This window comes from Hakea prostrata, chromosome 9, assembly GCF_041222555.1.
Source record: "Hakea prostrata isolate BN-2017 chromosome 9, UWA_Hpros_2, whole genome shotgun sequence".
In the NCBI taxonomy this organism is placed as follows: Eukaryota; Viridiplantae; Streptophyta; class Magnoliopsida; order Proteales; family Proteaceae; genus Hakea; species Hakea prostrata.
In genome coordinates, this window is record NC_142608.1 from 10,614,546 (window position 1) to 10,758,724 (window position 144,179).

Consider the following 144,179-nt stretch of genomic DNA (forward strand, 5'->3'; position numbering starts at 1 on the left):
ACCAACCTTGTTATACTGAAATGATGTTATCTACTTATATGTAATCTATACTTACGGTTTTTTCTCATCTAGTAGTTACTTTCTGAGGTTAAATTTTTCATTTTACGATAGTTTTTGCTATTGTCTTTGTATTTAATTTTTTTATTAAAAATTAAAATCATACTAATTAATAATTAATAACCTACATGCCAAGAGAGGGGAGGAATCAAACCAAACTTCCAATGTATAGAAGATCCACGCTTCATATTATAGCAACTCATTTTTCTGATAAGAAGTCAAACTCATGATTTTCTTTGGTAAACCCATGATCTGATGACAATGAAACTTATCTCTTATCATCAATTTAGTCATAAGGATAAGGAGTGATCAATTTAGTCAAAAGATAATGAGCTAGCTGTAATGTGTTGAAAGACCAAATTAATTTGAATATGAGTATGAGATTTCTTTATAATTAGCTAAATGTCTGGGTTTAGGGTAGCCGTTGGCATGTTTTCGCTATAACCTGTTGTTTCGCCCTTGTGGCGTATTATCTCTTCACCGTTGTGGCGTGTATTTCAACCTTTGTGACGTGTCGCCTCTTTTGACATTTATGATAGAGGATACGTATGTCGTATTCCTAGTGCTTAATTGTTGTTGTGGTTATTACAACCATTATTCTAAGGGTTTGGGATCAACCTATTCCTGAGCCAGGATAACTTGTCTATTGCATGTATGACATTTGATCAATTTTCATTCTTTTGTTCGAATCGAACCTTGAGTTTTCATGCATTTATCTTTTGTATTTTCTTTTGATGTGCCTGCATTTCTTTTTAAGTTTGAAGTTTTTTTGTTGATGAAAAAAAAATGTCCCAGTGGAAAATGACAAGATAGCTTTTTCGTAAAAGCAGACTTAAGAACCAGGTCATTTTGGCATCATCATTAGTATTTGAGTTCATTACAATTATTTCCATTGGCTCTTACATATTAATTAGTAAGTGATGTCTCTCTTTTTTTGGGTGGATAAGTGATGTCAAGCTTGAAGTCTTTTCAATAATCAAGTGGGTTTTAAGGCTATGGCAGCAGCTGAAGAGTTCTTTGAGGGCTCTACTCCCATGGCCTATACTGACATTGACGACCTCCTAAGGCGTTTCAGAAATGAAGTCCTCCCGATTTTGTCCATGTTGAGCATTTGGAATCTTGTTTTGTTTGTCATATTGCTTATATTTTTAGGGGATTAATGCAGTTTCGAACACCCAGCAAAAAGGAGAACCAAATCGTTGGACAGCACAATCAAATGGCCAATGTCCAACATCATATAATTCTTTTTGTTATGATTTTTCCTTTTTATATTTTATCTAAATAAACTTTTTTTTCTTGGCATTCTGTACAGTTTATTGATCCAAATTCGTAGTTAAAATAGGTTGAAAAGATACAAAAACTACAAATATAGATTATAAGCTGTCTTTGATTATTCGTCAAAGAACTATTTTCATCCATTTCTATAGTGAGCTTAAAACGGATGTGTGTAAATACATCTAATGTAAAAATTATATTGTAAATACTAATTTTTTTTATAGTTTTCTACATATATTTTTTTCCTCGATAGATAAAAGATTGAGGTATCAAACGAACCTCTCATTGATGTATTGTTCCATCGAGATCCAATCCAAATTACGATGTAACTTTTTTTCTTCCTAAATGGGCCTCTTCAAGTCTTTTAGGTTTATCCTTTTCTTTCACATATAGGACAAATGATATTAATATCACTTCTTAATTTGTGCTAGGATTTTCGTTTTCTAGTTAATCATTTCATTTCATGTATTTCAAAATATATATTTTTTTTTTTTTTTTTTTAAAAAAAAAAAATTTTTTTAAATTTTTTTCTGGGGAAAATGTCTCAGTTGCCACCAGATATATATTCAGTATAACCATTACAGAACTCAGTTAATTATGAGAGACAAATTGCATTCTCCATGAAATTGAGAGAGAATTTGGTCTTCAGTTGTTGACAAGATCACTATTATCATTGAGAGCAGACGGCAACTAAAGGATGCATTAGTGGGCTGACAAACAAGAGAGCTTATGCAGGTTTGTAAGATCCATACAGATTATCTGTTTATTCATAGTTAAAGAAACTTAACATTCTAGCGTGCATGTAACCATTCAGAATCTGTTGGACCCAGAAATCTGTAAAAAAACACATCACAGAGAACCAGTGCTAAACACCCCACCCAAACAAAAAAACAAGAAAAAAAAAAAGAAGAATAAGAAGAAGAAGAAAATAAGAACCCAGCAACATACAACATATAGAACTCCTAAGAGGCTAATTCTATCATGACCCCTTCGATGGAAACATCATCTGTCCCTTGTCGTGGGACCAAAGTCACTACGACCGTTTCATCGTCTTCAACCGCTAACTCCTCTAGTATATCTGTTATTCCTAATCGCAGAGATGTCTTGAGTTTTCTATCCCTCTGCATTCCATGCTTGTGTGGCACATTGACAAAGCTCCCTACAAATTCACTATCGACAGGCCCTGGTAACGTCTCGTCTTCTACATTAATAAAAACGTCAAACTTCACAAATTTGTCTGTATCAAGCTCTATCCCATATATCACCAATATCTCCTCTTCATCTTCCTTTGCTCTCCTACTTCTCACCTTCGTTGGTCTTTGCACCACTGTGTCCACCTTCGTGTTTAGAGTTCTAGGAAACCTGTCATCAGTATCATCAACTCTCGGTATAGCTTTTGGTTCAAGACGTCTTGTTTGAGCTCTTGCTGTACGACGTGTTGGTTGAGCTCTAAGCCATGGAATCTCTACATTCTGGTAACTGTACCTGAGCTTCTTCTCATCCACAACATCTCTAATCCTAACCCGTACCAGCTGTGCATTCTCATCATAGAAAAGAAACTCTGCATGCGGTATAAATAAATCAATTACATCTTACTTTCACACCAAAATTGTATCTGAGCAAGTGTAGTGCAGAACAAGCAGGGATCTTTTCTTAGAATCTGCTTGGGGTGTCAACGGTTCAGACTATAAGATACATAACACATTAGGGTTCTAAGTTGGTGTATTTATGACTTACCTGTGTTTAACCAGTCAGGATCAGTATAGTCCCTTCTCCTTCCTCCCAGGGTTTTCCATATCGTCCACAACCTGTCGATGTTGGAGTGATGAGCAAAGAAGATGGGATCTCGACCAGCCGAGTAGAAGTTCCCCATGTTTTCACCATTAGGCTGACCGCGATGACCACACCATACGTGAACCGGACCATGGGGAACGCTTTCTATTGAACCGGATCCAGGACCCGGTTGATCCCCCAACCTGTAGGGAGAACCAAGGAAGAGCTGTGTGATCTTGGCGTTCGACACCATCTGACGATACATGATGGCGAGATTGCTTGCAATTTGTTCCTGATTGTTGGTATTGGGATCATCACCATTGTAATCTAGATCGATCAACGTTGGGGGTTGGTGTTCGGGATCACGAAACCTGTCATAGAGAGGTGAGCTTGGGTTAGCATACATGGCAGGCATCTGCATGCCTGCTGGGGAGTCATAATTCCAGAAGGGTAAGGCGAAAGTCGGATCATCGATGAGTTTTCCACAAATCTTCTCGAAGAAATACAGAAAGTATCGATGCCATGGGAAGAAAAGCCATGAATTGTGCACTTGGATCTCCAGATCTGGGAACCCAACTTGACTATAAGCACCATCACAATAGGCACAGTGAACGTTGGCCTGTTGCAGGAAGTTCCGTGGGTCATCGCTTGGGAGAGCCTTCATTAGTTGGATGGCTTTAGAGTACTTGCTAATATAGTCATTGTCCACCAAGTGAGCTGCTGGTCTAACACGCATCGGTGACGACTGCGGTGGAAGCTTGAAATCAACTATATTCAACTTGTTCGGTGGGCAGCAGTTGGTAGCTGTTGCATTCGCAGGCAAGTTTGCTTGGTGACACTTCGACAGATCTGGAAGCTTGATAGGAGATGCCGAGGCTAGCGGATCAGCACCAAAGCTAGTTAAACCAGAAAGCCCACCCAGCCCAATCAGCACATCTCTCCTGTCGATTCTCACCGAGGAACCTTCTTCATTCTCTCTAGATTTACAGGAAATCTTTTGAGCTGACGATGATGAGAGATATCTTTGCTTACCAACTAATGGGATTTGCAATCTCTCCTGAAAGCCATAGTTGAACAGACATGCAGTGGAAACCATTTTGTTGAGTTTGAAAAGTTCTCACCTTCAGAACCTCTTTTATAAGGAACAATGGCTGGTTTTACTCTCTCTCTCTCATTCATCTTAATTATTTCCCTTATTTCCAACCTTAGATTTCTCTTTATAGATGGTTCTAGTCTATATAATTATTGGCTTTTAATTTTTTAATTTTGGTGCATATGGAATTGTTACTCATTGATCAATGAGCAGTAAAAGGATATAACATTTCTACGTAGCTTCTTGCATGTTGAACACATGGATGCCATGAACGAAGCTTGGTTTGGTTTTTGTGGAGACCTTTCTCTCACACATTGGATTAGACTAGAATCAAGTTTATGGGCAAACGACAGCCAAAGTGACAGGGTTCAGCTGTTGGACTTTTGCCTCAGAGCCTTGTTTCTCTGCAGCTGCGTTTATTCACGAAGTGTCCTTCGTTTCTAATCTGTTCTGGGTTTCTTAAATGGTGGCGCCAACACAACCATGGCAAATGGAAATAGAACTAATGTAGGTTGACTGTGCATTTGGTAACGTTTCGTTTTAAGGGACCAGTTATTCTTTAAAACTGTTTTTAAATGTTTCTATGTTTGTTTTTTTATTTATTTATTTAATATGCATTTATGTTAAAGAGACCACCTCTTGGTTTGAAAATAGGCATTTGATAAATCTGTTTTAAAAATATTTTAAGAACGCTATTAAAACAAATTGGTATTTTATAAACTCATTCTAAAAATAAAGAAGGAAAAAAAAATATATTAAACATGTTATTTGATAAATTTGTTATCAAGAATATGTTCTAAGCGTTAAAACATACCTTTCACCAACATTATCATTTAACTCGATGCCACACACACATAATTTGGATACAAAATCAAAATATTTATGAAACAAATATAATTTTGAATTAATAAAAAATAAAAGTATCATAATGGTATCCTTCCTCTTTTAAGAGGAGAGGAAGGTATAGATTAGGGTATGGAATATTGAATGGAGTATAACATAATTCCTAATTATTGTTACCATAAAACATGGAATACATTTCGAATTTTTTTCAACACACAAGGGAATTTTAGGATGATAAACCAATACCATGTGAAATGTTAGATTTCAAAGGTCCCCCTCAAAAAAAATCCAAAAAATAAATTTTTGAAGAACAACCTCATGGGTTTCACAAAATACAAGAACTATTTCTAATGTATGATGATTTCGCTGCATTACAAAACTAGATTACAAGAAATAAGGGGTTGTTTTATAATTGCCATGGTATTACACAATTTGTGATGAAGTTGTTCATGATTCACTACAAAATCCTTAGGTAAACAAGTTCCATAAAGCTTCATCAATACAAAATATCTGAAATGTTACAATCCCGATTTAAAATCAGAAATAATTCAGTAAAAAAAAAATAAGCACCAAAGCCTTCTAAGTTTGAAAACTACAGTATAGGAACATTGTTGGCTTTGTAGGGATAGGCATTGTAACCTTTGCTTTTAACATTACATATTGTTTATGAAAATGATTATCAACCCTTGCTTAGATTAATAAAAGGCAGAGAGCTCTAAGGGACACCCACTTAGAAAAGTAATAATCTGTTTACTCTCTTTGAAAAGTGCATCGCCTAAACAACTTCAGGATAACAAGATAGAACTCAGTTTGGAAGAATACTTATTATTAAAGAAGATGTCACTGAAGTTAAGGCTAATACATAACAATGATTTCGATGAAATTCAAAAATAAGATGTGAGGGGATAGCAACTTAAGTTATTTGATTTACCTTCACTTAAATCACTAGTGTATGCTCTTCTTCTTCTTCACCAAAACAACTTCAGGATAACCAGATAGAACTCAGTTTGCAAGAATACTTATTATTAAAGAAGATGTCACTGAAGTTAAGGCTGATTACATAACAATGATTCGATGAAATTCAAAAGTAATATTCTTTTTTTTCTTTCTTTTCTTTCTTTCTTTTTTTTTTTTTTTTTTTTTTTTTTTTTGAGCTTCCTTCAGACCTAAAGAATGCCTAAAATGTTTCATGAAATCCCAGATAATGATATTAGCTTTAGGAGAAGAAAGAAGTTGCAAAAACCTGACTTGTATTATCAAATTTTTCACAAAAAGGTAAGGCCAACAAGCTTAGTAATGTTGGATCCATGATGATCTTTATTATTCCTATAATAATTAAACCATGTATAATCAACGGAAGCGTAAATGGATAAATACCTTTAGTGTTTTTGTTTTAGGTTTGTCTTCTCTTCCATTCCTTGAATCTTCCGGAGCCTTTCACTCTTTGGAATCATTCACTTGAATGTGTGTGGAACAACCTCAAACCCAAATATTACATATGACGACTACGGGGACTCAATAAGTTATTTATAATATAAAACCCTAACCTTAACCACTCCCACAATAGTAAAGTCAGTAATGCCCCTGACTAATACCCTGAATAAATATGGACCCTAAATAATGGATCAATGTTAGTTAAGCCCACAACCCAACAATCTCCCACTTGAACTACACTAACACGGGTACATTACTTAGGTATTTGGCACAACTCTCATAATCCTTCATCACTCAGAAAACTTGGTTCAACCAATAAACAATTAATGTGAATGGCAACAGAAGATGCTCTTTAGTATAAGAAACGTAAATATCTGTCATTATAATCATTAACAATTTATTGATATGAAACCTTGGGGTGCATACAAGAGTTAAAAAATGCAAAACCTTATGTGATCATAAAAGCATTCCCTCTTGTGGGTCCTTTTCTAATCAATGATCAACCATCTCGAATTACTTCACAGAAAGAATACTTAGATATTAATTATAATTTGGCAAACCATCATGATTGATCTAACGTTAATATCTGACTTTGGCAAAAACCACATATTAGCATAACCACCTGTGGAAAAATTGCTAACCAAGATTTAGGCTAAATACCGCCATAAATCATAATCTTGGCTAAATACCGCCATTGTCATTAGAATACCGTCATTATCTTCAGAACCTTAATTATTGACACAGGATGAAAACAAAAAAAAACATCTTATTAATGATAAATTTCATAATGAATTCGAAATTGTTGAATAAAAACGAACAATAACTCCCACTAAATGAAAGTATCAAAAGATTTTAGGACACCCATGCTGAAAACATGATTTTTAAAAACTCTCATTGAAAGTGCCTTGGTAATTAGATCTGCCAACATCTTCTCAGCAGAGATATGTTGAAAATCAATTTCCTCGGCAATGACCTTTTCCTCACAAGTAGATACTTGATATAAATGAGCTTAGAGTTCCCAGATCTCTTATTGTTCTTTGAAAAGAACACAGCAGAATTGTTGTCACACCATATTTTTAAAGGCCTTGAAATTGAATCAACTATCTTGAGCTTAGTAATTAAATTTCTGAGCCACATAGCTTGTTTGGTTGCCTCATAAAATGCCACAAAATCTGCTTGCATGGGTAGAAGATGCTAGTATAGTTTGTTTTGCACTCTTCCATGAAACAATTCCACCTCCCATCAAAAAGATATATCATGAAGTTTGAAGTGTAAATAAGCTTGAAGTCTTTTGTTCTCTACAAATACGGCATGACCTTTTTTGCCGCAGTCCAGTGAGCCACACTAGCATTAGACTGAAACCTTACAAGTACGTTGACTACAAAAACAATATCTGGACGAGTACATACTTGTTCATACATCAAACTCCCTACTGCAGAAGCATAGAGTTTATCATTCATCTATGTCCTTTCCAAGTCATTCTTTGGACATTGACCCTTATTTAGTTTGTCCCATTTGCTAATGGGTGTATCACTTCCTGAGCACTTCGACATACTAAATCTCTTAAAAGCTCCATCAAGAAGTCAGTTGAGACAATCCAAGAAGTCCTCAACCCCTGTCTCGACTGCTCTCAATACCAAAGACATACTTTGCTTCACCCATGTCTTTCATTTTAGAATTTTCTAACAGGAATTTCTTGGTTTCATAAAGTAAGTTTGCTACTACTTGCCAGAAGGATATCATCCACATATAGCATCAAAATAATAAAATTGTCCCTATTGATTTTTAGGTAGATACATTGATCAATGGGGTTCTCTATGAAACCAAAAGATGTAAGTACTTGATCAAACTTCATATACCACTGTCTAGAAGCTTGTTTTAAGCCATAGAGAGACTTCCTTAACTTGCAAACTAGATGTTCTTTGCCCTTCTCCTCAAAACCTATTGATTGCTTCATAAAAACTACCTCTATAAGGCCACTATTCAAGAATGTTGTTTTCACATCCATCTGGTGCAACTCCAAATTGTAATTGGCAATAATGGTCATTATGACTCTAAAGGAATCTTTTGAAGAAACAGATCATGAGAAGGTTTCATCATAGTCAACTCCTTCTCACTGTATAAATTCCTTTGCTATTAATCTTGCCTTGTAACACTCCACCTTGTCCTGTGAGTCTGTGTTGGTCTTAAACACATATTTGCAAGCAATAGGTTTACAATGTTATGGTAGTTCTACAAGATCCCACATACCATTATGACTAATGGACTTCAATTCCTCTTTCACTACTTCCATCCATTTGTTTGCTTTACAATGATTCCTTGCCTATTGGAAATTGAGGTGGTCCTCTTCTCCTCCTATATCATGCTCGCATTCATTCAAATAGACCAGATAATCTAAAAACTTATGGAGTTTTGTGGGTCCTAGTGGATCTTCTAAATGGTATGGTTGAAGGAACTACTGCATTCGCCTCCACTTCTTCAACTATCTCAGCCTCAAAAGGATTCTCTTTCGTAGTTGGAGGTGATTCACAAGTTATGTCTTTAAGAGGTGGTGATAGAAATGCAATTGGGGTTGAAGTAGGGAGCGATGATTTACTCATCAAAAACAAGATCCCGTGGATCAGAAGAATTTCCATAAGACTCAAAAAATTCAGCATAGATGGTTTCAATAATATTCCTTTCAAAACCAAGGCAGTAGAATATATAACCATCGATCTTTTTGGGTGCCATACAAAATGGCAACTCACTCTCCTTGGATCCCAGACCTTTTGGTGAGGATTAAAATTTTTGGCTTATATCATGTTGGGTTGTGAAATGCACTTGAGATAGTCCAATCGAATTCACATCAATTGGGCTTAATTGAGGCCCATATCTATGATGGATCGTAGGTTAATTCACTTGGGGCCTTTTTTGTATCTATTCTCATTCTCAATTTTTTGTATTTTTCATTATTTTGAAGTGTTTGCATCTATTTTCAGTTTTATTTTTATTTAATAATAAAAAATCTTCTCATAATAGGATTTTTGTCTATTATGGATGGATAACTGAGAATTTCATTCCTCATTTGTGTTCACTTAAAATTTTCAAACTAATACATCAAGTTAGTTGGAAGAAAAAAAATCCATGGTTTTAACCAAATTCGACCATATCTCAAATTTAAAGCTGGGCAAAACTGAGTTCTTGAACATTATAGTGGACATGATGTGAAGATGTTGAATTTAGTAATTGGTTAATACATAAGAGAAATAGATTTGGCAGCCCAAAGCTCTACTAGTTGCTCAACTTAGTCCACCAAGTTAAACCAAGGAGTCCACCTCAGTACTGCTAAGACCCAAAGCTACAAGGTCTCAAAGAGAGCTTCATTTTCTGAAATGTGATCATGCCTCACCGGCAATCGAAAGCTTTACTTATAAGAGGCTTCGATGTTTTAATTTCATGTCTTTTCCCTTGGCATTTCTCATCAGTTGGTCAGATTAACTCACCTGGAATACTAAGATGATAAGATCTATACCAAACTAACACTTGGTAGTACACCAAAAAAACGCATATGAATCTGTCTCCCCATTCGTCATTTTCCTCTTAGGTCCTAGCTAGCTTATCCACAAGATCTAGGCTTGGCCTGATGTTTGTCTTGGATCAGCATGTATACCAAATTAACAAGTGGATTGACAAACATATTTAGGTTGTGGATAATGATTTTTTATTGTGAATGCTCATAAAAGGTATCTAGTATGGCTTTAAGTAAAGCTAATTTGAAGACAAGGATCCATGTAGCCAACCCCATTAGTTGGGAATAAACTTCTTCTTGTTGTTGTTATACTGACAGATGTACATTGGATGTTGACAACGGCATTATTGGACGTAAGAAGTCATTCCCAGGACTTTGAAATGGTGAAGTACTGGTCCACGGAACTGTAATTCAAATGTCAATTAAATTGACGATAGAAATAAAATGCGATTCTACAATTATAGTAGTTCAAAGGCAATAATTTGTAAGGAAATTTTTCGGAAAGCATAAAGTTTATTAGCAAACCATGACAAATAAAATTTCAAGAGAAAATTTTAATCGATTTTCTCATGGAAACGAAAATCTTACGCTTCCAAGAATCTGTTGTTGTAGCACCCCTAAATCCTAGTAAGATATGGGTGTTGTCCCTCACGGGTCACCGTTTAAAAACGGTAAGCAAATCATCTCTTTTTCTTTTTCCCGATTACATCCTATGTAGCTGAATAATTTTCTTTACTTCTTTTTTTCACATGATCATAAAACCTACGATCGCACTTAAAGATTATTACATTCCCAGAGTCTCCACAAAATACCATATTTAGTGCATGTCTAACTTTAAATAACTCCAAATCAACATCAAATAATCTGTGTTAAACTCAAGGTCTTTAGAATTTATTGAATATCACTACCCTTGGGCATTATTATTGAAGTGTTCAACATGACCCAATTTTACCATCCATTACTTGGGAGATTATACGCCTTTTACCTTGATATTTCTTTATTTTTCATTTAAACTTGAATTCAGACTTTCTTCTTCTTTTGAAACCTAAGCATTAGAAACTAACAATGTTCTAGACTTACCTCTTTGAATGAACACTTGACACCACCTTACGTCAAGCCTTTGTTCCTCTGTCCTTTTCTCCTAGTTCCACTCTCTCACTCTATTTGGAAACACTTCGCATCTTAGCTTCACCACAATCCTCACCAAATTCCTCTTATCAAAGTTTAAAGTATCCCACGATACCAGACGATACTAGTCAATACGTATCCATATTTGACCCAACCGATACGATACATCTCGATATGTGTCTCTATTAAATTACACTAAAATACATTAGTCAGAGCGATACAATACTCGATACAGGACGATAAGTCTCTTAAAATCACTTGACCGATACGATACTCGATACCAATACCTTAAACCTTGCCTCTTATTATATGCAACTCACAATAATAAAAAGGGTAATTTTCATCTGGACCTCTTGAGGTTTAGTTCAAGTCACTTTTAGTCCAATTTAAGTTTTCTTTTGCATATGGCTCCCCTGTGGTTTCAAAAAATGATTGAGTAAGAACAAGTTTAACAGAAACCGTTAGTTTAAAAAAATCATAATTTTATATATTTTTTATATTTGTATTCAAAGGTTTAAGATTTTATAAATTTACAAATAGAGTCCTTGCTTCTACCCGACTCTAAACCCTTTTATTTGGTAAACCCTAATTAGCTAATTATCGGCTAATATATAATTAAATTAGTGAAGTTTAACGATTAGAGAAAAAGAGACATCAAAGAGGTGTTGAGAGATAACATTCAAGGCATCGCAAAGCCTGCAATTTGTCATCTTGCGAGGTGTATATAGAGCATGCTTGTAGAAACTAGAAAGACCGTGACCGCCATGGATGTGGTTACTCAAGAGGTAGGGCAGGACTCTCTACGGGTTTGGTGGTTAATCGTTAAGGCAGAACGATTGTTTGTTCTAGGGTTTTTTGGGAGGTCAAAAATACGGTTTACATCTATTTTCCATTTGTATTTTTACATGTTTCTGGCGTGGATATTCCCTGTAGTCATCTGGGTCTTGTAAATTTTTTATGGATTAGCAGATTAAAAGGCCATTTTGCTATTAAGGAAAAACTTTGAATTGGCTCTCTGGATTTATTTGATTGGTTATGCTCTGATAAAGAAGACCTTAATGGTGAGTTTTAGCGGACAAATCATGAAATCAAAGCGTGATAGTCTTTTGAGTTAAGAAATCAAAAATCAATAATAATATTCCCCATATTTTTTGTTCACTTCACTAGTGAAGGTTGGTTTGTCTCTAATCGTTGAGCTTTAGGAACGGTATGGTCTGTTTGTCTCTAATCACTAATTTGGTTAATGTTTCTGATTTGAACTTCGAATAGTTCTATTCGCTAATTAGGGTTTAGAGATGGTAGAAGCTGGGACTTTATTTGTAAATTTATTAAATCTTAAACCTTTGAATATAAATATAAAAATATATATATATTTAAAAAAAAAAAACTAACAGTTTCTATTAAGCTTGTCCTTATTTAGTCAATTTTTGAAACTATAGGGGAGTCATATGCAAAAGAAAACTAAAACTGGACTAAAAGTGACTTAGACCAAACCTCGGGGTCCAGATGAAAATTACCCTAATAAAAAAGAAATTTGTAACTATCCTCTAAAAAACACTAGCATTCAACTCTCCACTCTAATCTTCTTTCCATTAAAATGCATAGTAGCGGTGTCAACGGTTCGGGTTGGGCAAGTTTCAGGCCGGGCCTAACGGTTTCGAGCTGAAAAGCACTTAGCCCAAACACGGCCCATTAAGAAAATAACGGTTTCGTGCCGGTGCGGTTTGGGTTTGGGCTGACTAACGGTTTGGTCTAACAGTTTAGAATTGTGTTTATTAACAGTTTCAGTTTGATTTTATTAGTGATATGTTTTGAGTACCTTGTTGATATGTGAAATTTATCAAGAATATGTGAACACATATAGCATTAAGTTATCTCCAAGTCTTTTGTGTTGGGTGTTCAAAATCAAAAAATTTTTTTCTACAAAGAAATAAAACTTAAAGAACTAATATACAAAAAAAAACTGGCATCTTAATGAATTTTAATGGGTTGTCTTTGCTTATTTTCCTCCCCCTTCTTGACATTAGTAAAAATGGATCAAAATAAAGCATTAAAAGAATTTCAAATGATAATACACTTGCTAAATATTTACTAAGCCCATCTTCCAAATGGTGAAAGCTTTGACAAGCTTGATGTTTGCATATTCCAAAGCAAAACAATTAAGGAAAACAATAGATACTTGGGGTTTTCTTGTCTTTTAGATTTAAATTTATTTTATTTTATTTCTTTATAACGGGTTTAACAGGTTGGTTCGGGTTCGGGCTAGTTTCGGGCCAAACGGTTCGGGCTAAATGGCCACACACGGGCTGGCCCGGCCCAACCCGAACCATTGAGGGCTGAGGTTGTTCAGCCCAAACACAGCCCATTAAGCTTCGGTTCAGCCTGTTTCGGGCTATAGCGGGCCTGTTCAGTCCGATTTTAATGGTTCGAGTTAGGTTTTGACACCCCTAATGCATAGTATGGTGTGGTAGCAATTTGTCTCCCACCACAAGGTAGCTTTATATTTAATTTCTCTTTTTATTTATTTGACTTTTCCTTTCGTTGTCTCCTTCATGAATTGTTGTGTCTTGATTTCCCAACCCCCTTTATCTTGATTTGTCAATTCGCCATTAAGTGTAATAAACAATTGGCCATTAAGTGTAATAAAGGAGACAAGGTGAGAATAGTTTCCATATTAAATTATTAAATAGTAGCGACATGTTGTATTATTTCTCATCAACTGTATACCCTTTTATGTTTACCAAAAAACAGGTATACCCTTTTACCCATTCCCTATGTTGTCTTATATACCTCTAGGTTTACCTCTCATCTTTACCTACATGCATGGGTCCTACCTCAAGTTTACAAGTAGAGATAAAAATGAGGTATTACAAATGAAAATTTACTATCTATTACCATGGCTTCAAAACTAACACGATCTCTTGGGGAATTAGCCATGTTAATGGAACTGACTAAAATAACAAAAATGGTGAAATATGATATATTCCTAAATCTAGTGTTCCATATGTATTTTAAAAAATTTGTTAATAGACAGCTAATCAAGGAAATGATTGTAATAGAACAATATTTAGTATTTGTAAGTGCTCTCAGTATTAACTTTTAATATAAATTTTCTTTTATCATAATAAAAAAAGTAATGAACAAATCTTAATTTGCCATGTTTTGGGATGGGTTCTCTGTAGGCAATCAGGTTTCCATTAAACTTAATTGGGTCAATATTGGGTATTCATTCGTTTAGTCTATATTGAATTAAAAATCTTTAAAGCTTTACTTAATTGACCATTTATTAGGCTCAATTTAAATAGCGTAAAATAACTGCCATATAAATATATATAGTTTATAATTATGTTATAATTTTCTAACAATTTGTGCCACAAGTAAGTGAATTGGACCCAAAGACTCTTACCATATATTTATCTTAAGTTCTTTATTTAGGAACAAGAGTCGACTAGCCCATTCTGCGTGGCACATAGCAACAGCAGGCCCATTTACAAAAGCGAATAACAAGGAAAGCCCAAAATTGCAAGGAGGTGTTCACAAAATGGAACAAGGGCCTTTTTGGTTACATAAGTCTAGAGATTTCAAATCAATGGAGTCATAATTCATAAAATTAACTGTTTGATTAACCTGAATTTGTGGAATGAAAGCTGTGAATTCATCTATGATTTTTGTGAATGTGCAAATATTTAGCGCTTTTATAGTACACTCCATACCCATAAATCTACAAATTCACGTTTTTAGTGTAAAAAGATAAATCTCAAGATTTCATGAATCCAGGAATTTTCACAACCAAACGGGTATAAATCTTGCATTTATGAATTTAGAGATTTCAAATTTTTGGATTCATGTAACCAAAAATGCCCTAAGAGCCTGTTTGGTTACATGAGTCTAGAGATTTCAAATTTATGGAGTTATAATTTATAAAATTAAATGTTTAGTTTTTGGAATGAAATCTGTGAATTCATCCTAAAAAATTATTTGATCGACGTGATTTTTGTGAATGTGCAAATGTATAGTTTTTTTGAAATCTCTGGATTTCACCCTTACTCAAAAATCTGCGATTCACGTTTTAGTGTAAAAAGGTGAATTTCTAGATTTCATGAATCTAGAGATTTTTACAACCAAACGGGTATAATTCTCAGATTCATGAATCTAGAGATTTCAAATCTCTGGATTCATGTAACCAAACAGGCCTTAAGGGCATGTTTGATTACATGAGTCTAGAGATTTCAAATCTATGGAGTCATACTTTATAAAATTAATTGTTTGGTTAACCGAATACGTGGAATGAAATCTGTGGATTCATCTGTGATTTTTGTGAATGCGCAAATATTTAGTTTTTTTTATAGTAGGGATGAGATCTCTGGATTTCACCCCATACCCATAAATCTACAAATTCACATTTTTAGTGTAAAAATATTAATCTCTATATTTGATGGATCTAGAGCTTTTCACAACCAAATGGGTATAAATCTCACATTCATCAAATCTCTGGATTCATGTAACCAAACAGGCCCTAAAGAAGTCTTCGGTCATGTTTAGACCAGAATCAAGGCTCTTAAGGAGTTGAAAAAGGCCCAAGGAGATCCCCTGCCTGTGTTCCCTACGTACACGGTCAAAGGCATTCAAGCCTAATTGGATAAGGTGTTGGAAGAAGAAGAGCTGATATGGGCCCAAAAGGCTAAGGTGAACCGGTTAAAATATGGAAACCAAAACACTAGGTACTTCCATGCTACAAGCCAGAATACCCACAAGTGAGTGGACTAAAGATGAGAAAGAAACCAACAACGTTATCCAAACCCATCTCCAAACCTTATTCTCCTCTAAGCCCATTAACAAGAAGGCCTTTGAATTTGCTACTGGCCAAATCGACCGTGTTGTCCCAAATGACCAAAACCAAAGCCTAAAAGCCGTCCCTTCACTAGAAGAATTCAAACAGGCAATCTTTTCAATGGCCCATTTAAGAGTCCAGGCCCTGACTGTTCTACCAAAAGAACTGGGACTGTTTTTAATGATGTTTTCAACTTTGTTTCCAATTTTTTTTTCAAACAAATGAACTGCCAAAGGAGATAAACAAGACATATAATATATTGTACTCATACCGAAGGTACAATCCCCCGAATCGGTGAACCAACTCAGACCGATAAGCTTGTGTGATGTTGTCTTTAAAGCTATTACAAAGATTTGGCCATGTGACTCAAGATCACTTTGGAATCCATCGTTGCACCAAACCAATAAGCATTTGTACCATTGAGGATAATCTCGGACTATGTCCTTCTAGCACATGAGATCCACTACTATCTCTCAAAGAAGAACCTCTAGGTGCTAAAGATGGACATGAAGAAAGCCTAAGATAGGATGAAGGGCAGTTCATCAAGAAAGTCCTACTAAAAATGGGTTTTGATGGTAGTTGGGTCCATAAGGTAATGATTTGTATTTCTATAGAAAATTACCAAATTCTTATTAATGGGTCACCCAAGGATGAGATCCAGCCCACAAGGGGCGTGTGTCAAGGAGACCCAATGTCTCTGGCTTTGTTTATTTTGTGTGCACGGGCTCTATCTTCTATCATAATCAAAGCAGAGCAAACTTGTCTTATCAAAAGCATAAAAGTCATAAATAGAGGCCCAAGCATCACACAATCAATGTTTGTAGATGACGTGATTTTGTCTGTGGAAATGAAAGTGGATGAGATAAACAACCTAAGGGCATGCGTAGAACTCAATTGCAAGGCTAGTAGGCAAGATATAAACTTGAAAAATCAATCCTCAGCTTCAATGCAAACACGCACTTAAAGTTCTAGCAATGGTTCTCCAAAATGCTTAAAGCTGCATAGGTGATGGACTTGGAAAATACTTTGGATTGCCGATAGAAATTGGAGTCCCAAAAAAGCAGGAGTTTGGTGAGCTCAAGGAGAAAGTGGCGACTATATTCCAAAGTTGGAGCATAAAATTCTATCACAAGCAGCGCTAAGAAACTATTTTGTAATAAGTAGGATTGGTGTTGGCCAAACGGGTTAAAATCCTTGGCTGCAGACTTTGGAGCGGCCATCCAGCGGCTACACCCGATGTCCGCCACCTGTCACTTACATAACTTCCAATTGCTCTTTGCTTAATCACTTCGACTTAAGTGTCGAAGTAGAGTGTTTTTAACAAGCTAAAGCTTTCAGTAAGGTTATTGCTTTGTTCTAATGGCTTCCTCTCATAACTTCCCCTCCCCCAAAACATTGTGGGTTTTGTTTATTGTCCTTCAACAAAGTCAAGCCTTGGCAAGTTCCATTCCACGTGCAATATGGGTTTTGTCACCCTCAACTCTACATCGTTTTCTCCGATTCAATCATGTAGACCAGGTTGAATTGAACAATGAACTCGTCGAACATCCCCTAAACCCTAAGCCAAGTGTGCCTATCTCTTTGATGGGTCTTTCTTTTGCAAGCTTGAACTCTTTGCTCATCCTCACCTCTTTTGATCAAATGTTGTGTTTGGAACCTTTAGAGCTTCACCCTTCAAGGCAAGCCAATGCTCCAACTTTAGAATTGCAGCTTGAAGATCTCTTTACCGTGATAGAACCTTTGTTGGGAGCCAATACCGCTACAATTATTGCACTTTATCTCCAAAACTCGTGAACTGTATACTCTATTTCTCGGGGTAAGAGTTCTTCTCCGGCACCTCCTTTTGAATCTATGGCTACAATGAACATTGGAAACTCACCAAACCCTGATTTCTACTTTGTGATCCCATCAGTTAGCAGCCAAAGAAAAAAAAAGATATAATAAACTTTCTTATATAAAAGCAATGAAGGAAAAAAAGTTGCTTGGAGGTATAGGGTACAAGCTCTCTATTGAGTATTGTCCATTTCTCCTCCATGCTAACAATCATCTTGCTAGTCGCTACCTTATTTTGAAGAGGAGAGACAATAAAGATAAGCACATGAAAGTAAGTCATACTTTCTTATAAAATACTAATTCTCAAAAATTATTTAAAAAAATAATAATTTAAGAACAACCAAATATAAGAAAAACTTATTAAATATTAACACTTAACCAAACAAAAGTCTCATTTCTTTTTGGGTAACAACCAAACACAGTTACAAGCAAAAAAAAAAAACCCAACAATAATCTAATTCGTCCATTCACTTGAAAAGTTCTTTAGGTGGAATTTTAATTGACAAGTTAAGTTGCAAAAATAGGGATGTACGAGCTACGTTTCATCTACAATGTTGGTGTGTAATAAAGAAGCATTTATTTATAAACTAAAATACTTACTCCAATGGTCTATGGATTTTAATAGTTGATACTTGTTAGTATACGATAACACGCAACTATCAGAATGAGACGCTCTGGGTCCCACTTGAACTCGTGTGTCCCCACCATCCACCAGATTGGAAAACGAAACGTGTTTGTACACCGTAACGACTCTTATTCTGAAATTTGAAAAATTTCAAATCTGCAGAGGGGGAATCAGCATTGATGCAAAAAAAAATAAGGAAGTCGGCGATAGCTGGAACGGCGTCGATTAGTTAAAAGGTTAATAAAATTAATAAAAAATGGACGAAAGCATTTTTCTACAAGCGTACTGTCATTCAGTGGGACCCATAGACCATAAGGTGTAACGAGCCTCTTCTTCTAACCGTTAGATCATTGTTGAAAATTATACCTAACTCAAACAATGTCGACCATGGATTTTACTTTGATTCCAATCTGACGTCAGATCTCGCTACCCAAGTGGTACACGGAACACCTTCGTTGTATCCTAAACAACTTAATTTAATTTTTATTTTTTTGGGTAATTAAACAACTTCAAATTCACCTTTCATTTATCGTTGAACCGGAAAAAATGGAAACAAGCATCCCGATTCTGTAACTGAATCGAAATCATAGAGGGAACCATGACCGGTTCAAGTATCCGATTCCCAACATCGGATGGTTAGTTCACATTTTGCATCAAACAAGCGAGAGAAAAAAAAAAAAAAAAAAAAAAAAAAAGAAAAAGAAAAAAGGTTGCTCTCAGCTCTTCGTTCACGCTCCCCTCTTCTATGGGCTCGGAAGAGATATAGGTCTCAACACGCACCGCCTCGTGCATTTCCCTTTTCGAAATCCCGTCTATTAGGGCTCTCGCTTCGCCATTACCGGCATAGACTGAAGAAAAGAGAGAGGGATTTTGTGGTTCATTTAGCTTCTTCGTTATCGTTTGTTCTCTCTGCAAACGTAAGGGTAAGCATTTTGACGCAAAATATTGGCAATGTCAGAAGACGAGAAGTTGTTAAAAGAAGCGAAGAAGCTACCATGGGAAGATCGTTTATTGCATAAAAATTGGAAGGTTAGGAACGATGCGAATATCGACCTTGCTGCTGTTTTCGATTCGATTACTGATCCAAAAGATCCACGCCTCAGAGAATTCGGTGAGTTATTTTTATCCTTTCTAGGGCACAGATCTGTTTGTGCAGTCTATAGGCTATTGTTTGATCGATCTTCGCATCTGCATTGTGAGCCAATGCTTTTGTGGATTTGACATATTACTTCGGTTTCTAAGTGGATCAAATTATACTTTTACCTGTCTGTTCGATGATCTTACTTGCTGCGTCGTTGCTAACAATTCTTTTGCTCAGGTCATTTTTTTAAGAAGACCGTTGCTGATTCCAATGTTCCTGCACAAGACAAGGCCCTCGATGCCCTAATTGCATTCTTACGAGCTGCCGACGCGGATGCTGGAAGGTAAGGTTCTCCTTAGTTTTTCGGGTATATTATTACGTGATGCATGCGTATTTATGCATATATACGTTAATTTTTTGAAATTGTATCTGCTATCCTCTATGGCAATCCCTTCCTGAGTTTCTATTTTCCAATTCAGATTTGCCAAAGAAACATGCGACACCGTTGTCGCCAAGTGCCTCACTGGTCGGGTCAATACAGTGGAGAAGGCTAAGATGATTTTGTTGCTTTGGGTGGAGCTGGAGGCCACGGAAGTGTTCCTGGTAATCCCTTGTACCTTTCAGAACGGGAACTTAGCAGTGCAGTTCTATATTAGAGAAGTTCTCCGAACTACCTAATTTTTTGTCCGAATGGCTCTTGGGGGTAGGAGGTTGATCCTCTTTTCTGCTCTCATTTTTGCATTCTGAATAAAACAATATCAGGAAAGAAGTGGTTCTTCCCCGGTTCTAGGGGTAGGGAATGAAATCATAAAGGTTCACAATTCAGCATAACTTTAAGGAGGTAGTTTACTTTTCATCCATGGAATTCCTTTGCCAATGGGTCTACCTCTCTTGGGATAGGCATTGGGAATAGTGGTGAGGCATTATCGACTTCCTACCCTAGTATGCAAGTTATTGATGACCTAGATGAGTATACTTGTCCTTTGCCAGTGGTAGAAAAATATAGTCTTGTACTTTTAATTTCATTTATAGTGCTGCTATTAGTAAATCAACCTTTTTCAGATTTGAGCATCCTTTCGCCATGGGGAAAATAATAGATGCAGAAAAGGTCGTCACATGAGATATATAATTACAAACGAAATGAAAGAACTATCCCCTACCCACTTCTTTTGGTTTGTAACATTTTATGAATGAATCATATGAAGAGGATAATCATGAACCTTAAGCATGATGCTAATCACAATATATTAGCAGGTCTACAATTCTCTGTTGCAACATAAAATGTTTCCTGCTGTTATGATGCCGATGCTAACCACAATATATTAGCAGGTTAACAATTCTCTGTTACAATATACAATGTTGTCTGTTGGCATGATGCCCAATAATTAAGTCAGATGAGAAAACCTATAGAGAGAGACAGAGAGATAGAGAGATAGAGGGAGAAGAGGGCGGTGGGGAGAGGATGCTAATCACAAACCTTAATCATGATGCTAATCACAGTATTAGCAGGTTTGCAATTCTCTGTTACAACATACAATATTGTGGGCATGATGCCTAATAATTAAGGATATGAGAAAAATAAAACCTTTAAATCTCATCTGAGGGGTCAGACATCAAAGTGAACGTTTTCACAAAACTAGGTACTACTTTATAATTGGATCAACCTCATTGGAAAGATTTTCATTTCCACTGCTTTCCTTTACTAAATCATTCGCTTTAATATCGCATGATGCTCATTGTAGTGGGAACTGTCTCGTCCTTTTAGCCTTGTGGGTTAGCTTAACAGTTTTGTGTACTAAGATGTCATCTTATGGATGGTGGTTGTTGAATCTCTTTCATTGACCATCAGATCAAAACCTATAGAATTCAAGTTATGATCTACATTATACATCTACAGCTACCTTTGCAGCCAATTAAGTTTGGCAGCATATCTGTTTTTCTTTGGTCAGTCATGGCTTTCATAATAAGAGTGTGACAAGCACCTATTTACCATGGGGGATAGGTTTGGAAATGGTAGAACAAGCATGCCATTGTTAGTTGCGTTGAAAAAGGATTTTGGATGCGTTCACACCCTGATTTATCTGGGCTTTCTCTTTCATGCTGTGTTGGACTTGTCTCAGCGTGAATTCACAGCCTCTCTTTGGTAGTTTTGTCAATAGAATAGAAATCTTGGGAACATAACATAGGGGCAGCCAAACTAAGGTTCCATTCCTTCCCCCCCCCCCCATTGGTGGAATATTCTTGTAGTTTGTTTACTCTTTAAGCTTGTGCATGATATAGTTGGTTATTTGCCTTGTCATTGCCTGATATGCAGTTAAATTTTGTTGTGCTTCAGGTTTTCATGCAAGGACTTGCAATTACATTTCTTTGTTGAATTTAATGTGGTTCAGGTTTCATTTAAGAACTTGCAAATGCATTTCTTTGTTGATGCATGATGGAAAGAACTGCAAAGCTTTGATGAAACATTTCTAGTTACTTTCTCAAATGGCTTGCAGCTCTATACTGAATAGTTATGAACATGACTATTTTCTTTACTTTCTTAATTGGCGAGCAACTCTACCAAAGTACAGTCAATATTAGTATATACTACTGAGTGTCCTATAGCAAAAAAACCTGCAACCATCCATTACACAAGGGGGTGAGAAATGAAATAATAACAGAGTCACTCCATGAAGCTTAATAAATTCGTATTAACTTATAAAATCAAGATAATCTCTATCGTTGATTTTTTTTCTTCTTTTTTCGTTTTCTGATTCTAGAATTTAACAAAAAAAGTTGAGGTAATCAACTTTGCAGTGCAACCATGGTCTTGGCCATCATGATCCTTTGTAGGTATCTGCACCAAACTTAATGTCTCCATCTTTCTTTCTCTTTCCTTCATATATTGAGAACTTGACAAGATCTTAGTAACCTCTTTCTTTTGAGATTCCAAGATGAAACGGGATATTAATTAATGTCACTCTATTTTACTGCAATTTTATGCTTCCCACCAAAACCTGACTTCAATGCAACCAAAAAAAAAAAAAAAAAAAGGTGTCTTAACTCACTGAGACTCGTGGCCAACTCAGTTTTTTGGGCAAACGAGTTGGCTCCTATATTGGGTTCTTCAACTTCTCTTTCCTGTTGGGCTTATTCAGTAGATGGATCCACGTGATGTTGAATGCAAACAATATCGTTATTGTTTATATGAGCGTAATGTCAATTTTGGAGAACTGTGAGTAGTTTAGTCCAGCATCATTTCCCTCATTCATGGAGAAATTATAACCATTCCCTGTCCCTTTAGTAGCAGGAGCCCCATGTGCTTGGGCCTTGGTGTACCCTTTGTTTCTGTACAACAGGAGAAATTATGCCTTGGGAGTGCTCAACATAAAATTAGTGATTTTCATGGAGTTAAATTGATATATCATAAGTGAGTATTTGAGAAGCTATGACTAAACCAATGATTATTTAGAGAGAATGAGGGTATATGTTTAATGCTTTGCGTAACTCTAGATGGGTGGGCATCAACTAGGCATTAATTATCTGGATCTTGTATGAACAATCAATTTTTGGTTGGCTAAAACAGGTGTGGGGGCATTTTAAGGCTAGATTTAGGTCAAAGTCAGGGTTTGATGTGTGGATTTAATCAAGTGGATGTAGGGTAGAGTACATGTTATCGTTCTCCTTTTAGTCTAGCTTGTAATGGTTCATTTTTTAGTTTCTAACTTTTTTTTTGGAAGTGGTTTCAAAAATATTCCATTCATTTTCTTAATGTCTTATAGTTCTCTCTTTCAAAGTGAAACATGTTTGAATTAAATTTCAGAACAGTAAATCCAGGGTACAGAGTTACCATTGAGATCAAAATGACCAATCTTGTTTTTCTTGCCATTGTTCTTTTCTAGTGCTTTTGTTTGTTTTTTTATTTTAATTTATTTTTTTTTATCTTTGTTATTATCCTGCGGATTTTTTATTTACGTGTTATATGAGAAGTTCCTTATTAGCTTGATTATGTGGGAATTGCAGGATGCTATGGAGAAAGCAATTAAAAATAAAGTTCCTAAAGCAGTTGTGCCGGCTATTGATGTCATGTTTCAAGCCCTTAGGTTTGCATTAAAAAAAATCAATAAATGCTATAAATTTGTTTTTCTTCATATCATTTTGTATAATGATATTTTTGGTTTACACAGTGAATTTGGTGCAAAAATTGTTCCACCCAAAAGAATTCTAAAGATGCTTCCTGAACTTTTTGACCACCAAGACCAAAATGTTCGTGCGTCTTCAAAAGGGTTGACACTTGAGCTTTGCCGCTGGATTGGAAAAGACCCTGTGAAATCAATCTTGTTTGAGAAGATGCGGGATACGATGGTTAGTATATTTATTGGTGCTTTACATGGAAGTGGACTGTGGATTTAACCCACTATCTTATCTTATGGCTAAAATGGTGGTTCAATTCTTGATTGTGTCAAGAAAAAAGAGCTGGAAGCGGAGCTTGTCAATGTCACTGGTGCTGCTAAGCCAACCCGCAAAATTAGGTCTGTATTCATTATTTGTTGTAGAACAATTAATTTATCTTTCAAGAGCTATGTATTTCCTTTTCTGGTGAGAAGTTACTGGGCCTAAAATGTGGGTAGAAGAATCAAACAAAGAAGTTGAAATTCTCTTAAACCTTCACATATTCATCCGACCAAACTCAGCTGAAAATTTCATCAATCATAGGGACCCATTTATCCTGCCTTTTCATTAACGTTCCTGATTAACTGGCACCTAATTTGACCTTCTTCCAATTTAGGGCTATATCACCCAAACCGGGCTTGAAATGAAATATCTCAGCCAAGTACCAACCCTGCTAGTTTCAGCTCAGCCCAGCCCAGCCCGACCCTTATTGACCTTGATTCTATGCTTAGAAAAAAAAATGACATACTTGGCATCAAGTCTTGGATATACAGAGGCTATGTAATTACTCAAAACTGGGAACCAATTGCTTTCAAATATCTAGAACTGCAGGAAATTGCAGGCACAATAATAATTTAATAATCCTAATTAACAACATACCAGGTTTATATAGTGTTATCAGATACTGTTGCAACTCTGGTCGCTAGGCCTCTAGACATATGGAACTAGTAATCTAAATTTGAAGTGTACAGAGGTTAGATTGGAAGATATCAGCATTGAGGAAATAAGAAGCTACAAAAGATTGGAAACATTAAACAGTAGCAACAAATGTTTAGAAATAGCAAGTGTAACAAAATAGTGTGAGTAATTAAGTATCAGCTAAGGAAGAGGTTAATTAATGGATATATAAAAGATAGCTGTCATCTGTCCAGGCAACCTTGGCATCTGATTGAGCATGGTGTTTGTTCAGACTTGTAACCTAAATTTTGAAAAACCGCAAAATTTCAGTAGAAAGCTGGAGGGTGTGGGTGGTTAGTTTTGATTCAAGATTTTGACAAGTGAGTGATCAATTAGATCCCAAGAATATTCTTTTAGGCTCTCTAAATCCTTCGATTAAGGAATGTGTGCCAAATAGTAGTTTTACTTTGGATTCGAGGTTATTTTGTGCAAGGTTTGGAAACTCATCTTGATGGTCAAAATCTTGGAGAGATGGTTTTTTTTTGGGGGGGGGGGTGTGTGGAGTGGTGTTTCAGATTGATGTTTTCGCAGTCGATTGGGCATGTACCACTTCTGAAACTTTAAGGGAAGCTTGTTCTGTCATGAGTGAATTTGTTGAAGCTTTCAAATTGAAAACATGCACACACACTCAATTTTGTCTAAGTATGCCCCTTGGTTGGCAATAGAGGACGATTTTAAAGTGTAAACATGTGATATTGCATATTTAAACATAGTTTGAAAGGTTGAATGATATGAGACATAATTGGCAAGTCATTTTGTCCCAGTAAAGCATAAATTTTAAATGATTCGAAGTTTAGTCTACGATGTACAAACTTGTCTTGAACTATAACTAAGTCAATGTTACATACTACTGAACTTTCAACTATCAAGTACCAAGAACCAACTATCTATGAAGTGCTGACTACCAACTACCAAGTATAGTGAATGATAATTCATAAACAAAAGTCTTAGGAAGTCAAAAACTCCAGTCTTCCTGCTAGTCTCCCAATGGTTGAACGCACATAAATCTGGAGGAATAGGTAGAATCAACACTTTTGTAGTGTAGTCTTGGAAGAATGAGCGAAAATAAGGCCAAAGAATGAAGAAAAAACAGTTTCCCCCTTCTTTAGACCAAAACAAGAATTTTGGTACCCCTTCTGTTTGAAATGGTGACTTATAGCTTTTTCCATAAACGAGTGTGACCCAGAATAAAATTTCAAGATCTTGACAGATATGACATTTTCATAACTAGTATGCCATACTTACAACTTCTTGCTTATGGTAATGAAGATGAGTCCGCACACTTGATGCGACTCTCCTGGGGATGGAGCTTGTGCTCCCAGGTGAGTTTGTAGCATTTGGTGTTAAAAAGCTAGTGGTTGGACTTTGGATGTATGAAAGATGATCCACCATGATTGAAAGTAGGAAGTAGCAGGACAGAATTACAAACCAAGTCAATTGAGTGCTACCGCAAAATGCTGATCCAGAGATCAGAAAACCCAAATCAAATTGCGTTGGACCCACTCAAATATGAAATAGCCAAGTAATAAGGAATCATATCAATTTGTTAAATTCATGGGTGTGGTGATAAGAAAGGAAGTAAGTTTTATCAGTAGAGGGTAATAAAATGAGGTACGTAATTAATTCATCAAAGGGGCAACTCATCTTCTTCCTTTGAATTCAACCAGACCCATTGGAAATGAGTTGCTGGTTCAAGATCTACTTCATGACAAACCCAATCAACCTCTATCTGGGGGGGAGGGGGTGAAGATTTCCAAGCTCTGCCAGCATTAATTTCAATAAATGGTTGGCTGATATTTTAATATTTTGCGGACGTTGGCCGTGCACTCTCCCTGGTTGCATGTCTGATTCATAAGGTTTGAGGAACTCTAGGGTCAAATTTTCTGAGATTTTGTTCTATCTATTATGACGAATAAGCAGGCTAATACGAGAAGGAAAAGGGGAAGGCAAGGGAGATCAAAACAATCTTCCTGGCTGCTGTTACCACATGAACAATGTAGGAGAAGAATTTGCAGTGAAAGGGCAGAGGAGAAAAGAAGAGAGAAATAAGAGAGAGCACCAAGGAATGGGGGAGGGGGCAAATGGTTGCACATCCACTGTTTGTATCAATCTGGTAGCAAAACAGCTCAAACATTCATTTGTTCAATCAAACTGTGGCTGTTGTCGTTACAAACTAATTTTTGAGTCTATGATTAGAGAAACTTAACCAGGATTCCTAGCTGAAATAAAAATTATAAAACTCTGGGCATTCTTCACCCTAAGAGTCTGTTAGTAGGAATTAAATGCGAGCATAAAAATTCAAAACTCCCAATGGCCCAGTTTCAGATAAAACTCTGAGCGTTCTTCACCCTAAGAGTCTGTTAGTAGGAATTAAAAGAGAGCATAAATAAGTCGAAACTCCCAATGGCCCAGTTTCAGATAAACCAAGCTAATGAAAAAAGAGATCAAACTAAACCCAAAAATAATTTTGACCTAGTTATCTCTGTTTGAATACCATATGGGTTTGGGTTGGTCCAATGCAGCTGCACCTGCATTACTGCAGGTCGTTCAGAAGTTGATGAACTACCAATGTTTTAGGGGATTGATGGGATTCCATACAATCAATTACAGCACGGAAATCTTTTTAAAAATTAAGTAGGAACTAAAACAACAGTTAGTGGACAGAATAGTACTCATGAGAGCATACAAGATAGGAAAATTGACATACATATGACTGAAGGTAAGACTTTGACCTGCTAATGGAATGATAAATAAAGATGGTAGATAGAAGGATAGAAGAAAGAATGAGTTAGACTTCTCAACTTTAATGCAGGGTTGATAGTTTATGGACGCAAACCCCAACACTCCTGTCTGATCCTAGAAATTAAGTGACAAATAAGTGAGTACTGATTTTTATTCTGGTTTGGGTTACAAATGGAACAATAGAAGAAATATAATATAGAAAAGATAGGGGTAGGAGGAGGATGGGTAGGAATCTCTCCTACTATAGAGAAGCTCTCCCAGCTAACTTAACAGGGGCATCTCACCTGAGGTCTCCCATCTCAAACAACTCATATTGCCACCTAATTTCTCAGCCAAAAGCATATATTTCCTTTTTTGTGAACTTGAAAGCCAATTAAGGGAGGTTTCTCCTTTTTTGTGTGTGTGTATATATAAAATAAAAATTGATTACAGTAGAGAGTTCCTACAAGTTAGCCATAGATAAATTGCCAATTCAAATCAATCCCTTCCTTGTGACAAAATAGAAACTAAATAAAGCTTAGAAATACCTGCTGTATAAATCTTTAAAACTGGAATTAGAAACTATTCCTAACCATTTGCTTTTACAAAAAAATAAAATAGAAAGTAGATGAAGCTCGTTGACAGCTTGATCTTCCAAGTATAAAAGGTCTTACACAAGTAACATTTGATATTCATGATTCATCTCCAAATTCTTCACCATATGAGCTGGTTATCACCCAAGTCAGTGCTAATCAAAAGCATCTAGACCTAAAATGTAGGCTTAAATCTGGTGTGACTATTCTGAAGTCTGTGGGCTTGCTCTCTTGGGTACTGATGGGTAAGGAATTCCGCAGACTCCAGGCTTGATATCCAACCAAGGTTTCTTTACTGCAGTCCCTAATAAGCAGTTCTGATGTTCTCTTAGAACTCACAAGCTCAAGGCTAAATTATTTCGTGCATCATTAGAGGTACTGTTATTCCTTACTCTTTATGTATGACTTCAATAAAATTAGCAAAATACTCTATAATGGAAGGAGGAATTGTTTACAGCATACGTTTTCCATTAGTAGAAACTCTTATAGAGCTGAACAAAATAGAAACATTGGCTGGATTGTAGCCATGGTTTGTAGTCACGGTATCTTTGTGGGTTTCGGTCAGGTAAAAAACCGAGACAAATCAGTAAGGCCTCGACCATTTTAGTGCATTTCTATCTCCACTGCCGCGCCTGTATTATGGTGGACTACAATTTTTTAAGAAGCACACCCAAAATGGTATCTTTGACTTAGGATCCTAGTTTGGCAGTGTATGTTCTCTGTGTGTGTGTTCTCGTATATGATCTATTTCAAAGAATGCTTTGCGATGCAAAATATTTAATTCAAGTAGAACAACTTCATTAAGCATTGCAAAATTACAGACGAGCACTATCCTGCATAGTGCTCCCAAAAGCAATGCTTTGACTACACCTTTTTAACAAGTGTTTTTAGTGCAGATCTGAACAAGACAAGGAAGTAGAGCCAGAGGCTGCAGCTGAAGCTGTGGGCACTGGCCCATCTGAGGAATCTGCAGTTGATGGTAAGGCACTTCATGAAATTCAGTTACATAAATGGTTTAGAGTAACCTTTTTTTATTTATTTTTTAAATCAGTTTTACTGAACAAACTAACACAACTAAGTTTTGGTCAGTTCCTCAGGAAATAGATGAGTATGAACTTGTTGATCCAGTCGATATTTTGACCCCATTGGAAAAGTCAGGCTTCTGGGATGGAGTGGTCAGTGCTCTGTCTTGTGTTACATCTTGGTGTATACTACTTAGTATTCATTTTCTTTGTTACTGCTGTATCACATTATGTCTTGCGTGGTTGAGTTTTCTTATGTTGATTGGTTGGGTGTTTTCTTTTAATGATCCTAGAAAGCAGCCAAATGGGTTGAGAGGAAGGAGGCTGTTGCAGAGCTTACAAAACTTGCGTCAACAAAAAGAATAGCTCCTGGTGATTTCACTGAAGTCTGTCGGACACTTAAGAAGGTCATCTAGTTTCTCTTTTTAGGTTTTATTATCTGTAGCTACTTTTGTTGATATGTCTCTTAAGATTTCTCAATTCACTGTATGGTTAGGTCATCCTCTACAAAACATGAAAGTTACATTTTATGGTTTCTTTTTCTGGTCAATGCCTTTTTCTTCTCGTCATGTGTCCATCTGTTTATCTCATCATGTGCCATCTGTCTGTCAGAATAATTACTTTGTGTGGTTCTATTTTTTTCTGGCTACGTTCATTTTCCTTCTCATTGTATTATCTGTTAGTCTACATTTCTGTTTTGCTTTACGTTGTTTTGTGTATCTAAATTGAACTCCATTCACTACTTACATTTTCCTCCACTTTACCCTCTGATTGTATTATATAATGCATTTTCACTTTTCAGTCCTTTGTGTTGTTGTCGAGGAATTGGTTCAAGCTTGTTGAATAAGAGAGATTGCTAAATATCCATCTGAAAATAGAGACGATTGCATAGTACTGGGTATGGTGATGGGGAGTGAATGAATCTATTGGGATGGACATGGAAAAGTTATCTCCTTTTCTGTCCACAACTTCCTTCGGTTCGTGTGGCTCAGGGGGTGTAATGTATGAGCTAGATGTATGCTTGGTGCTAGAATATAAGTTTTACTGTTACGGTTCTAGTCAGGGATAGTTTAGGTTCTTATTTTATTTTTCATTTTTTGTTGCTTGAGCTGTTTCTTATGCTATGTTACATAGTGAATGAAGTGGGAGTCAACACCTAGTCTATTTCATATTGTATTTGCTTGGCAAGGTTCAGCATCTCAAGTTTTTACCTGGTTTTAACCATCCAGAAGTGATTATGGTCAAAACTAGGCATTTTGATGTGGTGGTTTTGGGACCTTGAAATGTTCTTTTTAAAAAAAGGGTGAACTTGGTGCCAAAGGCTTTTGCACAAGTAGAGTCCGGGAAGGCAGTTGTCTCACTTACCCCAATGATTTTCTTTGGGAGTCCTAGGAATTTTTTCTTCCTCTAATTATCTCTTTTATTTTTTTAATTTTCAAAGTTTTTAATGTGTTTTCCTTGTATACCACCAACAGAATGCATGAACCATTTTCCCACTCCACCCCCTTTCAAGATGCTGCTTATGGTTTTGGCCTAATTCTATTAATGTATAGTGTTCTTGGACATTGGTTGAAAAGGAGGATAAACACATATTTATGTACTTTTACATGGTGTATTATCCACAAATTAGCAAATTTCTTGTATCTCAATCCAGTATATGTAGTTAGACAATTCAAATTCTAAATGGTAGAAACCAACACCCCTATTCAAGTTTTTAACTTGATTTTAGCCAGGAGATGCAGAGTTTTCTCAAGTGTAAAAATCTCATAGATCTTGATATGGTAAAAGCATTGCTAAAACTGTAAGTGTGGTTAGAATTCATTTGTTTTGATGTCTAGAAAGCATATTTCCGTTTTCCTCTCCTACTATTCATGATGATATGTATCTCGAGATTCTCATAATAGTCTCCAAAAGTTGCTTCTATAATGCTTGAGGTGGCAATTGTAAAGTATCTAGCTGTGTCTGCTTAGCCTCTTTGACATGGTCTGTTTGATGTTGCCTTAGACCGTAGGAGAGTAACTAGGAGACGGTTTCCAGGATCTGCGGTGATGGTAAGCTTGGTGGTAGGTCTGTAAGGGTTGTAGGTCGTAACTATCGTTAAGACCTAGAGTTTGATGGAAGCACTAGGTTGTGTTGATGAAGCAGTCTATTGGTGAAGGTTTGGTGTTTTGTTGATGGTGGATTTTTGCTGAAATTGAAGTAAAAGCAAATTAGGTTTTGGTTTCTAAGGTTTCGGAGTAGAAGAAGATTAAGAAATCCAGAGTTTCTGATGGTGAAATGAGTTGCAGACTAATGACTTATTTAGTGTAGGTGGAAATTAGGGTTTGTTTCAAAGATGGTGGGAAAACCAGGAATTTTGGTTTTGAGTACTTGATGAAGGAGAACTGGGGTTGGATCATTCAACTTATTGTTGTTTAAAATCTACTTTAACTATAGGCTTGCCGGAATCTTAGCTTCTCTCACAGTTTTTGCCATGACCTCCCTTCCACCCTTTGTAGCCTCCACCCCCTCCATTGCCATATCCCCCCTCCCTGAATCCATCACCTAACCCTTCCCTTGCCCCTGCTTCAGTGCTTCTCTTCCATCTGACAAACCTTGGAACTCCCTATTCTCAAACCAAAATTCCTCAGTAACTGAACTTGACCTTACCTATATTTCCCCCCCCCCTCTGATATATCCAACCCTCTGCCCACTGCCCTTCTTCCTCTACTGCTCACGAAATTAGTCGGTGGAACTCTCCTATACTTGGCCAATTTCTTGGTCCCATCCCTCCCTTCAGCATCCTCAAATCTTCACTTGCTAAACAATGGAAAGTGCAAGGAATTATGGATACTTACCATATTGATTCTGGCATTTTTCTGTTCAAGTTTAACTCTCTTGAGTGTAAATCTCATGCTCTGGAAGGATCCCCTTGGTTTGTGGGAAAATCTCCAGTATTCCTAAAGCCTTGGGTTTCTTTGCTGCCTCTCCACAGGGTTGACTTCAGCATGCTTCCCCTGTGCATCAACTTACCTGGCCTCCCGCTTGAATTCTGGAACTTTGATTGTGTGAGTCGAATTGGTTCAGCTGTTGGAAAACCTATTTGCACTGATGCAAAAATGCTCAATATGGATCGCCTCTCTTATGCGAGAATTTGTGTGGAGTTTTCAGCTGTAAAACCCCTCCCCCCTTCTCTTACCATTGAAGATGATAATAGTGTGAAATACAACCAAGTAATTGTTTACAATTGGATCCCTGATCGATGTGAACTTTGCTTCTCTTTTGGTCATGAATCAAGTCGTTGCTCGTTTGCTGTTTCGGGAAGCACGTTCTCTAATTTCCCTACTTGTCCGCCTCTTCCTGAAGATCAGATGCTCGTTGAAGACCTCCCTACCCCATTGGGAACATTCGATACCTAGGAAAAAATTATTGTTTCAGTTGTTCCCTTTGCTGTTCCAGCAATCTCTGCTCCGCCCGCTGCCGTTGACAAATTAATTCTGGCAACAAACTTCTATTGGAGAAGAAGACGACGAAGGAAATTCAAGCCTGTTCCTGATGTCTTAGTGAACAGTACCTTTCCAGTTTGTTGTTCAAATGACTCAAGTACCCTTCTAGGTGTAAAAAGACCAAAATACCCTCAAATAAATTTCCCTCCCATTTTGCTCCCTAGGTGGGTGAAGGGATTCTCCTTTCACCTTTCTTCTTATATCTCGCCGGAAACCCACCACTGTAGGTGACCACCACCCCTTCCCCTGCCGGTGACCATTTCCCCCGCCTCCCACTGTTGAAAATACTCACTGTTGCCTCAAAACCCATTATTGAGTGAAATTTCTCACCACCACTAACAGTCTTGTCAACAACAATTGCAAGTTCGTCTGTTGGATTCGAAAATTCAAGCTAATGCACCAACTCCGACACCTCAGCCCTAACTTCACCTGATGCTTGAAATCCAAATTCGGTCCCATAAACCAAATCAACCATAGCCCTTTTCAAATCACGCAGACTGTCGGAGTTTGCATCATCATTGTTGTTAAATATAAAAAACAAAAATTAAATCCACCTCTGCCGTTATATATCCCTTTTGATCCACTCAAGTTCATTGGCATCATGAAACTCCCTGGATTTCCTTTTCTGGATTTTGGAATCAATTGATTTTGATTTGCTTGTTGTAGAGAAATTCTATGAGGTATTTAATTGAGGAGAGTGAATAGGTCACTCTAGCATTGTAAATGTTGTGGGCATAACAATTTTTGGCAATGACAGGGTAGGGGCCACAATTTCTAGCAACGACAAGTGAGAGAATTCCAACATTTGAAATCGAGTAGGAGTGAGGGGCTTCTTTTTGTAAATTTAGAAACTTAAAATCCTTAATATAAAAGACGGAAATTATATTTAGCAATACATTATGGGCAAAATGGTCATTTTAGTTTCAAACTAACAGTAAAGTTAACCGTGGGTAACTTGCAATTTTACAAAAAATGTAAAGTGGGTAGCGTGCAATTTAGCCCACTTAAGTGGGATGTCAGGAATTATAGGCCCACTTATGCGGGTGTCCTGCAAAAAAGGCTTAATAAATTTTTTGAAGAACTGCAGCTAAGAAGGTGCGGCAGGGTCCTTTTGGTGGGGACATTGCAATTATCTTTATCTTCATCAATTCAGTCCTATGATTCCAGCAAATCCAGCAAACTTCCTCCTATCTCAGCACCATGGAAGGCAATTTCACTTGAAAAATGGCAAAATTGATGGGTTCGGTGGGTAGCAAAATAAAAAATAGGGAGAAAACGACATTTGATAAAAAATAAAGGCGAAAATCGCCGAACTTCACGAAATCTGAGATTCAGTCACCGGAATCTTTGCCGGAATCATCCTGGTAAGCCACCTCCTTCCTTTCTCTCTCTATGCGATGGTTTGTCTAAGCTTCAACCACTTCCACTTCTTCGTATTTGGCGTATTTTGTCGGTGCTAACCTGAAGCTTGAAGCAGATGCATCAATATTCAACTGTGCGCCTAGAGGGATAAATCAGAACTCACCCCACTATAAATGAAGGTGGTGAGAAGGTACTCCACCTTGGCCTTCACTGATTTAAGAATAAAACCACTAGAAAATCCCCCGGACCCTGAACGGCATCGACAGTAGGCATTGCAGATGCAAATCATGAGCCCAAAATGCCAGCCTTTAAAGTAAATTGCAATCTCAAAAGTAAAACCCAACAATAATAGAGATAACCACAAGAAAGCCTTGATAAAAGCATATTGTCGCCTCTTTAAGTCTTAACTCTAGGATTCTTTTCCTCGATCTTGCTCCCAGTGTCAGAATCTATCTTTCTCGAAGCCAACCGACGCCTTACAGCGGCAGAGATACCCAACATCGTGGAAGCGATTGAGGTGAGAGTAAGACATCCAGCAGCTTTGTGAGCTCTGAGTAGGTGAAGCAATTGAGGTGAGACAAAGTTGAGTTATTTTGTCACTGGAGTTTCCAAATATCAAGGCACCTTTGATCTTCAGCTCATCGGCAAAATATTGGCGAACTTCGCCCCGGCGAAGTTTGCCGAACTTTCGTACCCTGCTTGGCACTCAAGTACGTACCAGCAGCTTCCCCACCCTTTCTCCTTTATTCAGAGCAATCCCAGCCCCCTCCCTCATCTCCCAAACCCATTGCGAAACCTCTGCTTCCCCTCTCCTGTTCTGTGCAACCCTAGAATTCCCTTCCCCTTGCTGCCGCACCTCCTGAGGCCCCCCAATCCCCTCCCCTACTCTGCTGCCCCCTTCTTTTCCTCTCTATCTTCATCACAGCCCTCCTCTCTCTTCTCTGCAGAGTTACAGCAGAAAAACAGAAAATGAAAGAAGAAAATAAAAAATAGAGAAGGAAGAAAAGAAAGAAAAGAAGAAAAAGGGAGAAGAAAGATTGCTCATGATCTTCACAAACTTATCCCATTAGGGTTTGTTAAAACCCTAAATTTTCCCTTTTCTGAATGAAACCCAATGCTTCTATGTTTTGTTAATGGTGCTTTCCCGTACAATCTTAGATTGATCCTTTTCATCCATGTCTTTTTCCTATCAACCCATATCACTCCTAAGAGATTTCAACAACTTTCTTAGATACCCATAAGCATCCCATAGTATTTTTAATTTCGCTGCTGGAAGATTCTGGCGAACCCTTAATATTAGGGAAATCATTCAAGAAACCATAACCCTAAAATTTGGTTTACATCGGGGGGCTGTGATGAGGGAAAAGGAGTTGGGGAATGAAGAAATTAGGGAGTAGGGGTAGGGGAAGTGAGGGGATTTTGCCGCAAGGGTTGGGAAGGGGGTAGGTCTGCAATACGGAGGGTGCTCGGTTGAGTGGATTTAGGGTTTGGGGATTTGGGGTTGGGGGTGGGGGGAGTGGTCTGCTGCAGGCAAAGGGGGAGGAAAGAAGGGCTGTAAGTGAGAGAAGAGAAGGTGAAGGTCGAGGCTGGACGTGGGGATTGTCTATACTTGAAGAAGAAAATGGGAGTGAAGTTCTTTTGAGTTTGCGGAAAATTTATACAGCACAGCAGCCTTAAGTCTCCCCTCCCCTCCTAGGGAAACCCACAACTCCAACTTTGCACTTTCAATCCTCAAATTTTATTAATCATAAAATCTGTCCTCTACAATTTAAGAGCCATTATTTATAGGCTTACATGGGTGTAATCATATTAGGACTCAGCGTAGAAAGTGACTCAAACTTGGTCTCTAACTAGACTTGGGACTGTTATTTCAACAAGGACTTTGTCATAACTCATCCTAGAATGATCCAAATTGCAATACAAGAGTAGATCTAGACTCCTTGTAAGAAGTGGAATGTAAGTAATGGAATCCCTCTCTAATTGGGACTCTTAACCCAACTGGGACTTTTCAATAACTCGACCAAAACAAATACAAACTTCAAAACAAAAATTGGATTGGAATCCTACTAACCTACTGGATCCAACGAACCATTGACTCAACTAAAACATGCAAAATTATCAAAATACTCCTGATTTCCTATAGGGCCGTGGGATATGGGCTTTCTCCCTTGGCCCTGTTTCAGTCTTCAGTGTGGCCCTGATTTTTGTTCACACGAGAAGAAGAGAATAACTCAGGTTTGGGATGTCAATCTCATGTACGTTGCTGAACATCACAACAATTCTTAGAAATAATTGATATTCTTCACCCAAATCGTCTGTCGTAAATGGGGGATATGTTACGTGTATATTTGAAGACTCTCGATTTCATCCGTAAAAACACTTCTTAGTCACTCTAAAAGACACAGTAAAATAAACAAACTCAGGCCAGGATTCCTCGTAGCTGTTGATTATCCTAATCTAATACAGACGTTTAATACAACAACAACAACAATAAGCCTTTTCCCAACTAAATGGGGTCGGCTACATGGATTCTTGCCCTCCAATCGGTTCTGTTCAAGGCCATGCTAGATACAAGGCCTAAGCTAAACATATCCTTTCTCACCACTTCTCCTAAGGTTATCTTAGGTCTACCCCTAGCTCTTCTAGTTCCTTCAATATGGATTATATCACTTCTCCGAGCGAGCATTTATAGGTCTCCGTTGAGCGTGGCCGTGCCACCTCAACGACTTTCTCTAGCTTATCACTTATAGGAGCAACTCCCAGCCAACTCTAATATGATCGTTTCTTATCTTATCCATCCTAGTTTTGCCACTCATCCATCTTAGCATCCTCATTTCTACTACCCGAGTTTATCTATATGATTCTTCTTAACGCCCAACACTCGCCCGTACATCATAGCTGGTCGGACACGTCCTATAAAATTTTCCTTTGCTTTAATGGAATACGCCGATCACATAAGACCCGGATGCACCTCTCCACTTCATCCACCCTATTTTAATTCTTTGGGAAACCTCATCTTCTAAATCACCTCTTTTACTTATGATTGAACCTAGGTATCTAAAACAATCACTCGAGGAATCTCTTTATCGTCAAGTATCACCACTTCATCATCTGCCCGATCATGACTAAGTTACAAACTAGATATTCTGTCTTCGATCTACTAAGTTTAAAGCCTTTTGATTCCAAAGCTACTCTCCATGATTCTAATTTGGTATTAATCCCCACTTGGGTCTCATCAATCAACACAATATCATCCGCAAAAGCATACACCGGGGGCCTCATCTTGAATGTCTTTGGTTAATTCATCCATTACCGGTGCAAATAGATATGGGCTTAAAGTTGACCCTTGATGTAGCCCAACTGTTATCGGGAATTCATTACTTTGTCCCCCCACTGTTCTAACACTAGTCACCGAACCATCATACATATCCTTAACTATATCTACATATTTACTTGCAACACTTCTTTTCTCTAGTACTTGCCAAATTAACGCTCTAGGGACTCTATCATAAGCTTTTTCTAGATCAATAAATACCATATGAAGGTCTTTCCTACATTCTCTATACCTTTCCATAAGTCTCCTAATTAAGTAAATAGCCTCCGTTGTAGATCTTCCCGGCATAAACCCTAATACAGACGTTTAATCTAACTGCTAATCCTTGCACTGATATCATTCCATTTTATGGGTTATTATATAAGACCTCTTACATCAATTAAGAAGCCGATGGCCTAGAAAGTCCAACCATGTGTCATAATAAACTCTTCTAAGGCAAAATTGACCCATCTGGACAATCTTATTTAAATCCGCTTTTCCATTAAATAGGTTGTTTTTGGGTTTTACCTGTTAGGCATATTACTTATATGGTCTGGCTCAGTTGTCTTCATAGAATCCCATTGGCTAGTATAGTAGTATTGCAAATTTACAATTTTAGTCTGAACTAGCCCACCTTTTTCATTGGGCAGAAAACACACCTTTTGTTATTTTTTATTTTAATTTTAATATAGGTGTGAATGTGATACTTAAATTTCCATTTTTCATTTGTTCCTTTTATGTTTGAAATCATGCATCTTGAGTTTTCATTTTATGTTAAGTATGGAAAATTCACAGATAATTCTCTTTTGCTTGCAGCTTATTACAGATGTGAACATAGCTGTCGCAGCTGAGGCAATCCAAGCCCTGGGGAATCTAGCCAGGGGTCTGAGGACTAATTTTTCTGGGAGTTCACGCTTCATTTTGCCAGTTTTACTTGTGAGTTTATTGAAGCATGGAAAATTTAGGAAAAACGGTTCTGTTATATATGTAACTGTTTTATAACTGCTTATTTCTCAAGTAGTAAAAAAAATGGAATACTTATCATCTTAGAAACCTGGAAATTTTTCTGGGAGTTCACGCTTCATGTTGCCAGTTTTACTTGTGAGTTCATTGAAGCATGGAAAATTTAGGAAAAATGGTTCTGTTATATATGTAACTGTTATATAACTGCTTATTTCTCAAGTAGTAAAAAAAATGGAATACTTATCATCAGGGAACGAAAGTTCGTTCGTTTCGCCCGGTTCGTTGGGTGGCGAATCCAGGCGAATCCAGCGAATTTCGGCGATATCTCGCCGAAATTCGCTAGGAAGAAAAGTCAGTTATTATATATTATATATATAATAATACCCACACATCAACGTCAATGTTTATGTACAATTTTAATAACATAAAATATTAATAGTCTGACTTTTTTTGTCTGCAAATCATTAATGCAAATTTTGAAAAAACAGCAAAATCCCTTCAATGAGTCCCATCATGTACCTTTCCCATGCAAAACATTGATTGAGAATTTAAAAAAATAATAAAATATTGATCTTGTCAAATCAATATACTATTGTTTATGTTTTGCTTTTCTTGTTTTTTATAATCTTGTGGTTTAACAACTGCCACGTGTGGCTCAAATATCAATTAACACTCCAACCACAAATTAAAAAATACCGAAAATGACGAAAAATATGATATTTCGCCGGTTCGGCGAGATTTCGCCGAAATCTCGGCGATATATGGAAAATGTCGTTTCGCCCCCTGGTATCGTTTTGCCAGGGGGCAAAACCACCGAATTTCGGCAAAATTTCGCCGAAATTCGGCGAAATTACTTTCCATGCTTATCATCTTAGAAACCTGGAATAATTCATATCCTGCAAATTGTGATTTTTTATCCAATATACATGATATAAGTCTTCTGCAATCTACTGTTTCTTTGTCCCAATTCCTCTGAGTACTTATAAGTTTGATTTTACTGCTGGTAATTCAATATTTGCTTTTTGTCATGAGGGAAACTTGCTTTGCTAGAATTAAATTTCTGTATCTTGCTCTGAAATTTTGAAAAGGGGGGATGTCCAAAATAGAATTTGTAGCAAAGGTTTGGCACTTATCATCCTCAAGTTAGTTGGCCAACATATATTCCTTTATTTTCTTGTTTTCTTGATACTTTGCTGCTCTGTGCATTTTGTTATGTTCACCGAATCAACTTCCTCTGGCAGGTATATTGTGATACTTATGTTTTGTTATTACCTCAAGGCATAATATGCTCATAGAATTGTGTATTGGGACTTAAAAGTTTGCATTTTTTCTTGAATAGGAAAAATTGAAAGAGAAGAAACCGACTATTGCAGATGCACTTACTCAAACACTACAGACAATGCACAAGGCTGGCTGCTTAACCCTTGCTGATGTTGTGGAAGGCATGTTTTCTTTCAATGTAGTTTGGAAAATGGTATTACTATTATTGATGTGACCAACTGTATGCTTACTCCATGGTTAAAAATATTTTTCTGTTTTATTATGAATTTTTATGTTATATATCAATTGAATGCATTACTATGTGTTGTTTACAGATCCCTTTAGATGAAGTCATAATGAGTGCAATTTTGATACCCATTTGAAATTTGATTTCATAGCAAAGTGGAAATCTTGACCTCTTAATTCAAGATGTTGGTCCTCACCGACTGAGCTATGCCCTTGGTGATGGATGGCACTTTGTTATCCTGCAATTCTTGTTTTTTTCTACTGTCATTCATCTTACATTTCTCGAAGGGGAAGATTGGACTGACTGAATTAAATATAGAGATAAAAGAACATTGTGACATAATGTCAAGACTGTAAACCCAATGGGTAAAAGTCCCAAGTTTGTTGTTCAGGCTTCATGATTAGTAGCAAAACCCATGTTCAAGTCTACCGATCAAGTAGGGTCAAGAAGTAGAAGGTAATTGCCATGGAGCAATGAACCAATGAATGGAGCAGGATTGGGATCAAGGGTGGCTGTTGGGGTGGATCTATGCTTCAAAAACCCAGCAGCTTCTGGAGAATGGTTGTGAAGTCATCTAGCTTCAATCATTGCTGCAGCAAAACAACTTGCACAGAAGCAGGATCACTCGAATGGTGCAGCAGTTCGGATGATGGATAAAAGCAATAGCAGCCTTTGATGGTCCTTCACAGTGGTTGCAGCAGCTTCATTAATGCAGTACAAGTGGGGTTGAGTCATGTTGTAAAAGAGCTGCTTAGGCATCCAGCTTATTTATGGGGGCATAGGGGGGCTGCCTCCTTGTTGCAGGGCGACTTGCACTAATTTAATCGGTACCATACCAGGTTCAGGCACTTTCTTGTGCCAAATATCATATAAATGTATGATTTTATGTTTGATATTTGTTAATATATTATTCATAAATAAAAAAAATATCCCCTATTTGAAGCCAATAAGATAGTTAAAACATAAAATTTTAAACAGATAAAAAGTCAACCGCCCAGGTATTCTGTTTTTATTTTAGGAAAATGGGGGGGGGGGGGGAGAGAGAAGAGGGATGTACACTTTAAAGCTGCTGTACCTGCCATGACACCACGTTGCTGGCCACCGTATTGCCTAAGCAATTTGACTAGCCTAAAATGGCTTGGATCGCTTTGGTGTAGTGACAACTAAGGTGTGAATGCAAATAGAAGGGGATAATGGAAGTTATAGGTAGAAAAGGGGTGGGGGATGGGCTCTCTCAGCCTTGACTCTTTCACACATAGCAATCTCAGCTGTTGAACATAGATTACTCCACAAGCAAGTTTGTGTTAGAAAGTCAACTTTCTATTGCAATGGAAGGGCTTATTTATTGCTTGCCAAAGCTTCACAAGAGTTAGAAACTTTCTAAAACCGAAAACAGAAACTATTAACCTAGTGACTGGTGGAATCTTATAATAACTGAAACTAACTAGAATTAGTAACTATTTGGCTTCATATTTAGCCACATGCATGTATAACGGAAATAAAAACTAATAACTACTAAAATAGAAACTAAATTAAGCTTCTAAGCCTCCCAGGAATAAAATTTCCATGTAGTCTGATCTATGGTGCCCAAAAATTTCCATGTAGTCTGATCTATGGTGCCAACAAACTTCTAGGAAAATTATCACATAAGTCATATATGGTGCTGCACCAATGTTCTCATGAGCAGTGTTTTGGTACTTCTTGAATACCAGCTGGGCTGATTGGGCTGGCTTGAATTTGCCTGGTCCAACAGTGGCCTGTTGGGGTCCTGGTTCCCACCTTACATGACTGTGCCTTTAAATATTTCAATTGTCAAAAAGTGTATCTCCTTTCAATGAATGTAATCAGGAGTATGGTCTCAGAAAATCTAAGTGAAGTTATTCATCACTATTTTTTTTTAAAAGTAAAAAGAAAGTCATTCCATGATCCACATGGCCACAAGGATGTACACTATGATGCATGAGCTTTTGTATATGTACTTCTGTAGTTAACTAGTTGATATGTGGCTGAAACTTTGAGGAGTTCTAATTAAGCTAGAATTTGGGAGGTGGCTAGATTTTGTATGAAACCCACTGTTGACCTTCTTAGAATGGGTCCTATAGGGGGAAAAGTACCGAAATAGTGAGGGGCAGTTAGATACTTTTCTGCCTCAAGATTTTCTTTCCTGAGGATGGAGAGTTTTGGCCCACTTATGATGTTTATAAGTCTATTACTATTTATCTATATCTTTGCAGCTTTGTCTTTTTCCTCATATGATAACTGAAGTGCAGTTTTATTTTAGAATGTTTCCAAAAGAACTTGAAACACAGAAAAAGGACTATTGTTTCATTACATGTAGAAAATTTATACTCTTTAGTGGTAATTGAACTGGTTGCTTATGGGGATATTTTTAGGATACAAATTTCTTTATTTATTGTTAGTTTCACTTAATTTATATCGTTTGTTCACTTACCTGCTGTACGTGATGATACAGATGTTAGAACTGCAGTGAAAAATAAAGTTCCACTTGTTCGTTCCTTAACTTTGAATTGGGTGACTTTTTGTATTGAGACGAGCAATAAAGCTGTTGTTCTTAAGTTGCACAAGGAATACGTCCCCTTATGTATGGAGGTTGGAGAAGCCTCTGCACCCACTTTTTTATTTATGTGCCTTTACCAGTTAATTTTTCTGCTAGTTTCTGTTATTTGTTGGCTAATTCTTCATAATTAACTTTCCAATTATTTATGGATCATGTAGTGTCTTAACGATGGGACCCCGGAAGTGAGGGATGCATCATTTTCTGCTTTGGCAGCGATTGCTAAGGTAGTTCTTCTGTATGAAGTGACCCCCCTCCTCTCCTTTCTTCCTTTGAATGTTACTTTGTTACTGTTATTTCCTTCAAAAATAACTTATCCCCGATTTTCTTCCTTGTTCTTTGATGCATTGGACAGTTGGTTGGGATGAGACCCTTAGAAAAATCCCTGGAAAAACTTGATGAGGTGAGAAAGAAAAAATTAGCAGACATGATTGGTGATGGCGTGGTACCAATTACAGGCTCAGGTTCAGATATTCTTCTGCCCCCCTGTTTTGTACTGCTTTTGCCGTTCAGAACTCTTTATATGTTTGTTTCTTCTTATTTATTTTTTAAACTTTGAGTTCCTTACAAGTTTATTTTGTAAAACACCAGCTGCTGCTCCAGTTTCAAGTGGGATCGTCTCATCATCTATGGTGGGTTGATTTGTATTTTCTTATTGATATAACGTCCAGATATGGCTTAACATTTACCTCTATGAAATGTCTGGGATTGTATTGTCAATGTAAAAATTTGTGTTGTTTTCTGTATGACGTTCTCCTGTTTGCTTATTATTTTACCGAACACTGACTACACTTCTCTGTTCGTGTTTGTGTGCATATTATATTGAATAAATCTCTGGTACTGTGTTTGGTTCGTTATATTTATTTACAAAAACTTGCCATGTGGATTGATGTATTCTGAACATAGTTTATAGAATTATTATACAGGTGACGATTAGAATGTTGTGTTTATAGAATATCGTTCCAGAAAAGGTGATTTTATTTTTGTCGCTAAACTTATCATTCACAGACTTTATTGTTTAAAAGAAGATCTGAAAAGATGGCAGATTTCGATAGGGTTTCATTGAAGTCTTCTCTGTTCGTGTTTGTGTGCATATTATATTGAATAAATCTCTGGTACTATGTTTGGTTCGTTATATTTATTTACAAAATCTTGCCACGTGGATCGATGTATTCAGAACATAGGTTTATAGAATTATTATACAGGTGATGATTAGAAGGTTGTGTTTATAGAATATCGTTCCAGATAAGGTGATTTTCTTTTTGTTGCTATACTTATCATTCACAGACTTTATTGTTTAAAAGAAGAGCTGAAAAGATGGCAGATTTTGAGAGGGTTTCATTGACTAGGGTGATTATATTAGTGAGCTTTTGCAGGGTAGATTATGCTGATGATTTGAGGACTTTATGGTTTTTCGAAGAAAGTGAAATTTGGTTGTTACATTTAGGATGTTTAAATGTTCGTAATTTTGATGTGCCGGCTTAATGGTTTTGGGAATATCATTTTGCAGACATGAATTTTGATTTTAGGATTAATGGTGTAGGAATATAGTTATTAGATTGTGTTTACTACCAAAAGGCAACACCATACAAAACTTGTTGTTGGTGGTGTGTACAATGTCAATCTTCAGTCGATCACCTTGAGATTTATAGACCATTTTTCTTTAGAATCTTCCTCCCTCCCATTTTTTTGTTTACTTTGTCCATGCTTGAAATAGCTAATGTCTTTATTCTCTATCTTTGTCAACTCTTGAATATAAAGTAATTTTTTATTAGTTAAGCATATTAGCATAATAATAAGATAGAAACCTGATATGTGACATGTTGTGAGTGATCTTATGGAAGAACTGTATCTCTATGTTGCTTATTATCATCATGGTAAATTGTGCAAGCATCTGTTGCCAACTGTTTTTCTGTAGCACTTGCAGAGAGTAGTGCGGGATTCAACTCTTTTAATCTAATTATGTTTTTATGTTAGTAACTACCACTTTCATTTTCATTCTACTTTACCCATATATGGTTGAAAGTTGCTTCCTTGTCCTTGCTGTATATTTTGTATTCATCATGCAACATCAGCTCTCCTGACTTGGCTTATTGATCAGTTTGCTTCTAGAAATGCTAATCTTATGCTTCATCATCACTGTGTGCAATCATTGGATGTTTGTATTTGGTATTTTGAACTTCTGAGATTTGCACATATTGTGCTTGTCTTTACGTTGAAGCTTTGCATGTTGAACACTACTTGTCTTCTACATAATTTCTCTTCAATCTCTGTTTCTTCAGGTCTAAGTATCTTCTTTGTTGTTGTTGCATCCAAACTGATATTATATTTTTGCAGGCCATTGAGAGTTCATTTGCTAGAAAATCTGCGGCAAGCATGCTTAGTGGGAAGAAACCTGTCCAGGCAGCTGTGAGCTATTGATATTCCTTTATTTTTAGCTAAATTTATTTTGTTTGCTTTTCAAATGTTTTGAGAATTGTTTTATTCTATTGTTTAAATCTATATTTTTATTCTGACAGCAAATGAAATATTTCAGTTATAATACAGTTTCTTCTTAATTGAATGTTTTATCAGCCTGTCATTAAAAAAAGTGGGGCAGTTAAACAAAATGTTGGCAAAAAGGCTGATGGTGTTGGACAGTCAAAAGCTGTGGGATTGGTCGAACCTGAAAATGTTGAGGTAATTAGGCAGCTACTTAGAGTTGAGGAGGTTAACTTCGACCTGTCTTGCATCTAGTGTCTTGTAACTCTGTTCTTAATCAACTGTCGAAATAGTAAATTGTTGATTGGTATTTTTGCTTCATGTCTTCAGCCAGCGGAAATGAGTCTCGAAGAAATAGAAAGCAGATTAGGTAGCCTCATACAAGCAGATACAGTGTCTCAACTAAAGAGCAGTGTATGGAAAGAAAGGCTTGAAGGTCTATGTTGTTCTCTTGACATGGCTTTTTTTTTCTTTTTCCAGTCGTTAATTTTCCTGTTATGTCTAGCTTATTAGTTGGACTATTCTCTCTGTAGTTTTTATATATTACCTATTAATGATTGAATTCTTTCTTGGACTGTCATTAGTAAGCTTCATTTCCTGTTGCAGCAATTGTCTCTCTGAAGGATCAGGTGGAAGGTCTCCAAGAGATTGACCCATCAGCGGAGATTTTGATTCGTTTATTATGTGCCGTTCCTGGGTGGGGTGAGAAAAATGTTCAGGTAAGTTAACCTCCTCTCATGTTGTATGAGTTTGTTTTGAATTGCAGTATATAAATCTCCCCCCTCCCTCTCAATGGATGCAGGTCCAGCAACAGGTTATCGAAGTAATTACTCACATAGCTTCATCAGTGACTAAATTTCCGAAACGATGTGTTGTACTATGCCTTCCAGGTGGGTTTTTATGTTTTCCATGGATGCTTTGGTCCTCTATGTTTACAGAAATCGCACCAAGCTTCAGTCGCACATTTATATTTATGAAGTATTTTAGATATGGAAAAAATGAATATTTAAGGGTCAATTTCATCAATGATGGTTGAGTTTGTTAAAATTGGAGCTGGAAGGTGAACACTGCATTTTTGGCCTCCCATATGAGACAAATGATTGGCATGGGGCGAGGTCTGCTCCTCATTAGCAAACTTCTGTGCATTTTAAACTGGAAAGAATCCTTTCTGGGGGTTTGTGTTGGGCTGTTATTTGTCTTGTAAATTATAAGCTGATGGTATTTTCCAATATCCATTAACTGCAGGTATAAGTGAACGGGTTGCTGATATTAAGACTCGTGTTCACGCAATGAAGTGTTTAACTGCTTTCTCTGAAGCCGTGGGTCCAGGATTCATTTTTGAAAGAGTAAGTATTTATGGTTTTTCAATTGAACACATGTTATAAAGACATAATCGTGCTGTTTTTCTCTGTCAGTGCCCCCCCCCCCCTAAAAAAACAAAAAAAAAAAAACAAACACTCACACAAAAAAGAAAAAGGAAAAAAAAGAATGATCCAATCCCTCTTTTCTTTTCTTAGAGTTTCTTGCAAATTTTCCTTCTGTTTAGGAACTTGTTCTGTTGAATATAACAAAAAGAGGTTTTTATTGTAGCTTTATAAAATCATGAAAGAGCACAAGAATCCCAAGGTTCTTAGTGAGGGCATCTTGTGGATGGTTTCTGCTGTGGAGGATTTTGGCGTGTCACATTTAAAGCTTAAGGTGTTCTCAGATTCATTTTTGTCCAGTTATGATTATTCTTTATTCATTTCTGTTCTCTAATATATTTGTGTGTTTAAATCTGCCTTATTTTCAGGATTTAATTGATTTCTGCAAGGACACAGGTCTTCAGTCGAGTGCTGCGGCCACTAGAAATGCCACCATAAAGCTCATTGGTGCACTACATAAGTTTGTCGGTCCAGGTTCTCATCTCTCCTATCAAAATATTTGGTAGTTTCTACTTTTATTTTGTGGCTAAGTTTTCTGTTATTATTTATTATCAGATATTAAAGGGTTTCTTGTGGATGTCAAGCCTGCACTTCTTAGCACTCTTGATGCTGAATATGAGAAAAATCCATTTGAGGTATGATCTTGTTTGTTTCTGGATCCTCTCTGTTTCTCTTTATGGAATGTTGATTTTGTCAAATGTTGTTGCAGGGAGCATCAGCAGCTCCAAAAAAAACTGTGAAGGCATTGGACTCCACCTTGGCTTCTGCTGTTGGATTGGGTGGCCTCCCTTGTGAGGATATTAGTGGGAAAATCACACCTACTCTTCTTAAGAACCTGAGTAGCTCTGATTGGAAGGTATGTGTCTCAAAGCATTCTATTTAGCTTGTTCTTGTGTTTGCTTGGGTATGTGTTTACACAGAAAGTGTGCAGGTTCTTATTAGGTAACCATCAGTCTGAATATTATTCAATTTTACAGGTCCGTTTGGAATCTATTGAATCAGTTAATAAAATTTTGGAAGAAGCCAACAAACGCATTCAACCAACTGGAACTGGTATATGATTAATTTAATCTGTTTACTTTGGTATCTTGATCATTTGATGGTAATCGACCTGGTGGGAAGACAGAAATTTTACTCATTCAGCGTGCTTACCTCTAGTTAATTATCTGTGTTTGCTAGGGGAGTTATTTGCTGCCTTAAGAGGCCGTCTATATGACAGTAACAAAAATTTGATAATGGCAACCTTAGCCACCCTTGGTGGTGTTGCATCTGCTATGGGTCCACCTGTTGAGAAGGCAAGCAAGGTTTGAGGACTTGAAAAACCTGTGCTTCTTTTTGCCTTTTGCTTTAAAATTTTAGTTTTAACCACAATTTAGATGGTTTGGGTTCTTGCAGGGAATTCTTTCTGATATTTTGAAATGCATTGGTGACAATAAAAAGCATATGAGAGAGTGCACTCTGAATACTTTGGATTCCTGGGTTGCTGCCATTCATCTTGATAAGATGGTACCTGCTGAATCTAGCTTAATCTTTTATACCTTGTGTTGTGAATCTTTGCCTATTTCTAATGGGAGTCATGGTGGTTGGTAGGTCCCGTATATTACAGCTGCATTTGCTGAGGCCAAGATTGGTGCAGAAGGGCGAAAGGATCTCTTTGATTGGTTAACCAAGTTGCTTTCTGGATCAAGCGATTCATCTGATGCCCTTAACTTGCTGAAGCCAGCTGCCTCTGCTGTGACGGTCGGTATTACATTTTTGATTTAGTTTCTGAAGCTCACTTAGGTGTTGGAAACTTGGAGTGTGTGTGTTGGATGGAAAAAAAGGGGGTGGGCACCCATGTGAAGTCTTGTGCAGGGACAGAGTGGTGGAGATGGAAGTGAAAATATGAGCGCTCTACAATCAAAAAGTAAACTTGTTCCCTTTTCACTGTGTTTCCACCATTCTGGTTGGGGTTTTGTGTGCTTGATGGGAAAAAGGGTTGGGTAGTTTGATGTGTGGGGCCATGTGAGGTGGGGAGTTTGTACAGAAAAGAGAAGGAGAAAATATAGGAAAAGTGAAGATTTGGGCTTTAGAATCAAAATTTAATCTTGCATTCCCTTTTCCACAAAGTTCCACTATTTTGGGTGGACATTTTGGAGGCATGGGGTAGGAAAATGTCATTGCCTCCTCAGCAGACAAGCTGTTGAATTAAAGAAGCTTGTCTCTTCAATCCCAACCCAATAAATCAAATAACTCACCTTTTTGTATTTTGTGGGATAAAGTAAAATTTTCCCACCCCTTTTTCTACACTCCAGTTTATTCCATCAAACAAGTTGGTCTCTTTAGCATTTGGATTTACTAACTTTGTGTATACCTTTGCATTTAGGATAAATCTGCAGATGTCCGGAAAGCAGCGGAAGCATGTCTTGGTGAAATTCTTAGAGTTTGTGGACCGGAAGCTGTATGTGACTTTGTCTTGAAGTTTAATTTCAATTTGTGTATGGAATTTTAATTTAGTACTGCCGTATAACATTCTTCCAATTGTTTTGCTATTCTAGGTTTCTAAGAACATAAAGGATTTGCGTGGACCAGCTTTGACTGTTGTTCTTGAACGTCTACAGCTTTCTGGCAGCCTCCAAGGTGTCCTCATCGTTAACTTGATTGTAGTGTAGCTGTTTTTCTTCTTTATTCTTATTTTTACATGTCTGCTGTGTTTATTGTGCTTGTTGCTTTCCAGATTCATATGATTCAGTGAAAGGAATTTCAACCGGACTAGCATCTAAACCAACCTCAAAGGTTGGAAAACCCAGTTCGAATGGGCCTGGTGATCGTGTATCAAAGCAGGGCAGCCGGGCCATTTCTTCGGTGTGTCCTTGTTTATTGAAGCCCACCTCTTTACGCTATAAAAGCATCCTTATTATATTATTCATTTATATAAATTTTTTTTTTTTGGGGGGGGGGGAACAGAGAGGTATTCCTGCAAAGGCTCCAAGATCAGATTCCATTTTGTCTGTTCATGATCTTTCTCTCCAGTCTCAGGCTCTGTTAAATATAAAAGACTCGAACAAGGTATCTTTGACATTGTTTCCATGGTTACTGCTTAAATCCTTTAGGTACATGCTACATTGTGTGTTTATTGTTGATTCTGCAGGAAGATAGGGAAAGAATGATTGTACGCCGATTTAAATTTGAAGAGCTGCGACTGGAGCAGATTCAAGATCTTGAGGTTTGCATCAGTAGTACTCGTTGTATACATTGTTTGTTTCCTCAGATTGCAGTTGGTGTTCATCTCATTGGGACTATATACTGCAGAATGATATTATGAGGTATTTTAGAGAAGATCTACATAGGCGGCTGCTGAGCACAGATTTTAAGAAACAAGTTGATGGGCTTGAGATGTTACAAAAGGTTTCCTTGATATCAAATTCTTATACCCCTGGCTTTGTTTTTAAGTGATATTGGTGGTTATAATATCAAGGTTTTACAGGCACTACCATCCATTGGAAAGGAAATAATTGAGCTTCTGGATATATTTTTGAGGTGGTTTGTATTGAGGTTCTGTGAATCAAACACAACATGTCTTCTGAAGGTATGATGATTCTTGTTCCTTTTTTTTTGGGGGGGGGGTTGTGTGTGTTAATTCAGCTGAAGATATGATGATTCTTGTTCCTTTTTTGTGTTTTCTTAATTGCTTACTGTTGAATTAGATTTATTATGTTTTTTTCCATATGCAGGTCTTGGAGTTTCTTCCTGAACTTTTTGATATATTGAAAGATGAAGGTTGTACACTTACTGAAGCAGAAGCTGCCATTTTCCTTCCTTGCTGGATAGAGAAGGTTTTTGCCTGCTCTCTGTAGTAACATAGATTTTTCTTACATTAAAATTATGTTGATGAACTAATGTTTGTCCCCCCCCACCCCCCCCCAAAAAAAAAAAAAAAAAAAAAAAAAAAATCGTTTCCATGCACATAAATACCTACTTATGGTAGACACGTATTCTTATACAGACATTTATAGTATATGTTGTAGCCTTTGTAGTTTACATAGTTCAATTACTAGTTCTTGTGGGGTATATTAATGGTATCATTAACATCTTGAAAATAAATCTGACGTTTTTCTCTCCCCCTTGGTCATACTGCAGTCTGGACATAACATTGAAAAAGTAAGAGAAAAAATGCGGGAGCTGACAAAACAAATTGTTCAATTATATTCAGCAAGCAAGACTCTTCCATATGTGTTGGAGGGTTTGCGCTCTAAAAACAACCGGACTCGGATAGAATGTGTGGATCTTATTGGTTTTATAATTGACCAGCATGGTGCTGAGGTAAATTTTGGAGTTTATATGCAAGTCTTCTCGCTTCCCCCCCCTCTCTCTCTCTCTCTCTCTTCTTCTTCTTCTTCTTCTTTTTTTTTTTTTTTTAATAAATAGTATTTAGATAGTATGTTTTACATTTGTCCTCCTTACAGATAGGTGGACAATTGAAGTCCTTGCAGCTTGTTGCTAGCTTGACTTCTGAACGAGATGGTGAAATTCGGAAGGCTGCTCTTAATACTCTAGCTACTGCATACAAAAATCTTGGTATGAATGCCAATGGTCCTTTATGGTGACTTTTTAAGTTTTGCTGTACAAGTGGAAAAGTAGCAACGCCTATAGCATATTTAAATATCAGAGATATGAGTGGAGTTAGATTCTACTGCAACTATTAGTTCTTTTCTTACAGTAATCTTAAATGGGGTACAGGAGAGGACGTATGGAGGTATGTTGGGAAGCTGTCTGATGCTCAGAAGAGCATGTTGGATGATAGATTTAAGTGGAAGGTTTGTATATGTTTGCTTTAGGTCTAGTTGTCATGTCTATTTCCATAACTGATGGTTTCTTTTTGTTAGGCCCGTGAGATGGAGAAAAGGAAGGAGGGGAAACCTGGGGAAGCTAGAGCTGCTTTGAAGCGCTCTGTTAGAGACAATGGGTGTGTTCTCCTATCCTTACTAATTATTTATTTTCAATGAGAAACTAGAGATCAGTTCAATAGTATAATGTAGTGACAGATAGATCTCTTTTGCATTTGTGGTGAACATATTCCATTAGATGTGTCAAACCTACAAAACGAGGTCATTCTCCTAAAATTAAATTTACATTTTTTTCCTTATTTAATAATGTGTTTCTATCCTTGGTGCAGCCTCAATAGGATTGAGGCCAGTAACCAAGATCTCTGGAAAGAAGGAAGTGGTTAGGGAAAAACCAATCCCAGGGTGTGTGGGAAAAATTGATATCAGGATAATAAGGTGTTGCTCTAGGATTACTCTGGAAGTGCTTAGGGAAGAAAGCTTTACCTACTAAATGTGGAAGATGAGTCTAGTCTGGCTAAGAAACAGTATTCTAAATTTTGAAATCAATTAGTTGGGCAAAAAGTTGGTTCTTGAAACTAAGAAATAGGGTTCCTGTGTGTGATTGACCTGTAACATGGATATAACTTAGGATATGATGTGTCGGGATGATGCTCCAAGTTATAGACAGATCTGATGGCAGATGGGTGTAGATCTAACTTCAAAATTTTAGTCTCTTGGGGAGTCTGAAAATTTAAGGTGCATTATGACTGTAGCTTGGATCTAGTGAGAGAACATTGAGCAGAATCTAAGGGCTTATTCATAAAGGTAGGCGAATTGCTAGATTAATGGATTTAAGGGTCTGCAGCTCGGTTCTTGAATTAATGGGTTGGGTTTGTTGAGGATTCAAGATTACAAAAGTTAATGGAAATAGCAGGGGGATGAGGAGTGGATCTCATTAACTGTTAGACCTCTTCAAGGGAAAATGAATTGTCAAGTAACCGACCACAGCCACCGCAGGGATTTGGACTGTCAACAAAGGGATATCCAGAAGGTTGGACTTAAGCCACCAAGTTGCCTTGATCTAGAGTTTAAACATTAGGTCTCAGTTTCTCATGGAGAAGGAAGACAGCAACCACCAATTGCAATCAGCAAAATAAATTAACCAAGTCTAATCTTCACTGCCAACTATTGGGTATTAATTAGGGGGTTTGATGCCTTACATAGTAAATTAAGAAACAAAACATAACACTACTTTGCTGTTTGCATAAAGATGAGGGACCTAATGACATTTTACCTAAGTCATGTGATATTTCAAGTGATCACATGGCCTCTACACCAAACCATTACATAATTAACTCAAATTTAACCTGAACTAACCCAATTCATTTTTAAACAGAAGTTAAACTAGGTAATTAGGCCTAATTTCATGTCCCCTCCCACCCCAACCAAAAAAAAGGAAAAAAAAGAGAGGCCTAATTTCGTATGTAGCACTTGTACCCCCATTCTTGTCCCATACAGAAGGCCTATAACACGTTAAACCTAGGGGTACCAAAGTTCCATTACCTATATAACCCATCGGGGCCTAATTCAGGGAAATAAGTCCATTTTGGTGGTGGGTTTGCATCAGTCCCTTTTCTTTGATATTCTGAGTAGGAAGGAAAAAGAGAGAAAAAAAAGGGGGGGGGTATGCTCTTTATATTTGCACACATGGGTAGACGATCAACTGAGACGTATTTCTGCCTTTTGCTTCTTACATTCACCGGTGTAAATAATAACAAACAACAAGCCTTATTCCAACTAAATGGAGTCAGCTACGTGGATCTTGCCTTTACCATACTAGATACAAGGCCTAAGATATGCATAACCATTCTCACCACTTTTCTAAGGTTATTTTAGGTCTGACCCTATCCCTTTTTGTTCCTTCGATTTGGATTGGATCACTCCTCCATACAAAGGCACTTAAAGCTTATGTTAAATGTGGTCATGCCACCTCAAATGACTTTCTTGTAGCTTATCATTTGTAAGAGCTATCGTGAACCAACTATAATATGATAATTTGTGCATCCTTCCTAGTTTTACCAGTCATGCATCTTTGCATCTTCATTTCTACTACATTTAGCAGCCTAACATTTTGCATCCTATATCATGGCTGGTTGCACACTGGTCCTATAGAATTTTCCTTTGGACTTTAAAGGAATATGTCAATAACAGAAAGCCGTAGGCGTAGCTCTCCACTTCGTCCACCCAATTATAACTATTTGGGAACTATCCTCCTCTATATCACCTTCTTTATTCATGATTGAACCAATGTACCTAAAATAATTGATTTGTGGAATCTCCTCTTCAAGTTTCACCACCTCATTATCCGTCCGATGATGACCAAAATTACACACTAGATATTCTATCTTCGTTCCACTTAGTTTAAAACCTTTTGATTCCATGGTTGTTCTCTATAGCTCTAACTCAGTATTAATCCTTGTGTTTCATCTACCAAAATAATATCATTAACCAAAAGCAAACACCAAGGAGTGTCATCTTGAATTTCTTTTGCTAAATCATCCATTAAAAGTGCAAATATTGGCTTTGAAAGATGATCCTTGATGTAATCCAATTGTAATTAGGAATTCACCACGTTTCCCCCCCCCCCCCCCCCACAATTCTTACACTTGTCATCACTAATCCTTCACAATATCTTTAGCTATGTCCACATATTTGCTTAAAACATTTCTCCTATTTAGTACTTGCTGTATGAAGATCTTTTGTACACTCAACCCACTTTGCATAATTATCCGTGTAAGGTAAATAGCTTACATTGTGGATCTTCTTGGCATAAGACCAAATTAGCTTCTTTGTAATGGTGGTTCTTGTCTAAAATGGGTTTAATTTCATAGTGTAACAGATCGGTTTCATGCCTCTATGGTTATTACGGCTTTGAATATCCCCTGTGATATTGTAAATTGGGATGAGGATGCTTATTCTCCGTTCTTCTTGCATTTTTCTTTTGCTTAGAAACTTATTAAACAACTTGGTTAGCCGAGCTTGCCTGTAGGTTCCTTTGCTTTTCCATGCCTTGATTGGGATTTTCAGCCTATGCCTTTCCTGCTTTCATCCTTTGTGGAGCTTTTGTTTTAATCGGACTTTTTAATTCTCCATATATATGTTCAGAAATTGGTCCCATGGTGGATGATATAATCTTTCAAGAGCTAGAGAAACAAACCTCCCAATTCTTCTTGATGTCCTCATCATGCACTAGTACTTATCATCATCACCTTTGATACATCTAAATAACGGTGTACCCCGTGATCATGTCATGCATTGTTTCCTGCACAATGTCTTAAGAAAGATCATTCCTAAACTTGCATAAACTTGGTAATGCTTTATCTCTTTTTAGTTAAATCTTTGTCCAATTGGTAAGACATTACTGATGTCTTTGGAAAGTAGGAATTTTAGTGATAGCCCTATAATTTTTTAAAGTTTTCGTTATTTGTTGGTTCGGCACTTGCACATTTTTGAGCTGCTTTCTGTAAGCATCTCATATTTATAGATTATTGTAAAAGGAAGCTTTAATCAGCTAGCAGCTTCTGCGGAGATTATGATGAACTGTATGCCTCCATAAACCCTATTTTATTTACTGCATTTTCTCAAGAGAAAAATATGCAGAAAATAAAATCTATTTTCTGTGTTTCTTCTTTCTTGAGGTATCAGGCATTTGATTGTGCATGTTGTTAGATATGTTCCTATGCTGCTTTAGATAAATAATATATTTCTTTTGCTTGTCTAACTATGGTTAATGCAAATGCAGACAATCTCTGTTAAGTTCATTGATTTTTAGTGATAATTGTTGATTTTTTGTGCTCATATTTTTCTCTCCAGAGTAGATGTAGCAGAACAGAGTGGGGAAGTTATTGCACGCTCTATATCTGCCCTAAACATTACTAGGTATTCTTTAAGTGCTCCTTTTTTATGTTCTAAAATAAACAATAATTAGTTCTATTTTCTCCAATGTTTCCTTGCTGATATGCTCAAACTTTAGGGAAAACATTGGTCATCCTGATCCTTACATAGAGAGGCATCAATTCAGCCGTTCAATGTCCAGTATAAATGGCCCATCAGACTGGAACGAGGCTCTGCATATCATCTCAGTTGGCTCTCCTGAAGAGGTTCTGTGGCTTTTTACTCAAGAGTTCTACTAATAATTTCCATGTGTTCAGCATCTTATTGCTAGTAATCTGTCATCTTTTTAATCATATTCTAAAACTACATTAGCTGGGCTAACATTTCAGGGCTGGAAATGTCATCCTAATAACAATACCCTCACTTCCTATCTCATCCTTTCAAATTATTTTACTTCTATGTTAATAGACCGGACGCTGCAGCTATGTTGACCAGAAGACATGACTTGGACTTAAAAGATAGATAATCATTAAATCTTTCAGTCTTAATGGGTTGGATGAAACTACCATAATGTTCATATAATGCCTGTTTTTCGGGTTGCATTTGTGCCATAGGACCAGGATAATACTAAGTTTACTAACCCTAGAATTCTGATAATAGGCCAGAGTATATCCACATAGTGTTGTTGCCTAAAGTGGCAAATTTTGCAAAACCTAATCAACCCTTATTATTTAGCATCCAGTTATTACCCAAAAAAAGAGAGTAGCATCCAAGTAGACAAATGTTATGTGGTAGGCAGTAAAATTAATGAATTGTTTGCTGTAAGCATGATTGTCTAGGCGGCAAGGCTACCAAAATGATTGGGGCTTTGCCCTAGGCAATTAGGCGACAAAGTGGCAATAAGGCGACCAAAGCCGTTGGGTTGAATTTTTTCAATACAACTACTTTTTAAAATGATAAATTTCTATTATAAGCTAAACAAACATTCAAGAATCACATTCATCAAAAAAAAAAAGCATTCAGGAATCATAATTGTGAAAGATTATCCAAAAAAAACACAAACATAAGTTCATCTCATCAAGCATCATAAAGTATGACTGTGAAGTGTGAACTATATCAAATTATAAGTATGAAAATAAAAGTAGTAATTTTACATTTTTACTTACCTCTATGGTAGTGTGATGCCAAATAAGTGCCTTATCCATTGAATGATTTATTGATTCCCAATTTCGAAATACTAACTATTAAATTCGTATACGGTTTTGTAAAATAAAATTTGATTTAAAGAAAAAGTCAAGAAAAAGAAAATGCTGTTATGTACAAAATGTCAAAAAAGCAACCACTTGCATCTAGGCAGCAATAAGATATGCACAAGGCAATAAAGTGGTAGCAATTAGGTGAAAAAGCGGATGAAAAATTGCATGTCAACAAAGAGTTGGCAAATAAGGCGGTTGAAATACTGCCTAGGCGGACTCTTTGAAACCATGACTGCACGCCTAGGCAGACTCTTAGAAAACCATGGCTGTAATATCAGTTGGCTCTAGGTTCGTTACAAGAGTCATTTGAAATATTGTCCTACACATTAATTCATGCAGACTAGGAGGATCAATTTGCTAAGTCCAGTAGCCAAAAGCATCATTATCAGGCTAAGCCATTGCTTGACAATTTGGAAGATCAAATTGTTTGGGCTAGAACAATTCTGCACAGGTGGAAAAGGCACTTTCTGCTCTTTCGTTGGGTTGGTTTAATGGTGTTGCCCTACTCCCCCTCACTAGTTGCATAGGATTAATAAGCATCCAAATAGATTAAATATTATAGAGTTATGCTGTAAACTTGAAAATAATTGATGAAATTTGTCACCCTCACATACTGCATCAACCATTTGAAAATATTGTTACAAATTCAGTCGTGCAGACCAATAGATCAAATTACTGAGTCCATAAGTGCTTATTCTCTGATCTGCATAACGTGGAATACATGGAATTCACAGTGAATCAGCAAGGACCACCTTGCTGGGTTGGATGCTTTTGGGTGATCCTTGGTTTAGATGAGCACCATGGAGGGTGAAACCAACCCCTGTGGAGGAGTGAAATAGAAAAAGAAACTGTATGCTCCCATGCTGAGGAGGAGACCATGAATGACCATGACCATGACCATGACCATGTTCTCCTTGAAGAAAAAGCAAACAAGTCACAGGCAACCCCTTTTAAGGACTAAGGGAACAGATGTAACCCTAGATTGAAGGGGATAACTCGGTGTGAGTGTGAGATCCACTTGGGGGAAAGAGTTACGGTTAATGATGGGCTTCATCAAGTCGATGTGGAAGAGAAGATAGACTTCAACAATATCATTAAATCAGGTGGAAATTTGAAGTAGTTGAGTATTCATAGTAGGAAGAGGCTATAAAGAGAAAAAGGGTAATGATGTGAACAGGGTTGACACCCCCCCGGCGCGCCCGGCCAAACCCTAAAGTGGGCCTCTCTAGAATGGCTGAATCCTCTAGGAAGGGTATTTCGGTCACTTTAGCTTTAATTTAGCTGCTGGTTTATTTTTCAGAAATTTTATCTTTAATTTGTTAAAGAGCTTCAGTCAGTTAGGACTTAGGAAGTCCAGTTTAAGTTGAGGAAGAGTCCTTGAGTCCTTATTTCCTTCTAATTCCACTACGTGTGAAATAGAGTTTTAATTAAACAGAATTACCATGTGTCAATTAGAGTTTTTGTTAATTAGGATTTTATTCAGATATGTCAATTAGAGTTCCTTAAATCTTTTATTATATATTTCTTCGGTTGTGATTAATGTGGTGGGATCCTAATCTATAATGGAATCTGACTTAAGAGTCAAGGTCTTTTAGTTGGCTATAAATAGCCTATTTTCTCTTTGTATTGCTTAAGTTTGATTATTGAATAAAAATATTGAGTTTGAGGATTGTGGTTCCTGTTTGAGGGGGACACAGCTAGTTTTTGAGTCAGTTTTCTTCTTCAACATCAGCAAACATCAGCAACTCTGGCTAGCACTCTTCTTCAACAATTCCAGCTGGTGTCCACAAGTTTTCAAGTAAGTTTCAGCAATCCTGACCCCTACCCCTTTCCCTTCAATCGCAGCCCCTCCCTACCACTCCTCCACCTCCCCTAAAGCCCTTGGAAGCCCTTCCCTTCCCTCCCTCCCCTGTTTGGTGCAGGTGTTCCCACCCCCTTCCCCTGCTGCTGAAGCCTGGAAGCAGCCATCCCAAGCCCCCACAACATTCCCGGCCCACTCACTCAACGTCTACAACCCTTCTATCCCCTTTCCGTACCCCTCCCAACTTCACGGTACCCTTCCCTCCCTTCCCACACCTCTCGGCCTCCCCTCTTCCTTGGTAACAGGAAAACAGAAGATAAAAAGAGAGAAAAGAGGAGAGAGAAAAAAAGAAAAGAAAGAAAAGATCCAAAGAAGATTTCCAAGATACAGCCATGTTAATTGATCCCTAATTTTTATCCCTTTCAAGCATCCTACCCACATCTATCATAAAATCCCTTTTCAAACCCAATTCTTTTGAAACCCTAATTTTACCTTTCTTCCCAATTATCCCAATCCATACAGATTTTAACAACTCCCAATTTTATCTTCTTGTCTTTCCTACAAATCCTCCATGTATAGGATTTCCAATCTATTTGCTGGTAGATTCTGGGCGGAATTCATAGATTAGGTTCACACCAGGTAATCTCTAGAAATAGTCTGGTCAGTTTGCAACTAGATTCTAATAGTTTTCTCGGGAGGGTATATGGATGATATGGTACCAGAGCATAGTTGTCAAGGCGTCGCCTGCGCGCCAATCGTCCGGTGTCCTGGCGCCTCAAAGCACGCCTATTTTAGGCAAAGCGCCGCTTTTATTTTCTTTTAAATCACGAAAGATGCCTAATCGGGCTATATTGAATCTTATTAAATTCCGATGTAAGTTCTTGTTTGAACCTTTGCTAGTTATGCGCTCTGGTCAATGTTAAATAAAAATAAAACAAACAAATTGAAAAAGTTCTGCCGTCTCCCTCTCCCCTATCCCTAATCTCTTCTCTCTTCTTCTTCTTCTCTTCCATTCCCGCCGCCTCCGCGCGGGCCGCGCGCCTTCTTCTCTTCCTTCTCCGCCTTTTTTTGGCCTTTTGTGTGGTTTGTGTTGTTGGTGCTTGGTGTCGTTTGTTTTTTTTATTAGATTGTGTTTGGTGTGGTGTCCTTTTCCTTGCCCCCGCCTCGCGCCTCGGCGCCTCGCGCCTCGCCTCTTGTCTCCGCCTGCCGCTCGTCCCGGCCTGGTCCAGAGAGATGATCTTATTTTGTGGATTTGACTGGGCAGGGTCATAGCTCTCCCTTTTGTGATAGCAAGAGGAGATTTATTGTGAGTCAAGTCAGGAAAGGGATTACTGCCTTTTCTGCACGGGGCAAATTGCCTACGTTCTGGTCTGGGAAAGCAGTTCGTGAGGTTTGTGTCGGTCCCCGAAGATGGTGGGTTACTACAAAAAGTTGGGCTTTGCCGTTGTCTCACTTAGGTTGTTGTGGTTTTCTTCACCCCTCGCATTGGAATCAGTCCTCCCCTGTATAAAACTCAAAATCCCTGTTTTCTTCTTCTTCTATAGCTTCGGTTAGGATACCAGGATTTTGTTGGATATCACTGAGATTTCGTTGTGATGCCTATATTTAGCTGAACCATGGTATTCAGACACTTGTGTGTATAATAAGACATACACCTCTGTGCCTATGAAAGCATTGGCAGATATTTAGGCCTAATTCCATTAAGATATTATGTTTACTTTAAGATATTTAAATAAGCAAATACCCCCTGTTTGAATCCAATAAAAATGGTTAAGCAACCAAATTCAAAAACAATAAAAGTTCAACTTCCTAGTTCTAGAACAAAGATTGGAATTCAGCAGTATCTGCAATTTTCAACTTTTAAATGCTTTGTGTTTGGTCAGATCTTAAAGTTCCACAAGGCTAAAACGATGTTGGATGTGTATCTTTTCCATGTTGGAGAAATGGAATAAATCCCACCCCTAATATGTTTGGGGTGGACCCACGGTGGAAATCTGACCTCCCCATTTAACAAGGGGGATCTGTCCTGTTAACATGGGACATATGTCCAGCTATCGGAGACCTAAATCTTAGTTTGGTAAAACATTTCTAAAGAAACAGAAGTGTGGAAAAACATTCATTTATTTTAATCCCTATAAATTCATTTTCATTCAAACTGATTTCAACAGATTTTATGCACACCAAATATGGTTCACCGTGGACATAAACCATTCAATATTGATCAAATTTAAGCAGTCTTGGATTTTCCAGAAAGACTCTTCTGTCGTATAACTTAAATTGGACCAAGTTTATATTAAATTGTGTCATTAAATGAGGTCCATCGAATTATGCTGAAAGACTTGGGGGAAAGAACGTGGAGTTTAGGACTTGTGTCTTTTTTTCTTTTTTTTTTTTTTTGGGGGGGGGGGGGGGGGGGTGCTGCCACAAGAACCTGCTGCAGAAAGGAAGCTTAGTTCAGAACCATTATGAACCTAGGTGTGAAATTGTACCAGGTTCATTGGGTCTTAGACAGCCGGCCGGCCCTTCCGTGTGCGGTTGGAGTGTTTGTTATCAATGTATTCTTTAGAACTTAAAAAGACTACTTTTAACATTACAGTCAATACAAGCAGCGATGCTTTATGGTGTAGAAAGTGGAATGTTGAGCATCAAGAAGCATTGTATGGATATAATCATTTATGTGTGTAACTGGGCTGGGTGTTTTAAACCTCAGGCCGCCCTGAAACCTCTTATCAAGCCAGCCTGGTGATGCAGGAAAGTCAGGGCTTATTTATTAATAATCATTGGTTTGGATTTTATGTGTTGTGTTTAATCCCTTGGTTTACTTCACTACTGTAGAGAATGAAGTCTTCTATTGAGCTTTTATCTTACAGTTTCAGTGCAAAACTTGGAAGTGTTTAATAATTTTGAAAAAACTTTGGTCATATAAATCACTACTCTTTAAACAAAAACTATAAAACGAAAAAGATAACCTATCACAGGGCTAGGCTGGGCTGGGCTGAGCGTCCTCATAATACAATCTAGGTTGTCCTTCATTTAAACACATACATGCCCATCTAAATTTTATTTAACTTAATTCATAAACCAAGTGGTAAAATGTGAATATTTGGAAGTTTGAATAAGCAGCATCAGAACTGTAAATAAGGAGATGTTTATTGGCTGGTAGTATGATTATTTATTTGAAGTTGTGAAGGAGTGAAATTTGTAATTTCAAAACTCTCAAGCATTCCATGAATCATGATGTGTTACATGCGTACTGTTGGAATTGGAGCATTTAGAGGGGGATAAACTGAATTATGGCAGAAAGCATAGAGTTTTGTTTATCTAATATTAGTTGTCCTTGTAATTTCATAGAGCTATGTTTTCTTCAACCTTGGAGAAACATAATTAATTACCCAGCCCACACTATTGATTCTACCCAAAATAGTCAAGGATTTGGATGAGTTGAAGTTCTGAAGACACAGTTGGCGGTAGAATAGAAACTAGGTCAGAACTTATCTTTGAAGCTTTCCAGAAGAGGGATATCATATTCACCAGTGGGTAGGCTTCCTTCAGTCCAAATTTCAGAGTCAAATTAATGACAGTTAAATGAAAGCAAGCTCCCTCTCAATTCTGAGCTGTTTCAGGTTTTAACACCATAAAAGGTATGAAAGAGTAAACTTGAAAGATGATGAACAATTAGAGGAGATGTCAAGAAGAATAAAGGGGGCAAGGCATGTGCAAGTCATGCCAACTATGAGTTTTAACTCAAACTTATCGTTCAAATCTCTATCTTTTGTTGCTAGGAGTATGACTCTACTTCTAGACTCTATGTATGACTCTTATCTGAAATTAAATCATAACAAAAAGAAAAAAGAAAAAATGCAAATTTTAGCCTTGAAATATTTTTTTGTCCTACGCACTATTGCATAAACTCTGTTTACCAAGCTTCCAGTGGGAAAAGCTCAATTTGTTTATTGAGCTCCAATCTTCAAAGCATGTGCTCTGTTGGCTCAGTGGTTTTCCTAGTTTATTTATAGTTAACTATGACTTGGTTGTGCCTCTTAATCCTTTTTCTTTTGCCGGGATTTATGACTGAGAAGTAAAACTAATGTTTTTATTTTGCTTTCTCTTTATTTTAACAAGTAGTCTGTTGCTGTTTTTGGCTGCAGTCAGTTGAGGGTATGAAAGTGGTATGTCATGAGTTGGCACAGGCTACTAGTGACCCTGAAAGCAGTTTATTGGATGATCTGATCAAAGACGCAGATAGACTTGTAGCGTGTTTGGCAACCAAGGCAAAATTAATACTGATACTTTCATCATTGATGGGGATTTATTCTTTGTTTTTTCAGACCTCTCGTTCTTAATATTTGTATCCTTGTTACTTTATTTAGGTGGCCAAGACCTTTGATTTCAGTTTGGGAGGAGCTTCCTCAAGGTCATGTAAATATGTGTTGAACACACTCATGCAGGTAGGTTTCTAACCGGCATACTGATTTACTTTGCTGGCAGTCGATCAACAGGATGTTATAATTTGAAAATGCCTAAAAGCTGTCCTGGGTAGGGTTTCCTATTCTAGACATGTAAAGTTTGGGGACACCTCTTTTTGGAGCAAGGTTCCTAATTTGAAGGTGCTGTGCTCAGTCTTGATCAGCCAAGAAACTGAGATTTCTCATTCAACCAGTACTCTGTCAAGGCCCGGTTTCTCTGACATGTCATGCTTAGGTTGGTCAAAATTGGTTGTGACTTGGTATTTTTCTGTCAAAACTACCAAAATGTATGAAATATGGTTGAAAGCTGACTTGTACCAAGTTACTTCTTGGTTTCCCAGGAAGCCAATAATCTTGGTTGAAAAGAAACCAATTTTTTGAACCATGTGTTGGAGGTATCTTACCCCTTTTATTTAACAGTACAAGTTGTTTGTTCTATGACACTAATCTTGGGATTTCATTGCAGACTTTCCAAAACAAAAGGCTTGCCCATGCTGTCAAGGAGAGTACACTGGATACCCTGATAACTGAACTGCTGCTTTGGCTTTTAGATGAAAGGGTTCCACTTATGGATGATGGCAGCCAGCTTCTAAAAGCATTGAATGTGTTGATGCTCAAGATTCTGGTTAGTTTTCCAATGAGAGCTATTGTTTGCTTAGCATATAGTTCACTGGAAATATTTAAGTAACCTGGGCTTGACAAACAGGACAATGCAGAACGAACGTCATCATTTGTTGTTCTGATTAAGCTTTTGCGCCCGTTGGATCCCTCAAGATGGCCATCACCTGCATCAAATGAGACTCTTGCTGCAAGAAATCAGAAATTCTCTGATCTAGTAGTGAAATGCCTCATCAAACTTACGAAAGTAATGCTCTAATGCTTCTCATTGCTTTTTTCTTGATCTTAATATTCATGTGCTTGGATTTGTTATCAGTAATTAGTGTATGAGTGTAAGCACATCAATCTAGAAGTGTTAGTGTTACCCTATAGATGGAAGTTACAGGATACACAAGAGTGTTTGGTTACTTGATTCCATGTATTTGGAATCCATGGAATCACTAGTCCACCTGTCAAAAGTTGTTCGGATATTTGTTTAGGTGGTTTGCATTTGAATGTATAATCCCATGGACACAATTTGCCCTGAAAATGGAATCACCTGGATTTCACATTATCAGGTTAATTCCTATTGATTCCCCCAATTAGCCTGATGTATTTTCAGGATGAATCAATTCTCAGGGTCAAGGTAGCCTTACAGTTAGTTTTAATGAACAGCGGTTCTGTAGATGCTGGTTCCATGGATTTGAAACCTGAATCAATACAAGCATCAGAAGAATCTAGCAACCACATTCTTTCTCACAGATTCCAGAAGTGTCTGCATTCAGCATTGATTCAAAGATTTAAGTAGTTCTTGTATCTGATGGCATGCATAATTTTTTTTTATGCTATCTTCATTTTCTAAAAGCAATTGATGCATGTTACCAATTGTGCAACCTGTTTTCCCAGAACGAAATCTCCCACATGGGTATTGTGGAATAATTATCTTATTGGGTGTGTAGCTGTAGTTGTTGGTGTGATTTCATTTTAATGTTTAATGTTCCACATGTAAATAGTAAAAGTTAATGCAATTCAGTAAGCAATCACGAGTGAACAGTTTATTGTTGTTTTCTTTTTAATATTCAAGATGTAAATGGTAAAAGATTATGCAATTTAGTAAATGATCACCACTGAATAGTTTATTGTTTCTCATCTTGTAGCTTTTCTTTAATAATAAATTCACTACTTTATGTTTTTGTTTTATTTTGATCACATTATCATTATCAAAGCCACCAAATGTGGATAGTTACAGACTTGATTTAGAGTGAAGTATGCATAGGATCTGTAATTGAGGATTATAGGGCTTCTTGTAGTTACAACTTAATTCTTTTGTAGGTTCTTCAGAGCACAATCTTTGATGTTGACCTTGATCGTATCCTTCAAAGCATCCATTTGTATCTACAGGAATTAGGGATGGAAGAAATTCGAAGGAGGTAATTACTTAACCCTGTTAGAATTGGTTCCACATTATCTTTTTTGAGGCCAATGAGGCTATTATTTTTCTTATTCCAATCTCAATATTTGACTGTGGGCCAGAGCTGGTGCCGATGACAAACCATTGCGAATGGTCAAAACTGTTCTGCATGAACTAGTCAAACTGCGTGGGACAGCAATTAAGGGTCACCTTTCCATGGTTCCTATAGACATGGAACCTCAACCAATTATTCTTGCCTACATCGACCTTAATCTGCAGGTACTTCACTTTGGGCTGAGCTGAAGAATTTACTTGTTGCCATTACAACTGATTTCTTTGTCTGCTTCTTTGTTGCAACACTATTTTCCTTATGTTCTATTTTTTCAGACACTAGCTGCAGCTAGGATGTTGACCCCAACTGGCCCTGTTGGTCAAACTCATTGGGGTGATTCTACAACAAACAATCCATCACCTGCCACTCATTCTGCAGATGCCCAATTGAAGGTATAACTGTGTGACCTAATGTTGTATCTTTTTGGGGGCTAGTGTTCTGTTGTGTCGATCCTTTTATGGTTTTCAATTTGTGCCTAAATTTTCTAACGCTACTTCCATTTTGCTTGGTGGTATTTGCAGCAAGAACTTGCTGCTATATTTAAGAAAATAGGAGATAAGCAAACATCAGCAATCGGTCTACATGAATTGTATCGCATCACCCAACTATATCCCCAGGTAGACATGTGCTCTGTGCTTCCATTTTGACTTAATCTTTAATGTAAGACTTTTCATTTTCTGAGGAGACAGCTAATGTTAAAATTTCAAATTACTTGTACCCACTGGTCTCTCATTATTATTGTAGCCGTCTGACCATTATCATGTTAATTCAAACAGGTTGATATATTTTCTCAGCTTCAGAATGCAAGTGATGCATTCCGCACTTACATAAGAGATGGATTAGCTCAGGTCCCTATTGAGTTGGAAATATAATTCAGATTTGCACGCCTGAAGCTGTTCTGGGGTAGTTAACCTTCTTTTGCTGTGTTGCAGGTGGAAAAGAATGCAGCTGCTGGGAGGACACCTTCAAGTCTGCCAATGTCAACTCCTCCCCCAGTTTCTCTTTCCCTTTCCTCCCCAAAATTAGCTCCATTGTCACCTGTACATACAAACACCCTGAATGATGCCAAGTCAGCAAATGTGAAGATTGAATCCACAAACCAGAATCTTACATCATCTTTAGCTGAAGTGGACAGGGCAGGCAATGCTATTTCCTTAAGAGGACCATTTTCACATCCGGAGTTGAGGCAACAAGTTGTGGATGAGAGGAATAATAGATATCCTTCTGGAGGTTAAATTCTGACACCACTCTTTAATTTCTGGAGATCTCATGTGTTTTTTGCTGCTTAAAATTTTCTTATGACAAGGGCTGTATGCTGATAATTTGTGGATTTAGTAATTGCAGTAACCAGTGGGACGTTGGATGCAATCAGAGAGAGGATGAAGACCATTCAACTTACTGCTGCTGCGGGGAACCAAGAATCCACAAATAGGTCTTCAATGTACATGAATGGCAATGTGACCAATGGAAGCCTGAACCAAATTCCTCATGGAGCTGCTCCTGTTGATGCTGAAGATTCCAAGCAAACTCCAGTCCTTCCTATGGATGAGAGAGCCTTATCTGGCCTTCAAGCACGAATGGAGAGGCTCAAAAGTGGGACACTTGAACCACTGTAATCTTTAAATATGATCAGCATCTGTATTTAGAACGGTGAGATTTTTGGCCGTGTTCACTTAAGGGGTGTATTTCGTACAGCATTTTGTCTTTCATTCAGTCTTTTATTCAGTGATTGGCATCCATTTTGCACGTCAGATTCTACAGCATGAGCCAGTGGAGAACGCAGATTTTAACGCCTACATTTGGCTATGCTATCCGATTTGTTTGAGGATTGAAATACACCAGCTGCTGTAAATAAATATTAATTCATTCAATGGAAACTATATCTTTGAAAGAGATTGCCTAAAGACTAAATCCAAATGTGCTATTGAAGGTGTTACTGGTTGTTTGTTTGTTTGTCTTTTTTTGTTTTTTTGGGGGTGGGGGAGGGGGGAGAGCTGCAACAATTTCTCTTTCGTGGATTAGAGTTTAGGATTCGTATGCAAAACGTTGACATTCAAATGGAATCTGCAGTTTTGAAACTATAAAATGGGAACATTTCAGTGCCAACCCCTAATTATCCCTAGATTAATGCTCCACCTTGAGTTATTAAATTTATCAATTAGACATTTTAAAGCTAATAATATATCAAAGGCATTTCCTGCTGGGAAATCATAGTAATATAAGTGAAATATATATTTTAAAAGGACAAGAATAATTCTGAACGAAAAATTCCCGTTTTGACTTTTCTTTTCATCTCTCTACGGTTTGTGATTACTTCCTCTCCTAATTATAAATTTTTAGAAAGTTTGAAAAATATGCATCAAGAATAGTATTTTCAAATTTTGGGTCGGGTAACATTGAAATAGTATTGAATGATTAAGGTGTGATATTAATATTGTGGGTAACTTAAAGAGTGGCATTGAAAAATTTTCCCATGAAATTATTTATTTTACCATGGTTTAATAGAATTTTCTAAGAAAATGTACCATTGTGTAAATTTAAGCGATAATTTATGTGTCATTATAAATTTGAGATAGTTTTATAGTGCCTGTACCGTTCTTTCGATCCTCAGTTAGCCCCAACACAAGTGGGAATGGTTCAAGAAAGAGAAGGGGAAGAAGTGGGGTTGGAGGAATTGGTCGGTTCATCAAGCTCATGACTTGAAGAATGCATATTGGAATCCTATCCTTGCCTAATCACAGTATCAAGTTTGCCGCTTTGAGTGAAAAAAGAGATTGAGAAGCCGATGACCAGTAGAGTTTGCGTAGTTGGTAATCCACTGGTGGTTGATGCTTTACAAACTGGAAGAGCAAAGCCATACTTTTCAGAGGCTTAACGTAATGGATTACCTCACTCCAAGTGTGATAGTAGATCAAAAAAATAGTAACCAAAGTGCCAAGCATTCAAGGAACAATAGTGTCCAGCGACCGGTCAAAGTCTGGCTAAGATCCATGGTGTGTCATTAAAACTTGCTCATTGAAATAGATAAATAAAAACTAATTGAGACTACCGATACTAGTAACAGAGGTCAGTTATAATTCAAGGGGTGATATTAATATTATGAGATAAATTAAAGAGTGGCATAAAAATTTTTCCTAATAAATATTTAAGGCCTATTTGGTTACTGGAGATTTCAAATATTTAGAGATTTTTCCAAATGTATGGAGTCATAATTTCTAAAATTAACTCTCTGATTAACTGAATATGTGGAATGAAATCTATAGATTCATCCATGATTTTTGTGAATGCACAAATGTTTAGCGTTTTATAATAGAGATGAAATCTCTGGATTTAACCTCATACCCATAAATTTACAGATTCACATTTTTAGTGTTAAAAGATGAATCTCTAGATATCATGAATCTAAAGATTTTCACAACCAAACAACAACCAAACAAGTATAAATATTGTATTCATGAATCCAGAAATCTCTGAATTCATTTAACCAAACAAGCCCTTAGAAAAAGTGCTAACTGCTAACGATGTAAATTTAAGCGACATTTTAGCTTTCCATATTAATTTGATATACTATATCCTCATTAGCTTCCTGTGTCCTTGAAACTCGCCCATTGATTTTTCAACTGAAGAAGTACGGTGCACCGATTTTGTATACGTATCGGTGCCAAATGCTGACACGCATTGGGTTCGTGCCGATACCAAAAACCATACATGAGAATTGAGATGGCTTCGACTCAGACTCTTCGTTCAAAAGTGGGACCCACACTCACCAAGTTATCTTCCCCGGCAACGGCGAGATATCGATTTCTTAAACTTAAGAGTGTCTGGACTGGAAACCACATTTTTCCATTCTCTTCCTTTCGTCTTTCTCCTCGTTCTACAAGGTTCAGGGCCAGGACGAGAGCCACGTAAAGACACCGGAGGATCAAAGGCTGCGGCGATTACGAGAAATGCACCGATCGATTAACCGGTATTGCAGAGCTCTAATAATCCCCGTTCGACAACCTATTCTACCGGCCAGAACCCTAAGAGATGATTTTTATTCCTCGACTTCCCGGCGACCTCATGAGCAGCCTCCCAAAGCGCTGATTGGTTCTCCGGCCCGAGTTCAGAAGCTCATCGCTTCACAAAGAGATCCACTGCTTGCCAAAGAAATCTTCGATCTTGCCTCTTCCCAACCCAATTTCCGACATTCTTTCTCTTGCTTCCACACTCTCATCTGCAAACTCGGCCGCTCTCGATACTTCTCTCTCATGGAAGATATCATCCATCGCCTCAAATCAGAACGTTACCCTGTTACCCCTGGTCTCTTTTCTGATATCATACAAATATATGGTGAAGCAAAAATGCCCGATAAAGCTCTCAAGACCTTCTGTAGAGTGCAAGAATTCGACTGCAAGCCCCTCCTCCCCAAACACCTCAATCACCTCCTTCTAGTCCTTGTTAGCCACCGAAACCATCTCCATACGGCTTTCGATATCTTCAAGAGCTGCTCCGAACGGTTTGGTATCTCGCCTAACACCAAAAGCTACAACATCATGATGCGTGCTTTCTGTCTTAAAGATGAATTAAGCATCGCCTACAAACTGTTCAATCAAATGTTTAAGAGAGACGTTATGCCGGATGTTGAGTCCTACCGGATTTTGATGCAAGGTTTGTGTAGGAAGAGTCAGGTTCACAAGGCGGTTGATTTGTTGGAAGATATGCTGAACAAGGGATTTGTGCCTGATGCGTTGAGTTACACCACTTTGCTGAATAGCTTGTGTAGGAAGAAGGAGCTAAGGGAAGCATATAAGCTTCTTTGCAGGATGAAGGTTAAGGGATGCAATCCTGATATTGTGCATTATAATACTGTTATCATTGGATTCTGTAGGGAAGGTAGACCACTTGATGCTTGTAAGGTTCTTCAGGACATGCCTTCCAATGGTTGCACTCCGAATTTGGTGTCTTACAGGACTTTGGTTGGCGGGTTATGTGAGGCAGGAATGCTTGAGGAGGCAAAGAATTACTTACAGGAGATGATATCAAAAGGTTTTTCTCCACACTTCTCGGTTTTGCATGCTCTGGTTAAGGGTTTTTGCAACATTGGCAGGACAGATGACGCTTGTGGGGTGCTTCTGGAAATGCTCCGACATGGGGAAGCTCCTCATACGGATACTTGGGCAGAAATTGTTCCGAGAACCTGTGATACTCTTGAATCGATGAGATTGGAGGAAATATTGGTGAAGATTATGAAGGTAGACATAAACCGTGATACAAGGATAGTGGAAGCAGGTATTGGTTTGGAGGAGTATGTAATCAGGAGGATACAGGCCAAAACACTGAGGGCTTGATCATTTCGTGATGCTGGAAAATGAGCTTTCTTATGCTCACGGTATCTGTGATGTTTTTCCAAGGGTTCTCAGGTTCATCAACTGCTTAGCAGTCCTCCCGTAGCAAACAATGTCAAGTTGAATGAGTAATCCTCATTAAATTTCAATGCAGAAGCAAGGGTCCCTTTGAAGGGATGAATGAAACTAGTTGAACTGAAGGGCAAAATCTTAGGATCAACACCATTATATTTCCCTGTGGAGAATTCTTTGGAGTTTTCTTTACTGGCGTAAGGTGGTCCAGATATGTATCAGTTTTGGATTGTTCCAAGTTGAAGATAGAGGTGAGATGATATCAAAGGGTTTTCTCCACAGCTTTTGGCTTTTCATGTTCTGGTTAAGGATTTCTGCAACTTTGGTAGGGCAAATGAATGCTTGTTTGGTGCTTTTGAAAATGTTCTGACTTGAGGAAGCTCCACGTATTGATACTTGGGCAGAATTTGTTCTGAGCTCTTGTGATATGCTTGAATTGATGAGTTTCGAGGAAATGTTGGACAAGATTATGAAGAAAGATATAAACCATGACACAAGGATTGTGGTAGCGGGCTTTGGTTTTGGATGAGTGTAATCAGGAGGTTACAGCCCAAAACATGGAAGACTTGATTGTTTTTTATATTGAGAGAATGAGCTTTCTTGAGCTACTTCCTGAAGCTCAAGGACTCTGATGCTTTTCCAGTGGTTCTTAGATTCAGCAATGGAGGAAGGCTTGATAGTTTTTGATATTGACAATGAGCTTCTTCCTGAAGCTTAAGGACTCTGTGATGCTTGAGTAACGGTTCTTAGCTTCATAAACCACTAAGGCAGTCTTCCAAATGACAATCCAATGGGAAGTTAAGAGTAATCCTCATTGAATTGATGCAGAAGAGCTTTATCTCTTTGGAAGGATGAATAAAACTTGTTGAACTGAAGTTCAGAATCTCAGGATCAACGCCATTATATTTCCTTTCGGAGAATTCTTTGGAGTTCTCTTCATTGGATTGAGGTGGTCCAGATCTGTCACAGTAAGGATACTGAGTTGAAGACAGAAGTTATATACAAAATCTAGAGGTCCAGTCCAATTTCACCCAAGTAATGCTACTTTTTTTTCTTTTTCCCCAGCGTGTTGCTTTAAATTGTGATTCGTCACCATGGTGTAGATAAATCTCATTAAGAAAAATGTTTTAGTTAAATATGACTTGGGTTAGAATGCATAGTTAAGGCCCAAGGCTTTTTCATTGTAATGGATTAAAACTGATGGCCAGAGCTAAGACTGCGAGTTTACTCAATAAGATAATTCTTTTCTATGTTAATTGTTTGCTAAGTCTCCTGTATTTTTTAAAGTTAATGTTCCATTTTTATTAGTGTGTTTGATTGGGTAGAGGTGGCAATTAGCGACCTGTTTTAAGGGAGAGGGTTGGGCATAACTTGAGATTTTGGTAAGCTAGTGGCATACACCGATCACACTGAGCTAGATGCATGAGTGCCAGGGAGTCTTTTCCAAAGGGGGAATGAGCAACAATAATAAATGCTGGGCAGCCCCAGCAGCATGCCCAGCCTTTTGCCTCATTTTGCTTATTCCAAGTACCACTTGAGTCCCAAATCATTATTAGGGGGTTAGTTTATGAATTCTGTTTATAGATGTAGTAGTTTATAGCTTTACTCACAAGTTTGCAGGTTATATAAAATGTAGTTCTCTGCAAGTGCTGTGGATTCTCAATGTCTATAGCTTGATTTCTTGGGGGCTCGGGTGGATTTCTTAGCTGTTTCATCTTTTTCACGCAGCAGCAAGGTCAGTGCATTCTTGCTTTCACAAACTGCCCCATCTTGTTTCTACTTAAGGTTCTGATATAGTTTTTCATCAAATATATCTCTGATTATTGGGGTGTTATGGTTAAAGTTGAAATATAAGATCTTGTCACTCTGTTCTCTATAGTTCTGTTCTGTTCTGTTCTTAGGGATTTCTGGTTGACAGATTAGTTTCCTAGCTGCACCAAGACCTCACTATAAGTCTATATCCTGATACAAAAGTTGCATCAAATTTGCAGATCTGTGCTGTTATTAGATATACCACTCAACTATGATTTTGAGCCATTCTGCCATATAAGACTTTAGCCATATAATTTATGTTTCTAGAATATCTTAGATAATAGGCTCAAACAAATCAGTGTGCCTTTGGATGGGGGCATATTAGAATCACTTTCTGTTTTACTTTAGGTTTCTATTTTTCTTACTGCTGGGTTGACAAGTAGTTTCCCTGGGATAGTGTCCTTTATAGTAAATTTGGGAGATTTTATGCAATATGTAATTAATTTTTTTGCTGTAACTCAGTTTAGGAAACTTTCTTAAAGTGAGACTTGATTTACATTATAAATAAAGAACCAGGGGAGAGCCAAGGTATACACATATAAACTCTCTCCCTCTTCTCTTCTTCTCCTTCTTCTTCTCCTTCTTCTTCTTTAGTCTTCTTCTATTCTTCCTCTATTCTTCTTTTTATTTTTTTGAATTTTCTTTAGTCCTTAGGCTGATTATAGGTGCTGAAATTCTAACATACCATCAGAGCTTCAGTCATCAGCTTTGAGACTGCTTCTTCTCTGTTGACTTCTCAGTTTATTTTTTCTTCTTTTCCCTGATGTGCAACTACTTATTGCTGTCCTATCTACTTAATATAGATCCTTCTTAATCAATGTATAAAGGGATCTCTATCTACCTATTAATACTACTAAAGGCCCATAGATCATGGAGAGTTTCAGATTTTTCAACTAATTCAGAATGTGGAACTCAGTCAACAGTTTCTGCACAACTCAGAAGTTCTTGTGGATTAGATTTGCTCCGTTTCAGACTTTTCAATTAATTCAAAATTGTGGAACTCTTAGCCTACAGTTTGTGTGCAAATCAAAGGTTTCTTTTCCTCGATCTATCTTCTTTTTGTTCTCTAGGATGCTTATTAATCTCAAAAAATATAGAAAATTGCATAATGTTCGATTATTCAAATAATATTGTTGTCCTTTTTAGGCCTTTTATTTATGCTGCACTATTTTTTGTGCAAATCTGAAGTTTGATCTGTTCTGTACTCATGTCTTGGGGTTCCTCCTTATTTTTGCAAAGATATGCCCACTATTTGGATTGCAAGACCTAAGACCTAAGTATTGTCCTCCATTGTTCATGCTATAAGTTCTGCTGTAAGTTGTATACTGTTGCCCCTGTTTCATTGAATTTTCTGTTTGTGAAAATTTTTGATGGTACCGCATTATTTAACTACTGCTTCCGTTGTTTATTTTATAATCAAGTTCAGCCTTCCGTTTATCTAATACTTCTACAATGACCTGAAGCTTGGAGGACTACTTTTCCTTCATATCAAGATCTATTAGAGTTTCAAATATAGCAAAAGTTTGCTACTATGGTCCTAGGTACAGTGCAAGGTGTCTCTTTTCTTCAGAAGATCAGACTGCACTAGCGAGAACCTTTGGGAATTTTTTTTTAATGAACTATGAATTTAATCAAATTTGCACTATATTGGCTGCTTTTTTTCTTTGTAAACACATTTGATAATATCTTCTACCATGACAACCCTTTTGCTGAGCTACTATTGTCTACGATTCAAAGTTGGTTTAGTAATTTCTTCTGATTTAATTTGTTGCTGCCCTGTTTGAGTGTTATCGGTGGTTTATTATTTTTTTTTTTTTTTTGGGTAAACAAGACTTTGTGCTGTGAGATGATTTACTGCTGCTTGGTGAGCTTCATTGGCAATTAATACACTGCTCTGTGGCTGCTACTTTTCTTTCTTGGATTTCTTTTGTACTCATACTTTGAGATGTAGGTAATTGGTCATCATTATCTACAAGTGAGGGGGATATTGGAGAATCTTTCTATATCTATTCGGGATTTGTTGAAGATTATTATTAGTAAAAATCTTTATCCTCCTAAGATGATATTCTACAACAACACCTAACAACTTGGTTACCTTTATCTACTTACCTGGGCCATAGTAACCTATGTTATAACCTATGTTACCTTTATCTACCTACTTGGTTTGCAACTCATATTGTCTTTTGTCTATTTACTTGGTCAGCAGTAACTCATACTGTCTTTTGTCTACTCGCGTGGTCCGCAATAACCCACAGTACCTTTTACTTACCCATACGTTTACCTATTACTTGCTTTCTTGCGAAGAGCTGATATGCAATTTTTGGCTCAAAGTTTATCTTCTTGTATGGAGATTCCTCCCTACTGGCATTATTTGGATAGTGCCCTTGATATAATTGTTGGTGCTATACTTATGGACAAGGTTTATCTTCACCACTGCCTATTATTTTCATCATTGGATGGTTTGTTCGACATGAAGATTGTTTATTTGAGTTGCTGTTGATTATCTCCTAAAAGAAGTACTGTCGGTGTTCGTTATTGCGATATGCTCAAGTGTATGAAATTACTCGATATGTTCCTGTAATTCCAAGCTGGAGCCTTTGATATGTGTACTCCAACTTGAGGGTGAGTGTTAGAATATCACTTTCCATTCTACCATAGGTTTCTATTTGGTTATTTTTAATTTTAGTTGCTTTTTATTTTCTTGTTGCTTGGTTGACAAGCAATCTCCCAAAGATAGTGTCATTTTTAGTAGGTTTGAGAGATTCTATGCATTATGTAATTTTCTTTTTTTGTTATAACTCAGTTTAAGAAGTTTTTCTAAACTAAAACTTGATTTTACATTATAAATAAAGTACCAGGGGAGAGCCAAAGTATACATGCACAAGCTCTCTCCCTCTTCTCCTCTTCTCTTTCTTCTTCCCTTCTTCTCATTCTTCTTCCGTTTTCTTCTATTTCTTATTTTTCTTTCTGAATTTCCTTTTAGACCCTAGGCTGATTATAGGTGCTAAAATTCTAGCACATATTAGTATTGGGATTTGTTAGGGTTGTAGGTCCTTTAACAGCAGGCTTAATTCAGCCAAGTAATTTATGTATGTCCCTTACATGGTCAGAGGATTTCTAGAATGCTTCAGATACGATGTGCTAGACTGCTACTTGGTTGTAGTGTTGCCCTGTAGACATGTTTCAGTGACTAAATTGGAGACCTCTTTTCTTGTACTCTCTGTTCAGTACACCTGAGAGATCTATGGTAGGTTTCCATTGGATCTGGACCCCTGAAAAAGGTTGGGCCCCTACATATTCTAGAACACCTTGGAGGCTCCAAGTTATATTGAAGGTGAGTACAGGAAAAGGGCGTACAAAGTTCCTTTTCCTGTGTTTCCAATATTTATTATGTGTTGGGCATTGATTAACTGTGCTTTCAAAATCAGTGATTGGACCCAAGATTTTGGCTAAGCTTTCTTTTAGTGGAGGATTTGCTGTAAAACTAGCCACAAGTATATTGCTTCAAGCACTTAACAGTTTTCTACAATGATCACTCCTTTCTGCTACAACCAAAAAAGAAATCTTGGCATTCAAAGTGAGTGGAGCAAATGGCAGAATTGGGTGGCACTCAAATTTTGTTGCCCTGCTGCAGATGCTATCATCTGTTCATTAATCGATTTTGAGTTCAGTTTTAACACTTTGAAATTGTATTAGAACTTTAGTCTGGTTGAGGATTCTAGATATAAGGAGAAAGTACATGTTGAGCTCTAGAGGTTCAAGTTGAGATATGGCACTAAATTGAAATACAATTATGGCACGTACAGATATGCTTTATTTCTTCAATGCCTGAATAACCTAGTCATCAATACTTGCAGCATAAACTATGTAACAGTTTGGGATGCGAAACACATTTACCATATTTATTTGATTTAATCCCACTTATTAATTAAAGAGAGCTAAATTTAAGTCTAAATACAATTATATCTAAAAATAAAATAACAACCTAACTATTATCTCCTCCTCTCCTCACAAAAATTTATATTATTAACCTGTTCTCTAATTTGCCTTTGATATCCTCCTTTTTCCTTTTCTTTTTTTCCTTCTTCTCTCTCTTGCTCTTTCTTTTTTCTCTTTTCTTCTTTTTTCTTCTTTTTTCTTTTTTTCCTTTTTTTTCTTCTCTCCTTCCTTGGTTCTTCCTTTTCTTTTTCTCCTTCTTTTTTCTTTTCTCTTTCTCTCCTTTCTTTTTTTCTCTCTCCCCTAGCTACTCATTATCACAAAGTTCATAAGAAAATAAAGATGAAACATGGGGGAGAGGGGAGATGTGGTCTTCTTCTTCAGCAATGAGAGATGAGAGCCGCATTCCCGCTTCTCGTGGTTGGCTTCTCTTATGTCTCCCGCACACAATGAATCCCCTCTCTTTACCCGTGATTCGACCTTTATTCTTTCGGATTTGAAAAACTCAAACTGGAAAGTTGTAGATATTTTCAATATCGTTCCATAGCATCTTGAATCATCGAAATCCAAGCTCATACGAGAGATAGATGCCCAAAATACTGAAGGTAGGTGTGTTTACCCGATTTTCAGATTTATTACCAATTTTGTTCCTTAGACCTCCACATGTTTCCAATTTGACTAAGATCTCACTTTTCATGATTTTTTGGGCAGCAAGATTGAATACCATGATTTAAAATCCACCAATATCTATATTTGCCAACTTTACTCCATATTATCTCTAATAACCAAAATCACCTTATTCCTGAAAAGTACACAAAAATACTCAATTAGCTCTCTTTAATTAAATAAGTATGGGGAATTAAATCAAATAAATAATGGTAAATGCATGCTTACCAGATGCCTCCTAGACTGTTGCGTCCAGGTTTGTATAGGAGTCCTGGATGATTTATCTTTTTTAGATTTTCAATATAAAGAAGAAAAACACAAAAATAGCATGGCACCACTACATTTATGCATGAAAACCTAAATAAATCCCAATAGGATGATTTACAACATGGATAGGGAGAATAATCCAAGAAAAGAACTATTCTTATGTGTAGTTTAACTAATGGCCCTCCTACTCTGAAATGGATTTTGGTGCCATATTTGTTCTTCCTCTTGCATAGCAGTATAAAATCCTGAAATTGGTTTTCATAGCTTGATGGTTGGGGAATAGTTTGTGATATTATGTAAAACTTCACTGCTTGTCCATTTGTTGATGAATGTTAAAGACCCTACTTAACTTGATTATTAAACTTATCCCACGAGTCTTAATTTTCTGCAGGCAGTTTTCTAGTGAGCATGTGAAGCTGGGAATACCCAGTGGGCTAGAACTCTGAGGGAAAGCATACAGAGTCTAAGATCGGCAAGGTGGGAGGCTTGGAGGCTGGGAGCGACCACTTTCTGGTAGTTTGTCCGTCATTTGTACTTGATCCTTCTTCGATATCTTTCTGCAGTGAACTTGATCAATTTGTACCAGGCAACATCTGCGCTTGCAATTCATCTCTTTCACAGCATTCAACATTGAAGTACTAGTAAGAATCACTGGTGCAATGACATCAACCGTCTGTCTATCTATCTGTTTTTTTGCAGGTGAGTGAGGTATCACACTGTAAAGAGAAGCAAGAGGGTTGGTGATCTGGGGAGTAAGTAGATCAGATGGGGTAGAGAAGAGAAGGGAAAGAGACTCAGAGAGAGATCAAGGTAGGAATATAACAACAAATCAGGGATGACTTCACTCAAAGACACCAATGGACATCGGATGAGGCAATTTGAATATCTAATGATGCTTTTCTAGGCTCTCAATGATCTCTTCCAATAGAGTCTGCATGTTTTTTTGGTACAAATGAGATTTTTATATATAGGGAGAGGGATATTACATATACCATCATCGAGTTTCAAACCCATGACCTCTTCCATAATAGGTGTTGGTTATTATCATTTGAGCTACCCAGTGATGTTTATGAGTCTGCATGTTTTAGATTCAATGACCTCCACTCCTATTCCTTGAAGTACATCTGTTTATGTGAAAATTTAACTACGATGGTTGTCTTATACCAACTATCTGAACTCTATGAGACGTTAAAGATGTGATCTCCTATACTCAAAAAGGCTTCTCTCCTCGGATGATGACATGTATCTTGCTGTACATATGTAGTTTATCTCGCCTCTTCTCCAGATACCAAATCAAATATGAATTCACATCCTCTACTATTATAATCCTGCAATTCCCTGCATATATTTCTAAATTGGATTTTTTTTTTGTGTAAATAGATATTTTATTAGAAAGTAGAAGAAGTATCGAGAAAACCACCCAGTTGGCAAAACACTACCCAACCAGGATCGGAATAGTTTTATAAATGGTTAACTTTTGGATCTATGATTAGTTTTATAATACATGTTTCGTGGAGGAGACCATTTGCCAACATTTGAATCAGCCATTGATCGGAATAGTTTTGAGAACTGGAACTAGTTCATGCGTGTGGAGCTTTTACCCCTAGCCTCAAAGAGATTTAGGTTCTTTTTTTGTATCAATTCTCATTATCTATTATGTTTATTTAAAAGAAATAATTACTAGAATTTATTATTGGTTAAGATTGAAAAATGGTTTGGTGAATTTTATAAAAATAAATTATGGAATGAAAAATAAGTTTGGTGTCAAAATAAAAAATTATTAAGAAATGATAGTGAGCAAGTGAGAAAAGAGGGAAAAAGTATGGTTTTCATAAATAAAATAAAAATGTATTGACTATTTTACCCTCATCTTAACTTTAAGATTTTAAGTAAACTAGTGCATAAATGAAGAGAATGAAATTTTCACCATAATCCATAATAGAATCTTAAATTTAATTTTCATTTTTCTTCCATGAATTTTTTTTCTTTTGCCTCTATTCATCATTTATATTATAAAATATGGAATAATTGAATAGAGATATATTCGCCGGTTCCTCTAACCAGCTAATGATTCTAACGGAGGTGAGACCTCTTTAGGTGTCCTTGAATTTTTATTTTTTTTTTTCTTTGGTATAAAGGGGCTTTATTAAGCTGGGGAATTGAGATATTAATATGCCTCAGCGAGAGTCGAACCCACGACCTCTTCATCAAGAGGTGTTGGTTTCTCTTCTTTTATTAACTATTCTTTTGGCCTTTTTCCATTCGCAGGTCCGCAGTGCTAAGTATTGAAGGTATACGACTCAAGAATTAAAACTTATATAATGTGAATGAAGATGGACAGTATTTTACTTAAATAAATTATATATTTTCATTTTTATCTTTTCCTTTGTCGTATCGGTATCAAAATCAAACGAATTAAATAGCATAATTGCATTTAAATTTGATACAAAAACCAGTGAAATATTCGCATAGAATCATATAGAATACACTACAAGAATCATATTAAGGGGATAACAATGTGCTCCTCTGACGGTTGCCCACCACGCAATAGTGGTGGAACCCACCTATAAATATATAAAACAAATCAAATGTTAAAAAACTTAGTGGGTCCTATGTGGACTCAACTTCCTATTATATGGTTCAAAAGTGTCAGGGAATATACAATATACTTTTTTCTCTCTCTATAAAGAAGAATGTTATTCAATAAAAGAGCTATTATAGGCAACGATCTTTGCATTATAACAATTCAAAAGCCAAGGATTGGACATATACCAAACTGTCGAAAGCTCCACCATAAGGGCAAACCTAGCTAAGGAATCTGCCAAATAATTGGAGTCCCTTAGAATAAAATTAAACACAAGTGATTCAAAAGCATCATTGAGGTAAATAATGTCCAAGAAAATTGGCTCAGATTCAAACTCAGGGAAGTAGAGGAATTAATCTACTAAATAGCCTCATATGAATTAGATTCAACAATAAGATGTTGAGCCCCTACACTTTTTGGCTTGGAGAAGATTTGCACTTATCGCATCAACTTCAGCTACAATAAATGAAAAATAATGAAACCTGCAAGAATAAGTGGTGATAGGAGCTCCACCTCGTTCCTTATGATAATGCCAATACCTCCTTTGTTTGAGTCTGAACACCAAGAAGTATCACAATTAAGCTTAAGCCAATTTTGAGTGCAGAGGAGGAAGAGAATCTGAGGAGTTTATATTTTGCAGCCATGAACTCTTCAAATGCTTTATGAGCCATTCTGGTCACCTCATCTAGATCCCTCTGCAAGTTTTTAAAAACAAGATTGTTCCTTGACTTCCATAAATACCACATCAGAACCTACTTTGCACCAAGGCTTTGTTAATCTTGAATATAGTATCCCACTTCTTTTGACATTGAGTGGTAGTTAAAGGATCTGGAGAAGAAATGAAAGCTAGTGGAGTACCAAAACAACCCTTGTAAAAGTGCAATTAAAAAATAAAGGAAAATTTTCACGACACTCCCGAAATAAATAACAAAAATCACAAACACCCCAAATATTTCTTAAATTGGCATAATGGTACACTTCATTAGCAAATTCCATTAATTCTTGGTTAGACAATTCATAATTCCTAAATTGCATTTAATGTCCTGTAACTTTATATTATTATCTTTTACCACTAACCTCTAATTTTTATAATTTGACCATGTTGCTTTTAATGGAATGAAATCTTAATTCATTAAATCTCAGTTAATAGATATCCGTCATCCATCTTCTTCCTTTAAAAAAAGAAAAAAGAAAAAAAAAAAAGAGTTGTTTACCGTCCATCGTTCCAACTTACATTTATGGAAGAAGAGATTGCAATTTGATATGTTCCTTGTTTATTTAATTTTTGAAAAATTTTAGGGACACTCCAAAATGTATAACAAAAATCATGACACCCAAAAAATATCAAGTTGGCAGAGACACCCAAAATATCTCTTAAAATGGCAACCGCCCCCCTTTTCTATTAAAATGATAATTAAATTAAAAGAAATGACAAATATTTCCTTAATATTATTTTGCACTAAAAATTAAAATTACGATTTTATCCTATTTTATATATTGTAACTTGGAAAGACCAGTATGCCCCTTATATTCTTTTCTTCCCCATCAAAATCTGCGATTTCTTTATTTTATTACAAAAACAAAATAATATCTACTATTATCTTTATCAATTAAATATATTTCATGAATTCCTACAATATATATGTATATTTCATGATTGGTCTTCCTCTTTTCTCCTTTCGATTTCAATTGGTTTTCTTTATTTTTCTTGTTTGTTGAATACCTTTTCCTCAGTGATGGCTATGCAAATGTTGAGTTTCGGTGCCTTGTCGGTAGTTTTGTTTGTGTGATTGTGAAATCCCTTAAAATCCTAACCCGATAAACCTTCATTTTAGGTCCACGAATCCGAAGTGCTAGTAGAAGACAGTTGTGGGTTATCAAAGTTGAGCACGGGAGTTTGAAAAGTAAACTTATGGACTTGGACAAGCTAGGAGATGATCGCGCCACCATTTTAGATTTTAAGAGGAGAGAGAAAATCACCCTAGAAGGCTTAAAAATGCGATTTTGGTACGTATGGAAACCAATGCTAGAAGACTCCAATGTCAAATTAAACTATACCATTGAGTCAAACATGTTTAGAGGTGTCTACCATCCGAAGCCCACCGGAAACCACATTCATATGAAAAAGTTCTAGGGGCAGTCTCCTTGGGGCAGTTGGTCAAACTAACTAATCGCCTCCTACTCAGAAAAAGGTATTTTTCAGCTTTTCTTTTAGGTCTTAAAACCCTATTTTATTGTTCTTTAGCCTCATATATGAATTGTTTATGTTTTTTGGAGGTTGAGAGCTTGGGAGGAGAGAAACGTGTGGTGATGTGTCAAATCGTTGAGGATTGAAGCGTGCCTGAAGTGCGGAACGTGGAGATAATCGTGTGTGAAGGTAAGGAAACCCTCTTCCATCATTTATCCAAGTTATTTAAGTTGGTGGTTGGCATTGTTGATCAGAAATGTTGGTGGATGAGTTTTTGAAGCTTCCTTGTATGTTTTTAAACCCCTTTGTCTGTTGATTGGTTTTATTTCACCCATTTGAGACCAATCGACCATCTCTAAGGTATTTGCAGGCAACTCTTCATCAACCAATTTGGGGCTTTTGAGTTGAAGACTTGGTTGAGTGTTTTGAAGGTGTTTTTGGGACATTACTACTGTTCTGTTAAAGTCCCAAAGGTCCCCAAAATATTGAATTTCAGATTTGACCAAGAAGAGCTCGAGTTGTTGGCAACCCAAGGGTGGTCGACCGGTCCTGGTAGGATTAACCAACCGGCCCTCCCCGATTAACATCATGCGATGTCAGGTCTTTGCCCAGTTTTATTCCAAATTGTAATTAAACTATTCTACATAATTTTGCTAGGTCTTGGGTGATCTTTTGGTTTTCTAATTGCTCACACTTTAGTCCTCTTGGAGAGTACTAACACTATAACAACCCCTGTATTTTTAACCCGGAATCCGTATTGCAAGTTCGATAACCCGAAGGTCTAGCCGGGTTAAGTTGTGGAGTGTCCGGATAGAAGTCCATGATCCATACCCTGAACCCATGGATCTTGATTCTCTTATTGAAGAACCTGCTTTACTGGGAAGTTGGATCTCTGGTAGAAGGCAAGTGGTAATTGGAGATGTTCGGAATGAAGGTAAGACCTCTTCCATGTATTGATTAGGGTTAGGTTGAGGTTGGGAGTTAACCCCTTGAGCAAAGCACCCAAGTACATTGTTGTACTTGGAGGCAGTTGCTTAAGGCAATTGATTGGACCAATCAACCGCCACAAGCGACAGCCAATGGTCGGTTTGCGGAAATTGCCCTAATTTGCCCCCTATCCTTTATAAATAAAAAATTCCTCGTGTTTAACTCATTATTATATTCAGGATTGCAGTTTTGGACGTTTAGGAGGTAGTGAACACGTGTTGGTAGGTGAGGAGAGCTTGGATTGCGATCTAAATCTATTCCCCTCGTCTGTTTTCTAATCTAGTTGAGGTAAGTGAACCCCTTTCACTCCTTTCTCTTCTTTCAACTTTGGATTGGTGTTGGATCCATCTCCATCATGTTAGGGTGATCTAATTATGATTGCCTGGTTACCCTAATCAATGTGTTTGAGAAGATCCTGTCCGAAAACGAATCCTTGCATTTGAATAAATGATGGATCTAATCAAGGGAGGTGATTTGGGTGTTAGATCTGTGTTAATTTTAGGTTGTTGTTTTTCTCCTTTGTTATAGACTTGTTAAGATTGAAATTCGGATTAAGATCATCCCAAAATGGATTGAAATTGGATGATCAAAAGTCTGAATTTCGGGGTTGGAAAACTGTCTTTAACAAGGGCGGTTGCTTGTGGAGGTCACTTGACCCAAGCAACCGGCACAAGCAACCGATTGGGTCACAGTAGCTATGTGAAGTTGTTTGTTGCTCTGATTTGACTCATGACTCTTGTGTATTTTGTAATCCTATATTTAGGTGTTCTCTGTGTCACGACCCCAGTTTTCACATGCTTGGTGGGGCCCACATCATGGACGTTTAACTAGGGCACGTGACGATCCTTCCTTTATCAACCTGTTTATAACTACTAAAACAAAATGCTAAACTAAACATTCTCAATAACAAACAAACAACTTGTTTGACAATTTGACTCATAAACATATGTACACAGTCTAAAGTCAGGTCATGTTTACATTTAACCTTTCAACAGTGTCTAGTAAATTACGTACAGTCTCAAAGAAATATATACATTCACAGTTTAGTCAAACTAACATCAGTTACAACAAAAAGAAATGAAAAGTTTTCCATCTTCTACTTTAAAATGCACTATCAAGTGGCAGCACCTTTGCCCTTGTCATATACATGTGGACTTGTCAACATTTTCAATAATGAGCTTTGCGGCCCAGTAAGCAATATAGACAACCATGTAATTAAGTCAGGCAGTTCATCATGCATCAATAATCACATCATAATCATATAACATCATACATTCCAATTTTTCCTTTCGTTTGTTTTTCTTTTTCCTTTATCCTTTTCCTGATCCTTTTTCCTTTTCTTTTCTTTTCATTTCTGTTATCTGACATTATAGTCTTGAGCCTAGACAAATCTAGAGAATGCACATTTCTCTTCACCACCAAAGTGGCTTCTATCCCTTCACCACCAAAGTGGCTTCGTCTCTTCACCACCGGAGTGGTTTCGTCCCTTCACCACCGAAGTGGTTTCGTCCCTTCACCACCGAAGTGGCTTCGTCCCTTCACCACCGAAGTGGCTTCAATCTCTTCACCACCGAAGTGGCTTCTAGGCACAAGGCCTTGTACACCTCGTGATTTGCCATCGGCACAGACTCATTCTTTTCACTTTTCAGTCTTGCTTCATGCCCTCCCATTTGGGTACATTTAAGCACCAGGACTTACAGAAGCCATTACATTTTCTTTTCTTTTTCTTTTACTCTTTTCATATTCAATTCATCATTGCATTACCATGCTCTGTCTATCTCAATGTATCCTTTCATTTCAATCATCATTCAGTCTCATCTGAACACAGTTCATGCAATTCAATCATTTAAATATGAGAGCATGTTAATTATACATTTAACAAGCATGAACATCATTTCAAATTCATGATTAACATTTCAAGAATACTATCAGCATTCTAATTCAAGCAGTTCAATCAAGTCATTAAGTTGTCATCCAATTCCATGCATTTTGTTTAATACACAAAGGCATATATCATGCACTTTCCATAAATTGCATCAACGAATAAACAAATAGATTTCATGTCATCATGTGAATGTTACATATCTACTAAATGGAATCACCTACTTAACATACATAGGTTGGTCAATATCACTTACCTGTTCCATGTGTGTGTTTTGACCCTGGTTCCGTCAAAATCCACTCTCCCTCTTGTACCTCTAACAATTACTGACTATTTCGAATATGCAGGAACCAAAGAGAGATTTTCCCCTTTTTTTAATTTATTTTCTCTCCTACTTTCTCTCTCCTCTAGGCCTTTAATGGCTTCTCTCCACTTTCTTTACTTTTCTCTCACTTATCTTCTCTCTCCACTCGTTCTCTCTCTTCTCTTCTCTTCTGAATCTTCTTTAATGGCTTCTTCTTCTTTTTCTCTTACTTCTCCACTCTCCTCTTTCTCTTCTTTAAGTATGCTGCAGTATAGTTTACCAAAAAAAAAAAAGTATGCTGCAGTATATGTACTTATGTTTCTACAATCTGAAATTCTTTCTCTTACCTCCTAACTCCTCCTCCTCTACTACACGCATGCTCTGCTTCCTCTCTCTCTTTTCATCATTAAGACTCACTCTTAACTCCTCATCTCTACTTCTCCTTATTTTACTGTTTTCTCTTTTACTCTCAGCAGAAATTCTTTCTCTTCGTTCTTAACTCTTTCTCAACTCCTTCTCTCACCTCTTCTCCACGTTCTCCTCTAAGGCCTTTAATGGCTGCCCTCTTCTCTCTGATTTTAAATTCTTCCCTTCACTTCCACTCCTTCCCTCTCCTCTTGCTCACTTCTCTTTCTCTCCTCTGACTTATGTTTCTATCTTCTTCTCTTTCCACTCCTATCTCCACTCGTTCTCTGTTCTGTACCTCACAACAGTATTTCTCTCTTGCTTTCTTTTCTCTCACCTGTGTTCTCACCTCCTTAGTTCTTACACGCATAACCTCCACTTCACTTCACTTTCTCTTTTCTATCTTGCCTTAACACCTCATGCATACTTAATTTCATAAGTTCCCACGTAAGCAGGAGGTGGGGAAAAGGTGTCACCTCCTCCCTTCCTCTCTCCTCTTTAACCGATTAAGCTTTAAGCATTTAATATATATATAATTCAATATATATAAGATTTACTTTATACTATATATGATTTACTTTATACGTAATATATTTATCTATAATATAATATATACATAAATGTATATTTGACTAATTAGGTGGACTTGTGGGCCCGCTATAATATCTTATGCAGAACCCACTCTAAGGTGTTAGTATTAGTACCTCTGGGTTCAGAAAATCATGCTGATCATTTCCTTGTTTTCAGTTCAGTCGAATTTTACCGTTGTGGGACCCACAAGCGATGTCTGACCTTAACCAAATGTCAATTAGAATCTAGCCTCAATTAAACTATCCTTTAACTACACTTATATCATTTGATTAAACCAATCATCGGATCCTTTAATAATCTTAAAGACTAACACATCCACACACCATAATAAAATAATAATATAAAAATATGGGGCATCACACTCGAGTCTACTTGAAGGTCTTGTAATTGTGATTGGATTGCACTTTAGTAAGCTTTTACTTAATTACAGGTAAGGACATACATTCTTATCTTTATGCAATTACATATACATGATGAATCTGCTGCTTTCTTTACTATTCTTTAATCATGTATCTTGCTGTAACTGTATAAAGTGTGTTGATCCTATTGTATACTTGTTGTTTGTGATGTTCTTTTATATACTTTATCATTTATGATATTGAACAACTGGTTGTGGTATGATGGTGAATAACATAGTGTAGTTGTGATAGAAAGGGTATTCTTTGGGATATCTTGACTTGAGATATCAGAGGGTTGTGGTATGAGACACATGCTCACTGATGCCTCCAGCACTATCATGACTACTGGATGACATACTTAGGGAGTCTAGAATTGCATGGCTAGGTACCCCACATACTACTACCCTTTCGGTAGGGGAATTGAAGCTGGATGACCCGTGACTATGGTGACGTGACTCTGTTTCATCCTACAACGGTAATCAGTCCGTGCAGAGATTTAGTGGTCCACCGTTGTTCATCCAATGGTAGGGTTGCATATGTTAGGGTTGGGCCCATGGACATCCAAGGAGCGGACCGGGTGTCGTGATGAGTCATGAGAGCATCCGCCCCAATAATATGTGGATGACCATAGGGTTAGGTAGTGGAGTCCAACAGCGGTAGCCAGTTCGTGAGGGTTCTCATTCCTAGGTTGCGAAGGATACTGAACCGAGTTGGTTGGTGCCATAAGGGAAGTATCTGGACTTCATGTAGTATGTTAACAGTATGACTTGCATTGGATTAGAAACCCTGACATGCGCCAGTACTCATTGCCAATGGTCGTAGTAAGAGAGTGTTGACTTAATCCCCAACCATGGATTGCCTGGTGTGGACCCTTTACCTAGGATCCAGCAGAGGTAACCAGTCCGTGAGAGATCAGAGTGACTAGACCTACCCAGAGGAGGGCTGGTGTTATTCTTAAAGCATGTCAATTGTCTAGAGACTTGCATAGTTAGATCTTAGTAGCATTCATACTTTTGCATATCATTCATATCATATATGCATTGCTGATTGTGTTGACATATGGATGAGAAATGTGTTATCCTTACTGAGTTCGTTAGAATTCATTCTTTTTCCTTTGTATGTTATACTAACTGTGCAGATGGTTCACAACATCGGAAGTTGGAGATAATCCGCATGACCGAACATTCTCGTATGAAGAGGATGTGGCTCCGTCAGTGGGAGATGGAGATAGCATGCACGAAGTCTCCTGCGGATGCTTGGAGTGTGCTTACAGCACCCATTGATAGCAGTAGGAGACAGATTGCCAGACATTTTGCTGACCGTCTGGAAAAGAACTGGAGAACCCCCTTTCTTGACAAGCATGAACAATTTTTCTTAGCTTTAGAAAAAGAATATGGAATGAAACTTATTTAGTTTATTTTGATTGCTTCCGCTGAACTCATTATTCTTTTTGAAACATTGATTCTTTCATTGTTTATTTTATTAGAGTATTTGGACTCCTGTAATCTTTTTTTATTTATTATTAATTATTGAACTTGCTCTTGCTATTGATTATCTATACTTGCATTTATTATTATTGATGGGTAAGACAGTGGATCCTGTGACGGATTGCACCCACGGGTTGTCGGGCAGATAATTGAGACCGGCAGGTGGGGTGTGACAAACACCGTAACAGGTGAGGGAGACAATCTTATACTATCATGTGTTTTATTTCGTGTTATATCTAATGATTGTCATGCTTGTTGTGTGACTGTGAGACTTTATTATAGGGCAATGTATGAGAGGGTTGCAACATAGATTTCAATTTTGTTTATTATCTTGTTATTTACTTTCAATTACAATTATGGTGAAGATGATATAATGGGAATGTGAGAATGATGCATACTTAAATATTCTACCTAGAGTTTTGGTCTCACCCATTGCTCATGGTTCCTTCCATTTCATAGAGATTTTTTATGTGCATATAATCTATGTGTCTAGATGCATAGCTAGAAACCCATATTATGCCATCACCCTTTCGATAGGGTATTGAAGCCGAGTGACCCATGACGGCGGTGCTGGGCATGGTCGCCCAATAGCCTATTGTAGTAGGTGAGGAAACATAACATACCAAGTGTCATTCATGGTAGGGTTGCTTATAGATGAGGGAGATGTAGTTCGAGTTGGTTGGGCCATATGATGTGACATGGCCCATTGTATGTGGATGACCACAGGGTTAAGGGAGGCATAGTTCCAGTTGGTCGGTGTCATAGGATACGACCTTTCCTAGATAGGTGATGATATTTGACCGAGTTGGTTGGTGTCATAGGAAGGATACTCATCATAGTATGTCATGTTATGTAGATGACTTTTTGCATTGGGTTAGAGAGTTTCCATGATATGCGCTAGATCTCATGCCAATAGTTGTGGTGAGAAAGGGTGACCTTATTTCCCTAGCCATGGTCAATGATTGGACTATTATCCCCATAACTCGGTCTTGATGCCCAATTCAGTTGAAACCGTTGGGGTTCCTAGAGGAGATTGATGCTATGTCTTAAAGCGTGTTTACGTATAGAGATTGACATAGTTAGACTCATAGGAACATGTTCATACTTACATTACATCTTTACATTTTATTTACATTTCATAATACATATATTAGTTAAATGCTTAGTATATTGAGGGTTTAACTTTTCAAACCTTTTAATAACTTTAAGACTTCCGGTATAATAACTAAAATTTTGATTTAGCTTTGATAATAACTTTGGGATTGAATCTTGGATAATTGTAATAACCTATATTTCATACCTTTTAATTGTTTGCTCTTTTGATTATGCTATTGTGTAGCATGTAGTTATGGGTTGGTTGCGAACCTAGATCTTGAAGTTATAGATTACCTCTATGGCAATTGGAGGAACTAGAATTAGGCTTTGATGTTCATGTTTAAGTGTTGGAGAAGGTTTTCATGTTGTGAATATCATGGTTCTTTGTAGAAGTGAATTCTCTTTTCGACCAATGGTTTGTTTGCTATAGTTGTGATTCTGATGTATTTTCAGTCACATTACAGAAGAAAAGAATAGAAAACTATTTTCGTTCAGGATTGAAAATTCACTAAAAAAAATGCCTAAACAATCCACTCGTCTCATCAAGGTTTCAATAGAACATTGAAACACAATGCATTCAAGACCAAAAACTATGAGGAAAGTGCTCATATTACCTTGACTTTGGTGAGAAGAATCATGTCGTTGTATAGGGTTCTCTTGGGCAAGAATACCTCTTGCGCAAGATCTGCCTAGAATAAAAGTTGAGTGGGCATGATCAAAGACCTCATCAATTACACATTTGTGTCTAGGAGATTTAATCTTGGTAAATGACCTTTAGTAAAATAAAACACAAGCTTATTGGATGAAAATGATCAATTGAATCAACACATCCTTAATTTCTTGGAATCAAGCAAATTAAGGTTCTGTATAAATTAACTCGTCCATTCAATTACGATGATGATTGTCCAGTAACTTCCATGTTTGAGGTATATAACTTAGATCTAGAACACTGGTGCTAAATTAAAGCTGAAGACTTAGGCGATCAAATGTTATTTATTAGCACAAGTGGCGTTTCTGTCTCGGCACTTGACTATTCTGAATTTAAAGGGTGGCACAAGATAATAGCATTGTAATTTTTTTTTCAAACGCTTCACATTCCTATTTGTCTGCACCAGTATTGTTCACACCAGTTTCCTGGTAGAGAGAAGCATTTGATTTTTTATTTAGTATTCAGTTTTTTTTATTCTTCATACCTTTTTATGTTTTTATCAATTGAATTGGCTCCCTTTCTAGATGGCTTCCAGATTCTGATAATGTTCATTTACTTCATCAATGTGTTATAAGAACAAACAGAATCAGATTCGTTGTAATGAAAATTCCTCTAATGTAAAGATCTATAATTAAGTTGTATGTAAATGTGTGTATGTTGAGGTAGATTAGGGACCAACAGCAGAAGCCTCCTTAGAGGTTCTAGTAAAACCACTAACGCTTTATAAGTGTTTGCTTCAATCTCTTTTTTAATCCTCAAAACCTCTTGAACGATCATAGTTTCTCCCCCACAGTTGATTCTGTAGACATCTGCTATCATTTCTTGGTTGCGTTCGTCGTTCTCTGAGTCTTCAGGAAGTCTTTTATACCCTTCATTAAGTTTCCTCTTTGAAGCCTTGATTTTATCTTCAAGTTTTTCATCTTTGGCAATCCCAGCAGCAGCAGCAACAGAAGCAGATGTTGAGGTACGTTGCACTACCTTTGTCGTTGCACCATGTATTTGATCTATAAGTTTTTCTTAGAAGCAGCAGCAAATTTTGAGGTACCTTTCAATATTATCTTGGGTGTGATTGCATCTTTCATTACCACAACAGTAGATGTTGTTGAGACGGCTATCTTTGCACTACTTTCTTTTTTTGGTTTTTGTGATTTGATCAACCATTAGTCTACCCGATTTCTCGACCTACGAGTAAGAAGTGTTGCCATTACACGAACTCTCTTGGAGCTGTGTTTCTTCAGATGCTTCACAGAAAACCCGATGTGGGTATCATTCAATGTTTGAACAGAACAGCCAACAGCAGAAGCCTCCTTAGAGGTTCTAGTAAAACCACTTACGCTTTATCAGCGTTTGCTTCAATATCTTTTTTAATCATCGAATCCTCTTGAACGATCATAGTTTCTCCCCCACGGTTGATTCTGTAGACATCTGCTATCGTTTCTGGGTTGCGTTTGTCGTTCTCTTCAAGAAGTTTTTCCTTATCGAATGCTAAACACGCAGTGAAACGGAGAAAAAAGAGGGGCAAACCACAGGTCAACCGTTGGAAAGTATTAATTAAACCATCCGTCCTGCCCTTCCCTTCTTCATTTCATGAATCCCTCTTATCTCCACTAGTAACAGATCTATGGATTTTCTAAACTTCTCCACAATAGGCCCCCCTTTCTCCCCTCACACTAGCGAATTTCTATAATTGTACCTTGGCCTATATCGGGGGCCGGCCCCTTGCCGGCCCCCCGTTCCATCCGCCCTAGCTAGCTATAAGTAGCTCACTGTCATGATTTTCTCTTATTAAAACAACACTTTCACTAGGATTTGAAGTCCCCTACGAGAATTGATCTTCTATTTTGATTACGATTTGAGCTCCCATATCCATATGAATCACGTAAACTTTGAAAAAAAAATTCAAATAAAGAAATCAAAAGCTGGATAAGCTTGCTAAGAAGTTCACTTTACTTAAGAATAGGAATTGAATTTCTTTTCGTTTTTTAAATCGTGGTTTTCTCAAGCCGTTAACTTCTTTTGTTCATTCTCGCCAAAAAATTAAAATAAAGCCATTACCACTGGATTAGCACAATTCCGAACCCCTTTTCTAATAATCCGTCTAATTAATTTATTCGATTAAATTACTTATTTGTATTTATTTTTCTTATTTTTTTAATTTTTATTTGAGATATATAACTATTTTTTAAAATTTTCTATTAAAATAATTACTAAAGTCGTTAAATTCTTAAATTCAAAACCTAGTCTCACAAATAAAATGGTAAAGATGTTAACAGCCTTAGAGATGCCTCTATTATCTTCACTTTCTATAAGCGTGGGTTAAGAAAATTTGGAAGGAAAGGAAAATTCGATTCGAATTTTTGGAGCTTGTAAGAAGAGTCGCCAAGGGTGGGTTTCTCTTTAACAATCGTGGATTTCAGAAATCATAATTAGTCTTCAAAGTTAAAGAATTAGGAATTGATAAGATGATAGAGATGGAAAGATTGGCTGCGAGAGATGCGATTGCTGAAACAAATTTGAATGGAGCATCGAAAGAGGAAATTGACCAAATGCAACGAAGCAATAAGAAAGTTAAGCGAGGTCGTGGAGCAGATGTAAATCTTCCACCGGTGGAGGTGCAACGATCTTATGCAGAGATGATAACTAGAAATTATCCTAGCCTTAGCCAAGAAAAGGGTATGGAGATTGAGGAGATCGACGGATTCAACGATGATGGATTTTTGAACCAACCCAATTCTGAATGGGACACGGACGATGAGAATGAGGATGATGGTGAGAAAGGAAGATGATGCTTTCTGCCCTAGTATTACCTTGTCCAAAAAAGAAAAAGAAAGATTGTGGAAACCATGGCAGCAGACCTTGATTGTTAAACTGGTAGGAAAAATGGTGGGTTTTAAGTTTTTGTCCGGTAGATTATCAGCCCTATGGAAACCTACAGGAGCGTTGGACCTTATTGACATTGGCAATGATTATTATATTGCAAAATTCGCTTTCAAAGAAGATTTTCAGAGAGTCCTAGTTGATGGTCCTTGGGTAATTGCTGATCACTATCTATCAGTGAGGAGATGGCAACCGGATTTCAACCCTAAGGAAGAAGTGCTGCAAAAATTGGCGGTATGGGTGCGTTTCCCTGGCGTATCCATAGAGTATTTTGATACTCGATTCTTGATTAGATTGGGTAACCGAGTAGGAAACGTAATTAAAATCGATTCAACAACAACCCAAGCTGTCCGCGGTAAATATGCGCGGGTCTGTGTCGAGATTGATTTATCCAAACCCCTGTTGTCCAAGTTTAGACTCAAAGGCCATGTTCACCAAATTCTCTACGAGTTAATGAATTTGTTGTGCTATGATTGTGGAAGATATGACCATCATAAAGAACAATGTTCTAGTTTCTATGGCGGAGAGGAAGATGTACTAGCGCCTGAACCCAAAGAGGCTGCACAAAAGGCGTTTGAAACCACTAAAAATTCTGAGGCAAAGAGGGCACCAACAGATACATATGGTCCGTGGTTAGATGTGCAGAAAACAAAATTCAAAAAAGACAATCGCCGGAACCCGTCTGATAATGCCGGAGAGAAAAATGGCAGACGGGAAAGAGGAGGCCGTGTGGTACAGAAGACGGAAATAAAGTTAATGGAGTGGGATCAGGTTCTAGATTTGCAGCACTTGCAATGGTTTCCCAAGAAGATCAAGAAGTAGTACCCAACATGGAAACTAGCACGACTCGTGTTGCGGCCACGTGGCAGCGTATCACACATCAAAGAGAGGGTAGAAACGTGATGGCTCCTCGAAATCATAATCAAAGAGGTGTGTTAGAGACTAGACAGGATATTGAAGAGAATTCAAAAAGTACAAGGCTGCCGTCAAGTGGCCAACATGTGATTAACTACTCTTTACCAGTGGAGTTAGAGAAGGCAAGTAATATGATAACAAATTTGACTAAAGAAGTTGTAAATGAGGAGGAACTTCAGAGGCAGGACCAAATAGGAGAAAAAGAGGATGTGGAGAATTTTGATCCTAATCTAATAGGTGGGAGAAGTGGAAATTGCTTTGAAAAAAGTGACCACTCATTTTGCTCTCTTGCTCTCTTACTTGAACAAGGTAAACCTCCTGATGAAGTTGACGATATGGATGAAATTGTGGTCGAAACACCTATGCTCAATGAAGGACAAGACCAGTCCCTTGGGAATGATGTGATGATGAATGATGGTAACCAAAACCCATATCAAGTTTCTTTATGAAGGTTTTTGCATGGAATTCAAGGGGAGCGGACAATAAAGCATTTGCCACCACTCTTAAGCATTATAGACAAAAGCATAATTCTGATTGTGTTATTATTATGGAACCTCGAATAAGTGGAGAGAAGGCGGAGCGTGTCATAACTAAAATTAAGGGTGTGCGTCACTTTAAAAGCGATGCAGTTGGGATATCAGGAGGCATTTGGTTCATTTTATTCAATACAAGTTATCAGGTATCTCTTATTCATACACATACCCAATTTCTTTTTATTGAAATTTTGGATACTGTCAATAATAATAGGTGGGGTCTTGTGGCTATGTATGCCAGCCCCATTGAATCCAATCGAAATGAAGGGTGGGAGGATTTGGCTACTATATTGAATTTATATCATTACCCATATTTAGTAGTGGGAGACCTAAATGATGTACTTGATCAATCTGAAGTAAGAGGTGGAAGTCCGGTGTAGATCAAAAATGTACAAAGTTTAGAGGAAATTTAAATCTATGCAATCTTATAGACTTGGGATTTGTGGGTCCAAAATTTACTTGGAGAGGACCCAAGTGGAACGGTTATCAAAGAATCTATCGAAGGCTGGACCGTGCACTCTTCTTCGGGTGGGTGGCGTATCTTGTGGCCAGATGCTATAGTTAGAGTGCTGCCCAGAATCAAATCCGATCATCATCCTTTACTAGTTGAGACAGACTCATTTAGAAGTCCCTACAAAAAGAGACCGTTCAGATTAGAAGCCATGTGGTTCACCCATGAAGATTTTGTTGATACTGTGCGACAGGGCTGGAAAACAAACCATCCTTTGCCAGATGCCTTACATCATTTGCAAGAAAAATTGTCTACTTGGAACAAACAAACTTTCGGGAACATTGAAGCTGCGAAAAGAAGTTTGTATGCTCGTCTAGGGGGAATCCAAAGAAAACTTGCAGTAGGATCCTATAACCCTTATTTAGGGAGATTGGAAGAGGATCTTATAGTTGAACTTGAAAAAGTTTTGCAGAGAGAGGAAATTCTATGGGCCCAAAAATCGAGGAAAAATTGGACTTTACAAGGTGATAGGAATACGAGGTATTTTCACATATCTACCTTAAACAGAAGGAAGAGAAATAAAATTGAAGGCCTCAAGGGAGAAGATAATCAATGGATTTTTTAGGATGCAGATCTGAAAAATCATGTTGTCAGTTATTTCACAAGACTCTTTACTGAGGATAATATTGATTCAGACCCTTTCCAAACAGAGCATAGTTTCCCAGTTTTAGACCATGATTGGTTATCTATTCTTGGTAATGAGCTTACTGACGAGGAGATTTATCGTGCTACTCATCAAATTGGTCCATGGAAGGCTCCAGGACCAGATGGATTTCAAGCTACTTTCTATCACAAAACTTGGAGTATTACAGGTAAAGATGTTTGTAGGAATGTGGCCAGAGCCTTTAATGGAGAGTTAGAGACTAAGATCAATGAGACTTTGTTAGTATTGATTCCCAAAATAGACAAACCTGAGAAGATTACACAATTCCGGCCTATATCTCTCTATAATGTCAGCCTCAAAATTCTGACTAAGTTGATAACTAACAGATTGAAGGAGTTTATGCCTAGCCTTGTTGCACCCAATCAAGTCAGTTTTGTTCCTGGAAGGAATATTTAGGATAATATCATTGTTGCACAAGAACTTTTTCACTCCATAAAGCGAAAAGGAGGAAAAATCCATCAGATGGCTATTAAAATCGACTTGGAAAAGGCATATGATCGAATCCGGTGGGAATTTATTGCTGATTCACTCTTGAAAGCAGGAGTACCATCCAAACTGGTTGATGTGATTATGATGTGTGTTACAAGTCCTACCTTTAGAATTCTTTGGAATGGGGAAGGTACAAAAGAATTTAAACCTTCCAGAGGAATTCGCCAGGGGGACCCTTTGTCACCCTATTTATTTGTCCTTTGCATGGAGAGATTGACCCACTTTATCCAAGATGCATTGGCTGTAGGGAAGTGGATCCCTGGTCGTATTCGTAAAGGGGGGATGGGAATCTCCCATTTTATGTTCGCTGATGATGTAGTTCTTTTTGCAGAAGCTTCCCTAGAGCAAATTACCATTGTGAAGGAATGCTTGGATAAATTTTGCAATGCATCGGGAAGCAAAGTGAGCACAGAGAAAATCCGTATTTTCTTTCTCCAAAAATGTAGAGAGCCAGAGAGCATAGGAGATTGCACAAAGAAGCGGCTTTACCATGACAGATGATTTGGGCAAATATCTAGGGGTACCTATTCACTATAAAAGAGACAAGAAAGGTAGTTATCAATACATTATTAACAAGGTATCAGATCGGCTCTCCAGTTGGAAAGCTTCTTCGCTTTCCCTAGCGGGACGAATTGTCTGGCAAAATCGGTTGTAATGACTATACCTTACTACTCGATGCGAGACGACTTTGATTCCAAAAGGGGTCCTTGGTGAAGTTGAAAAACTAACTCGAGCCTTTATATGGGGCGAGTCAAATCGAAAAAAATGGCACATCTTGTGAGTGGAATGAGATTTGTAGACCGAAGGTGGAAGGCGGTTTAGGCTTTAGGAAGCTTCGGGTGATGAATGAAGCCTTTATCATGAAACTCGCTTGAGGGGTTAAAAAGCAAAACTCACTTTGGTCAGCAGTTCTTCAAGATAAATATGGATCAAAAAGGCGTAAACATCCCTTTAAAGCAACCTCTCCTGATTCTCCATTGTGGCGAGCTATCTGCAGAGTTGAAAATAGAATGAAAGAGCTTTGCAAAATAAAAATTGGAGATGGAAGGAACACTTATTTCTGGAGGGACTATTGGTTAGATATAGAAGGTAATTTGGAAGACCATGTGATTTCTCCGGTTCCCGATCGATGGCGGTGGGAAGTCGTTAACCAATACTTGGAAAGTAATGGCATGGAATGGACAACAAAAATTGAGGGATACCTCCCTACAGAAATCTGCACCAAACTGAAGGATATCCCACTTCCCTCTAGTAACAATGGATCTGATGTGATGTCTTGGATCCCATCCACTGAAGGTATTTTTTCGATAAACTCTGCATATGAGACAATGATAAAGAACGAACCAGCTGTAGATATGGGAATATTCGATGAAAAATTTTGGAATACTTCTTGGAAACTTCATCTTCCAAACCGATTTTGCAGTTTCTTTTGGCTAGTTGTAAAGAATAGGTTGATGACTAATGCTAGAAAGCGCCACTTGCATCTTCAAGATAATGATAAATGCAATCTTTGCATGACAGAGGTGGAAGATGTATGTCACACCCCACCCGCGCCTTCCCGCCACAACCCGTGGGTCGACCGTCCAGATCCAGGTTTTAGTCTACAACAATATTTAAGACAAATACGATAATCTGAGCAGAATATCCATAACTAATTAAATAGCCCATGCTCCATAACAGGAAGAATGATAATGATGTCAATGGCCGTGGTTTAATCGTTCTTTCGTTTGTTTCTCTGTTTCTTGTTCTTGGTCCTCTTCTTCTCCTCCTCCCGTCGTCCCTCCTCCCCCTCCCCTGCTTTTCCTCTCCCGCGTGCCTCTTCTTCCGGTGGTTCCTTCTGGCCAATCCATCTTCGGTACTTCCTTCCTCGTGGCTCATACGTGGTGGTTCTGCTCGCCAATCTATTCTCATCCATTTCCATCCATGTCCTTGTATGCAGACATGTGTCTATGATTTCTAACTATGCAGTCTCTATGCGCATGCTTTAAGTCCCGCCCTCCTCCGGGTGTCTCATCACTCGATCCGGCGGCTGGTTCCTCGGGATCCGGGGGGTCCCCGGCTCCCCTGGTTGGGTTGTCCACCTCTCTCACCCGACCTTGGTTGGTCCGCGCTGTCCGGGTTTCTAATCCAATGCGGTCATTGGTTCTGTCTACATGGTCCGCTCCCCTTGGCGCCCTCGGTTCGTCCTTCGCCCTGGGTTCCTCCGGCTCCTCTGTTGGACTCTCTCCTCCCTTGGTCTCCACATATCATTGGGCGGTGCTCTCTGTTCCTCCGCCTCGGTCCGGTCCTTGGACATCCATGGCCCAACCCTAACATTGCCCCTCCATTTCATGCCACGGTGGCCACCAGTCACATCCCATCCGGTCACTCGGTTTCATTCCCCTCCGGGGTAGTGCTGTGGGGTCCTGCCTGCTCTGCTCCTCCTCTGTCATCATTAATCATGATTTCTTGGGCATCGGCTTGTGTCCCTTCCCCCTCGATACTCGCAGTATCCCGGTCCCCACTATCTTCTTACCACTACCACCATCTCTAACTCACCCTGTACACTGATCGTCGCGTTGGTTATATTGAACTCGCGTTATTTGGTCGTTGTATCTTACTAAATCAACATCTGGTATCTTAGTGTGTGTCCTTCTTGCTATCTTCGTCCGTATGGAATCCGTTTTGTGCTTTTCTTTCGGGATCACCTAAACACGGGGTTTTGTATATGTTACATAACCATTGATCACCGTCTATTTGGTCCTTTTGTCGCTTGTGCCGTCGCTGGTTGCGCGCCACTGTGCCCCCCGTGGCTTCTCCGCTCGGCGTTCTCGTTTCTCCGGTTTCGAGTAATCTCATCCTAGTCTCGTTCCTCCCTAAGCCGGGTGGCTCCCCTTCTCGTGGTCCTACCCTCTCCTTTTTGGTTTTCCATCTCCGGGGCTGGTTATTCCATCTCACGCGGATGGTGTCCGGGGTTCCGTGCGGGGGGTCCCTACGGGTGGGTGAGCGGGTTGTTCTCCTCCCCGGCCGAGGGGCCGTCCTCCCCCCGTCGGCTCGAGCTCTTTCGGTCTTCCCCGGCCGTCTTCTCCCATGTCGTGTTCGTTTGGCGGTTTGCCTTTTGGTCCGGGGCTGGCTCCCCCCGGCTCGCTTGGGCCGTCGCTGGTTGCGCCGCCTGTCCGCCCCTGTTTGCCTCGGGTGCTTTCTGGGGTTGTCCCGGTCCCTGCCCTTGGTGGGGAGTCTTCCTTCTTCCGGCTCTCGCCCTTGCTTCCGTTTCCCCCCCCGGCGCGGCATAGGTCCGGTCCTGGGTCCCGGTTGGTCTGGGCTTCTCCGGTCTCCCGTTCCCCGCTGCCTTCGGGTTCTCGGCTGGTCGGTCTCGGTTGTCGGGGGTTCTGTATTACATGTATTTAGGGATTGTTGCTTTGCAAGAAGCATTTGGAAACGTATGGTTAAACCACGAAATCAAATATGGTTTTTTAGGTGCGAAAAGGGGGAGATGGATCTATGCCAATATCTCGTGGGTTTGCTTTGCCAAATGGAGCAACGATTGGCCTGAGCGATTTGTGTGTACCCTACAATTTCTTTGGGGATGGCGAAATCGAGATATCCATGAGGTAGATTTTTCCGAACAGGGGAATGGTATGCTCATTATCGAAAAATTTTATCGAGCCAATAAGGAAGCTTGGACAATATGCCGAAGCCCTGTTCTTGATCCAAGTAAAGAATTGGAAGTTTTAGGGTGGACATGCCCTAGAAGAGGATGGTTTAAGTGCAACACGGATGCTACTTGTGAAAGTGAAGGAATGCTACGCTCAATTAGGTCAGGGTGATTCGGGATCAAGAAGGCACTGTTCGAGAGGAGGATTTGCTATAAAGATTCCTCTATGCCATGTAGTAGAGGCGGAACTGCGCGCAATCAAAGAAGGGGTAAAGGTAGCGTTGGATATGGGAGCATGGCCACTCCAAATAGAATCAGACTCGTTGAAGGCCATAAGGTTACTGGAACCAGAAGTTAACGAGCAAGGATCGATGGGAAGATTAGTTGCTGAAATTCGAAGCCTATGCTTCTCGAGGCCATGTTAGATTTAGTCATGTGAAGCGTCAAAATAACAAGGCTGCTGATTGGTTGTCTAAGAGGCGGCTAATTGGAAGAGATGATCTGGTCTTTTTCAATGATCTCCCGCAGGAAATGACAGACATCCTTAGAGAGGATTGTCTCAAGAGTTGTGCTCTAGTTTGATTTGTTTTGTTTTTTGGGTCTTTTGACCCCGTTTTGTAACAAAAAAAAAGATGTTAACAACCAGGTGTGCGACCCGGGTCGAACATCGGATTAGTCAGGGCAAAGCCTTGGAACCGGGGTTGGCAACAAAAAAAAAAAGATGTTAACAGTTAGTAGAAAACATATATTTAATCTATATCCATGCCCATTTAGAATGGTCTACTTAAGAAATAATTATCTGATTATTATCCGAATGAGTCCGAATATAATAAAATGTGGATATCCGTTTACACCCCGAAATTCAATTTGAAAACGTGATTCTTTTTTTTATATATATAAATTTTGAAATTTTTTTTGTTGGGGGGGAGATAAGAAATTAGAAACATGTTTTACTGGCAACATTTTTTCATATTCCAAATTATGGGCTTTTAGGCAACTTTAGATAGTCTTTCTAGAGTGCTGTATGAAACAAACCTTAATTTTATCTAAAAAATTATAAAGAGAAGAAAGAAAGAAAAAAAAAAATCACCTAATAGGAGATTTCCACCCCCAAAAGAAAATCTAAGTGGAGGCGCCGGTCCACTATTGCCTAACACCCTCTATTGCATCCCTTCTCATATAAAGATAAGTCATATAATCAGAAAACAATCTAATGGCATTTATTTTGAAATTCAATAGTTAGATACAAACCTACGATAGTATAAAGTCATTTTCCAATCCCAACCTATCTCTTGTCAAAACATTGCTGCTCGACTTTACTAGAACAACCATCAAACCATCAACCTCAACCACTACTTGCTCACTTCTCTCTTTTCTCTCCAATCAACTCATGACTTCTTCACTAATAAAGATTGATCATTGCCATCTGAACAACCATTTGATGGTTAATTAATAGATGTTGGTCATTGCCATCTAAACAACATTTTAATGGATTAATTGCTTGTTTTCTTTTTTTTGAAACTGGTAGTTTTGTATTGAGGAGTGGGGACTATTACAAAAAAACCAGAGATAATTGAATGGTGGCCTCTTCATTAAGAGGTGTTAGTCATTACCAAATAAGTGATTGCTTGATTTATTTATTCTTTTGATAATAGAAGATTTTATGTATTGGAGATGGGGGTGCTACATAATATAAGGTGGAAGCATCACCCCTGGCCTCGAGGGAATTTAAACCCTATCTGCTCCTACTTGGAAGTGTTTTTTATCAATTGAGTCACCTCTCAAAATTAAGTAATTGCTTGATTTTGTTAAAATAAACTTACAAGATATGGCTTTTTATTCATGGATACGAAATCTATGAATCCTTTCAAGCATGAATTGCTGCTGATATTCCAAAATTTTCTTAGGGCCTGTTTGGTTACATAAGTCTGGAGATTTCAAATATCTAGATATTTCAAATCTATCGAGTTATAATTTATAAAATTAGATGTTTGGTTGTGGAATGAAATCTGTGGATTCATCTTAAAAAATTATTTGATCGAAGTAATTTTTGTGAATGTGCAAATATATAGCTTTTTTGAAATCTCTAGATTTCACCCCTAACCCATAAATCTACAGATTCACGTTTTTAGTGTAAAAAGGTGAATCTCTAGATTTCATAAATCTAGAGATTTTTACAACCAAACGGGTATAATTCTCAGATTCATGAATCCATAGATTTCAAATCTCTGGATTCATGTAACCAAACAGGCCCTTACATTTTTTGAATCATCTTGATGCCTGTGCAAACCCATAAATAGTTTGGCTCATCCTGAGTAAGAACCGGAACCAACCGATGATCAAGTCGATGCATCCCCTTCAAATCAATGATGCAACTCAACCGGTACTTACTCGACCTTTTTTCCCAAGTCTTTGAAATGATTATGGAGTTTAGGTCTAGACGGTGGGCCCTGCAAGCTCCGGCATTTACTTCTCACAAGGCTTGCTGAGCTTCTTCATGTGACAGCCATCACAAAAATATTCCGTCAAATGATTGTCGAGAGAGGGCATCGGAAAAGTATATGTGGTCAAAGCACTGCCCCATGGCATTCACAGTCGACCATTTGATAGCCTTGTTCCTAAATATACAGGACTAAGAGGGCTCTATTGTTGAGTGTGAACTTCATTTCAGACACAAAATACTCAAAAAAATCATGAAAGAATAATACCTTGCTTTTGAAATTCAAAACCCCATACCCCAACATCTTGATGGAAAACACGTTCTTTTTGCTGATTTGAAGAGAAGAATACGTTTAGAGTAGAAGACAAAGCGTAGAACACCGTTTTGGTTATTTTCGTAATACCCAAACTCATATTAGCTAGTAACGTTGAAGGAAAATCGTGGCGGTTAGTTTTGTAAATGTAAACCACTAACGCTTCTAAAGATTGAAGCAACTGCCCTTGGACTCGGTCCCGATCAAAATGTCACTTCCAATCCAGTTAAGTCTAGAGTTTAGCCACCAATATCTCTCTTCATTCCTCCATTCCTTTTCAGAAAAGCTTCTTCATTAGTAATTGAATTTCTTTTTCAAGAGAGAAAACCATGGTGACAAAGATTGAAGCAACTACCCTGGACCTTAGTCTGATCAAAATGTCACTTCCACTGTTTCGAACCAAATTGATAGCCTTGGTGGAAGTTCTTGGCACGGGCAACAAATTGCAATCCACATTATTAGATGTTTGACATGTGTACAAAAAACTCCGAAAATGGATTTTGAATCTAGAAATGTATTTTTCCATCAACGTTAGACCATTTTTGTACGTGCAGATCGAATGGTTCGCGTACGAATACCTTTTACACCTCTCGCTTTTCCCCTGTGCATTTGCTGCCCGATCCTCCTTCCTTCGTCAAATTCAAACTTCTCTCTCTCAGTTGAACCAAAAGCCTAAAATATCAACACCAGTAAACCCTGTAAGCATTAGCGAAGTCTGAAGTTTGTTTATCAAGAAAAAAGAGAGAGAAAACAAAAAAAGAAGAGAGGCTGAAGCTTGGGAATGGCATTCTCCTTGGGAGCATTCGCTTCCCCTATTGTCTGCAAAGCCAGCAACAATTACTTGCCTGAGGCTGCCCATATTCGCCGGGCAGCTGAAATTGCCGACAAATCAGCTGGCTTCTCATCCCCACACCCTAATTTTGGTTGCGTGATAGCAATGGGGGAAAAAGTGGTCGGGGAAGGATTTCTCTATGCGCAGGGGACCAAGTGTGCAGAGTTGCAGGCTGTAGAGGCTGCTAGAGAGCTGTGCAACGGCGCCACTGCTTATCTCAATATGGAACCCGGGGATTGCTACGCTGACCAGACTTCCGTTTCTTGTATAATCAAGGTTTGTGGGTTCTCAATTTCGTCGTCAAATCATCATTGTCTCTTCCTATGCTGGGTTTAGTTTTTCAGTATTGAATTCAACCAGTTACTTAATGGTTGAAACTGGAATTTATAGTAACATGTTGTAGTGGCCATTGGGATTTTGACTTGAGTGCTCCAAGTTGATTAATGTGATGGTCAAACTTCTGCTTCTTCTTTGTTTAAAAGGTTTTTAGGTTTTCGTTTCCATCATGAATCACCAGAGTCAACTAGTGCAACTAAAACGGTAGCAGCGCAACTAGGGAAACTGTAATTTTTTTTTGCATATTTTGGAAACTGGGCGTCTCGTTTACTTGGGTACCTCTAATATGTTAATGGCAGTGCGTCGTTGCTGCTACTGCTTTTCCATCAGGAAAAAGTTCAGCCCAGAAAACTTAATGCACTCATGAAGCGACATTTTGAGTAGCTTTCTCTACTTGAATAAATAAAAAGTGTTGGTTTAAGATGCTTTCAGTAGGCAGCGTTCAAGGAATTGGGAGCTGATCAGTTTTCCCCGAGCCCAATTCTATTTATGGCTGGACAAGTGAAATCGACAGGGTCAATCCTGTTGCCATCTCCAATTACTTTAGCCGTGCTTACGAGATATGGTTGCTTCACATTATGTGTATTCAAAGGAAGAATCGTGTTTGAAACATCGAATAGATTATGAAGTTTTATGAATGTAGTGACACAGAGAGTAAATGAGTTGAAGGGAGTTCCTAGTGGTGAGGCCTAATTTTGCATCTTCTTTATTTTAGTTTTTCCAACTCTATTTTCATCATCTGATCATCCTTTCAATCTGCAGAATAATGAAGAAATATTTTTAATGTGAAGTTAAGGTCGGTAGTAATTTAGTTCCAACAACAACAACAAGAAGCCTTATCCTAACTAAATGGGGCTTGGCTATATGGATTCTTGCCTTCAAATTAGCTTTGTTTGAGGTTACGCTAGATACAAGGCATAAGTTATGCATATCTTTTCTCACCACTTCTCTTAAGGTTATTTTGGGTTTGTCCCTAGCTCTTTTAGTTCCTTCAATATGGGTTATTATCACTTCTCCGTACAGAGGCATTTATAGGCATTCGTTGAACGTGGCCATGCCATTGCAAATGACTTTCTTGTAGCTTATCACTTATTGGAGCTTATTGATTGATCAAAACAGTACCAAAATAGGACCTTTTCACAAGGAGACAATTGCAAATTTGATGGACTTAAAGTGAAACAGAGTTTAGATGGGAAAGAGGGCTGAAACTAGAATGGTATTATAACGGGCTGAATAGATCTTCAAATAGGGGCAAAACTGTAATGAAGAAAGTGACAATAACAATGTAACATGTAACACCCGGGCTTCACACCGCAAGGTGGATCGATTGGATCGAACACCAACCTACCTTGATCAAACACAAGGGTTCTCCAAAGAGGAGGAATGCTAGCAAGCAATTTGATTTCAATTCATAAGTTGTGTCGTCACTTCTTACATAAGTCTCTTTATATAGCATTCTAAAGAGACATAAACACTAATGGTAACATTCAACCACTAGCTAACACCACCTACCTATTAATAACTCAACTACACAACACCACTAGTCAAAACAATAATGGAAACATCCACCCACTACACCCCACTACTAGCTCCTTTTATTGACTTTTCAAAGCTAGACTTGGCTTAGTTCAAAACATGTGGGCTGGTCTTCTCCCACTAAAGTAATCCAAGCCCATGAAACCATAGGCTCATTTTAACCCACTACAATAGTCCTAGCCCATGTAAGCCATGGGTTCTTTTGGATCATATCTTTAGGCTTTGATGGGCTTGACCATTGGGCTTTTCTCTTCCTTGTATATGCTGCCAATTCTGCATCAGAGCTACTCCTAGATCAACTCTAATATGATCATTCCTTATCTTATCCTTCGTAGTTTTACCACTCATCCATCTTTGCATCTTCATTTTTGTTACACTGAGTTTATATATATGATTATTTTTAATAGCCCAACACTTTGCACCCTATGTCAAAGCTGGTCGAATGAAGGGACCTACATAATTTTTCTTTAAGCTTTAAAGGAATACGTTGATCACACTAGATTTTGGACACACTTCTCCACTTCATCTACTTTATGTTAATTCTTTGGGAAACATGATCTTCTATATCACCTCTTTTATTTATGATTGAACTAAGGTACCTAAAATAATCATTTTGAGAAATCTCTTTATCATCAAGTTTCACCACCTTATTTTCTGGTCGATTATGACCAAAGTTACAAAATAGATATTGTTTTCGTTCTACTTAGTTTAAAGCCTCTTGATTCCAAAGTTGCTTTCCATGATCTTAGCTTGGTATTAATCCTTGCTTGAGTCTCATCAATCAATGCAATATCATCAGCAAAAAGTATACACCAAGGAACGTTGTCTTGAATTTTTTTGGTTAATTCATCCATTATAAGTGCAAATAAATATGGGCTTAAAGTTGACACTTGATGTAACCCAACTATAATTAAGAATCCATTACTTTGTCCTCTCACTGTTCTTACACTTGTTATTGAACCATCATACTTATCTTTAGAAATGTCCACATATTTCACTTGCAACACTTCTTTTCTCTAGTACTTGCCAAATTAACGCTTTAGGAACTCTATCATAAGCTTTTTCTAGGTCAAATAAATACCATATGAAGGTCTTTCCTACACTCCCTTACATTTCCATAAGTCTCCTAATTAGGTAAATAGTCTCCATTGTAGATTGTCCTGGCATAAATCCAAATTGGTTTTCCATAATTGTAGTAAAGTGTCTCAAATGGGTTTCCGTTACTATCTCCCATAATTTCATAGTATGGCTTATCAGTTTAATGCCTCTATATTATTACAACTTTGAATATCTCATTTATTTTTGTAATTGGACCCATGATGCTTCTCCATTCATCTGGCATTGTCCTTGTGCTCATAATCTTATTAAACAACTTAGTCAATTACGCTAACCCGTAGGTTCCTTAGCTCTTTCATACTTGGGGGGAAAACAAGTATTGACAGAAATCAGAAAAATAAAACAAGGACGGCAATTAGTAACTTAGGGTGAACAAATTTGCCACCAAAATTCTGATCATAATGTAGACTCAAGTGAATGATGGCCAGGAATTCAAGATCCTTAGATGAATAGCAATAAGACGGTTTCAAGGGATTTTGGCCAAGATGCAAGCTTCTGTTTAGGGCCAAAACAGAAATCTGAAACTGAAGTGAAGTACTGTACTCTCATTTAAGTCCTCTGTCTCTGACTGTTTTTTGTATATCAGGATGCTGGTTTGATTCCCTAGATTCTGGATTTATTCTTAGGGTTTGCAAAGGACTCAGATTAGGTTCTATTAGGGATTTCAGAGCTCTCAAGTGAGTTGTAACAGGAGCTGGTTTCGAGCTACAAGTTTGAGGTTAGTGTGTTTGGGTTCTAGAAGGGAAGCTTAGTAGTTGTGGAGCTAGGGTTCTAATGGAGGGTTAGAAATTATGGAATAGAGGAAGGAAGAAGCGCAGAATGGGGTGCGGTTTGCAGAAACAGCAATTAAAATATGGAAAAGTGAATGGAGTAAGGCTGACTTGTTACTTACCTGTAACAAAGTTTGGAAATGGGTTGAGATGAAGACAGAATAGTGAAGGCAGGCTGCAAGCACTGCCGCAGGAGAATCCCTCAAAATGGAAAACCCTAGGTTGCTTAGTCGATCACTAGGAGGCTCCTTACCATTGATGGAGAAGCTCTACTAACCCCTTACTCATAAGCACAACACCCTCTTTATAAATTGTATTCTCAAGTGTGATCAAATCTAAGTTTCTGTTACATGCACAGGCCTTTGTATTTATAGTCTTTGTACTTACTTTCCAAGTTGTACTCTCTAACTTGAATTTAAATAGGACTGTTATTATCACCAACCTAAAAAGAACTCCTCATCAGGTTTATTTAATTAATTACATTCTCCCTGATAGACCTGACATAACCTAAACTGGCTCGACCAAAATGTGAAGGACACGAGTATGCCACTGCTTGTATCGAGTAGGACTTCTGTAATTACATAACTGCCATTGGTATCTCAATTAGTGATTTAGTGGTTCTATGCTGCTGGGCAGCAACCTAGGGCTACCTTCAGGCTTTGGGGCTTCTTTAGGGGTAGGTCCTGGGACCTATATCAGACCAGCATTGGGTTTGTGTGGACCTTGTATGTAGGTGAAACACTCTATAAATCACTCAATTGCAACTGTTGAATTAAGAGATGTGGCCTCGGTCACCAAATAATAACTTCTGTGCTCTAGAGCAACCAGCCAACTGATTTGCTCTAAAGTTAGACAGAATGAAGGCCTGATGGAATTGATACCTTGCTGCAAGTTTTAGTTGATTTTGATGGTTGGATCTCCAGTTGTGTGGGTGGACTGATAATAGAAACGTCTGATTGAATGGTGGAAAGAAGTGATGGATGGATGGAATGATGGATTGATTGCACGGAAGTGAAATATTCCGGTTTAGAACTTTGAGACTATATGGTCATGTATTGTCCCAAAAATGCCAGGTTTTGACTGTTTTCAACTATAATGTGGAAATTTTGATAGTTTCATCCAGTGAATACCAAGTTTTCAACAATTTTAATCAATTTCAACCAACCAAGTTTCTGTAGTTTTGACAAGTTGCGATAGTTTTGACCAGTTTCAATGGTTTCTACCAGTTCAGCCCATCACATGCCAAGTTTTGTCCAAGAACTGCCTAGTTTTAACTGGTTTCGACTAAACTTTTGTTTTTGCTTGGTTGAAACCTAGGTGGGCACCAAAGTCTTCATCTTTGACCGAATGAAGGGGGATGTGAGATGGAAGGGAGGGGTAGTAAATGCATCAGGGTTTATGAGGTGAAGGAAGGAGGATTTAGTAAATCATATTTTCAGTTACACAGCTGGCTCCAATGGAGGAGCAGAAGCAGGCTTATAACAGTGGCTTGAGAGTGAAGTCTCTTCAGTTTGATGATCGCAACAACAGTAGCAGTTCACGAACAGCTTCAATAAATTTAGGACAAGAAAAGGGAGGCAGGGATAGGTGGATTTAGCCCTTAACAGCAAGGCTTCTTGAGCCCTAGGCTTTAGCAATCAACAGCATGATTCGGGTTTGAAGACCTATATCCCTAAGAGGAAAGTGAAGCTCCGAGGCTTGCTGCCAAGCAGCACTTCATCAATTTACAGTCTTTACTCCTTAACTGTACTTGTAATTTTAGTTAGGCAGTAACAAACCTTTAATTCTGCCTAACCTTAAGTCAGTGGCGTACTTGTCCTTCCAGTCCTTTAATTTGGTCGCTTATTTACAGTCTCTATTCTTGTCGCAGCCTCACGATTCACAGACTATAAGTGTCCAAGTTCTGTTTAGGGTCGATGTCCTAGTTTCAGTCTAATTTTTTAAGTTCCAATATTTTACTATGCATGCTGTCTTACAGTAATTGGTCTAAACAGAAGGAGACTGGGCTCTTGTCTGGCAGACTGAGTGTCCTGACTTTTTTCAACCCTGTAACCTTGAGCCTACCTAGAGATATGGGCAATTCAAAGCCTTATCACAGGGAGATTGTTCCCCAAAAAATGGGAGATGTCTATGGGTCCTGAGCACATATTCAGGTGGAGAATCCCAAGAAATCCATTTCATCCTTCTTCTGTTCCATGTAAGAGAGGGTGATCTCCAAGGGTATTTTTCGATATAACTTTAGACATTGTCTTGTTGTTTTAGTAAATATCTTCTCATTTATTATTATCACCAGCCGTGATCTCATATTGCAGATCTATTAGCTGATTTACATATAGTTTGTTTAAAGTTCTTTCCTATGTTTCTTTATTATACTGAAGATAATAGAGTGCATCTTGTTTAATGTTTTATATGCTATCGCCACACTCTCTCTCTCTCTAAAAGAGACTGATATTGTGTACATTAGGCAGGAATCTCAAGAGTTGTTGTTGGTATCAGACATCCTTTACGACATCTTCGTGGAAATGCAATACGAGCATTAAGAAGTGAAGGCGTTCAGGTTGATGTTCTTGGAGAGGATCTGCGGAGTGAGGTGACAAGATCCCTTATTTGCAATTCTTTCATGAATTACAAATCTGCCCATGTTTATTTTATGTCATGATCTTATCTTCCTTATGAGTAACCCAAAAATGTCTCTTGAAGGTATTGCAGTAAACTTAGTCATCTCTCTCTTACCCCCCCCCCCCCCCCTTTCTCAAGCTTCAATGTTTTGGGATTTAATGTCACTTTTCTATAAGTAATAGAAAGGCTATACTAATGGTGTAGTTCATAGAATGATAGATGGGGAGGTACGTATAACATCCAAATATATTTGTTCTTACAGAAAGTTAAAAAAAATAAAAAAATTAGGTAATTATGTTTCTTAAAACATTGCCACCTAAGTAAGGGTGTCAAAACCAAAACGAAGTTGTATATCTGAAATAAGCCAAAGCTGTTCTTATGAAAACTGTGAATCCAGACCACACCAAATTGAACTGTTTTTTTTTTTTTTGGATGAATAAATAATTATATTAAAACAAAGGAAGGAACAAAAGAAAACCAACCTTCAAAGGGAAGGTTGGAAAGAAGAACTGAGACCCCAAGAGACAACAAATTGAATTGTTTAATTGATGACGAATAGTTAAAAACTTAAAATCCAATAATTATATATATTGTAAGTTAATAAGTTTAAATGCATTTTATACAACAACTCAGCCTTATCCCAACTAAATGGGGTCAACTAGGTGGATCCTTGCCCCCCAATCAGCTCCATTTGAGGTCGTACTTGATATAATACCTAAACTCTGCATGTTTTCCCTCACCAGTTCTCTTGAAGTCATTTTAGGTCTACTCCCTGGTTCTTTTATTTCCTTCAATCTAAATCAAATCACTCCTACATAGTGGAACATCCAAAGGCATCCATTGAACATTGCCATGCCATAGCTCAAATGACTTTCTCATAACTTGTTCTATATCAGAGCTACTCCTAGCTTAAGCATAATCATGGTAAGAAATATCGCTGAAACTAGGCAAAATTCCGCTATGTCACTACTTAGCGACACGAAATATGAGTAAAAAACGAAAAGTCTCAGATTTTGTGAAAATTTCGGTAATTTTGATTTCGCAAATTTTGCTGAAATTTCCGAAATGCGCACTGAAATTTTGAAAATTCTTAGGGGTTGTACCATACATGGCTTACCTCTCTACTTGATCCACCCTATTTTAATCATTGAGAAAGATCACTCTTTATATTATCTTTTTTGTTTATGATTGGGCCAAGGTACCTAAAATAATCACTTTGTGAAATCTCCTTCTCCTCAAGTTTCACCACCTCATCATCTGTCCGGCACAACCAAAATTGCACAGTAGATATTTCGTCTTCGTTCTATGTAGTTTAAAACCTTTTGATTCCAAAGTTACTGGCCATGATTCTAATTTGGTGTTATTCCTAACTTGTGTCTCATCTATCTAAAAGCATATACCAAGGAGCCTCATCTTGAATGTCTTTGGTTGAATCATGCATTATAAGTGGCTAAGTGCATATAAATATGAGCTGTTGATCCTTTGGTAGCCTAACTGTTATCGAGAATTTACCACCTTAACCCCCGATGTTCTTACACTTGTCATTGAACCATCATGCATATCTTTAACCATGTCCATATATTTACTTGCCACATTCTTTCCCAAGAACTTGCCAAATTAATGCTTTAGGGGCTCTATCATAAGCTCTTTCTAGGTCAATAAGTATCAAATGGAGATCTTTCTTACACTCTCTATACCTTTCGATAAGTCTCTTATTAAGGTAAACAACTTCTATTGTAGATCTTCCAAAAATAAAACCAAATTGGTTATTCAAATCTCGCCCATTATTTCATAGTTTAATAGGTTTCAATTACTCTCCCATTATTTCATAGTATGGCATATCGAATTTATGCTTTTGTAGTTATTACAATTTTGAAATGTCTCCTTTGTTTTTGTAGATTAAAACCAAGATGCTTCTTATCCATTGATTTGGCATTTTCCTTGCTCATAGTCTTATTAAACAACTTGGTTAGCCAAGCTAGTCCATAGGCTCCTAAGCTCTTCCATACTTCTATTGGGATTTCATTAGGACTTTGTGACTTACCTACTTTCATCCTCCTTAGAGTTTCTTTTACTTTGAATATTGTAATCTCTATATATATGTTTGAAAATTGGTGCCATGGCGAATGGTGTAAACATTAGAATCACAGATACCTAAAATATGAACTTTTCATCTCTTCTTGATGTCGTCATCATGTGCTAGAATTTCATTGTCTCTCACTTCTAATATGTCTAACATGGTCCAAATCTTTAGTCTTTCAGTCCCTTATTTTAGCTTTCTTGTAAATAGTTTTTTCCCTTTTCCTTTATGCCTAGATTGTTATATAAGTTTTTATACTTCTCCCTTGCTTTTCCCATAATTGTCTTAGCTTCATTTATAGCCAACTTATACCTTTGTAAAGCCTTCACATCCTTTGTCTTTTGCCATATCGTAAAGCTAACGTTATTATTCTTAATTATTGCTTGAACCCCAATATCCCATGACCAAGTCTATAGGAATGGTGCTTTCCTTTTGATTCACCTATGACATCTTTAGCTACCTTCCTAATACATATAGCCATCATATTCCACATCATATTGGTAGGATCCCCCTCAATTCCCACTTTTCTTGTTTAACTACTCATTAGTGAAAGATTTCAAACAATCTACTTTTAAGTTCCACCATCTTATCTAGGGGTGTCAATAAAATCCTGTTGACCTGGACCAGCCCAAACCAGCCTTGAGCCTGGCCCAATCCTAGCCCAATTTGTTCAACCCAAAGGGCAGGCTTGGTTACAAAAGAATCAGCCTTAACAGGGTTAGGTCCGGTTCGGGTTTAGCCCTCGGGCCAACCTGGCCTTGTGCAATTTTCCAGAGTTAGGAATGGGTTTAGCTTTCTAGGATTAGGATTTCTTGGTAAATCTCTGAACATCTCATGCTCTTTTCTCTTCTTGTTCTTCACCTTCTTCGCTTCCTTTTTAGATTTTATCTTCTTGTTTTGTATTTTTTGTTTATCAATTTATGTTTATTACTAAGTGTTTGAAATTTGGGAGCTATATTGTACCAAGATAAGGTGCTATTTGAATGAATGCCCTTAACTTGAATTGCCAAAGCGGTTGTACCAAAATAAGGTGCTATTTATTACTTACCAGTCCATCTCCTTGTCAGAAATGGATGGTCAATCCGATCAATCTGAGAAGTTTTCTGGCCGGTTGTTGTGAGATTTTTGTCTCTGTTGATACATCTGCTTGCCGAACTTCTTACATATTTTTCGCCATCACTTTCTGTTTTTTGAATTTTTGATTTTTAAGTCCACGTGAACGAGAAGGAATGAGAATGGAAGAGAAGAGGAAATGTTGTAGGATACAACCCTTTTTAGAGGCCCTTCTTTGATAACAACCAAGGATCTTTGGGGGCATCTTCTAGGCAAGCTGGTGCTAGGGTTGCCCTTCATTTTCCGTTAATTGGTGCCTACATTTCCCATAGGTTTTTTCAGTGATATCTCTAGTTATCTCCCTTATGCGTTGTTTTTTCTTATTTGAACTAGAATTTGTTTGATTCGTCTTACCATCTGATCTGCATGTATAAAACCTTGAAATAGAAAACAAAAATTCTAAAATTCAAGTTTTTTCTATCAGAAGGATTTCCTAGGTTATGAGAGCTTAATCAGGAGTTTGTTTCTGATACTAAATTTAGATTGACTAGTAACGATCAACTCAATGTTTAACTTTGATCTGCTTGGTTAAGCCTACTTTGAAAGAAGAGGGGGGAAAGGAGAAGGAGACGAAGGAGAGAAAGAGGGAGAGTGTATTTTAAATTATTAAACTAATCCTTTAAAAATAAAAATTAGGGTCAGGATCAGGGTAAATTAGGGCCAACTTAACCCTATTAGGGTTAATCAGGGCCAACTCAACCCTACCCAACCCTATCTTAATCAAGGCAGGCTGGGTCGGGTTGGGCCTTGTCAGTGTTGGGTTAGGGTTGGTGGGTTTTAAACCCTAATAGGTTGAGTAGGGCTTGGTTTTCAATATTAGTCTTTAAGGGTAGGGTTAGGGTTCAAAGCAGACCTGACCCAAATCCATTGACACCCCTAATCTTATCTTAGGATAGTTAACCTCACACCTTTTATGAATTGGGTGGAGTGAGGCACACATGCAAGACCACTAGTCTATGCTATGCGGTTAAGCTTTCCCCTAATATCACCTTGCAAGCCTTGCACAACAATTCATCTGACCTTCTAGTTGAGAAGAAATCTATCTGATTTCTATGATGTCCACCTTTGAAGGTAATTAAATGCTCCTTTGTTCTTTATAAAATAAGTATATACAATAGATGAATCAAAAGCATGAGCAAAATCCAAAACTAATATCCCTTCGTCATTGCTCTCTCCAAAATTATATCCTCCATGAACATTTTTATATCCTCTTTGATCTTTCCCAATATGCCCATTTAGATCATTTGTTATAATGGTCTTTTCTCTTTGACAAATTCCGTGCGGTAATCTATTCATACTTTCCCAAGTCGTAACTGTAGAATTTCATCTAGTCCTACTTGAGGTGCATATGTACAAATTATATTTACAATCTCTTTCTCTAGTACAAGCTTGATAGCTTTTAAAGAAACCTAGGGGGTGAATAGGTTGCAACTAGTGGATTAGCCTAATTTTTTTGTTTAATTACAAATTCAATATTAATTGACAAATTTAAATGAAAGTTAAGGTTGCAATAGGATTGGGCTGGGCCGGGTTTTTGCAATCCTAAGCCCAATCCTATATATTCTAATCTAAAGCCCATTCCCGCCTTGACCCTAATTTAGGGCCAAGGATTATTGTCCTTGACCCTAAGCCCTATAGGGCTAAGCTAAGTCCATTCCCACCCTAATTGTGCCAGGTCGGGGACCAGTTGGCCCTAGCTCTGATTGGCCCTAATTGGTCCTATACTTGGCCTTGTCTATGGCCCTGATTGGCCTTATCCTTGTCCCTGTTCCTAATTCATTGGGATCAAGCATCAAACATCAATTCACTTAAGATAAAAAGCTCCCTTTCTAAGGTGTTAGACTATGCATAATAAATAACTTTAAAGGGTAAGTAGCAGCACCCAAGATGATCAAAACTAATGATTTGGGGTCTCTAACACAATTTATAATAACAAAAAACTAGTGTTTATGTTTGCATGAAACACCTATTTAGACGGAGATGACAAACCTGAAGAATCAAGAGGAAGAAAACCACCCCTTTGAATCTCCTTATAAACAAGTTAAAAAAAAAAAAAGCCTCAAGGGATTTGATAGAGAACAGGTAGAGAGAAGAATTAGAATTAAAACAGATTTGAAAATCTAAGTTGATTGTAGAGAAGGTCACACATGAGCTCTTTTTGTAAATTTAGAAACATCAGAAGGGATATGATAAAATGAAAAGTTTATCTTCAAAGTTAAGCCGTAGGTAAGTATTTTTCATTCACAATTGTTCAATAAATTAATATCTTTATTCAACAAAAAAATTCCCCTATTCAAAACCTTGTTAACAAGTGAATCAATGGTAATTTAGTCATACTTTTTTTTGTTGTAAAATAAATGGTATTTTAGTTATAAACATAACCATCTGTCCTTGATAAGTTTTTTTGAGATACCACATTGGAGGCAAATGAAAATTGTCAAATTTTGGGAACTAAATATGACCTAGGTCGAACCTTAAGTGGTCCAAATAAAAATTACCCTAAAAAAATATAAAAAGTGAACTCATAGTCTCAATTTCTCATATGATCAAAATGACTGAAGGTCGAAATCAAGGCTTATATCAAGGTTAATATGAAGATCATGGTAAAAATCAATAAAAAGATCAGGGTCAAGATTAGGGCCACGACTAGGGCCAAAATTTGCGCCACGATCAGGGCCAAAATTAGGGTTAGGATCAAATTAAGGCCAGGATCAGAGCCAAAATCAGAGTTAGGATTAGGGCCAAAATTAGGGCCAATGTTAGGGCAAAAAATAAGAGATGGGTCGGGACAGACCCAACGAGCCAAAAAGCAATCCCAAGCCTGCTAAGGCCATAATATTTGGCCTTACTCGCCCTCAGGGCCAAAATCTTGAGCCCAAGTCCTATTCGGGCTCTTGGCGGGTCAGGGTTGTCAGGGCAAACTTGCACCTCTAATGAAAGTACAATTGTAGTCAACCATAACATTAGGATTTTATAGTGGTTCAACTTCAAAGTCCACCCCCACTCCTCTTTTGGCCTCAAGAGAGATTTTCATTAATGATTCTCTTTCAATAAGGAGTGGTTGGGCTTGTACAGATGGCATTCAAATCCTTGGCTTAACCAATGGCTAGAATTAACAGTCAAATTCTGATAGAGATGGTACGCTGTCTGGTCAGACGGTGCACCTTCACTTAAAGTATCATTGGAGTATAGCTGTTAGGCTTCATGTGCTTAAATGGATCACCGTCAAAATCAGACAGTACGTCGTCTACTCTGAGCCATTGTGAATGTATAGAATCACATGCAATCACAAGGTGCGTCGTCTAAACTCAAACGGTGCTCCGTCACTTGAGACGACGTGTTGTCTGGAGCACAGTGTGGAATTTAAGGGCTTTTTGGTCATCCTAGCCAACCCTATGTCCACACACACTCCTAACATGTCCTAGGTCACTATGACACAATGCACATGATTTCAAGGAAAATGAGTGCAATTACATCATATGTGCAAGGAAATGTGTGCTAAGTCTTCAGAGCTTGAGTTATATATAATTCTTCATAGTCAGCTTGGCGTAGCCTTCATATCCATCTTGTAACATCCCGCCCTAAATCCACCAAGGGGGTACCCTATCTGGATTACCCAGGGAATGAATCACGGTCCCGCCGATCAAGTTTAGGAACGATCATAGCCATTTAGCATAATAATATAATCAAAAGCAAGAATAATTCCTTGTATTCAAATAATTTAATAATAAAAGTCTAGAAAAGATCTCAGAAGGTTTCACAAATAATATCAGAGTGCGGAAATGATACAAATAGAACAAATAGTCAAAGTGTGAAAAGGAGGGGAAAACCCGTCCTATAATAATAGCGGAAGGTATATCGACTAAAATTAAGGGTTACAACCGGTTCCCAACATGACAAGGGAACAGACTAAACTACGGTCTCAACAATTCAAATAAAAAGGTTAAAAAGATAATGGGACGATATCCCAACACTAGCACACAAGTGCAAAGGCCGAACTGCTCCAAATAAGTCCCAATCTCGGACTACTAGTCTTCACCAATGTAGTCACCATAATCAGTAGTTTAAGAGTCATCAACTTAGTCTTCATAGTGTTGACCATCATAGTCAACAGTAGTAGTACCTGCAGTAGAGTCTAACAAAAATGTTGCAAAAATGAGTGAGTTCAAAAGAACTCAACAAGGCAGGTTATTCCACAATAACATAGATACATGATACAAAACATAGCATGATGCAATATGATATGAAACACATGATGCAATTATGATTCTAACTCTATGTATGCTAGTCTCTATGGTAGACATGCTTTAAGTCATAGCACCGTACTTCTTTGGGTTGTCAGTCACTCTCCCTCAACCCATTCCGTATCTTGGGAATGCCGTGGTAATTGGGTAAAGTCCTCTCAAACCATGGTAGGGGAATCGGTCACTGCTCTCTCACATCACCGTTTGGTATAAGTACTGGCGCATGTCACAGTAAAGCCTAGCCCAATGCAAGTCATCTACTCAGTCGTATCAAGTCAGATCCAGATACGTCCATTCCTCGCCCCTGGCCATCCTTTCCGGTATCCTTCACACTAGAGTCAGCGTAATCCCATATTACGGATTCATCAACCCTATTGGTCATCCACAAATAGTAAATAGGAAGCTTTCACGTCCTCTCACGGATTGGTTACCGGTCTTGAGTGCCCGTGAACCCAAGTCTAGCTATTTGCAACCCTACCAATAAATGGCCCCTTTCGGGTATCCGTAGCATGGTTTATGTCCCCTACCGGATTGGTTACTGGCCTAGAGTGCCCATCAAACCATACACTACCACGGGTCGTTTGGTCTCAATGCCCTTCCGATTCGGGTCTGATACGACAAGGACATCCTAGCCATACATCTAGACAAGTCCTATATATGTCATCCAATAATTCGGAAAAGCGTTGATGGGCATCTTCCGAGAACATCCCATATTATTCCCTCCGATGTCCAATGACAAAAATGTCAATAAGACATTCCCCAATCCCAAATCATACCTATTCAATCACATTCTCAATTCCATCATATCATACATAAATGACATTTCATCATATAGAAAGATACATACCATAACATGATCAGTTACATATGAATTTATTAAGAATGCATAATCATGATAACAAAATAATATGTAAACATGGCACTACTATACTTGAAGTACTTATAACAGTCATATACTGTAGGAAATACGATAAAGAAGGTAAATCTATTAAGTCTCTAACATAGAAGCAAGAATCACATAATCTATGTAGTTATGGTAACAACCGTCCTTACCTTAGGTTGAGTTGATAATGAATCGAGAATTACCAAGAGATGGTCCAAAAGTAATGTTAAGACCCTAAACAAACATCAATAATAAGTTAGAGAAGAAATTGGGAAGATCGGATATCAAATGGGTCAAAACTGGGCTAAGGTTATGTCAGCAACAACTTTGGTCGATGGTCTTTGGTCGATGGCATCGACCAAAGAGGATCGACCAAAATGTGTTCGGGACAGAATAGTGGGTTTTGGGGATTTTGGTCCGAAATGGGTCTTCCGAGGTTCGGATCAATCCAAAACTTGGAGGGAATGCTAGGAACAGTAGCAGGAGACTATGTAGCAAGAATTAACATGATCCAATGGTCAAATTGAAAACCCCCAAATTTAGGTCCTAGGTTCAAACTTGCAAGAACCATGTTCTTCAATGGAATCAATTGCAATTGCAAGAGAACTTAGGAATTCAATTAAGGGAATGATGGGCAGTAGATTAGAGATACATACTAACATATAATCAAACCTAATTGAAAGAGAAAATCAGATTAAGAGATGAATTCATGTTGTAAAGAAGAGAAAAATCAAAATAAGAAAGCAAGAACATCATGTATGAGAATCATAGCATGGAAAAGGTAAAGGGAGGTTTAATCAAAGCAAAAGAGCTTGTAGAAGAGGTGGTTGCAAGGTTGCAGCACCTTCTTCACGAACTCAGTAGCAAAAACAAGATGAGGTAGAAGTAGATTAGAGAGAGAGTGAGAGATTACATACCTTGGAGAAGAGATTAGAGAAGAGAGACGATGATTCTTGTAGAAGATCATCACCCAAGCCAAGGAGGAGCCTAAGAGGAGCTTTCCCACGTTCTCAAATGTTGAAATGAGTGAAATATGGTTCTAGGTTCGAGGTTTCACTTAAATAGATGAAGGAATATCCAAAAAGTATCTTTTTTCTCGAATCTAGGTAACTTTGGTCGATGGTCCTTGGTTGATGGCATCGACCAAAGAGCATCGACCAAAACAGGTAACAGGTTTCAGCAGAAAATCCAGAAATAGTTCAGCAACTTCGAACAGGGATTCGGAGGGCTATACGGGGTCAAATTGAGTGAGGTTTTCTCCTACAAGTCAATCAAGAAGTCTAGTTTTCAGAAATACCTTTGGATCAAGCATGTGAGATCATTAGGTCCACCAACTAAGCTCACCTTCTTTGATGCGCAAGCAGGATTTGCCAGACATAGTTCAGCAACTTTGGACAGGGATTTGGAGGGCTATATGGGGTCAAATTGAGTGGGGTTTTCTCCTACAAGTCCATCAAGAAGTCTAGTTTCAGGAAATATATTCGGATTGAGCACAGGAGTTCATTACGTATTTCAACTAATTCACCCCTCTTCGGTGCGCAGATTCAAAACTAACACTGACAATGCTCTCAAGTGAGGGGCATCATCGTCAATGTCTATGGGCTTGGGCTCCGACACCAAATCATCAACCAAAAGGGTCCACAAGTCTCTTTTCCCCCACTTTGGGTCTTCGGACCTACAAACATAACAGATTATGGGCTGGGTCAAGGTTAGGATAAGGCCAGATATTACAGGTCTACCCTAAGGGAAAGGTTTGGCATGACTTCTTAAGGCTTTCAAAGATAATAACACTAAAATCAAGGTCCAACTTTAAGGTCTAATATCAAATAAGTCTTTCTTTATCCCAAAACAAATAGGGTGTCCTGGCTAGGTTTGGGCTGGATGTCACACATCTTGACTTCGTCTTTGCCTTGACTTGGGCTTGGGCTTGGGCATACGGTGTTGAGTTGGGTTTGGTCCATTTGCTCTCATCTTGAACTAGGCATACACAACTCAATATAGCCAATATTATTTTGTGTTTGTTATCATCAGAGTTAATGGAGATTGATGTGGCATGTGGCAATGCTAACATGACATTTTCCCAAACAATAAATATAATCTTATCCGCTACTATGCCTACTCCACTTCTATTACTTTTGTCCCTAGTGTATCAAAGTTTAAGGTAATCCAACTCCTTATCTTTTTTAGCCTTCCAACTAGTCTCTTGAATGCAAGCTATATAAGTCCTTCACATCTACTAATTATAAGCTCTTTCCCATTGAAGATCTTATGTTCTAAGATGCCAGTATTCCTTCGTTTTTGGACTAGCTTCTTTACCCGCATTCATTTGTGAGGCAGGAACCCTTGCCTACTTATTACAGCACGTTGCCGTCGAGCAATGCATTGCTTATCGAGGATGCCCTAGCTAACCGTTGCCTGCTTATCACTACAGTGGGGCCATATTGTAGCGTATGCTTATCTTGTCAAGGCATGCCTAGCATAGGGTTTAGCAGGTAAGGTTGTAGAATCCATGTAAAAAGGGTTGTTTGGATGATGTAACCTAGGGTCTGGGTTAGATCCTCTAGGATCCTCTTAAATAAGAACCAGCACAAATTGGGTCTGAATGGTAGCAGAATTTAGCTTTTCAGAATCTAAAAGTGTTACTACAATTTCTGAATTCTTCTGATTCCTATTTTTTGTCAAAACAGAGAACCAAATGGGGTGGGGAGGGTCTAGGGGGACTTGTAGGGACTAGTAAGGTAGCAGGAAGGTGGGGAGGGTGCCTAAAGGTCTGAAACATTAAGGGGAGGGGTTTCTAAGGCCTGCAGGGGTGTAGGGGTGCTGCTGGATTGATGCGGCAGCAGAGACAGGGGGTTGGGGGAACCTACTTGGGGCCGATGAGAATGGATGAAGGTTGCTGGTTGAAGGCTTGAAGACTGCTGTAAACTTGTTTGATGTGATTGGATGCTTGAATACTTAAAGAAGACAAAGATGCTGCTAGAATTTCTGAAGTTCCTTGAGAATTACTCTCCAGCCTAGGCTGCTAGAGTTTCCTTCCCCACAGCCCAGGCCTCTGATTTACTCAACAAGTCAACCTACTTTATTCAAAATAAAAGAGGGCTATTTATAGACAAATTATATCACACTTGGACTCAACTTGGGACTCCTTAACTGATAAGGATCCAACTACTGACCTAACTCTTTAACTTGGACTCTAATTAATGAAGAGTTGCACTCTAGATGAGTCTCCTTTATAGTTTAGGATACCATCACCTTACAATCTTACATGGACTCTTACCTAATTAAAACACTTGCTAATTAAGATAAACAAGGACTCCACCAACCAACTTTGACCAAGTCAAAACACAACTAACTTATAATGGAGATGGACTCTTCATAAATCATAACTCAAACTAACCAAAATAAAAAAAATGAAAAAAAAAGATCCATGACACTTGGATCAAGGGGAGTCAAACTAGACCCATATTGAGCCCTTAAAGGTAGGGAAAAAGACCAAAATGCCCGGGGGTATTCGACTAGCTTTAAGATAACTTCTTTGGGTTTGGTTTTTGGGCCCAATTATAGGGGAGGTCCAACCCTAGTTACATCGATGGGTTTTTTGCTTTGTCGGCTGCACCAACCTCCTCCTTTACCCAAGCTTGGATTTTGTCCAATATGTCAACAAAAAACAACAACAAAATGCCTTGTCCTAGCTAAATGGGATCGGCTACATGGATTCTTGCCTTCCAATCAGCTCTATTTTGAGGCCATGCTAGATGCAATGCCTAAACTATGCATATCCTTTCTCACCACTTCTCTTAAAGTTCTCTTAGGTTTGCCCTTAACTTTTCTAGTTCCTTCAATCTGGATTATATCACTTCTCCATACTGGGGCATTTACACGCTTCTGTTGAACATGTTCGTGCCACCTTAGACAGCTTTCTTGTAGCTTATCACTAATTGAAGCTACTCGCAGACCAACTCTAATATGATCATTCCTTATAGCTTATCCTACATAGTTTTGCCACTCATCTATCTTAGCATCCTCATTTCTGCTCCATGATTCTAACTTGGTATAAATCTCTACTAGAGTCTAATCTATCAACACAATATCATCAACAAAAAACATAAAGTAGGGAACCCCATCTTGAATGTCTTTGGTTAATTCATTCATTATAAGTGCAAATAAATATGGGTTTTAGGTTGATCCTTGATGTAACCCAACTGCAATTGGGAATTTCATTACTTTGTCCCCCCACTGTTCTTACACTTGTCACTGAACCATCATGCATATCCTTAATATGTCCACATATTTACTTGCAACACTTCTTTTATCTATGCCAAATTAACATTCTAAGAACTCTATCATAAACTTTTTCTAGGTGAATAAATACCATATGAAGGTCTTTCCTTCCTACACACTCTATCCAATATGATAATTAAATAAAATAAAATTAAATTAAAAGTACAAAAATTAATACAAAAACCTCTAATCTTGAATGTTCCATCCATGATAAGTATAAATAAGGGCTTCAAGCTGACCCTTGCTGTAACCCAATTGTAATTAGGAATTCACTACCTTAGCGTTACCATCATTTGTGTATTAATTATGTTGGTATATTTACTCAAGATACTTCTCTTTGATAGTGGTTGCTAGATTAATACTCTAGTGACTCTATCACAAACATTTTCTAGGTCAATGAAGACCATTTGGTGATCCTTATTGCAATCTCTGAATCTTTTTAGGGGTCTCTTTATGTAGAAATACAATGTTTGACAGAATGGCTTATTGATCCATAATCTCAAGCCCTCTATTTATAATTAAGTGGAAAGTAGACTATTACAAGGAATAAAAGTTTACATGAATGTAAACTCTAATTTAACTCCTATACAAACTCTTATTAGACTCCTAATAGAATCCAACACTCCCCCTCAAGTTGAGGCATAGATATTAGTCATGCCCAACTTGCCTACAATAGGAAGGAAATCTCTTTCTTTCAAACCCTTAGTGAAAACATTTGCTACTTGGTCTCCAGATCTTACAAAAGGCATGCAGATAAACCCTTGTTCCAACTTTCCTTTGACAAAAAACCTGTCAATTTCAATGTGCTTAGTTCGATCATGTTGCATTGGATTAGTAGCAATACTAATAGCAGACTTCTTGTCACAATATAACATCATAGGGTTTGGAACTTGGACTCCAATATCTTGCAACAAGCCTTTCAACCATAGTAGCTCACAAACTCCACGAACCATAGCTCTATATTCAGCTTCGGTACTAGATAAAAAGCTACCACATTCTGTTTCTTACTTCTCCAAGTAACTAGATTACCTCCAACAAAGGTACAGTAACCTGAAATTGACTTCCTGTCTGGAGATCTAGCCCAGTCTGCATCAGTGTATGCTTCTACTTTTAGTTTATCGGTGGGTGATAGAAGTATTCCTTTTCCAAGAGTTCCCTTCAAATACTGTAGTATTCTAGTAACAGCCTTCATATGAGCTAAATATGGATCATGCATGAATTGGCTCACTATCCCTACAGCATAAGCGATGTCTGGCCTGGTGTGGGACAAGTAAATAAGCTTCCCTACCAGCCTTTGGTATCTTCCTTTGTCCACTGGTTCTCCCTCTTTTTCTTTAAGTTTAGCTCCAGCTTCAATAGGGGTATCAACTGGTTTACACCCCAACATTCCCACTTCTGATAATAGATCTAGGACATACTTTCTTTGGGATAGAAATATACCTTTATTTGATCGAGCCACCTCAATCCCTAAGAAATACCAGTAACTTCCCTAGATCTTTAATTTCAAACTCTCTGCCAAGAAAGTCTTTCAACTTTTGAATTTCTTCACCATCATTCCTTGTGATGACAATATCGTCTACATAAACAATGAGAAGTGTGATGTTAGTACCTGACTTCTTAACAAATAGTGTATGATCAGCATTGCTTTGCTTGTACCCAATAGAAGTCATTGCCTTTATAAGGCATCCAAACCAAAGATCTAGTAGACTGTTTTAACCCATATATTGACCTCTTCAACCGACAGACTTTCCCTGCAGTATTGTCATCGGAAAAACCATGTGGGATTTCCATATAGACCTCTTCTGCTAACTCCCCATGTAAGAAGGCATTCTTTACGTCTAGTTGGTGCAAGTTCCAGTGTTTGTTCACAACCACGACAACGAACTCGACAAGTATTTAGTTTCGCAACAGGGGCAAAGGTCTCCTGATAATCAATCCCATAGGTCTGGGTAAACCCCTTTGCAACTAGTCTAGCTTTCAACTTGTTGACTGATCCATCTATATTTTGTTTAACCACAAATACCCATTTGCAGCCCACCGGTTTTTTTCCCCGGAGGAAGTGTAATCAGCTCCCAAGTGTCATTTTTCTTCATTGCCTGCATTTCCTCTACCATAGCTTCCTTCCATCTCTTATCAGCATAGGCTTCCTGCCAACTTTTAGGAACAGATACAGATGACAAAGAGGATATAAAAGCACGGTAGGAGTCAGACAAAGAGTTATAAGAAACAAATTTAGCTGTGGGATGTTGAGTACAAGATTCGACCCCTTTTCTAACAAAGAATAGGAAGATCGGAAGAAGATACCTCGGTAGAATCCGATTCCGGAGCAAGAGACTGAAGTGGTAACATATCACCTTTCTCCACCTGCTTTAGCCGGTTGTATTTCTTCCTCTGATAAGTCTGCACCTCCTTATTCTGGTCAATCTGGTTTTGAAAGACCCCAACAGTGTGTCTCACAGGAGTGGTCTCCCCCTGGCTAGATTCTTCACATGGGGGAGGATTCGAGTCCTCAGGTATACTGGCCAAAGTCTCCCCCTGGTCAGGAAACTCTTCTGGGACTCTTAAGTTGTGTTGGTGTGTGATAGGAAGATCTAGAGTCGGAAAGAACACCTCTCCTCTAGGACTCTCCCCCTGGAGAGGTGTATAGTAAGGGCAAAACTCATGAAAAATTACATCCATGGATACAATGGTTTTCTGGAAGGAGGATGATAACATTTGTACCAGTTCTGAGTAGCAGAATACCCCAAAAATATGCAACGTAGGCCGCGGGGAGCCAGCTTACTCTGGTGGGCTATGATTCTGGCATAACACACGCATCCAAAAACCTTTGGGGGAATAACAAAAGAAGAGGCTCCCTGAAGAATCTCATTAGGACATTTAAAACCAAGTATCCTACTGGGCATCCTATTCATAAGGTAAGTAGCAGTGAAAATAGCGTCACTCCAGTATTGGTCAGGGACATTCATAGAAATCATAATGGAACGGGCTATCTCTAATAGATGCCGATTCTTTCCTTTCGGCAACCCCATTTTGGGCAGCCGTATCAACGCAACTGGTCTGATGTATTATGCTAGAATTAGAGAGATATCTTTGAAATTCACCATCAATATACTCTGTGCCATTGTCATTGCGAAGGATCTTCACAGTGGCATTGAACTGAGTTTTAATCATATTATGAAAGTCACGAAAACATCGGAAAACCTCATTTTTTTGTTTTAAAAGATAAATGCATGTAGAACGAGAGTGACAATCAATAAAAGTAACAAAGTACCTATGCCCAGTAATAGACACACGTCGGCAGGGACCCCACACATTAGTATGAATTAGCATAAAAGGAATAGGTTTTCTATTATGAAGAGAAGGTAAATAAGTAGAACGAGTTTGTTTTGAAAAAATGCAGGCTTCACAAAAAAATTATTTTCATTATAAGAAGAAACCAAATCAGGAAATATTTTCTTAAGAGTTCCTAGAGGGGGGTGACCTAGCCTACGGTGCCACTGATGAAGGTCTGATATTACCGAATGGACCGGATTAGAAGATGTAGTCAAAGCAGACGTAGATTCTCCAATCGGCTAGAGCAAATAAAGTCCATTGTCTAGTTTACCACGTCCAATCTCCTTCCCCGTGACCAGATCCTGGAAGACACAGTAAAATGGGAAAAAAGTCACTTTACAATTCAAGTCATGTGTAAGACTACTGATAGAGAGCAAGTTAGTAGAGAAAGAGGGAACATGTAAAACTTTAGACAAAGAAAGTGATGGAGAATGCTGAATGGTCCCTTTTCCAGCAATGGAAGAATAGGAGCCATCAAAGAATTCGAACTTTATCCTTTCCGAGGTTGGAGAATATTGTAAGAAAGAGGAGGATAAACCTTGTCATATGATCTCGTAGCTCCCGAATCAATGATCCAAGGAGTAGAAAGCGAAGAAGCTTGAAAGCTTGTAAAGGTTTTACCTGAAGTAGCAAGGTAGGTGTTGGTATGGGTAGTAGAGGAAGCAGTGGTCAAGGCTGTACCATCAATAGTTGTCATGTTGACAAAATTATCTGCAGTTCTTCGGTCTTCACCCTTTTGAAGTAATAGAAATGTCGCAGAATGCAATAGCCAAACAACCCAAACAGATCTACCCTTTTTTTTTATTACAAATAAGTCCCTAGAAAATCTGAAATTACAAATAGGTCCCTGAAAAAGCTAAAGTAGCAAATAGGTCTTTGAAACTATTTGAAATTACAAATAGGTCCCTGAAACTTTTGAAATAACAAATTAGTCCCTAAAATCTGAAATTACACTTGGGTCCCTAGAACTAATTGAATTCACAAAATAAGCCCTTGAAACATCGGTTTTTTTGTTTCTTCCTTTTTTTTTTTTTGGGGGCTAATAGAACCGTAGGAAAGAGGGAAAAAAATAGAGTTTGCTAAATTCAAGATTGAAAGAAGAATTTAGATGAAAAGAATCAGAGGAAACTCACTGTTTGAGAAGAGAATTGATGACATTATTTTGCGATTCAGAAAAAATAGCAGCACCTACGATGCGATTTCTCTTCTAATCAAAAGAAGCAGCAAGAAGCAGTCTCAGATGAAGAATCGATCCTCAATCGCAGGCTTAAGAAGAACAGCCCCTAATCGAAGAACCTCAATAGCAGAACCCTGATCGAAGAACCTCAATCGCAGGCTGATGAAGAATCGAGAGAAAAAAAAGTTGTAGGAGCAGCGGTAGTTGCAGTTGCAGAAGCAGCGGAAGTTGCTGATTTCTTCTTCTCTTCTTCTTTCCTCTGTTTTCTGTTCTTATTTGTCGAATCGAAACGGAACTGAATTGTCGTCTTCTTCTTTCTTCTATTTTTTCTGTTTCAGTTGGCGACCAAGACGGTACTGAAAAACTGCCAGCAGTAGAACTGAAGATTGGCGATGGGTTTGAAAAAAAATCAAAAGAAGAAGGTAGGTCGCTTCCCTAATCGAACGATAGGTTACAAAATTTCTGTGATAGTTGCAGAAAATTCCTGCGACTGTTGCAGAAAAATTCTGCAACAATTGGAGAAAATCTGAGATGGGTTTTGCAGAAAAAAATCCTAATCGAATCTAGGCTCTGATGCCATGTAGAAATACAATGTTTGACAGAATGGCTTATTGATCCATGATCTCAAGCCCTCTATTTATAATTAAGTGGAAAGTAGACTATTACAAGGAATAGAAGTTTACATGAATGTAAACTCTAATTTAACTCCTATACAAACTCTTATTAGACTCCTAATAGAATCCAACACTTTATTAGTTACTACTATCATGAATCTTCTTGGTATGAAACCAGATTGATTTTCTATAATTGTACTTTCTTGTCTTGGTGGGGTTTCAATAACCAATTACCATAATTGCATAGTATGATTCATTAGTCTGCCTCTACAGTAATTGTAGCTCTGAATGTCACCTTTATTTTTGTAAATTGGTAGATGCTTCTCCTCCATTGTCTGGCATTTCCTTCTCTCTTTTCTTTTACTTGTACCTATTCTCTATGTTTGTTGCCATTCTCAAGTACCTATTCTTCAAACTTACAGTCTATGTGTTATGCATGTACTTGTACCTATCTGTAATTAAGCACAATTTGGTTTTCTTGGGAGTGATTCTAAGCTGATATAACGTTGTGGTGGAAGGATCTTAAGCTTACTGTGGCTTTAATAGTTTTCAGGGGCTTATTGCTGTAATTTTTTTCTAACTTATATGCTATAGGAAGCTTTGAAAGCATGCCTCGTAGTTAATGCTCCTTTGATGTATAGAGCTGCTGCACAAGTCCCATTCTCTGTATTGAAGTTTGCAATGACCCTAGATGGTAAGTCCAATATTCACTAGTTGACTTTTGGTTTCTTGATATGGTTCAGGTTAATTTTGAGATTGAAGGATGCATCCATAACTTAGTGACTCACATTTTTAGAGAATAAAGCTACAGACATTTTTAGAGAATAAAGATGTAGCCTTTTTCTGATTGTCATTGTTACTTGGATAATGTCAGGAAAGATTGCAACCAATACGGGGCATGCCTCATGGATTAGCAGCAAACAGTCAAGGCACCGAGTGTTTGAGTTGCGAGGTAGAAGTGATGCCATTATTGTTGGAGGAAACACAGTACGCCGGGATAGTATGTGTTAACATTCATGTTAGAATGTCACTTTCTGTTTTACCTTAGGTTTTTATTTTGATCACTTTCTATCTTGCTTACATTCTATTTTTCTTATTGCTTGGTTGCTGAGTAATCTCTCTAGGATAGTGTCCCTTTTAGTAGATTTGGGAGATTCTATGCAATGTGTAATTTTTCTTTTTGTTGTAACTTAGTTTAGGAAACTTTCTTAAACTAAAACTTGATTTTACATTATAAATAGAGTACTAGGGGAGAGCCAAAAGACACATGCACAAGCTCTCTCCTTCTTCTCTTCTTCTCCTTCTCCTTCATTCTTCTTCTATTCTTCTTCTTCTTTCTGAATTTTCTTTCAGTCCCTAAGCTGATTACAGGTGCTGAAATTCTAAAATGGGATCAGAGTGGTTTTAATCAGCCTAGGGACCACTACTTCTCTCTTGACTGTTCAGTTTTTCTTCTTTTCTTACTTGGTTTGCAGCCACCTATCGCTGTGTTATCCATGTAACTGAGATTCTTCTTTGACAACTTATGAAGAGATCTCTACGTATTCAATGCTACTACAGAAAACCCAAAGGACTATTTTTTTACTAAAATTATTTTCTCCAGTTTGCAATCTGCGGAGACCAAAAATAAATCAATGCAACTCATCTCCTATTTCATGAGATCTATCAGCCTCATCCGAATCCTCTAGGATGTTTGTTTTGTGGTGTATAAGTCTATTTAGTCTATAAATTGCTTTGGCTGCTGCCCCTATTGAAATCTGTTGCAAGTGCAGTTGCCATACTGCTCCAGTTGAGTGCCCAATTTCCATGGCTTGTTCAGTTTTTTTTGTTTTACTAGCTACCAAGACATTCTTCTGAGAAATACTGTACTGGCTATTCCATCAGCTGCTACCCCTATCAAAATCTATTGCAATTTGGGTTACCTTATTGCTGCAATTGAGTTTCCTGTTCCCATTGTTGCTGCTTGTTCAGTTTTTCTTTATTGGCTATCAAAACATTGTGCTGGGAGATGCTACTGCTGTACTGTCAAGATTTTGGGGTGAAACATAAGCTGTTCTGCTGGTGCACCTAATTGATGTTCTCCTACCACTGGTGATCCATTATTGGGTTCTAAAGAATACCTGGTTATTGATGCTACTGCTTTCCTATTTATCAGAATCAACTATAGTTGTTTTTTTCCCTTTTCTGATAAATAGGGTCCAAAAATTGATTGAGTGTTGCAGCTGACTTATCACTACTGTGTTCTGGATAACTTTTTGACATCAATAAATGACTGGAGGTTCTTGCACCTAGATTCATCAAGTTACATGGTTCCTTCAAGTACCCAAGTAGTTCCTTAGTTTAGACTTTGAGATATTGGTAATTTGTCGTCATTATTTGTCCACGTGCAGTATTGTATGTGAGGCGGAGATTGGAGTCTTTGTCTATATCCGCTCAAGTTTTTTGAAGAGTATTATTTGTGGAGACATTTATCCTAAGATGGTATTCTACTTTTTAGCTATATACTTGGTCTATAGTAATTTGTACTGCCTTTTATCTACCTACCTGGTCCGTAATAACCCATACTGCCTTTATCTACCTACTTGGTCCGGAGTAACTTATAATGCCTTTACCTATTTGCTTGTGCGCCCTGACTTATACTACCTTTTACCTACCTACTTGGTCTGCAATAATCCATATTGTCCTTTTACCTACCTACTTGGTTTGCAGTAACCTATATTACCTTCTATCTACCTACTTGGTTCACAATAACCCATATTGCCTTCTATCTACCTGCTTGGTCCGTAGTAACCATATTGTCATTTTACTTACCTACTTGGTCCGTAGTAACCCATACTACCTACTACCTACTTGGTTTGCAATAACCCACATTATCTTTTACCTACCTATTTGGTCTGCAATAACTCTTATTACCTTTTACCTACCTACTTAGTGCGGAGTAACATGTATTGCCTTTTACCTACCCATACTCTTAAGTTTTAACTACTACTTGCCTTCTTGAGAATGGCTTATATGCAACATTGGAGCTGGACTTTTTACCTACTTATGTGGACATTAAAGTTGCATATTGTTATTGTTGGATGGTTCATTGACATGAAGATTAAGTTGATGTTGATTATCATCAAGTGAAGTTCTCTTGGTGTTATTCGGCGTTTGTTATTGCCACTTGTATTCAAGATTGATGAGTCCTTGCTATGTTCTTGTAATTCCAAGTTGGAGCCTTTGATATGTATACTCTAGCTTGAGGGGGAGTGTTAGAATATCACTTTCTATTCTATCTTAGGTTTTTCTTTTGGTCACTTTCTATTTTAGTTACTTTCACTTTCTATTTTACCTTAGCTTTCTCTTTTGGCACTTTCTATTTTAGTCACTTTCTCTTTTGGTTACTTTCTATTTTCTTATTGCTTGGTTGACAAGTAATCTCTCTATGATAGTGTTCCTTTTAGCAGATTTGGAATTTCTATACTACATGTAATTTTTATTTTGTTGTAACTTAGTTTAGGAAATTTTCCTGAACCAAGACTTGATTTTACAATATAAATATAGCACTAAGGGATAGCCAAAAGACACATGCACAAGCTCTCTCCCTCTTCTCTTCTTGTTCTTCTTGTTCTTCTTTCTAAATTTTCTTTCAGTCCCTAGGCTGATTGCAGCTGCTGAAATTCTAACAATCCAAAAAGAGATTAGTTTTAGATCAAATGGATAATTTTGTTAGCTTCAGATCCGTCAATTATTAATTGCTGATCTGACTCTTACAGCAATTGTTATCTATTGTTCTAGTTCGCAGTTCATCAATTATAATTTGCTGTTTTTAACTCGTGCATTGATTACAGACCCACGGCTTACTGCAAGACATGGAGGTGGACATTTGCCTGTACGAATTGTCATGTCGCAGTCTCTTAATCTTCCCGAGATAGCAAACCTGTGGGACATATCTGAAGTACGAACTATAGTAGCAACACAAAGGGGTGCAAGGAGGAGTTTTCAGAAATTGCTTGCATCCAAAGGCGTTGAAGTGGTGGAATTTGACATCTTAAACCCTAGGGTGCTCATGGAATATTGTTATGATTGTGGATATCTTTCAATATTGTGGGAGTGTGGTGGAGCATTATCTGCACCTGCTATTGAATCTCAAGTTATACACAAGGTACTTTCAATTGCTTTTCTTAGAGATTATTTTCTATTACACGATGCATTTGGTCTCTTTTCAGTTTTTTAATGTCTTTTATAGGAACAGTTGAAATTTATGTTTTTTCCCCTGTAGAAGGTGAATCTTTTTATACAGTTGTGGAATCAGGACTTATTTGAGGAAGAAGTAGATGGATATGCAATAACACTAAGTGCAAGTTTGTTATATGTAAACAATACAATGGATCCCCACATTTGTGTTAGAATGGGTCAATCATATAGTAGGATCTCCTCCTGTAATGGGTCTATATCCTGGATTAACTAATAGGAAAACAAAGAAGGTGGGACTCCATGTAGGCAAATCCTGTACATGTTTTAGTTATCTATATTCTCCCCCCCCCCCCCCTAAATTGCCCCTGATTTGGTAATTTGTAGCCTTTGATTATAGATTGTCTCTATTCCCTTTCAACAGAGCGTCTACCAATTCCTGAAAGAGAGAAAGTTGCAGAAAACTGGAAGTTGTTTACTGGATGTGTTTACATGATCTCTCTCTCTCTCTCTCAAAACACCCCATTGTAATTTAGGTATAACTATAATACAACCATTTCTTCACTTATTCTCTTCTGAGGTATAATGATCTGTAAGAAGGGACCGTTGCTTAGAGAAGTGGTAAAGGGTTAAGGCTGCCAGGATGAATGCCTGGGTTTGCTTCTTGAAGGTGGCCACTTTGCACAAAAAAATTGCCCAAGGGTTAGGATTAATTCCAAATTCAGCCCACCCAGGACCCCCCCCCTAGGCAGGACCAACACTGGGTAATGGCCCTCTTCAGTGTAAGATCTGCAAAGAGGGGAATATGTGAATTCTATTGTTTTATGCCATCTTCTTGACTTCATATGAAAGTTCTCAATGTTAATTTAATTTCTCCATCTGGCATGAGTATCAGTAACCACTTCCCATGTCATGTAGTTTTTATGCTGAGGAATGGCTACCCATTTATATTTAACTGCTTCTTTGATGCAGGTTTATGCATTTGTTGCTCCTAAAATCATTGGAGGAGAGAAAGCTCCTTCTCCAGTTGGTGAACTTGGGATGGTTGAGATGTCTCAGGCCCTCGAGTTGATTGATACTTCATATGAACAGGTTAGTGTCTAGACTCTAGGGATCTACTTCTTATATGGCATTTTGTAGTTCTTTATTATATTTATAATAATTTAAATATGTAATTTTTGTAACTGGGATTTGTTTTAGTTTGATTTCCTTGTGCCCTTTCGTTTCTTATTTGCTATTGTCTAGTAGTGGTTGTGTATCTATAATTTCACTTTTTGCAATTGATCGTTACCTATTTAAGTTAAAAAAAAAAAAAAAGAAAGAAAGAAAGAAAGAAAGAAGAAAAGAAAAGAAAAGAAAAGAGAAGAAGAAGAAGAAGAAGAAGAAGAAACAAAACAAAACAAAACAAAACAAACAAACAAACAAACAAACAGAAAAAAGAAAGGAGACATTGATATTTATCACTAGTATCTTTAAATTATGAACAGCTCTATCAACATTCTTCCTCACTAGCAACTCCTCACAGAAAAGAGTTAAACTCTGATTGGGGATAAACTATATATATACTTCCTAAACAGGTTTCTAACTAAGAACACCTTTAACTTTCAATGTCTCTGCTTCCCATTATTCTTGTGATAAATAGAAACCAAGAAAAGCTTCTTTGGTTGCATGTTTAGTATGATTTATCTCACCTTCAGTTTTTGTTTGATTTGAATGGACAATGCATTAAGCGGAAACCTAGAAACATATATGAGTACCCACTAAGTAAATGGTTTACAACTTTCATATTTTTTTACATCGAAGTACACAATGATGTTTAGTGCTCCATGACCTACCATGTGGTGGGAGTCGTGGGACAAGAGTGGATGGATAGATGTGATGAGAGTATCTCATACAAACACAATCTTATGTACCTCATTTGTAAAATTTTAGCCCAAAGTGAATAGACAAAGTTAATAAAAGGGCGAACCCAGTGCTGAATGCTTCCGCACTAACAGAGTCCAGGGGCATTTGTCATATGCTGTCTTACTCCCAACAATTTTCACTCAGAAGCTGTTTCAATACCTTGACCTTAGGCTACAATTGTAGTCCACTAACCATTGTGCCAAGGCTCAACAGTGAAGCTCCAAATTTTTAAAAATAAAGAAAATTTGAATTTGGAGCACGAAGGGAGTTGGTTTTCTATCTCTGTTGAGTTCTGTGAGAAACATAACCGAAAAGCTAGGATCTGGAGTTATGGTCTATAAATGTTGATACATATTGATACATGTCAATACAAGTTGGTATATATTGTTATAGTCTGGAAATTTTCTTTGAAATTGCTTGATACATGTCATTTTGTCTATGGTAAGATATTGTTTAAAATTTTACATAATTTTTAATTTAAAAAATGCTGGTATCGTAATATATCAACTCTATCGCAATGTGTCGTATGGTATCACACTGTATTGGCTGATACAATGGGACACAAAAATACACTACGGAGATTAAATATTATAGAGATATATCAGCATGTATCATCTCAATGGCTTGCTATACCAAGACATGATGGGCTGTCTCACCTTGTCTCAGCTGGTACTTTAAACCTTGGACCTATCTTCCACAAGGGAACAAGAAACTCAAGCAAAATCTGAATTGCACCAACCGAACTTTAATTTTTTTTCTGACCCTGTATTCTTCCTAAAGGGTTAAAAATAGGGGCTACCAGCTCTACAATTCATAATAGAAATAGGAAAGAAACTCAGAGGAAGGAATAGAACTTAAAAACCTATTAGAACTAGGACTTCCTATAGATATAGGACTCTGACACTAAAAACTAAAACGAAAGAACATGAATAAGATTTCATGCCCTTATAACTTAAGTTGCACAGAATTACAGTAAGGAACTATTTGAATGAAACTTGAATCATGTACAATATTTTGTATTAAGGTCCAGTATTCATGTTTAAGGCCAATAGGATGAGGCCATGACCACAAAAACCAATGTGACAAAGGTCCAACATCCATAGCTATCAATTGAACTTTTGTATGGAGTCTATGGACAATCTACTATGCTAGGAATTTTTTGTGTCTGTTAAAATCTTTTTGCTACTTTGTGTCCGAAGTATTTTAGTGCATAATTTGATGAATTACAGGTTGGACCCGACATGCTTATTAGTGGATTTCTTCAGCCCATTCCTGAGTTGACACCTACAATCCCGTCTTTGAATGAAATTTCATCCATAGATCCAACTGTTACTCCTTATGAGGCAAACATCATATTCTTTTATAAAACATGGGATCCTTATGGAGCCTTTTCTAACTTCTCTCCTCATCCTTTGCGATTGCCTGATGAAAATGGAAACTACCAAACCTGGCCCAGTGTGGAGCACTATTATCAGGTAAACTGCTTTTCTGCATGTATCTTGGTCCACTGTTGTAAATTAGTTGTAAAGTTCTTAACCTTCCATTATTCAGGCCCACAAGTTTGTCGGGGTAAATGATCCTGTTGCCAGAGAATTCGTTGAGGAAATAAAAGCGGCAAAGAGCCCAGAGGAAGCTGCATGCATAGGAAGGACAGTGCAGCGACAGCATCCTGATCTGGTATTACCTTGCAGCCACACAGTGGTTTTGTGCATGCTATTAAAATCAAATTCTACAAGCATTTGAATATTTTTTAGTTATCAACTTTTCCAAAGATATTGTTTAGCCTGCATATTTTGTTTCAGGGGACAGACTGACCACCCTCTGGTTGACAGTCTTGGCACCATTTGGTGGTGGTTGTTCCTTTGAGACAGTTACCACCTTCCTGTATTCTCTGTTTTTTCCTCATAATATGGACAAGATGGTTAGAAATATGTGGAGATTTGATTTTTTTGGGAGCAACATAGGTGTCTGCTGGGAATTCATTATGTTCCATACATTTCTGAGGTAAACCTGGCAGAATCAATCCTTTGATTGTGACTTACATGACAAATTACTTACTTTCCTACTTGTCCTTCCTTAAAGATGCAATATTACTGCATGGTGCTGGGAAAATGACAAATTTGATTAGGGCTAGCCTTAAGCCTGCTCAAATTTAGTATGGAATGGCCATAACCTTAGCCTAAGCTTTTCTTGAGCCAGCACAACCTGAACCCTTTTTGCTATATTTAGTTAATTATTACTTGGGATGTTAAGAATTTCAAGATTGTTTTAGTCTTCCATAGTGTGGCTTTTAATTACTTCAGAGAATTGTTAATTTGATATCCTGAAATTACTGTTGACTAGCATGAAACTAACCCCACCGATAATTTCTTGTTTTGTTTCCCAAAAGTATGGTATGCTACTGCTGTATTTAACATAAATGGTAAAAAAAAATCTATGGAAATTAATAATTGTGTAGGATTTGTTTGTTCCCAGCTAAAAACTGTGGATAAATATTGGGTAAATCTTATTCTTTTGTTTGGAGTTACCTGGAAACAAATGCATGATTATATATAAAATTGGGGGAATTTTCCTGCAGCACGTGCAGAGCTGATTGGCACAAATGGGTTAGAAACAGAAGATATAACCATCAGTTTACCGACAAATGAGTTACAGAGGTTGGCCATGCAAACCTAGTTAGTAGGAGAGCTTTATTCCCCAAGAGAAATTCTCAAAACTTGAAATTTTCTAATGCATGAGTTTGGGTGCTCTGCTCACTGGATAGATTTCCAATTCTATCAGGGACGTTTTCTTATAGTAAAAAGCCCAATATTTAAAAATGCCCAGGATTAGGAATTACTGTAAATAGCTTTGTAACTTAATTATTAGTAAAAAAAGTGGATTTATTAAATATTGTCGCATCTTGTCTTAGATTTATACCAAAAAGTAAGGTTTCTGAAATAAATGGAACTGTAAAGAATATGAAAATAGTTAAGGCATAATAGGCCAACAGTGGTGTCGAAGAGCTTAGAAAATTTTCTAATAAGTTGTCTGTCTGAGTTGTTTGCTAAGATAATAAGCCCAAGAAAAATACCAATGAAGTAGAGGCATTATAGATCCGGTTTATAAAAAGGAGATATCCAGAGATAGAGGTTTAAAACTTAGAATCAATGAAAAAAAGACATTATTCCTCCTAGAAGTTCAACTATAAAAGTTATTCATTTGCGTAAGACAGGTGAAAATATTTAGAGAATGTAAGGAGGATCTCCTTATGGTCTTTAGTGATGAAAAAGCTTATGATAGAGAGTAGTGTTACAATGAAGTTTGGATGCCTTGGATGCTTAGGGAGGTCCTTCTTGGTGTTGTCTTCTTTTTTAACCTCTAGTGTTGTAGTTCCCTTGCTGCTGCTTAGTGACTATGATGCTGACGTAGTTAAAGATATGTATAATGGTGTGCTGATAGTGCTTGGGGGTGTGTGGGTTGTTGGGGAATGTATAGGCCAGTGAGTTCCCAACTGCAATTGGACTACATCAACAGTCGGCTCAAAGCCGGTCTTTGTTTGAGTTAGTCATTGATTAATTAACTACAAAATTCAAGATCAGCTCCCTAGGTGTATGCTTTTTTGCTGATGATGTTGTTTGGTCGGTGATAACAAAATAACAAAAGTAGGAATAAATGTTTTGTAATTATGGAGTCCTATGACAAAAGAAGGAATAAATGCTTTGTAATCATGGAGTCCTATGATTTGTAGAGTGAAAACTTGAGTATAAGGTGTGTTACTTTTGTACACAATGAGACCAAAAACGAGGTAGTGAAAATCTATAATAGGGAGTTATATTGGGTGAAAATTCCTGGTACTTAGATTTAATCATAAATGAAGAAAAACAGATAATGATACACAAAGGATTAGAATAGGATGGATGGAGTGGATGGATGCAACTGGAAGTATTGTGTAATGAACATATATCTTTAAATCTCAAAAGGAAAACCAACATTCTTGGTTTTTGCTGTAGTTACTCTGTAACTGATGATTGTTTCCAACTGATTAAGTACTAAGTACCTTCTCAACCTATCAAAAATAAAATAAAAATAAAGACAAGTACTTTTTCATCCCCTGACCAAACCCCCAAATTAACAGAAAAATGTGCTATGGATTTCTTTCTTTATGGACACATTGTAATTGTTGGATTTTCTCTATCCATCCATGCAGGTGAGATCTGATTGGGAGAAACAAAAAATTGATGTAATGTACAGGGCCCTAAAATGCAAGTTTTCCATTTATCCTCACTTGAATTCTTTGCTGCTATCAACTGCGGGTTCAGTTCTTGTTGAAGCTTCACCACATGACCTCTTCTGGGGTGGGGGCCGGGAAGGAGAAGGCCTAAATTATCTGGGCAGGCTACTGATGCAGCTGAGATCAGAGTGTTTGGGAGAGTCCTCAATGTCAACTGGGGATTCTTCTTCAGATCAACCAGTGGCCGAGGGGAAAAACAAAGATGAAAAATAGGGAAAGGGAAATTTTAGAGGAAGAAGGTAGTTATATATTAGAGAGATGATGAATTCATTATTGTTAATGATTTTCCTCTTTTTTGTTTTTTTGGGTAAATTCATTATTGATATTTCTGGTCCTCTTAATGTTCACAAAAATGTCTTATATGGTTCCGAACTGTGTATCTGCAAGAAAAGCCATGCATCGAGACTGTCAAGTACAATATGGCGTTGAGATTAGTTTTTTATTTTACTTTTTAATCTTTGGTTTTCATTTTTTTAAGGGTAAATATCAATTACCTCCCCTCTTAGCTAGACAAATAGCACTGACACCCCCTCTTAGCTGGATAATATCACTTATCTCCTCTTTTACCTAGTAAATATATCAAACACCTCCATTTTATTAACTTTTTCGATTAAATTTAATTTTTACCGTTAAATAATTTTCTAAAATCCTAAACTACCCTTGGCTATTTTTTTTTTATATTTTATTTTAAACCCTAAATTACCTTAATTAAGCTAACAATTAAACTACTAAATTTTCCTCAATTAAAAACCAAAATACCGTAATTAAAACTAAATTATTAAAAGCCCAACATACCCTTTTTTTTTTTTTTAACACGTACTACTATTTGGGTTTTTTTTAATTGTTTGATAAATTTTTGGATATATTGGGCTTTTAATAATTAAAGATAATTTGTGTTTTAACTATGGTATTTTGGTTTTTAACAATTATTTTAATTGAGGATAATTTAGTATTTAATTGCTAGAGTGATTAGGTAATTTAGGGTTTAAAATAAAAAAAATTTTTTTAATCCAATGGTAATTTAGGGTTTTAGAAAAATATTTAACGGTAAAAGTTAAATTTAACCGAGAAAGTCAACAGAGGGGAGGTGTTTGATATATTTGCTAGGTAAGAGGGGAGGTAAGTGATATTATCCAGCTAAGAGGGGGTGTAAGTGCTATTTGTCCAGCCAAGAGGGGAGGTAAGTGATATTTACCCTTTTTTTAATGATTAAATGGGCTTTTATGTTTAGAGTTTATCCAAACGATATTCATATGAAAATCTCATCGTGTCCCCATCTCCATCTAGTTCCTGGTCAAAGGAAAATAAAATTAATTTAGATAAAAGTGGGAATCTTTTAAATATTTATACTTTCAGTCTTGTACTTTTCTGATTATCAATAAACCACCACCCTTTGAAAATAAAATAAAGACAATGATAATAAATCCAGACTAAGGCAGCTTTGGGAAATTTTTTGAAAATAGTTGTAAATCATAATGTTTTGAGCAAATTGCACTAGCACCCCAAAATGGAGACCTTAAAGTACTGACACACCACTTTATGTTTAAAAAGCACAAAGACTTCAAAATTGAATTTTATTGGATATATTTGTCAAATTTATCACTGAAATTAGTTAAATTACTGTTAATTTTTAAAAATATTCCTATAATAAACAGTGTCTGAAAGGTTTTCAGTGAGAAATTGGACAAATATATCCAATGAAAATCCAATTTTGGGGTCTTTGTGTTTTTTAAACATAAAGTGAGGTGTCAGTGTTTTAAAGCCTCCATTTGGGGGTGCTAGTACAATTTTCTCTAAAGTTTTATACATGTCTTAATTTCCTATAAATATCCTTGGCAAATTTGGTGAAAATATCTACCAACCTTAATGTATTTATATACATCTAAATACCTGTAAATATTCAATATTCATGACCCTTCTATAAACTTTATGCCTAGGAACATAGTTAGGTCCTTAGAAAAGTTGAACTGATCGTAAAAACAATAAAAGAAGACTATATATATATATATAATTAATTCAATTTATTTGCAGGTAAGTTTTAAAATTGGAGAAATATTGTCTTTCTCAAAACACATGGAACATATGAACAATGGCCAGTGTAGGATCCAAATCCTCTTGGTCTTCTCCTTAAGTTGAAACACATTTGTTGTATTTAATCATTTAAATTTTAGTATAAATATAAGTGAATTAAATTTATTGAATTAAATTTGAACTGTTTATGATGGATGATTTAAATTTAATTTTACCAAATTACAAGGCCGTCCAGTCATCACCTTTCCATTAATTTTTCTTTATTTGAAAAATTCTCGGTGCCACCCTTTAGTTTATTTCTTTGATTTTAGCCATCCTTGAGTTATTTAAATAGTCATGAGACCCTTATTGACTGAAATAATATCACTTAGACCCCTTTAATATTAGTGAATAAGCCGCCCGACCCTTCAAAGAGAAAGGGTAACATTCCCGATTATCCCGCCGCACCTTCTCCCTAAAAAAAAAAAAAATGAGAAACTTCAAAGGAAAAATTGGGGGTGGAGATTTATTTTTTTTTTTTTTACTCCTATTATTTTAATGTTTTTCAGTGTGTTTTTTGATCCTCACCCCTTTTGTATTATTTTTATTATTTTTATTTTTTTGGTTCCCTGCGGTTTATTTATTTTTTGGTGGCTGCGGTTTTATTTATTATGGAAGCTTTATTGTTTAAAACAACAAAGCCGAGGGGGGGGGCGCCGGGGGGGGGGGGGGGGGGGGGGGGGGGGCCTTGGGGTTGGGTGTGGGGTCTGGTGGGGGGTTCGGGCCTGTTAGAAGGGAGCAACGAGAGCCCAACTTTCCTTCTTAGTCAACCATTCGTGTTTCTGTCAGCTTCTGGTCATCCAAAGAAGGTGAGCTTCTCAGTTTGCTGTTCTTTGAATACATTTTCTTCTGTCTTAATTGAATAGGTATCATATATTGGAATCAACGAACGAATAATACACGCCTGTTTTCCTCTCTGATTGTACATTTCTCTGTTCTCTTCTGATTGGCAATAATCCCTAAATCAATGTTCACTTCAATGCCGAACTCAAATCCTTCGTGGATTTGTATGTTTGGTCATATAATTTCGGAGAACTTTTTTTCCTTGACATAATTCATTTGAATTGGTTAAATTCGTCTTTTTTCGTCCGGTGCTGCTTCATTTGTTTGAATATAATGTGTTCGTCTTCTCTTGGGCTCTATGTCGAATAGCTTGATCTCTTTCATCTCCTTGGATGGAATTTTCTAGCTACGATAATTCCCCAAGCATGGCAGGTGAAAGAATGTTCTTGTCTGAGTTCCAGAAATTAAAATTGCAAAATTCAGGAAAGATTCATTGGTTATATAATGTCAGAAGTTAAATTAGGAAATTTTCTATGAGCTATTTTCCTACTTTTAACCTCAAATTTTGTCAGAAATGGATCATCCATTTTCCTTTTTGGATGGAGGACACATGTCCATTACTCACATCCAAAGGTTAAGGTTAAATTAAAATATAAAAAATTTCCATCTTCTAAATCTTACTTCAACTCTTGGATGTGACTGATGAACATGTGTCCATCGTCTAGAGGAAAATGGATGTACAAAAATGGACCCGATAAAGTTCTTTATAAGCTCTGCATTAGAAGGCAATTTTGTGGCAAACTTGAGCTTTGGATATGCCTTGGTTTCAACTTGCCTTGTGTTGAAGTCATAATTTCAGTGTATTGGATGCTTTTGACTTTTAACTAGACTTTGTATGACCACTTACCTGTTTGGCTCTTCACTATGGTTCTTTGGTTTAAGCCTAAGTAGAGTCCTTGATTTTGTTATGCCTATTATATTATCCTCTTTTCATGTAATCCTCTGAAGTTTTTTGTGAAAAGGTTTTAGGGGAACCTTGTCATCGGCATGTTTACAGCAAGGTTCTTAGGAACGGGCATTCCTTGCTGCAGCAAAGTCGGAAACTTCTGCTACAGCTGCTGCAGTTAAGTCAGAAGCTGCTGCTGCAACTTCTTCTTCTGCTAGGACGTCATATAATCCCTTGGAGGAGTTCTTTGAGGCAGATAGAAGTCAAGATGAAGAAAAACCTGTTGTCTATGGTACAAATTTTCAATTCAATGGAATTTTATATTCCAATAGATTGGATTTTGTTTCCATTTGCTTTGTTATATGCAATTGAAGTTTAAACTGCTAAGGTGCTAAACCGTCAAAACATAATTTGCAAACTTCATACTATTTTAATATATGAATAGATAAATGGCATTTTTTATCAGGAAAAAGTAGATAAATGGAATGTAGTAACCAAATATATTTATTTTCCAGTAACAGGCATGAAGTAGACAGTTATTTGTCTGTCAACTAGTAAAAGCCTTATTCTTTCTGTGTTGTTTTAGTATTTTGGGTTAACTTAATGGTTGTTTGACTTTGGAGTTGAGTGGTGGAATACATGATTGGTTTTAATTTCTTGAGCATTCCTTTTCCCTTTATATTTTGTAACTTGCTGTTTAGGGGCATGTGTTTGATATGAGGAATTAAAATGAAGTGACTAGCGTCTGCTAGGAAATTTTCTGCCATGCATTACATGGACCCCCTATATCCCCTGGAGAGAGCAGCCACTTAGAATTTCATGAATCATATAAATGGACTTCCAAGATTCTTTTCTACATTTTTATCTTGTTCAGGTCGCGGTTGGAAGGCTTCTGAATTGCGCTCAAGTCTTGGGATGATCTTCACAAGCTATGGTGTGTCCTGTTGAAGGAGAAAAACATGCTTATGACTCAAAGTCAAATGCTCCATGCAAAGAACCTTCGGTTTCCAAATCCAGAACGTCTCCCCAAGGTACATCTCACTTTGCTCTAACCTTCCTTAGGAGTTGAACTCTCTCTCCTAACTGAAATTTATCAGAAAGAGAGAAGGGGATGAAGCTGCATGCACACGCTATGCATGTGGATACCTAACCCCTCCTGTTACCCCCACAAGTTAGATGCTTATATAAGTTGACACTGCCAGCTAGTCAGCTGCTGAGGTTCATGTGTTCAATGACTTAGTCACTTAGGTCCAACTTGCTTGGATTGTGCTCTGTGGTTCCCTTGACTTTGTTATTTTAACAAGGTAGATCCTCTTTTATCATGGTCATTTACCCTGTAGATCCTCTTTTATCATGGTCATTTACCCTCTAAAACATGGTTATTGTTAATAGTTGCCTCAGGCATTCATTATTATTTTGTTCCTTTTTGAACTTCTTTTTTGGTTACCTATTTGGTGCATTCTATCACATCTTGTTGCAAACATGCTTCCTTCCTCTTTTATCATGGTCATTTACCCTCTAAAACACGGTTATTGTTAATAGTTGCCTCGGGCATTCATTATTATTTTGTTCCTTTTTGAACTTCTTTTTTGGTTAACTATTTGGTGCATTCTATCACATCTTGTTGCAAACATGCTTCCTTCATCATAAACTGCTGTCATATTCATTTTACTTTTCACTTTCTATGTACATCCATGTTATTTCTTGAATCTTGGTACCTGCCCTTTATTCAGTGCCTGTGATGGAGAGATTCTTTCTAAGATGTTTATGAGCATAGAATTGTTGGACAAAGGCAAACATTTAGAGGTTGTGTGTGTTTGTTCTTGTGAACCACATGGAGGTCAATGTTGTTAAGATATGTTCAGAAGCTGTCATAAATGAATGGAAATTCATTTGACCTTACAAAAGGTGCCAACTCTTTGTGCTCCATATCACTCTTCTGCTTTGACTTGTGAACAGACTTGGCAGAATTTGTCCATGTCTAATAGAAAAGAATAAATGTATTCATATTCAAACAGAGTGGTCTGATTAAGATGTTTTAAAAGGAAAAGGGGTATGCTGAAATTCTATGTATCGATGAAAGAGAAAAAGCAGCTACATTGAGTGAAACGGTAGAGGACTTTTGTAGTTGGGGCATGGATGCTTGAGTTGAGTAGAACTAGGTTTGGGAACAGACTTGTCTAAGCAGTATATAATTTGACCATTCGACAGAGACTGGTTTCGAGTGAGGAAGGGGAAGGATTTTCCTCTAGCACTACAAGAGAATTCCCACCAAATCTATCCCTTGTTAGAAGTCCCAAATCTGAATTTAAAATATATTATCATTATGAGTCTCTGAGTAAAAAAAAAAAAAGTCAGATGAAAGTATGGTTGCCATGGTAATTCTGAGGCCTTTTATGACAGGATATTAGATACAGAGAATTGAAGTCTCTTTTGAGTTTTCTCTTATCCTTTTCATTAACCCTGATGTTATATCCTAGTATTTCTTCCACCTTCACTCTCTTGCAGCAATGCAGGATTACTTGATACATAGGCAGAGCCATAAAATTTCAATATTTTGTTTTATTATTCAATTTATTTTTGACTATTACAGAGCCAATGTACATTTACTCTTTCTAGGTGATTGAGAATTGAAAAACAGTTCCAACTCATCTCTGTATATCTGCAGTAAGAACCTTAACCTCTCACACTCTAATCTCTTGTTGGGCTGCTAGCATGCTACTTTATTTCAGTCTTTGAAGATGTGGAACATGTAAGAAGCATGAACATTTTCAGACCTGAGGAGCAAGAGAACTCTGAAGATGAAAAAATAATTGAGCTCATTCCTAAAATTTCCATTTATTAGCACTTGCATATAGTTCTTATTGTTGTACCCGCTTTAGAATGAGGAATAGTTAGGAACTCTAGGATATTCATGATGTCCAGAAGCCCTCGAATGTGGGAACTGAGGTTTCATCATGTATGGTTTTGGCTTCCTGTGATTTCATTGGCTCTCAGTTCATTTTTTGGTAAGCTGAGCTGGTAGCTAAGTTGTTCCCTTTGGTCATCATTATTCAACAATTCGTACCTGAACTGTTTTTCTCATAACTTCATACTGATGGGCCTACCATTCTATTATTTCGTTTTCTTTCTTTCTTTTCTTTTTTTCCATAAATTTTGTGTCAGTTGTCCTAATGATGCCTATCTCATGCAGAATGAACTACTGCCAGAAGCCTTTTATTTCTTCATTATGTTTAATAAATGTTGGGTTCTTATTGAAAAATGCAGGTGAGGAAGTCAATGTGTAGAATCAAGCAAGTACTCACAGAGAGAGCTATTGAAGATTCTGACCCTAGGAGGTCGGTTGAGATGAAAAGGATGATAAATGCTTTATGAGGTTTTCCTGCTTTCCATGTTCTCCTTTCCTGCTTCAACCTATGAAACAAATTATAGTTTGTTCTGTTGGCAATCCTGTCAGTGTTTTGGTATATCTACTACTTCATGAAAGATCTCAAAATGTTGTCTCCATCACTCCATACCCCTTCACCTGGTAAAACCAATTTTGTGATATGAGCATTGCTCAAAATTCCAGGGATTCAGAGTCAGAATGACCCATTTCATCATCCAGTCCATTTGGCGAAATAGGTTA

At 37.6% G+C, this 144,179-nt stretch overlaps 4 protein-coding genes, 1 non-coding gene and 1 pseudogene across 9 annotated transcripts in view; 5 read left to right on the top strand and 1 right to left on the bottom strand.

Moving 5' to 3' along the window:
* Positions 1–2,294: 2,294 nt before the first annotated feature.
* LOC149004609 (polyphenol oxidase, chloroplastic-like) lies at positions 2,295–4,201 on the bottom strand. Its single transcript, XM_089135682.1, has 2 exons — positions 3,070–4,201; positions 2,295–2,893 (listed from the first exon to the last, which is right to left on the bottom strand). The coding sequence occupies exons 1-2, from the start codon at positions 4,199–4,201 to the stop codon at positions 2,295–2,297; spliced, it is 1,731 nt and encodes a 576-aa protein (XP_088991808.1).
* A 14,895-nt stretch (positions 4,202–19,096) lies between these two features.
* On the top strand, positions 19,097–66,321 carry MOR1 (ARM repeat superfamily protein). Of its 3 annotated transcripts, none has more exons than XM_089167810.1 (54): positions 19,097–19,511; positions 19,719–19,824; positions 19,961–20,084; positions 23,484–23,563; positions 23,648–23,825; positions 23,928–23,992; positions 28,801–28,883; positions 28,994–29,079; positions 29,220–29,333; positions 37,903–38,022; positions 39,389–39,491; positions 42,030–42,166; positions 42,293–42,358; positions 42,487–42,595; positions 42,723–42,763; positions 44,469–44,540; positions 44,706–44,810; positions 44,943–45,048; positions 45,219–45,331; positions 45,415–45,502; positions 45,858–45,958; positions 46,203–46,310; positions 46,405–46,510; positions 46,592–46,671; positions 46,746–46,892; positions 47,014–47,089; positions 47,216–47,340; positions 47,432–47,542; positions 47,627–47,776; positions 48,402–48,476; positions 48,574–48,655; positions 48,753–48,880; positions 48,983–49,084; positions 49,167–49,241; positions 49,328–49,423; positions 49,503–49,604; positions 49,750–49,851; positions 50,156–50,338; positions 50,482–50,593; positions 50,756–50,832; positions 50,902–50,981; positions 54,715–54,780; positions 54,875–55,001; positions 61,941–62,063; positions 62,163–62,240; positions 62,725–62,883; positions 62,965–63,123; positions 64,188–64,285; positions 64,389–64,545; positions 64,654–64,770; positions 64,900–64,995; positions 65,155–65,226; positions 65,311–65,608; positions 65,714–66,320. In XM_089167810.1, exons 1-54 carry the CDS (start codon positions 19,352–19,354, stop codon positions 65,992–65,994), a joined length of 6,105 nt encoding a protein of 2,034 aa, XP_089023936.1. In that variant the 5' UTR covers positions 19,097–19,351; the 3' UTR covers positions 65,995–66,320. The 3 variants fall into 3 exon arrangements, with proteins under 3 accessions (XP_089023936.1, XP_089023937.1, XP_089023938.1); XM_089167811.1 differs by having other exon boundaries at positions 65,723–66,319; XM_089167812.1 differs by lacking the exons at positions 19,097–19,511; positions 19,719–19,824; positions 19,961–20,084; ... (5 more) ...; positions 29,220–29,333; positions 37,903–38,022 and adding an exon at positions 38,043–38,187 and having other exon boundaries at positions 65,714–66,321.
* A 1,882-nt stretch (positions 66,322–68,203) lies between these two features.
* Positions 68,204–71,045, top strand: LOC149004611 (oligomeric golgi complex subunit-like protein). The gene has a single exon (XM_089168750.1). It carries the CDS (start codon positions 68,326–68,328, stop codon positions 69,706–69,708), a length of 1,383 nt encoding a protein of 460 aa, XP_089024876.1. The 5' UTR covers positions 68,204–68,325; the 3' UTR covers positions 69,709–71,045.
* A 30,943-nt stretch (positions 71,046–101,988) lies between these two features.
* On the top strand, positions 101,989–137,251 carry LOC149004612 (cytidine/deoxycytidylate deaminase family protein). 2 transcript variants are annotated; one of them, XM_089169494.1, is made up of 9 exons: positions 101,989–102,572; positions 108,519–108,644; positions 126,993–127,092; positions 127,273–127,350; positions 130,232–130,545; positions 131,547–131,666; positions 133,709–133,954; positions 134,031–134,156; positions 136,669–137,251. In XM_089169494.1, exons 1-9 carry the CDS (start codon positions 102,246–102,248, stop codon positions 136,963–136,965), a joined length of 1,734 nt encoding a protein of 577 aa, XP_089025620.1. In that variant the 5' UTR covers positions 101,989–102,245; the 3' UTR covers positions 136,966–137,251. The 2 variants fall into 2 exon arrangements, with proteins under 2 accessions (XP_089025620.1, XP_089025619.1); XM_089169493.1 differs by having other exon boundaries at positions 127,273–127,398; positions 136,669–137,250.
* On the top strand, positions 111,828–111,920 carry LOC149004613 (small nucleolar RNA snoR109). The gene has a single exon (XR_016170048.1). It is a non-coding gene; the product is annotated as a small nucleolar RNA snoR109 (small nucleolar RNA).
* A 3,401-nt stretch (positions 137,252–140,652) lies between the features above and the next one.
* LOC149004614 (uncharacterized) overlaps positions 140,653–144,179 on the top strand; it is a 4,631-nt pseudogene continuing 1,104 nt past the window's right edge. Inside the window, exons 1-3 of the transcript XR_016175592.1 lie at positions 140,653–140,843; positions 141,426–141,582; positions 143,819–144,179. The exon at positions 143,819–144,179 is cut by the window's right edge and continues 1,104 nt beyond it. The product of XR_016175592.1 is annotated as an uncharacterized LOC149004614 (transcript). The remainder of the gene's footprint in view (positions 140,844–141,425; positions 141,583–143,818) is intronic.

Excerpts from the sequence above, each read along its gene's own strand:
- LOC149004609 (XM_089135682.1), bottom strand. The coding sequence starts at position 4,201 with ATGGTTTCCACTGCATGTCTGTTCAACTATGGCTTTCAGGAGAGATTG. Across the intron at positions 2,894-3,069 it reads TCCTGACTGGTTAAACACAG|AGTTTCTTTTCTATGATGAG; the intron begins GTAAGTCATAAA and ends TACCGCATGCAG.
- MOR1 (XM_089167810.1), top strand. The coding sequence starts at position 19,352 with ATGTCAGAAGACGAGAAGTTGTTAAAAGAAGCGAAGAAGCTACCATGG. Across the intron at positions 42,359-42,486 it reads CTTTGGCAGCGATTGCTAAG|TTGGTTGGGATGAGACCCTT; the intron begins GTAGTTCTTCTG and ends TGCATTGGACAG. Across the intron at positions 45,049-45,218 it reads ATGGAAAGAAAGGCTTGAAG|CAATTGTCTCTCTGAAGGAT; the intron begins GTCTATGTTGTT and ends TTCCTGTTGCAG.
- LOC149004611 (XM_089168750.1), top strand. The coding sequence starts at position 68,326 with ATGCACCGATCGATTAACCGGTATTGCAGAGCTCTAATAATCCCCGTT.
- LOC149004612 (XM_089169493.1), top strand. The coding sequence starts at position 102,246 with ATGGCATTCTCCTTGGGAGCATTCGCTTCCCCTATTGTCTGCAAAGCC. Across the intron at positions 130,546-131,546 it reads AATCTCAAGTTATACACAAG|GTTTATGCATTTGTTGCTCC; the intron begins GTACTTTCAATT and ends TCTTTGATGCAG. Across the intron at positions 133,955-134,030 it reads GTGTGGAGCACTATTATCAG|GCCCACAAGTTTGTCGGGGT; the intron begins GTAAACTGCTTT and ends TCCATTATTCAG.